Below are 121896 nucleotides of genomic sequence, written 5' to 3'. Positions count from 1 at the left end.
AGGTTGTCTGGGTTCTAGATTTCTTAAGAAACTGGGGTTTTTTAGGTCTCCATAATCTCTGTTGAGGATTTGATAGTTGCTGCAACGAGGCAGTCAGGAAGATTTGTATGATAATGTCTCCTAAACAGCACAGCTGATGAAATGTGCTGCTGCAATACTGAATTGTGGTGTGAGCAATACAGCTTTTATTCATTTTTTTACCTCTTGTTTTCATTGGTATAATGCACTGTGGAATCTGATGTGAAACTTGGGAGCATACCAGAAAAGGATAACTAGCTGCGGAAGGAATAAATACAGTCAGATACATGAAACTCTCCTGAGGGACAGAAAAGAAGCAGATGCATTCCGATGAATTAGTGAAAATCAGGCTTTTTAAATTTCCCAGCCAGTGCTGGTGGCTGTAGCTGAGCCCTTCAGGCTCTGCTGGCTGCGAACAATGGAGATGCAGATCTTTTTTTTTTTTTTGCTTCCTTTTTCCCCCTTTCTAAAAAAATCTTAAACATAAGATGTTTGGCACTTGCAATAATCATGGCCCCTCCTACTGTGCCAGTTGAAACCACTCCCTACATAACCAAAACATATCACTCCCCATGATTCTGAAGGTATTTCACATTTTAATACAAGCTTTTGTGCACTGAACCACATTTCTTACAGACAGTACATTTGAAAAAAATTTTTTAGGAGACAAATGAGAATGACTCAAACAGCACCTCATTTTCAGAGCTCAGAAGCACTGTAAAATTGAGCTTGAAGCACTAACCTGCTTTAATTTAAAATACTGGAATATATAATCTAGTAATTGTTTTAGTGTTGATTTCTGTTTTCCAGTTCAGAATCCAATAGATACAGCATTTAAATTGCTGCTAAAAGTATTTCAGATTATATATTTATGAATGTAAAGCTTATTAATGTAGAATCATATCAGAGTTCAGATCTGATCTTTGGGTAGCTTGTTGTACTGTTGAGTAAATTTTAGCACAGGACTCATTGTACTTAAATGTGTTCAGGTTCTGTATTTTTTATTTCAACTGTGCCTTCTGTCATGGCTTGGATGACTTACATTTCCCACTGGTTTGATGAAGATGATTGGTATGAAGGACAACAACGAGTAAGAATTGTTTAAATTAATATTTTCTCTATTAATTCCTTTATATTTTTCTTCTTTAAGCTGCTGTTTATTATATTATTAGTACCAAAAGAAATATTCCCATAGTGGTACTAAGAAGGGATTTTTAGTAGTTTTAATGAGGTCTTGAATCATAGATAAGCACATGTAAAATGAGTTTTTTTCAAAATTAATGTTGCTAGCTAGATAAAAGATATTGGAAGTTTGATGGCCACCTACTTGCATTTTTTAGGTTGCATAATTTAATGAGTGGTAATTCTTTAATATGTAATGAGATAGAAATCAAACATTTAATTTTATTGCATTAGGAGGAATTAATATACTGTGCATGGAGAAAACTAAAATAATTATAAGCAGTAATTGAGTAAAACAAAAATATTTGGGAGATATTAAATTCACCTAGGGTCATTTCCAAGTTGTACCTTGGATATCTGTATATTTTTATTAATGTTTTTCTGAGGAGGAGGAGTCGTTACTATAGCAACATTTGCAGCATATCCTGGATTTTTTTTAACGTTTATTAACTGCATGCCTTGGGCAAGCTTGATCTACTGCTGCTTTCATAGATTTATGGTGGGAAGTGAATATAAGTCACATTTCTTTAACTGTATCAAGCTCCTTCATGTAACCATATATTTCTGTAATTTCTATTTCTCGTTTTGATAGTATATTCTCAGCTAATGAGTCAGAATGCAGGAGATGCTACTGAAACATAAGGGCCAGCAGCTGCTTTAATTGTATTGTTGTGTATTACTTGGTAATGCCAGTTATATCCTCATAAGTATTAAAAACTAGCAGTTTTTAATACTTTTCCACTGTTCTCATTTTACATGTCACTCATGAATGTTTCAGATGTGGAGTTATCTTTTAATAGCTGCTCATCAGGGATTCAGGTGTGAGATGTGTCAAGAGGTAACTTTATCTGAAATCAGAAGTGTCTTGGCAATTTGCCAGCACAAAAGCAATCTTCTGGTGATTGTGGTATCTCTGGGTTGGAAGATGAGAACAAAATTCTTACGGAGGCCCTTAGATGCTTTATACTGAGATCAGACATGGTTGTGTGTATTTCTTTGTATTACATACAGTATCTGAAAACTAGATTTCTGGTACCATATGACTAACCAATATTCTATAGGTGATGGTTTTGTTACCGCTGCTAGATATGATGTCTTGGGTATGTAGTTCAACATTGCTGGTGATGTATTGTTAGAAATACCAGCATTTCTCCATGCTGTATTTCAAACTCTGGTGTTGCTCTTTGGATTATCTTGTTAAAGTTGCACAATAAAGGATATTCTAGTTAAACTGTACAAGTAGTGTAGTCAAGACAGTCAAAAACATTCCTTTGTAAGACTTAGCCAAGTTATCATTTTTTAATGTTAAATTTTTGTAAAATACAGTCTCAGGCTGTGACTTCAAATTTTTTTCCAAACCTCAGCAAGAGGTCCACAACTTCTTCCCTTGTGAAGCCAGAGATACTGTGGTTAAATCAATTCTAGTAGTAATTTGGCTCTGAGTTTATTGTGGAGGTTTAAAATGGTTGTGAACACTAGTAGAACGCTTGTTTGTTTAAAATGATCTTTTAAATAATAGTGTTCTTTTACTAGTCAGCATCTGGATAACTGCATGCACTCATTTTGAATACTTGCTAGGTTATCGTAAGTTAGGAAATGTCATCTGCAAATGCTGGTTGCAGAAGTCTAGCCAAGGCTTCTAGTGTTTTTGAAGAATCTTGCTGAAATTCAAAGCCTTGTCTAAGGCACTCTCTTCTTGCCTCTGGTTAATCTTCTGATTTTCCAGGAGCCACAGATGGTCTGTATGCCATGAATGGTATACAAAAATAGAAAAAACTTTTCTAATTTTCGCTGAGAAGCATACGAACTCTCTGTCTATACTGCTCAGTGATAAACTAGCAACCAACCTGACACTTTAACAAGCAGTAGACTACCTAGGTTAAATTCTGCTGGGAAGCATGAACGGCTTAACTTTTGTTTAGAGCATTACATGCATAAACCTACATAGTTATTCTGCATTATTCTACATTGTGACTGTCATGATTAATATAGTCAGTCTTTGCTCATCTTTTGCCCAGAAGCAATTGCTTGCAGTAGTGTGTACAGTCTCAGTAAAACTATTTAGAGACCTACATTACTAACTGCAGTTTGATTGTCCACATCAAGAACTGAAAATTCTTTAGCATTTTGTGGTATTCCACACAAAGTAGGAAGAATTTTTGTTTAAAGGGAGTAGCTCAACTGATATTGAGATATCTGGTTCTTAAGAAATTATAACTGAAATATGACACTGCCATCTATTTCTTTGTTTCTAACCTTTTTTCCTTATGGATCTATTAAAATCCATGACAGCTGATCTTTGACAATATACATATTGTCGAAGTTTTCATAGTGTAAGTTTTCTTCTCATTTTCTGATGTGCTTACTCTTACTTTTGAGATTCCCCAGATTCATAAAGTAATAGATATAAATACATCTAAATGGAACAGATAGATAGCATAGAATAGAATTTAGAAAATGTACTAACTTAAATGCTCCTTCCAGAAACATTAAAGTTTTTGGAAATTTCATTGCTCTGTTTAGTCTTAGTAAATTTAATTTGTCTATTGGCTTTTAAGCTGCAGATATATGAGAATATTTCCAATTGTCCTTTATTTCATGGGTCTGGACATAATAATCAGAATTTAATTTCTTAACATGGCTATAATGTGCTTGGTGTTTTCCAGCCTCACTGAAAGAAGGCTAGTACTAATTATGCTTATGTTCTTACATGAGACTCGGTGAGGCAGGCACAGTCAGGAAGAAGTTGGTTTCCGCTGTGTCTTGCAGACAAGCAGAGGTTTCTTGGTAGGTTTGAAGACCTTCATGTTTCTAACAAGATAAATTCGTTGTCCATTATCTGGTGCTTCAAACTGGTCCCATTGGATAGGGTAATGAATTTGAAACTCTGTGGTTCACAGGTCACGTTTTCATCTCCAATGGATTTTCCCACAAAGATGGGTAAATATACCCAATGTCTTTAAGGAGACATCACTTTTATATCACTAAAGAAGATCTTTAATTATTACATTATCATTGACATATTGACAAAAATACTGGTACCTGGGGACAATAGTCTGGATGATATGTAACGGTTTTGTATGTCAAACATACAGGAGTGACAGCAAGCTTTCCACATAAAACATACAAACTTAGTTGGAAGATACTGACAATAGAATGAACAGAAGCAGAGGACACTAACACTTTACTACATATAGCTGTTCAGAAACTGGGGGTTTGTATACACAGAAGCATATTGATTAACATAAGGCTACTGTATATTCACTTTTCTGTGCATGTCATATTGCATATGTACTCATTTGGACAGGTCGTACACCATATGGACCACAATCGCTAACAATATAAGCATATGTTATTGGTTGTGCTTGATGGTTATAAATTTATTAATACTTATAACGTGCAAGCACACCTCTTGATAATTAAAGGGTGCTAAGTGATAGATTTAAAGAGCTATTATTATTCTGTAAATATCGTAGTACAATTGGGAAATACAAGCAAGGAAATACACAGAGTAGCTGAAGCAGAGAAAAAGGAGTTAGGTTAAAATTAAAATGGTGCCTGTTAAAGAGCTGCAGTTGCCAGGCTACTGATACTGCCGTTTTGTGTGTGTGGTGCCACACAATGCTCAGTCTTTTCTCCTGCATCCTTTAGTAACTGCATTATTCTGTGAACATCAAGGTTTTAGTTCCTTCATCTGTCAAGTAAAGTGATTTCATTCTACAACCAGAGCAAGATCTTGCATTTTTGGGAGCAGCAAGGTATTGGAATGAACATGGAAATTCTTAAGTGGTTTACAAAAAATGATACCTATGCTAAGGTAGGGATTATTAGGCATTTATTTTTAAGCCATTGATATATAGCCATGTCTATGTATCTAGTCCATTCAGTTGTTATTTTTTAATAATATTAACTCTATGATATACAAAATTTCAGTTTAATGGTTTTTTTCTATATTTAGCAACAAGGAAGGACTTAGAATGTTGCTGCTCATGCCAATTGAAAAGAACGGTTTTTGTTGTCCTCCCTCTTCCCTTTATCTCCTTGGAAACTGTGGGCATCCTTTGATAGCCTTCCCAGTGTGGTATATATTTTTTACATGCACGGTTTTTTTCAGTGTATACTTGAAAGTCCAATATAATCACTTATACATCCCTTATTTTGAAATAAAATGCTTTTTTAACAAAGTATGAAAAATCTCCATTGTATAAAAATGCAACGTGTGAAATCATACATATATATATTTATTCAGTTGTACTGCATTTCTAGTTTTCTGCCATTTTTCTCAGGCTGTTCTGATGAATACTGCTTTCTCCCTTGTACTGTAAGTATGTTCAACAGAAATCTATAATGTCTGAAAAGATCTACAGGAAACTCCTTTAATGCATGATACTTAGAAGAAAATAACAGTCAGTATGCCACACAATTGTAATTTCTTCTTTTAGATACTATTGTACTGAATTTCAAAGCAAATGCTTCTTCTTAATTGCAATATTTTTTGTAAACCAGTATATAACTCATTACAAGGAGCAGAAAATATTAACAAGTTTAAAACAGCAAAAATTAGTAAATAAAGTGCAAAGTCTTTAACACAACTCAGAATATTTTACATATGTAATTTTTTTTACGCATACTTAAATAGGAAAAATCTATGTGAAGAATCAAAGCTTAATAATGCTTCTTAAGCATGAATTATTAACTCAGTGAAATAATGATATATCACAAAGCAGCATTTTTCATCTAAATGTTGATCTTATTTAGGAGACATTTTCATTTGAATATCAGACTTTGAGAAAAATAGTGCATTATCAAAAAAATGATTGTTTTAAGTTAAACTTGTGAATGAGGCTTCTATTGGTGAATTTCTTCAAAAAACATGTTAAAGTTACCTTTTTTCTTTAATGTAAATGTAGAACAAAGAGAAGACAAATGCGTTCTTCTGTTTCAAATACAGTACTTAATATGACATATCCCGTAATGCTTACAGACATACATTTAGAACTAGGCTGAAATAATGTTATAGCCATTTGATGACAATGATTTTTGGTCATGATTAATCTAGCCTGAATTCTAATCGGTGACGTATGCATTTGGAAACCATTAAAATACCCTAAACTAAGCAAGTGTCCTGATGACATGAAAAAAATACGTAAAAGCCTCTTCATTGTTAATCAGCTGCATGGAAAACATGGAAATAGTAGCGCTAGTAGTGGAACTATCTCCAAACCCAAAGTGCTAGTCTGTTTTGTGTGATCATGGTAACTGCAAAACCAGTGTAAAGGACCTTTTTCTTTTTGTTCTGGGTTTCAGCACGTGGGCTTGGAATACTCCTTATTCTCAGCCACTTAGAATAGTATTTTCCTATAGACTAGATTTCATGTAGTCAGGAATAACTTCTTTCATATCAAGGCAAAAAGGAAGATCTACTGAATATATTAACAGGAATTTTTTTTATACAGATTGCTGCAGAATCCTACAAGGCAAATCTGTTTTTACTCTGAAAGAAACATTTGTGGAATTCTGTTTTAGCATCTGTAAGAGATCTTAACTTTACAATCAATTTTACCTGTAATCAAACCACAAATTAAACATGATTTAAGATAATATTTTCTTACAGATTAAACTTCATCAAATCAGGAACCTCTTAGCTCCCGTGTGAGAAGGTAAAAAAAGAGGATCTGTACAAAATGACACAAATCTCTTATTACTATGAAATAAATATTTGTGCACTCTTAGTGTCTAAAGAGATGTTAACTTTTAATCAATCTTACGTGTGGTAAACCTACAGACTAAACCTATGATAATCCACTATCGTACATCTAATTCTCTTCTACTTCACCATGGCTTTTTTAATGTTCCTTATCTGTTTGCTGACACACCTAGTGTTTTAACCATCATTTTCCCTTGAATCAAGAGCAGAAACCAAGAGTTCTGGTTCCACTTATTATTCTGCATTTTAGTAAATTGTTATGTAATCAACTGGGTGACTTTAACAAAAACTTTTTCTGAAATTAATGGTGCCAGTTATTTTTTCATTGTGACTGGAAAAAGTCTGTGTTGCAGTTCTGAATGCCCCAAATCCAAATATTTCTGAATATATGTGATTGATACTTTAATTGCATAGAAGGAACCTCTGGAATTTGTAATTTTACTAAACAGTAAAAGAACACTACGTGGCAAAATCAGAAATTTGGAGTCTATTTTTTGTCACTTTGTGGTGATGATGGTTCTTTAAATAATAAGATAAATTTCTTTCTGTGGGACTCGTCATTTATAACATGAGATGGATTGCAAATGAACTGCAAGGTGATGCAACTTACAGAACTGTTCTCTCTAGAATCTAATTTATTTGCTGCAGAAGTCAGAAGGATTAATATTGTTGGTGGAGACAGAAAGGAAGTCTAATATTCAAAGCACTAGTCTGCAGCAGAGCTGTATCTTGTAACTTGTTTTTCTGTATATTTCTGTTCTGTTGTTGTACAGTCTCCTTTACCAAAATTTTCAGAGGTTAAACGTGTGTTTCATTTTCTTTAGGCATTTAGAACTCAGTCAGAACCTTTAACCACTATAACTACAGTCAGTGATATCTTTGAGATGATTAGTCCCACATATTCAATCTGATCCTGATCTTCTGCTAAAGAAGCACCCAAAATAAGTCTCTCAATTTATTTTTTTTCTTTCATACTTTCCAAAGTGAGAGAGACTTATAATCTCAAGGAGGTTGCTTCTTAGATTCATTACTATTTATCTGCCAAGTAGATAAGAAAAATGCAAGATAAAATTGATCACTCTACTTCATTTTCATCCCTTGTTTCTATGCATTAAAATGAAATTTTGTTAATATTTATATAATAAGCTTTTTGTCAATATTGACCAATAGGTTCCCTTGGGTACTATAGGTCACTATTACTATACCTGTACAAAGTTTTTTCTATATGTACCTTAATACTAATGTCATTCAGAAAAATATTTCCCCCTCCATACAGTCGATATCAAGTAGGTGAAGAGTGATCTGCAGACAGCATCTCTCTCCTAAAGCTGTTACACAGCAATGCATTGCATAACCAACTCTTGCAGTTAATCAACAGTTGCTCCCTCAAAATACTTGATTGTGTTTGAAGTCTCCTTTTTTCTTTTTGATTGCCTTTCCTTTGTGGGGCTTGAAAATGTACCTAACGCTTGGTAAATTGAACATAACTCTCCTTGTCTTTAAAGATTATAGTGTCAGCTCTTTGACCTAAAGATCCCATCCTTCATACTCCATGTAATGTTTTTCCACATAATGTCCCTCAGTCCATTAATCTATCCACAGTATAAACATGTCCTTAAGTGTGACATTCTATAATATAGTTGGAGGAGTAAATTTTTATGTCTGGACCTTACCTTACCCCATGCTGAAGCACTCAGTGGTATGGTGAAACTCAGTAGAATTGTCCTTCAGCAATCAGCACAAGAAGATTTTTTGCTGCAGGAGCTCTCACTGACGCAAGTAGAATTGTTTTCCCATATTAGGATCCTGCTGCTAGCCCAGCTGAAATCATATGTACGAAGAGGTTTCAGCTATGGGTTATCTAAATATCCTGTGTATGGGTAGTACTTTCAGTCATGCTCACAGAGCCTTGTTTGGATTGATTTAACTTCTATGCAGAAGTGGTGGATCCTTTTTATAGCTATTTGGATCTTGTTCTGCCGTTTGGATCAGCACACTGTTGCAGGCTGTGATCCACCTAGTCATCCTTGTCAACCTAGTTGCAGTTGTTTGGCCTCTGGAGCCTTCTATAGTGGTGGTAAAGCCACAATTATTTTTGCAGGTTGATGGGGCAGGCATTGCATCAATTGACAGTTGGCTTGAACCTGGGATGTTTGTATCACATGAAGACTGGTTTCTAAGTGAATTCAGAGATTCTGTAAAAACTGACGGCCTTCTGTACTTGTCTGCTGTAAATAAATGCAATAAGGCTCATTTTGAATGTTTTCTTAAAACAGTTGAGGTTGGAAGGGACCTCTGGGGGTCATCTTGTACCACCCACCCAGGAGTTAAGTTTTAACAATACCTTTGCAAATGTGTGCATTCTTGGTTGTAGTAGAGTATGTAAATGGATCATAGAAAAATGGCCAGGCTTATGCGCTCTAAGTAACATTTTGACGTTATTGTGAATCACATGTGGGCTAGGTGGATAATTGGTCTGGCCTAGCAAAGCATTTCTTGTGTTTTTATGCTGAAGTCAGTTGTTGCCTCATTCTGAGCAGAGCTGGTAGTTTGAGACTTGTTTTGGACAGTGAAAGCATAGTTTGCTATACAGTAATACAGTAATGTTACACTAAGCTTTGCTTTTTACTTTCCACAGTTTACTTCAACTTTTTTATTAAACAGTAATTATTAAGAAAACTTAGAAACCTTCTCCAAAAAGGATGATGATCATAAGTAATGCATAGTTGTTCTATGCAAGTGGTTTGAAGACCTTTTCAGACACATTGCTTAACTTACTTAAAGAAAAAAATATTAGCATGTGGTTTATTTTGTCTAGCTATCTTTGGGGGGGGGAGGAAGGGAAGAAGAGAGCAGAGAGGGCATTACACTGTAATATAGAAAGTGTTGAACCAGACTGCAGAAGAAAATGGAGGTGATGAAGAACAGCTTTAGCTAGTACAAATCAAGAACTATTCAAGTTTTCATGTGCTGTCCCCCCCCTTTTTTTCTCCCAAATGGATTCCTGTGAATGGTGTTAAAATCCCTTTCTTGTGTAGCACTGAAGCCTCTGAACATCTGCTTGGCTTCATTTTGGATACATTCATTTGTACCTCATAAACACAAAATGTTGCTGTTAAAACATAAAGGCTAGCTATATTTTTAAGGTACATATGTATGCGTTATTTATGGGAACAAAAATGTATTATTCTGTTCTTTAACATTCTGTGGTCTTGTAGTCTAATGAATTTCTGTTTTAAAGGCAAAAATGTCACAGGTTAAACAAGTGGGACTTTTAGCTGCTGGATGTCAGCCATGGAACAAGGATGTATGTGCTGCTAGTGGGGACAGATTTGCCTACTGTGCTACCCTTGCTATTTATATTTATCAGGTAAGATTATTTTTATTTAACAGACTAGTTACATTTTTACATTGTTGTCTATCTCACTTTGAACCCTTCCAATAAATGTTTCTACAATGCTTTTGGAAGTATGATTGCTGCTGAGAAGATGTCTATGTAAAGCTCAAGATACCCCTTCCAAATTATTTTTTCTCCTTGTTACAGCTAGTGCAAAAGATTGATGTAAACTTTATATTTGAAGTTGTATGTGTCAAGAATTAGTCTTAAAAGACAGGCTTTCAATCCAGCAAACACTTGAGAAGAATGAAGTGCAGTGATAGAAGAGCGGGTTCCGAGAGAGAAATGAAGCAATTCCACGGTTTCATTTGAAGCTGTACTGTAAAAGTAGTCTTTTGAAGTAGTTTCATCTACTGTGCAAAGTTGTGGATTCAGTGGCCCACCTTTCTTTGATTTGGAACAAGTTATTACTTTCTTCATTTCTGAACTGCTCAGCACCGTGGTCTTCTGAAGTTTGCAGTTACTGTACATCAATACTTAGCAAAAAAAATAGAAATGCTGTGACGTGGAATTTTCAGACTGAGAAATATGTCAGGAAATAAAGGATGCGCTTATTTTAACTTCATGAGTTACACCGCTAGTAGGATTAAAATAAACAAAATTTACTGTGTCAGGTTTGGGCATTTGATTGAAATTTTTTTTATTATTTTAATTGTACTAAGTGATTGAAGAAATGAGAAGGACTTCAAACTCATTTTGATATTCTATCCTGTTTAACCCCTTGCAGATTACTAAATGATTGTTACCATACCTATAAATAAACCATTTTAGGATTGTGTTTGAGTGCAATTATTAATGGAATATAATAGTTTATAAGTGACAAGAGGATAGACTATGGTAATACTGGTTGGGCTAATTGAATATTTGACAACTTTTCTGTCCAAGTCAAATGTATGAGAATTTAATTTATTGAGATGTCAGGTACTCACAATTGTTAAATCCACTGTAAATTCATCTGTAAGTCTAATACTGTTATATGAACTATTCTCCAACAGTTCTTAAAGTGAGTTTATGAAATATGTATTTCTAAAATGAATTTTACTTTTTGTTTAGCTGGATCACCGATACAATGAATTCAAGCTCCGGGCAATTATGTCTGAGCATAAGAAGACAATCACAGCCATATCTTGGTGTCCCCACAATCCTGACGTGTTTGCAAGTGCCAGTGCAGATAGTTTAGTGATTATTTGGAATGTGACTGAACAGAAAGTTGTGGCCAAGCTGGACAATACAAAAGGTATTTCAGACATGGAGATCTATTTGATCCATACAGCTTTTTCATCCACAGGTATCAGAAATACTTGATATAGAGTAAGCTCTAAGCAGTTGGTAGGCCAGAGGTTTAACAATTGCATAACACAATATTTTTGTCAGATTTGTTGCGGTTCATTTTAGAAAATAATGATAGTGTGTTTGAGTAAATTGCTCTGAACCATCTAGTAATTGGCAAAGAAAGAGGTTGTTCCTTTTTCTAAAGTACTTGACCAATTCAAGAATTTACTTGGCCATTGATTTCTTGTTAAGCAGGAATAAAAAACCCATTTTTTTCCATCACTGTATAAAAAGATAAATAATTAAGTTTTAAACCTTGTGTGTTTTCATGATAACTTTACGGAAGTGAAAGCAAATAAATTGTAGCCTTCAACAGATTCAAGTATAAGTTATCAGTGAATTTGAAAAACAGGTTTTGTTTAAATACCCTAATGCTTGTTTACCTGCATCTTCTCTCAGGACTTGAAACTGCTGATTTGGAGATTGTAATACAAGTCTAGGGCGTTAAAAGTCTATGGCTGTCACCTTTCCCTGCCCAGTTCTGATTCATTCCCTTCAGTCAAAACCAGTACCTGTATTTCTGTTCTTACAGTCAATCTCTATCAGGTGTACTTGACTCCTACATTTGCATTCTTGGAAAATAGGTGCAATTCAAGAACAGTCAGTATCTCAGGATCTTCTAAGACATTTCAGGACCCCCTACTGTGTTCTTTCCAGAGCACTTAGGATACTTCTGAAAATGTTGTACATCTTGCATATCCTGCAAAAGGAATAAGTAGGAAAAAAAACCACACTGATTTGATCTATTCTAAAGAATATTGTATCAGTTTATGCATTAATATAAAAACTGATACTTATTTTTCAATACATTGCATGTTTAAAAAACTACTTCAGCCAATGACTATGTGTGAAAGAAGTGTTGTTATTATTTTAAACTTTTTAAAAGCTAATTTACTTTTAGGATAATATGTTTAAACCTCCTATTAATGCTGCTTTGACTCTCTTTGGCACTGCCATATTAAAGTGTCTAAATACAAACAGTTTTGAATTTTCAGCTTGAGGAGTTTGCCTTACTGTCATTTATTCCTTCAGGCACACATTATTAAGTTACGAGGATAATGGGGGTTGGAGACGTTAAGGTCAAAATCCTTAAACTGGAATGCCTACAGTTAGGTGTTAGGCAACTGAATTAAAACTGTCATATATCCAGAAGGAAACTATCAAGAGTTCCCCTTGATTACAGAGTTAGCTTTTCAATTTTGTCACAAGTATCTGCCTCTGTTATATTTATCTCTAAATTAAATTTCATTGTGTTTTGCAAAAACAGACATTTTAAAGTTTTCAATATTTTACCAGCTTAGTAGCAAATAGCTTACAATAAAACATAATGGTGAATGGAATTGTGAATGAACGAAAGTATTGTTTACAGGATCAGGCTTATCCTCTTTCATATGTGTGATTGTCTTTGGCACTAATGAAGTATAGGTATCATAAAACACAGCCCATCAAAGTAGTATTAGAATAATTTGGGAAATAATTCTACTTCCTACCTATGGATATGCGTAGTTTACTTTTACACCATAAGATGTTCACACAGTTGTCTAAATTTCAGTCTAATCATTTTTATGTAGAATAATTATTTCTACAGCTTTTCAAGACAATTGCTGATACTGGGTCAAGCAGTAATACACTGAATTTCATATCCTGGTTCTTATAAGGTTTACCTGTATGTTTCAGGAATTCCTGCGTCACTTAGCTGGTGCTGGAATGCAGGTGATGCAGTTGCATTTGTGTCCCACAGAGGTCCGTTGTACATTTGGACTATCTCAGGACCTGACAGCGGGGTAACTGTACATAGAGAAGCACATAGTTTCTTGTCAGATATCAGTCTGTTTAGATGGCATCCAAAGAAAAAAGGAAAAGTAGTATTTGGACATACTGATGGAAGCCTATCTATTTTTCAGCCAGGTAAAAACTGATATGGTAAAATATTTATTTTTATATATTTGTATCTCTTGTCTCTGTATATGCATGTAATTCTGCACTTTTTTAATTTAGGTTTTATAATGTATGTACATGTATAAAACTTGTTCTTAGTTCATAGTATTTCTACTCCTTCCATATCACAAAAATATGTTTTGTTAGGTAAAGAGTGCAGAGCATTTTCTTTGTATCTTCTCCCTTTTGTGACGAAGATAACACTGCAATTTTCAACAAGTACAAGAAACTGTTTTTTTAGGGAATGATAACGGCCATGATCTTCTACTGAACTATATTTCCCAGCAAGTTTGTTGTTCTGAATGGGCTAACTTGAATCTTTTGCTTAGTCTTCTTACTTTGCTTGCATTTGTTCTAGAGTCTTCTGCTTCATATTCTAGAGTCCTTTGCACTTTTGTAGGTAGAATCTCATGTCACTCTTCATATTATCTTTCTGATGTTATTCCTGATGCTTCCAAAGAGACAACGGCACCTTTGCAGTTGCCTTATATACAAACATAAATGAAATGGAGAAATCAATTTATGCTGTTAATTGTTGTGCAGTCTAAAATTATTTCCTGCATTTCTGGTAATTGATTTATAAAGTTACCCTAGGTATAATCTGCATTAATAGCATTTTCCCTAGAAAATCATAATGAGAGTTATTTTAATGTTCCAAATGTTCCCCAGTGAACAAAAAATTTTCAGCATTTTTTTTTTTTTAGTATGTATCGGAATAGGCTTTGTTCTACATCAATCATTAAGGAATATAGGTAGGTCTTGGCATTTATCATAATATGACAAATTAATTGTATTCTTCATTATCAAAATTGAAAATTAGATTAAAAACTGAATAATGGAAGATGTCAATTCCTTATTTCTAGAAAAGGGGTACAAAATTAATTTGTTTTTTTAATACAAGATCACAACTTCAAAAATACAGATCTATGGTGTTAATTATTCATTTGGACTGTACAGTATCTTATAAAACTAAGAGCCAGCTCTCCGTAAAAACAAAAAGTGGGAAATAAACATGAGGTTAAAAACTGTGGTTCTCGATAATGTGGATCATCAAGTGAAATATGTCTTCTGTTTATGCAGGTGTCAAATTAGATATTTAATGGCCTATTCTGGCTTCAAAAATCTATGAACGCTTCATAATTGCACACGTAGTTTTGAGGAAGAAAAAATCTAAAGGCAATTGTTCATAAACACTTTTTTGACTGCTACAATTTTTTTTTTTATAGTTCATACTGCTTTTATTTTGCTTGTATTTGCTGTGCTATGCAGATTTACTTATACTGAAATGACTTGTATTTTAGGCTCTGCTACAGGCCTTTACTCATGGAAATTGTTAGGACAATGTATATGATTTAACATACTTTAGTATAAAATTATGTTAATAAATCTGACAGCTGTTTCTATTTTCTGCTGTATTAAGAAGAAAGTCGGATTTGATGGAGCCAGAACTACTTTAAGTCAAATGTTGCAAAGCCAACTTCATTAATTTCACTGGTACACACAGTAGAGCAGGGTACTAAAAATTTCAAGGAGATAAAAATGATGTTTGCAAACCTTGTAACTATTGAAAGGATATACTTGATTTCATTTTGAAATAATCTGTTTTCTTGTGCACTTAAAGGTTCTAAAAATCAGAAACATGTCTTAAGACCAGAGTCTCTTGAAGGAACAGATGAAGAGGATCCAGTTACAGCGCTGGAGTGGGACCCTTTGTCAACTGACTACCTTCTTGTTGCTAATTTACATAATGGTATTCGACTAGTTGATTCTGAATCTCTGTCCTGTATCACAACTTTTAATTTTCCCAGTGCAGCAGCATCTGTTCAGTGTTTAGCCTGGGTTTCTAGTGCACCTGGAATGTTTATAACTGGAGGTAAGCCTTTTATTTCCTGATTTATACAAAAGTAATAAATATGGGACTGAGTCTTCAAAACTGATACTTCAAGTTTGATCTTTCTGTTTCTTAACATTTCTACAAATGAAAGCGTACATGCATTGTACAAAAAAACCCCATAAAACTGTAGAAAAGAACAGAAACTGCACTGAACAGTTATTACTTATTTTGTATTTGTTGGGTACATAAACAAGTGACTATTTTTTTTTTTTTATACTAAATAATATTTTCCTCATGCACACTTTAGCAACAAATATGAGAGTTACTTTAGGAATAGGAATAAAAATGCGTTGTACTAGTGGATGTCACTTCTTGATCCCCTGCTTTTCTTTCTCTATTTTTAGAAGGATTTAAAAAAAAAAAAAAAAATCTGTTTCCTGCCTCTTTTCTACACCATAGCCTTTACTGCTCAGGTTGAACTAATGAATAAGGAAAGTGAGACTGTGAGAATATTTTATAATGAGAGGGGTTCCACAGAGTTTATCTACTGAAGTTTAAATAACTAATGTTAATAATTATTGTTGTTAATAGTGATATTACCATGGAGATGACAGTGCCTGCTTATAAAATTCTTCTTAGGTTTCTAAGTTTAATGCGTTGTATTTTTGCTTAAATCAGTCCTTAAACCGCATACCTCTGTGTACAGTAAAAAGAGGATAATATATAAAAAAAATAAATGTTTTTGTATGGTTTTTTTTTGAACCTCAGATTCTCAGGTTGGTGTGTTACGTATTTGGAATGTTTCACGTACAACACCTATAGATAACTTTAAATTGAAGAAAACTGGTTTCCATGGTTTGCATGTGCTAAGTTCTCCTCCAAAGAAAAAGTGTAAGTGTAATTTTGATTGTTATTCATTGCAATGGCTGCAAGTTAAGAAAATCTTATTTGTGAATCTTGTAATATCCGAGTCGATCTCTGTAAGCTTGTGTCAGTTCTGTAGTTCTTAATTAAACAAAGTACTCTCTGGTGCCAGTGGACTAGACAAATGTGTAAAGGATCAAGCACTTTATAAGGTCCTGCTTTAGTAGGACAGGCTTCATACAGGAATTCTCCATTTCTTTTGTTTTTAATCTCATTGGAATACAAAGCATTTCACTCTTTATAATAAATGAAAAATAAAAAATAATGTTATCTGTTTATATCTTTTGCTTTATTTTGTTAAGCATGTTCATCACAGTATCCTACTAAAAATCACCATACATCCTCAACAAGTGAGGCTGTTCCTCCTCCAACTTTAACCCAAAACCAAGCATTTTCTCTTCCACCTGGTCACGCTGTCTGTTGCTTCATGGATGGTGGAGTGGGGCTTTACGACATGGGAGCCAAAAAGTGGGATTTCCTTAGAGATTTGGTACGTTTCATCTCTGTCTTTGGAATGAGAGTTTATTGGGCTTATACACTTTCTTCTAACAGCAAAAAATGGAGAATGAAGTCTTCGCAGCACTGTAAAACAGTTTCTGTCATTAAAAAGAGTCTAAATTTCTAGGAAACAAAATGACAGTTCTGAAGTCAAAAGTAATTCTTTATTGCAAAAGACTGAATCCTGTTGGAAGTATTCTAGCAGTTTGTTTTCATCCAGAAATAAAGATCGAAGGGCTTGGATTTTTTTTTTTTTTAACTGAAATTTTAATTTGATGGCCTTCTCAGAAATATTATCTGGAGGGTTTTCTATAATCCAGAATAAAAGTTCTAGTCAAAATAGAGAGAAAAATATATGCAACTCAGATGGTAAGGTCACTCAGTTTAAAATGACAAGGACAGAATTATTAAATCTTCTTTGAAGCAGAAATTCAAAACTGGGTTTATCACATATTAGGTGAGCTGCCTCTTCGCTGGGCTTTTGGTTATTCTTGAGGATTTTTCTGTTTTCCTCTTTCCCTGTTCCCTTTTCATTGGAGGAACTTGAATAATTTTCAACTGTACTCCCATATGTGTTTGAATAGAGGCTGCTGGTTGGTGTTCTTTTTCCATTTTTGATGGTTTTGGTCCTGTAAAGCAACTGAGGCTTAAAAAAATTCTTACATATTATCTGTTTCTCATGTATGTGTCAAGTTAAATTCTGCAAGCGCGTGTCTTCGCAAACAAGCAATTGACATGTGAAATTTCTAATGGATTGAAGTCTAAACTGCAATAGAGCACAGACTGTATTTAGAAACATAGAAAACTCAATGGAATACTAGAAAACTTGTAGAACATGATCAACATGCAAAGCTTTATTTTTTCAGTCAGATACTTTTTACCTAAAGGGCAAAATTATTTCTGTTTTTAAAAAATTATTTTTTCTTGGTTGTTTTTTAGCTTAATTTTTTAAAATTCTGTTTTTTAGCAACTCAGTTCCAACAGAAAATGCTAACAAGTCCCTGGCATTGCATCACTCTTGTTCCAGGGCAGAATTTTTCTGCCTTTAATAATGATCTGTGAAAGGGAGGAGGAGTGTTACAGTCCAACCTATTATATGCCTTTTAATTTTGACTGATGAGCCATAACACACAGGGTTTTTGGAACTCATAATTGACCTGACAGGTTATAATACAGTGTATTTTAGAGTTTTATCTAGAGTTGGACTTCTGAAAAAAATCAAGTGTAATAAAAATGGATTAAATATTTGTTTCATTTAAGGGACATGTTGAGACCATCTTTGATTGCAAATTCAAACCTGATAACCCTGATCTTCTTGCTACAGCTTCATTTGATGGCACAATAAAAGTTTGGGACATAAATACTTTAACAGCGGTTTACACATCTCCTGGTAATGAGGGGGTTATTTATTCCCTTTCTTGGGCTCCAGGTAAGAATATTTTGCTTTAGGTCTAAATGTTCTTTGAATTAGCATTGACTAGCAGAATTTGTGTTATAAAAGTATTACTTTTAGACAGAAGGGTATCTTATAAGGTTTAAACATAACTGAACTATTATCTGTGAAACCTGTAGAATTCAATGCTTCAGACCTTGTTGAGGCTTACCCTTATGAGGAATGATCTCAGTATTTCATACTGAGTCAGAATGGAGGGAGGAAAATCTCCAGAACCTTTCTAGCATTACATTATGTAGATGATGAAAAGGCTTTCTTTGCATGGGAAGCAGCTAATAAAGGAATTCAGATTCTATTTTGTGCTGAAAAAGTGGAACATTTGTGTCTAGTTTTTTCTCTTCCTTCTTTGTGTAGGATTCTAATCACTGACGAGCTCTGCTTTTACTTTATTAGAATAGGGAGTACCTTTTCTGCAAAGGATCTACTTTTTCTTTGAGAAGTCACTGAAGTCAGTGGGAAATTTTCTTCTTAAAACTGTTCTGCAACCCACTTAGGTGAACCTGGGAGTAATTTTCTGATAGTTACTAATGTCGATAGTTGCTGATAGGTAGGCTTTCTTGTTGTGTTTTAGTTCTTTGGACAGCAGATGCATCTTTTAAAAAGTCGAAATAATTCAGCTCACTGCATTTCTCTCCTATGCTTTTAAACTCTAAGCTGACAGGAAAAAAATATTGTGATAGGAAGTTTAATGTAGTCTGCATATGTGAAATGAATTTGCACTTTTTTCGTTTCAGAGTGTCTCTTGCACCTTGTTCCTCTTCACAAATAACCTGTCTTGCTATATGGAAATTATGGCAATATGAAATATGGTGTTTTCTTTTGTGTTATTTTGTTTTGAAATTTAAATTCAGTTTATAGTAGCATCTCACATTGAAAGAATAGTTTGTTCACTGAGAGGGTGCTTTTCAAGTCTTGTATTCTGATTTAAAAAAAAAAAAAAGTAAATTTAAGCTAATTGGAAGCATAAGCTTCAACTTCAGTTCCTTACCATCCTGTCCAAAAGTTCCTGTCCATCCCAGACAGAACTTTTCCTGCTTCTTTCACATCCCTTACTCCTAGAGAGTTCCTCTCCGCCTCGTACTTTATTCCTAATATATAATCCAACACATGCCACCATTTGTATTTGGTCTCAAAAGACCTTTGAACGTAGTGGTATAAAATAACAGTCAAAACTTTTATATAAATGTGCCATATAGCTGTTTAGGAAAAGTATAGCTATATTGGGATAGAGGGTCACTGTGGTGAGGAGACCTTGGTGGCTTTTGGATTAGGCCTGAATTCAGTTTTCAGGTTCTCACTATGGAGTCATATATTCAGATTTTCTACGCCGTAGAGTGTGGTTACGGATTCAGGTACATTCTTGATGGGCTTACGTACTGCAGTGGTGCAAGATTAAGAAAACAAAGTACTGTCATATGTTCTGTCGCATTCTTCCTGATTTGTCTTAGTATGTAGGGAACTTCAAAAGAAAATGCTCTAGTTGCTACAACTTTAAGCTTGAAACATTGAGATTGTATCTCTCTTTCAGTTTGAGTCATATGCATCATGGACGTTATTTTCTTGTCACCTTAACTGCAAGACTTTCAGCAGGCATTGAGAATACTTTTTACAACAATACAACTTTTATTTTGCCCTTTCCTCAAAATAGGAATGTAGAAAAGCAGGTCAGGCTTTTATTGAAATTGATATTTGTGACTTAGTGTCAAATGCTGGCCTTAAACTATGCAAAACTCTTGTTTGCATGCCATTGATGTCTTCCATTTATGTTACATTTCTTGAATTAAAGTAGAAACACATTAGTCAAACAATATTGTGATCTTATATTTATTGTGAGATCTTACAAGTATCTTTCTCTAAAGGAGATCTGAACTGCATAGCAGGTGCAACATCCAGAAATGGTGGCTTCATCTGGGATGTCCTAAAAGGCAAAATGATAACCAGATTCAGTGAGGTAAGATGAGATTACTTCTTTTTTTGTCTATATGAAATGTAAGTTAGTCGTTCCCTCTAGTGTCAATAAATAAAGATGGGTCAAAGTTCATATGTTTTCAAAAGGTGCTATGATATAAAAATCTATAGAATGAATTATGTGGGTGCCATTTTATCTCTGAGGCAGAAGTATTTTTACTTCCTCAGACTGGGTTTGTGACATGAGAATGATGAAGTACCAGATGGTCTCCATTGTCTTAAAATCGGTCCTGTAGTGATACACAGCAAAAACATAGCTGAGTCTTTCTTAAACACATAAATGTGTATGGACATATAGACTTTAAACTGGGTATCAAAATGTAAAATGATGTTCTGTATTTTCAAACATAAGGCCCAGAAAAAAATTTCAGTCCCTGAAGTCTAGACCAATAAAGCTCTATTTTGCAGCACACTAAACAGTATGCCTTACTTAGAAGCTTGCCTTGTATTACCCGAAATCTATGCAGGCATTTGCAAGTCCTGAAACAGTAGCATAATTGTTATTGGCAGAAGGAGCTATTTAATACTATGCTGTAGTATTCTATACTATTTTGTGTATTCTTAGTATATAGCTGTAATCTTTGGATTATACAGACATAATTAACTGTGGCATCTGCATCAGAGGACAAAGGATGCTCTTTAAGAAGACAGAGATGGGGGCAGGGGCGGGCAAAAAACAAATATACATACATACATACATTCAGGAGTTACTGAGTTCTAACACTCAGAAGATTTGCACTTGTGCTACTAAACGTCTTTCCTCAAACACTCATCCTGATACACATCCCACTTAAGTTTTCACATACCACAATTATTCATGCCCACTAACTTCATTATTCCAACAAGAGGCTAACCTTTATTCAAGCTTCGGGTTTATATAGTTATGGGTTGCTCATTCTTCAACTTGACCTAGTTTTTTCTCTTGGATCCTGGAGAGTATGGCAGTTCTACTGTCTCTCTCCTCAGTCCCAATTTTTTGGACTTGGATTCTCAAATATCCCATCTATATTGGGGACTCATTATAATGTGTTTTTTTACAGTATACTTTAGTGGGAGAAAAGGGCTGAAGCCCATAGGAGAATAAATTAAAAAAGATGAGTCAATAGATGAGAGAAAAAGGGGTGAATTATTTCTTATTGATAGGTATTTTGCATTTTTTGAAGCATGGAAAGAATGGAATCTTCTGCATTGCCTGGAGTCATAAAGATTCCAAAAGAATAGCAACCTGCAGCGGTGATGGATTTTGGTGAGTGTTACTGGAAGAAAAAAAAAAATTGCTAAATGCACTTATCAAGTCAGTAAACTTTGACAGTACTATCAGTGATTAAATTTAAAACTTTTCTTACTGGATGAAACTTGGATTATATTAATCTCCTGTACTTGTTAGGACATATTTTTCATGGTTTTAAGAGAAAAAAAATAAAGGAAATGTTTGCAAAAGGAATAGTGTCTAAGACACTCTGATAGTGAAACTGAATATTGATTTTTATTTAGCCAAGAATGTTCTTCTAGGTGTCTTGTCTGTAGATATGAAGGACACTTTTCAAAAGCTATCCCACTTTACTTGTCTTCATTTTTTGAATTTTTTTTTTTACGTTTGTTATTTCAAGGACTAGGAATCATTATTTTAGAACAAAGTAATTGCAATTGTACTATTACAGGAGTATCATAGCTTATTTGTAAAAACTTGCAAATGCCCCTTGAGAACAATTTTGCATGTATGGTGTTTCATTTTTAAATCCTTGTTCATTCTTTTCCTTTGCTACCCATGTTATTTCAGCTCAAACATAACGGGCATGAATTTTAGAAAAAAATCAACTTTTTTTTCTTTTTTTTTTCTTTTTTTTTTTTTAATCCCTAAAGATCTATTTGTACCATAAAGCCATAGCTACAACTTAGATTTTTGGGCTATGCGGATCCTTTCAGGGAGGGAGGTACCACAGTGGACATCTTTACAGCCCCTCTGAAGGAACACAGAATCTGAAGTCCAATTAAATGTTTTGTTTGGAAATATATAGTTAGCCTTGTAGTTGAGGGCCTGTACAAATAAAGATTTCTCATGTTCTTTCTGTATACTTTTTTTGATGTCTGGCTTATTTGCACAAAATCAAACTTGACTTTTGGATAGCCTACTCAGAATGCTTTTTTCCTCATAATATTACATTGTAATTGGTTTCAGTATTATTCGAACCATTGATGGCAAGGTTCTTCACAAGTACAAACATCCAGCTGCAGTGTTTGGCTGTGATTGGAGTCAAAACAACAAGTAAGTAAAAATTAACCCAAAGAATTGATAATATTTACTATTTAAATTGATTACCAATGAAGTAACACAAAGTTATTTAGAATGTGATATTTACTGTGATGTTAGAGCACTGAAATTGTTTCTGTTCCACTGTAGGATATGTCTGTAGCAGCTCTGTATTCCCAGTAGTGGATTTCATTGCCCAGCATGAACTTACTTAACTTTCAAAAGAGGATCTTTTCATATTGATGAGAGAAAAAAAATAATTCTCTGGCTGAATAAAAAAGGAGAAAAAAAAAAAGCAGACAATCAATACCAGGAAAGAGGGGTTTAGATTGGCTTCCTTTCAGTGACTGCTAAGCTGAAGATATAGTAGGCAACTAAATACACTGTGATATATGTTAATTTTGCAGATAATTCCGAATAACAACATGAGAACTTTTTGTCAAAAAAAAATTATACAGTAATTCAATCTATTAATAGTTGTGTGTTGGGTGCTTGGTCAGACTGTAGTGCAAATACTATTCCCTATTGCAACTAATGGATCTGTATCAGGTTTTTTTCTGAATTAGTATATTTAATTGGATTATCAATAATTACATCATAAAGAGACAAAGGAAAAGCAAAAATATGCTATTTTTTGAAGTAAATTGCAAAATACACATCATACTTATTTTTAAACTAAAAAAACATAAGTACTTTTGATTATCCCTGTGACCAAGGATTTTACTATTTTTATTTTGCAGAGATATGATAGCTACTGGATGTGAGGATAAAAATGTTCGTGTTTACTACTTGGCAACCAGCTCTGATCAGCCACTGAAAGTTTTTACAGGGCATACTGCAAAGGTGTTTCATGTACGGTGGTCTCCTCTGAGAGAAGGAATCCTCTGCAGTGGCTCTGATGATGGGTGTGTATTTCTGAACTATTAGAAAACTTAAAACCTCAAGCAGGACTATTAGAGAAACTTAAGATCTTTAGTTGTGCTGATGCTGGCATCTTCAAAAACTCTGTGAAGAATATAATCTAAATCTCTGCCTTGTTCAGATTCAGGCTGTAGCTTAGCTGTTAGCTTAATATAGTATTTGGGCAGCAGGATCATTATCTAAAATTGTCACAACTGCTGTAGCAATGCAACTTTCCAAATGCTTTCCCAAGCGTAGAGTCAGTGACTGGTACCTGTTACTCCCAGGAATGATACAAGGAGGATACCACATGGTTACATTATGTCTAAAGATATGGATGCAAGACCTGCTCTTATTTGTTGTCTTTCAAAAGTATAATTAAGTGGAATCTGTGGAGATTTTTAATGAGTGCTAGGTACTTCTGTTTTGTTGGTTTTGATGACATTTTTTGAGGGAGAGCACAACCTCCTGGTAAGCAGGAGGAAGGATTTTTCTATGATTGTAAGCTACTTCCCTGTAGAGCATACAAAACCTTTTTGTAAAGGATCACAAGTTTGGAGTATTGGTTTCTACTGCTTTCCCCAACATCATTCATTAGGTGTCTATGCTTGCAGCAAATTCATGAAAGAAACCAACTTGACAACAAACTTTTTACGTGTAAATCCTCTCTATTTCACTTGAGCAAGAAGCAGTGAATCCAAAATTCTGTCATAGTGTCGTCATGAGATATTCTGATTTTATTACCAATCATGGCTATGTAATAAGACTTGATTACAGAGGGATTTCCAGAGTACAGTCACGCTTTCACTTTGAGGGAAGGGGATCGTTGAATAACTTAGTCCCAGGTAACACAGACAGTAAGCAGTCTTTTGAGTTTATTGTACTTGGTAACACTCCTGTTCATAGTCAAACTCAGAACTATTTCAGATGACCTGTTTAGCACTTATACAGTACATAGGAACAGTATGCAAGGGTCACATATGAGTACATATTGCTGTAGGACAATATATATGTAAATATATAAAATGGCCTTCTAACTTGTGGATTCTACTTTGTGACTTGAGGTCCATCAAATGGCCCCTTTGCAGCGCTGGAGAAACTGTAATAGGTGGCTTTGCTGCCATGAGTGAGCTTTGGTAACATATTTGATAATGTAAAAAAATTTAGCCAGAATTACAATGATCTTTTCAAGAAACTGAACTTTTAACTTCCTAGTTCTGTAGTCTGCTCAATGAGCTGTACCTAGCGATAGCAGCTAGTGAAAATAAAAGGAAATGTTAGAAACTTACTTGGTTGAAAGGGAAGAAAAAAATAGTAAGAAAGCTGGTACGAATTCTTCCTCGTTACTTGTGTAATTGTGGTGGGAGTTTCACAATTTAAGATAGTGTGGTGTCCACTTCTGCCATGTGACAAATGCCATGTTCAAAGGAGAAAGAGAATAGAATAGAATATTTCAGTTGGAAGGGACCTACAACGATCATCTAGTTCAACTGCCTGACCACTTGAGGGCTGACCAAAACTTAAACCATGTTGTTAAGGGCGTTGTCCAAATGCCTCTTAAACACTGACAGGCTTGGGGCACCGACCACCTCTCTAGGAAGCCTGTTCCAGTGTTTGACCACCTTCTCTGTAACTAAATGCTTCCTAATGTCCAGTCTAAACCTCCCCTGGTGCAGCTTTGAACCATTCCCACGCATCCTATCACTGGATACCAGGGAGAAGAGATCAGCACCTCCCTCTCCACTTCTCCTCCTCAGGAGGCTGTAGAGAGCAATGAGGTTGCCCCTCGGTCTCCCTTTCTCCAAACTAGACAAGCCCAAAGTCCTCAGCCACTCCTCATAGGACATGCCCTCCAGCCCTTTCACCAGCTCTGTTGCCCTCCTCTGGATGCATGCAAGGACCTTCACATCCTTCTTGAATTGTGGGGCCCAGAACTGCACACAGGACTACAGGTGAGGCCGCACCAATGCTGAATACAGCGGGATAATCACCTCTTTTGACTGCCTGGTTATACTGTGTTTGATGCACCCCAGGATGCGGTTTGCCCTCTTGGCTGCCAGGGCACACTGCTGACTCATACTGAGCCTGCTGTCGACCAGCACCCCCAGATCCCTTGCTGCAGGGCTGCTCTCCAGCCACTCCTCTCCCAAATTACACTTGTGCCGGCATTACTCTGTCCCAGGTGTAGAATCTGGCGTTTGAACTTGTTAAATTTCATGCTATTAATCATTGCCCAATGCTCAAATGCACCTCCCAGTTTGGTATTATCAGCAAACTTGCTAATGGTGCATTCAACTCCTGCATCCAGATCATTGATAAATATATTGAACAGAACTGGCCCTAGAATTGAACCCTGAGGAACACTGCTGGTGACCAGTCAGCAGCCACATGTAGCCCCATTCACTAGAACCCTTTGAGCACTGCTGTTCAGCCAGTTCTTCATCCAGCGCACCGTGAACCTGCTCATCCCACCATTGGAGAACTTATCCAGAAGGATGCTGTGAGGGACAGTATCAAAAGCCTTACTAAAATCCAGAAAAACTACATCCACCGCCTTCCCTTCATCTACTAGGCGGGTGACCTTATCATAGAATATCAAATCAGTTAAACAGGACTTTCCCTTTGTGAACCCATGCTGACTATGCCTGTGCCTGGTGATTGCATTATTCTTTAAATGCCTTTCAATAGTACCCAGTATGATCTTCCTAATTTTTCCAGGAACTGAGGTTAGACTAACAGATCTGTAGTTTCCTGGGTCTGTTAGAGGGCTGTTAAAGCCATAGGAAAGACAGATCTTACAGTTTTGCTTTAGTTTTGTATCTTTTTTTTTTTCCCCTTGAGAGTCCTAACAGACAAATCTATTACACATGCAGGCATATGAGCAAACTTCTTTTCTCTCACTGATATGTAAGATAATGGTGCATGTGAGATTTTGAAAGACTATGCAGTGGATGGAATAGTTTCTTACTCTGGTGAACTGTCTTTTGTGTATTTTGTACCCCATCCTAAACATGAAGGGCATTGGCGCCAACCTCTCCTATTACAACTTCTATAAACATATTGCAAATAAATATTCTGATGAATTTGAAGCTTAGAATATTGCTGAAGTAGAGAGATAATCATATTTCAGTAGGTGATTTGATGGACATAGGCCTTTTTTATCCTGTTTCAGTACTGTTCGAATATGGGATTATACACAGGATGCCTGTATAAATGTTCTTAGTGGACATACAGCTCCAGTACGGGGACTGATGTGGAATCCTGAAATTCCTTACCTTCTAATATCCGGTAGTTGGGACTATACAATTCGAGTCTGGGACACAAGAGATGGAACATGTTTGGACACAGTTTATGATCATGGTGCAGATGTATATGGTAATATTTTTAAATTTTGTTCTATTTTTGTATTGAAATGCATTTTAAAATATTTTAAAATTTATAAAATAATTTAATCAAGCTGGTTATTAGAGAAACTTAATTATTTGACCACATTTTTAAATGCCCTCTCTGCTAGGATTAACATGTCATCCTAGTCGTCCGTTTACTATGGCATCTTGCTCTCGTGACTCCACTGTGAGACTCTGGTCATTGACACCTCTTATAAACCCTCTACAAATAAATATCTTAGCAGATAGATGTTGGGATGAGATTATTGGTAATACAGGTAAGTAAGCCATCGTTTTAATTTTCTGTATGTTACTATACTTTTTTTTCTTTTTTCTTAGTTTTTTTTAATTTTCATGTATAAATCTGTGTGTGTGTTAGATCGTGCTGTGGAATCTGGTGCTCCTCCTTTGCTCTGTGGTAAAGTTTCCAGGGATATTAAACAAGAAGTGGAAAAATTGACAGGAAATCCTCGAGGAAACAAGCTAAGGTGGTTTTCAGAATGTTTTTCAGTAAGTATTCTGCAAACTTAATGATGTTGTCAGTGTGCATGACTTTCTTCTCTGAAGTCAATCTCCAAAACTGAAATTTTTTTCTTTACTACCATTTTTTTTTTCTCTCTTTCTTAATGGGAGCTCAGAAAATATGCAGAAATCAATTCTGTCTCTTAACAGTTCTGCATGTAAAAATGTCCATGACTGAATTGTTTGTCAGTTGTGAATACCAATTTTTCACAGAGTGAAATAGGTGGGATAATTTAATTTTCCATAGGAAAGGTTTGATTTGACAAGAATTTTCTATTGAAGAAAATGAAAAGATGTATTTTATCAAACTACATTGGAGTTTTTAATTTTAATCCATCAAAGGTACACCCTCATTACACATAAAGTTTGAACTGCCCAAGCGTCTGTGCCAAAACTGCTGTATTACCTTCTAGGAGCTGTAGATCTGGATGACCCATGCCCCAGAATCCATCTATTGCCTTTGCTCCATTGCACAGTATTATTTCCTATAAATCACTGCAGCCTTTCTGTGCAATTGAGTTAAAAATATAAACTACTGGGTCCCTGTGAGTGCTTACCTGCATAGGAGCTGAACTTGAGGTAGAACAAGGGCAAAAATCACCTGGAACTATACAGCTTGTGTCAAGTACTGTTGTAATTTAAGTCAATACACTGATCTACAATGACCTAGTTCATCAAAAATACTTGTTTTGATTTCTAGCTAAATTGAAGTGTATGATTTAGAAACGCTGAAACAATCTTCCTCAATTACAAATCTTGAAATTTCCTGTTTTATTAAAAATATATTTTTATGGAAATCCTTGTTTTACAGAAGTTATAAATTTTGATGTCCCATGTTGATTTGAGAGTAAAACTGTTATAAGAATATTAGAATTTTCCAAGAACAAAAACTTTTTTTGATCAGCTCTGTTCAGTGCTTTTTGAATCCAGAAAATAAAGTTTTGTGCTTAAACTATGGGGAGTCAAGTAAGAGCTTTAAGGGACTGAAAAAAGAGGGAATAGTCTTTCCCCCCGCCCCCAGTAGGATCTTCTGCTTTTTACTAGCTCAGAAATAATTGGACTTCTAAACTTGTAATCCTGTTATTCTTAGAAAAGCTCCTTCAGGTCAAAGGTTTAATGAATTTTTTTTTTAAGCTTTTAATTACTCACTCTGTTCTAGACCTCATTCAATGTTAAACCATTGTCCTAGTTCTACAGAAGGGTTGATTCAAATGTTAGACCAATAAAAATGCTTTAAATTTATTAAAAAAAAAAAATTACCTTGATGGTCTGCAAGATTTTGTGCATATACTGTTACATCATATGTGTCTATTTTAAGATTTAATTTAAACCAGATTGTGGCAGTCAAGCCTTGAAGTTGTTTTTTACCTGGCCCATGCCTTTGCTTTACAGAAAATGGTAAACAAGTACTGGGGCAGCTCCTGCATCCCAGCAGCTGATTGTTGTTTTATGCCAGCAGTAGCCACCAGATAGCTTATATCCCTTTGGGAGCAAAAGGGAAAGCTCTAATGGCGAGCCCTCAACAGTGTCCACACATAACCAAATACTTAGGTCCATGGATCTTGCTCTATCTTCACGGCCTTCAAGAAGACTGAAGGAGTTGTATCTTGAACTAATTCATGTCTTCATAGTAAAGCTAATATTGAAATGGTCTGAAATTGTATTTCTTGGAATTGACAATTGTTTTCCAATGTCTTTATCAGTTCAACTTTCTCTCGTGAACATTACTGTAATACAACTGTTTTCTTCCCTAACAATTTTAGCCTCCAGGAGGCAGCAAAAATTTATGGGATTTGGTTGCTGTAATAAAAGGACAGGATGACAGTTTGCTTCCACAAAACTACTGCAAAGGAATTATGCATATGAAACATCTCATTAGATTTAGAATGGTAAGTGAAGCATAAATGGTATGTGAAAATGGTTGTTAATCCATATAGTATTTCACTCTTTAAAAATAACATTTAATGCTTTACAAAAGGGTCACAATTTATTTCATGTCCAAAGGTATTTGTGCAATATCAGTTCTCTGTGCAATACTAGTCTGTTAGAACAATAGCATCTAGCTAAGTCTGCGTGACTTCATGCGTACTCAGTGTTAAAATGCTAGGTTACAGTTATTAACTAGAAAAGCAGTTTTCAAGTCATGAAGAGAAATTGCAAAGCAAGCATCACAACAGCTTGAGCTGTGAAGCAAGTTTGTCTTCCCTATTATACATACTGTGCTTTTATATTCAGTAAAGTCAAATTATTTGGTTGTATAAACATGAAGTTTGTAGTTATGTTCAGATGCAGGGACAGGAGAATTCATGTCTGAAAATGGAGGAGAGTCAGCAGGCATATGCTCTGTAGCTGTCTGGAAGATGGAGTGGAAAAACAAGAACCTGTCATTAATACAGATATGCAGCTGAAGAGTGACTCAGACGTGAATGTGAAATTCAAGTACTAGGCCATAAATTTATTAGTAGCTGCATATATGAATATGCAACCAGACATACAGTTTGTGCAGAATATGGGGGTACGTGGTTCTGTTCAGGGACTTCCTAGGGATACTAAAGAATCCCATACTCTAAGGAATGGGTTGGAAATAGAGGAAAGATTGGTATGGATTGGGAAATGCATAACTCCCCACTTGCCACCCCCAGGGCTAAATACCTGCCAGGTATCACCTGTTGTTTGCTGTTGCAGGCTGTCTGTTTTGCAAAATCACGGACTTTTAAAGAGTGTCCTACATACCTTATGACTCTTAAGTGATGGAATTTTTTTGTTGGTGATGTTAACTGTAATAATAGCAGCTGCTCTGCTAATACTATGAAGCTGTGGGGGTATGTGTCCAAAAACCAGTTTTCTCAGCCAGTTAGCCTGAGAAGACGACATTAAGTCTTGACTCGTGCAGTGTAAGCAGTCTGTTTATCCCTGCAACACGATTTCATGCATTTATAACTCGGGTAACCTCGAGTAACTACAGTAATTGCTGATAATTCTGTGGATCAGGATTAAGTGTTCACATTAATTAAAAGCTTTTTGTCCCCTTTTTGCTGACTCAGAATCTTGCTTGAGAGCTTTAAGAGAAAGTAGGGGTAGGGTGATGCTGGCTGCTTGTGTATGGCTGCTAAAACCATTTTTTCCTTAGGAAACTGGATAATGGCATTGCAGCACCTAGACATTTCAGGATGAAGTAGGGACCTAGAGCAAGTGTGGTTTTTCTGTTTCTAGCAAACAGAGAGGATACTTGGGAGACTTCAGCATTAAAATGATAAAAAAAGGTAGAGGTGCCCTGTAAAAAAGTAACATTGTTTTAAAAAAACCAGATCGTTTGCCTTTCTCAGCAACTGCCATTGGTCTACGTTGCAGTTTACTTTGGTGAAGAATGTTCAAAATTCGTTCTCCATCCTCCATATATGCTATTGTAAAGCCATGAATAGTGAAACGTAATCTCATGTGCATTGATGATAGTTAAACTGAGAATTCTTGAAATGTGAAGCTCCTTTTGCCCCCCTTTTTTTTTTTTGATGTGATCCTGTTGCAGCTTGTTTCTCAAACTTTGCCAGATGGAGAAATTTAGTCTTATCTCTTCAACTAATATAAAAATTGCAGTGGTTGGAAATATAAATCATTTATTGGTCATAAGGTTAATGAGGTATGACAGGACAGATCAGGACACAGGTTGAGCCTACTGTCTTCTTTCTTTATGTGGACATCATTATAATGGTAATAAGTACAACTTCCAGCTCTGTATGGTTTATGTTCACAATTTTTTTTTTTTAAATTTCAAAAATATCAAGATTTTTATGATGGACATCTAGGTGAATTACTATTACCTATGAGAAAATGGTTGAGAATTAAAAAATATATATAAAAGAGATTAAAGGAAGAAAATCGAGGAAAGTGTATGTGTGCAACAAAACACTAACACAGTTACTTTAACAATATAAATAGTTCACTGTAATCTCATTGTAAGCTCTTCTAATTAGTTCATTGTAATCTCTTCCAATTAGCCTTTTCTCAAAATGATTTTTTTCTTAAATGATAGCCTTTATATTCCATTGTAATGTTTCACACTAGTTCATTAAGAAAACTTGTTTTCATCACAGAAAACTGTACTCTTTTTTTTTTAATTTTAGCTTTTTTTTTTTTCCCCCCTCCTCAGTCCAAGGCACAAGAACTGACAACAGTAAAAATGTCCAAGTTTGGAGGTGGTATTGGTGCACCAAGCAAAGAGGAGAGGCTTAAAGAAGCTGCAGAAATACATTTAAGATTGGGACAAATTCAGCGATATTGTGAACTAATGGTAGAACTTGGAGAGGTAAAATATCAGAACATTATTGAAGAACAATAAAATATGAAGGTTTCTGAAAACTAGCTACCCTAGCAAAGATGGGGTAGCAACAAAATGGGTCACAAGTGCAGAAAAGAGTAATCTTGCTCCAATTATTTTTAACATATGCAGTCTAATGCATAGCTCACTCATTATTTAACCTTTTGACAAATTTATTTTTAATGGACGAAACACGAAACTACTTAAAAATACAGCTGTTTCTCAAAATAAAATGATCAGGTTAAACGTATTGCTGCTTTCTTCTAGTGGGACAAAGCGCTCTCAGTTGCACCTGGTGTATCGATGAAATATTGGAGGAAGTTAATGCAAAGGTAAGGTAGTAAAAATATGATGCTGCATTGTAGCTTCTGTCTATGAAAGGACACAGACAAGTAGGAAGGATGGGTACTAATATCAATTGTACTTGGCTTTTGTTACAGCATTCTAGTGATGTTACTTTTTGTTCAGTAAACTTTGGGATGGAACTGCGGAGGATTTCAACAATGATTTTGTGTACAGGAATCAAGTTAAAGGGTTGAGCATAAATTGCAACTTTAACTCTTTAGTGCAGTATCCACAGTTTACGAGTCTTCTGAGGTCTGGAAAGGCAGATGGGTTTCAGTGAACTTTATACGGCTTCAGCTAACACCTATACCATAGAGATAAGTTTAGTGATCAATTATATATGTAGGTCTTTCTTGTTTATTTATTCATTTGTTTAATTAGGAGAGCTGATCAGTTAATTCAGGAAGAAAATGATGATGTCATCCCATACTGTATAGCTATCGGAGATGTGAAGAAACTAGTCTCTTTCTTTACTTCAAGAGGCCAGCTTAAAGAGGCTCTTCTTGTTGCACAGGTATTATTACGTATAACAGTGTGGGAGATGTATTTAGCTATTCGATTCCAGCTCTGAAGATGCCAAGCATATTTAAAATGCTAGCTCTGTTCACTTTTGCAAAATGGCTAAATAATGATACCCTACTCTTTACTTTCGTATTGTATTGACCAGTTTTTATGCAGAAATCATAAAAAGGTATTTCATGGTTACAGATTTTAAGCCTGATTCTTCTAAATTGCAATCAAATGCCCATAATGAAAACTGAGGTATTTGTTTTTGGTTGAAGTAGAAAATTAACCTGATATTTCAGCAGTCAGTATTGCCCTTAACATCAAAGACATGTAGGATTTCTCTTGCATTTCTACTGAGGTCTTGGTTATACTACTTCCTATAGAATCTTTGGGTGAAACTGCTCAGTTGCAGTAGTAATCAATATAGGAAATCAAACTTTCAAATTAATGCAAAAAACAGTACAAGAGATTACCAAAAGTATGTATGTCCCTTCTCCTTCCTAATGTAAACACAAGTTAAAGGACACACAAAACATGCGAGACTGATACTTTGTTTCACTCTTTCTCACCATTCCTTTATTCTTTTTGAGTAATTTCTGCATACTTAATATATTTTGTTAAATAACCTGTCAAGATTTGTCCCTGGTACCTTCTCTTATGCCTACCTGTCCTTGAACATTCAGTTGCCTCAGAGATAAGAACTTGAATAATGCACATGAATTTGTGCTTTAGAAATTGTCTGTCTGTATGTTGTTGTTCTTCCAACAGTAGCTGAATAGTGCACAGAATGTAACTTTGAGGTATGCTTAAATTTAACAAGTTATAATGTTTGAACCTTAAAGCTTTAGAAAGATCTTCATTTTTCTTGTAAGAGAGACATTGCAGGGGTTGCTTTTATTACAATTCATAGAACTGTCTATGTCTCAAAGGTTTAATCAGATAATATTAAGCAATAAAATACCAGGACTTACTTTCCCTTTTAACTGAGCCCCGAATTTTAATGTTGTTATCCCAGCTACACCTTAAAGCACATGAAAGAATTTCCTTTTAACCCACACTGATCTCTTCTCATTTAATGTTAGAAATAATTTATTGCCAGACACGAAAAAGGTTCAGCTTATGCCACTATATAAACTTTCCCAGACTTGCTGGTATACCTACTGAGAAGTATCTATGGAGTTCATCCTTTACTCACAGCCACTTGCTCCTTGGGGTGTAAAAATCAAGGTTGTAGCCCTCGCTGTCCATTTTAAGCATATTCAAATGCTGGAAAAATCCTGTACAGATGCATAGGAAGGAAGAGGTCTCTTGCGTCTATAGAATTTCTTGTATGGCTGGATAAAACTAGGCTAAGATTTAGCTATGAATAAGTTCATTGGTTTAAACATTTCCTTTGTTATAACTGGGCTTTAGAAGGATTTTTATAGGTCTTAGATTTTTTTGTTGTTGTTGAAAAATCACATTTCATATTCAGTTTGGTGCATTAATTAATCCATTTTTTTGTTAACTTCTAGACAGCTTGTGAGGGAAATATACAGATGTCACCACTCTCCACAACAAGTGGATCTTCAAATTCTGGTGGAAACAATACAGATGATTATAACGAGTAAGTTGTTCTATTTTATATCTAAAGCCTCATTTTAGTGCAGAATGTAAAGTCATGAAGGGAGATAAACCTTTAGTGGTTTAATTTGGCATCAGCAATGTAGAATTTGACAACAAAATATTACATCTTCTAGTACTGAGTTGATAGAGTTACTAACTGATGCTACACTGAATAATTCCCCTGTTGTGCCTCCTTCTGGCACCAAATGGATTTTTCATATGTATTATAATTATAAATATCCTTTTCATTTGCTTGATATTTAAGGTGCATTTCTATGCACTTAAATATGTTTAAATATGTAGCATGTGAACTTAGAACTTTTGGTAAGTGGAATAAGATTTAGCATTAACAAGTATCTATCAGATCCTATGTTTTATGCATCCTCTCCTCCTGAAGCTTCGCTGTTTATCATCAGTGAAGTTTTTGAAAATGTACACTAATGGCCATATTTTCATTGTATGTGCCCATAAAAGAAACCATGCATCTCTCCTTGTTTAGAACAGTGCTCAAAAACCTAAATTACATTATCAAGTTATGTGTGTAGTAACAAAAGCAGCTTGGAGGCTGTGTAGTTACTTCATTTACATGTGCAATTTTTGAGCAATTAAAGACATATTTATGCAGAGTTCACAGGTAAAGAATCAATATCCAAATATTTGATTTTTCTTCTGTCAATGTGAAGAGACATTTCCATACTGATGCAGATTTTGGGAAACTGACCCACCTGAATATGCACCAACATAAGTGGTGGATGAAGCTCAAACTGATTGCATTTTGAAAGCTAGTGGTGTCATTATCTGTAAGTCAAATATAGAAATTTTAGGGTACAGAAGCAAATGTGGTGACTTGTACATAAATTAAGAGCCAAAGAACTCCAAACTTTAAGTGACCTTGCAGAATTCATGTTTTGTTCTTGCAGGCTTCTGCACAAGGTCAGTAAAGAACTGGCAGAATGGTATTTCCAGGATGGCCATGCGGTGCTTGCAGCATGTTGCCATCTGGCTGTTGAAAATATAGAGGTAATTTTTTTTTTCCTCTTTAACTATGGAAGGGCCAACATTGACTTCCTTTTTACATCTCCACATGTTAACTGTTCTTTAAAATGTATGTACCACATTCTAAAATGTGTTATACTTGGTATTTGCTTTGTATGTATTTATATAGAGAGTTTGATCCTTACAGTATTAAAGTTAGTAGCAAAACTCCCCTGATGCTATTAAATTCAAGATTTCTCTCATGCACAGAAAGTAGTATGTTATTATTTAATTGTATTTTCATATATAAAGTATCTTGTTATATTAGAAAATATAAGGTACCTAAGTACCTCACATATATACATATACACATAAGTATTACTGTTTACTGTTTATGGTGACTCAAAAGACCTATTCAGAACTGGAACTTCATTGTGCCTCAAAAGATGCAATCTCTGCCTTGAAGAATTTCCAGTCTAAATGACGAACAGGAAAAACCCCTACCCCTCAGTACAAAAATAGGTCTGACATGTAGGAAACATTTTATTAGATTTTTCATTTTGTTTATAGTTTTACAAATTGTTTCTTTTCCTCATTCTCTCTGGATTTTGTTGTTGCTGACTCAACATGTTCTTCCTCCTCTATCCCCCCAAATGAGTAAAATTCCATCTTAATGAGCTGTTCAGAGAGAAAGCAATAGTCAGTTAATGCTTGTATTTCAAAATAAACATATTTCAAGTTGTTGTGTAGTCTCTTACTGCTTAATATTCTGCTATGCCTATCAGCAACTCCAGTTGCCCAGAGAGGGTGAGAACAGGAGAGTCTTTCCTGGTCTGGTGTGTTTGGGGTTTTTTTTTTTTTTGGTTGGTTGGTTGGTTTTTTTGAGTCTTCTTTCATCAAAACAGAGAGGAAATATGTACTCTGAAAGCTAGTGTCCTTACTTAAGACTAGAAGGAACCGTTATCATGCTTTTTAGGTTTGATATTTATGTAAGCTCTTTGGTTGAATAAAGGAAGATTCTGCTAATGGAAATCTATTTGGTTATTTAAAAACTGATTAACATGTGGTGCACAATTATTTACTTATTCAAGAGACCCAAATTATATATGAAGTTGCTTTAATTAATGCATATTTTGTCATTCTGTAAAAAGCAGTCTCATAAATGAATGTCATATGCTCAACATGGTGAATCCTCAAAAATGCTTGTGTCCCTTAATGATATAATTTTTTCATTGAGCAAGCTTGCGATGGCAAACCTGATTCGTGGAAATGAACTGGAGTTGGCAATCAGTGTGGGTACTGTCTTAGGAGAAAGTGCAGCACAAGCAACACATTATGCCCTAGAATTACTAGCAAGAAAATGTATGACAGTAACAACATGGTAAGAATTTCTTAATCCAAAGAAGATTCCCCCCCCCTCCCCCTGCCCTCTCCTGACAAAACAATAAAGATGTTTCATTCTGAAACTTTTATAGACACCAAACCACCATGGGTAGGTAGAATAAGAATCGCTATGTTAGACCTTTGAAGTACAGGGCATGCAAATGTTCTGCTTTAATCTCAACATACATTATGTATGCATTGTAAATGAGAGAAGAGTCATTGTCAAACAAAGTATGAAACCCACTGAAAAAAACCCTAGGTACTTGGGCAATAGGTAGCATAGTAAGACCTAGTCTATACTGAGTAAAAATGACTGCTTCAGACAAAGTAAGGCTAGAATTGAATTATAAAGTCAAAAGGAACAGAAGCTTAAGTAGGATCTGTGAAGTGATTTTTAAGTACTTGCTTGAAAAATATAAACACTTAAGAGGCTGAGGAATTATTGTATCTTGGTATTGGGAATACAAAACAGCTGACAGATATAAGGGTGGAACAGGATTGCTATTTAATTCTGCAGGAATAAGTCATTTCTCTGTTGCATATAGGGGAAACTATCTGCTAAATTTTCTTTTCCTCCTTGTAGTGGTTTTACTTTGAAGGATACAGTTTTGGTCTGGTTTTTGTCTACCAATGAAAAGCAGAAAATCTTCCTAAGGTGTATTTGGCAGCTGTACAGGTGTTTCAGAATCAACATTTCATAGAAAACGTGTGCTTAAACACATATTGCAATTAAGCATCAGTTTTTCTGCTACAGTTGGTATTTGCTTAAGTATCTAGAGATGGCCTGAGAGAAACATAGTGGAACTCCTCTCTACAGAGCATTTAGCCTGCCTTAGACAATGAAGCATTGTAGAAAAAGATAAAATAAGAAATGGATGACTTGCTGCTTTGGTTTTGCAATGATTTAGCATGTCTGCATTGCACCAGTTCTAACAGGGTTGTTTTGGCAACTCCATCTGCAGCTTTTTAAGTCTCCTAAGCTCCTTCTCTGATCTCCCTGCCTTCATTGTGGAGAGTGGTTTTTATGTAGCCTCTGATAGGAAGCACTGGACATGGATTTAAGAAAAACTGTATATTTTTTCCAGTTCCATAACAAAAGCTTGTTCTGATCTCAGTGCTGTAACAAGTACTTATAATAGTATGGCACTTACGTGTATGTACATAAAACTTCTGCAAACTTATGGCATGTGTACACTGAAGTCTGCATGGGTATATGTGATACAATTTTAAATTGGTGTACTGCATATTGCCCAAGTATACATCTGGATTTGTCAGTGGGTTTCATATGCTGTGCTGAACACCTACTACAGCTACACCCTGCAATCCTGGATTCTGATTTGCAGCCATTACAGCGTATTTCTCTATTCTGTAGGAAAAGATCAAAGATTCCTGAATCTCTTCATATTTTGTAATAAAGAGATACTGGCACAGCATAATACCACTTAGGCCACTGCATCTATGAGATCATGTATGGGGAAGCTGGAGTTCAAGGGCCTCTGATATTTGAAGGGCTCCCTTTTTGTTTTTACTGGTTGTTATGCTTAGGGATATCCATCAGTTGGAAACATTTCATTGTAGAGACATACTTAACTGTAGACAAGGAATACCAAAAGGACTTTGGGTTAATAATGAAATCAGTTATTGGTGGAATGTTTTTTGGGTTTTCGTTGTTTGGTGTTTTGGTTTTTGGGGTTTTTTTTTTGTTTTGGTTTGGTTTGGTTTTTTAAGGAGTGCTCTAAAATATAAAATCAAAACTAAAAAGTCAAAACTAAACATTCATGCCCTTCCCCATCTTTCCAAATCTACAGCCTTGGGAAAATGTGTGAGTGTTTAAGAACACCATTTTCATTTTATTTGTGTTTAGCACCTAAACTGCTGTTAAAAGCAACCTTCTGCTTCTCAGCCTAGTGGTATTTTACTTGAGATACTGAATTCTGCATATGAGACTCAGCCACCTGATTTTGTTCTTTATACTGACGGTGTTTTCAGTTTGATTCTTAAAAAACATTCCAGGTAACGCAATTTGTAGGCTTCTTTGATATGAGGCCTTCTTTGGATTTTTTTAATATAAACATTTGATTTCAGTTTTTTGGCTGAGCAATTTCTAATCAGTTAAAAAAAAAAGTTTAAATTGCCTATGAAGATGAGTACATGTGAGTAACTGATCTTGAAAATAGTTGAACAACTTGTGAAATATCCTATATTCTGAAAGAGCTTTTCTGTAACTTGGAAAAGTGGCTATTGCATGGTAATAGTATAACAGATTTTCCAAAGACCTTTTGGCATTAGCTTCTTTAGGTTGTCAAAAGGCATTGGAAAGCTATTTTTTTTGTTGTTAAAGTCTGTTAACCTGACCCTTAGATTTGCTGTTGTAGTTTAATTATTTTCTATTAGAATTTTCCTCTGTAAATTAAGAATACAAAACAGTTTTGTTCATTACTGTTTCAATGTCTTCCTTTTAGCTTTCCATCACTTGGATACAGGTATTTTGCTTGTTTATAGAAAGAGAGATTTGAAAAGCATGTGAATTTACTAATGCTAAAAATAAGCTTAAACTAAGTGTTCTAATTTTTTAATTGTGATCAATACTTGAAAGTGGGATAGAAAGCAGTTGCAAATATTGGACAGTAGCTTACTCGAATATTTTTACGCCAAGGACCACATTCTACCAAGTTCCCCTGGATTTTCAGGAGTTTTTGCCTTACACAGGGGCAAGTCAGTCTTGTGGGTCACAGGAGAAATGATGTCTGCATGAACAGAAGAGTCACAGAACAACCAGAATAATCAGTTATTAAAAGCTTAATAGAATAACTGTTCCAAAATAATTTCTTAATATTTACATGTGTTCCCTCCAGCTGCTTGTTGTGTTAAGGAGGGGGTAACAAATGGTAAAAAGTTAGGAATATTTGAGAAATGGCAGTTTGCTGAAACACAGTTTTCCTTTCAGAAGGATGAAAATAGGTATCACATTCTTTTCTTGTATAATCTCTCTTTTGTAATGTCACGGAAGCACTAGCCATTCTGGATGACTGAGATGCTTTATGCTGATGTCATGGAGCTCTAGAAGCCTGGAAGTTTGAGGATGGTTTCATGACACAGAGCCACATTAACATCTTTCCTTCTTTCAAATTGGATAGGTCCTACTCTCCCTTCCCATCCCTGCTCTCATATTCTTCCATCTCACTTTGAGGTGGTTCTGATGCTTTAGGATTGCACAGCTGTTTAATTCAACCAACTAAAGCAACAGAAAATTAACACATGACTTCCCAAAAAAGATGAATAGATTAAGCCTTATTTATTGCACCAAAATAGTCTTAGAGACTGAGGTTGCTTCTGTTCTTCTCTGGAAATAGTATTTTTTTCAGTAAACTCTTCTTTATAAAAGGAATGTAAAAGAGAAAACAGAGTTTCCTCCAATTACAAACCATCAAGAGTAACTACATGTCATCTTTTGTTTGTGCAGGGATTTAGCAGCTGATCTTCTTATGATGATTCCTGATAATAAACTGCAGTTAGTAAAACTATGTGCTTTTTATCCTGGATGCATAGCAGAAATAAATGACCTGCATGAAAAGGTACAATGAAAAAGAATTTACCTGAATGCTGACAAGAGGTTATGTATTGATTTGTTTACTAATTTCAGCAAATTTAAGGCCAAATAAATCCTTAGGATGAATTTGTCATTAACAGTCTTATATGTTACATATCCTTTTTTGCTCTTTTAGTCTTCATTGACTTTATTTTCAGTATTGCACAAGAAGAACTTTAGTTCTTTAATTCTACTCTGAGTGTAGTCTTTCCAGGACACGGGTTACTTCCTGAAGTAGCTTATGATCTTCAGAATTACCTGTCAGTACGATTTATAACCTCCTCATCACTGAAGTGCAGCCTAATCATGTCTTGGCAGATCAGCTTTCTGTACTATCCTGAATTGTTTTACATCTTATGTCTGTAATCTCCTTAAATCCCCCCCTTTCCTCTTCAGCAGCAGAAGGGTCTGCTCCGCTAACTCCCTTAAGGTTCAACTCAGGCTGCACATCTATTAAGCAGTAGTAAAAAGTTCACAAAAACATTAGCAGTGGAAACTGATACTGCTTAAATTAAAGTTACAGAACTTTCTCCTCCTGTGTTGTTCTCTGGTCTAGATGGCTTTCTTAATGTGCATTATATGCAGGTATATCCTTCAAACAATGACTCTTCTTTCAGAGAGAGTTTGATCTTACTGTTATGCGCAAAATTCAGTATTTCTCTGCATCTTAGAGAATTGTTTGAATGTTATAATAATTCTTTGGCAAAATCTTTGTTTTCCAGTGTAATCTTCCTGATGTAGAAGAATGTATGCAGTTGGCAGAGACAATTCAGGCAGATGGGGATATATTTGAAACTATAAAGTACTATCTGTTAAGCACAGAACCTGAAAAGGCTCTCCCTATTGGCATTCAGTATGTGAAAGGTAGGTACTTGGATGAAGAAACCTTTTAAAGCGTAAGTCATTTGTATAGCTTGCCTCTTGAGATATTTTTGTTTCTATTTTTCAACAGAACAACTTTGTGGCTCCGATTGGACTTTAGATTCAGTCTGTCCGTATCTTGATCTTCTAAGTTACATACGCACTGAACGATTAGTGTTGCATAAATGTAGTGAGTGAGTATATTTTCCTTACTTATAAAAGTGGAATTTTCATTAAAGGAAACTTTTGGAATTAAAAAAATATAGGTGCACACTGTTAGTATCCTTTTTGTTTACCAGAAGAGCGGTACAAAAAAATTTCAGCACGCAGGCTAGTTCCCAATCTGGAGAATAGAATGTGGAATTTTCCTAAATTTTCAAGGTTTAGCAATAAGAAAAAAGATCTTTTACTGCTTCTTTCTCTATGGGGCATTTACAATGGGTGAATCAATGTTGGTCTTATTTGAAGAATCTCACTTTGATCAGCTCTGGTTTCAGTTTCCCAAAGAAAAAGAGCAGTGGTACCACACATAATATGGGTTTTTATGTCAAAGTGCGAAAGAAATTTGAGCTGTCACTCTCAGAATTAGCTCTAAAATAGTTGGATAGCTGTGGTTCACCTTTATGACAGATGGTTGAAGCCAGGCCTGGGTGCCTGCTCAGGTGTACATGTGAAGAACTAAAAGGAGCAAAAAGCTTAACTCTTATCTGTGGCCTGTGGGGAAACTTGGCGAAACTGAAGCCCACGCTAATATGTGGGGCAATTTTATTTACATTTAGAGTTTTATCACATTAGAAGATCTGAGTGACATTGGTTTTGTAACTTTACATGATTGTGCTTAATAACTATGTGTTGTACATGCTATTTAAAATTTAATAATTGAGATCAATATAAAGCAAAGTCTGTTGTAACAATTACATCACACAGAAAGTAAGCATAATCAGCAAACATATATTCTCCACAGAAGATGGATGGATAAATTGTTTTAAAATTATAATTTGAATATTAGTTTGTTTAATGTTTTTGCAAATGCTTGTTATTGTTCATGATTAATACTTGTCCATTTATAGATTTCGGAATGAGTTGCTGATTTTGTGTGGTTACATTGGGGCTTTACTTGCTATCAGAAGACAATACAATAGCATTGTACCTGCACTTTATGAGTATACAAGGTAATATTATGTTTTCAGTAACACTGAGAAATCTCAGTCCCTATTATGATGTATGCCATACATTGTCCCCACTTCCCCCTTCCCCCCCCCCCCCCCAAAAAAAAAAGAAAAAAAATCTGAGTTCCCAGTTCTGTTATAAAATTGTAAGGGTATACCCATGCCTGCATATAGAACCTTCATTACGTTATGCATTATACACGTAGAAGTTTCTGAGGTAATGCAACAAGTTGTGAATCCAGGATTTCAGTCAAACTCTTAGTTCTGCAAGAAAAACAATTTTTAGAAGTAGATGAGTATTCAGCATTACCTCTGTGCATGATTATATGTTGACAGTAACAGTTCTAGTTTTGTATCTATGTGTAGACCATTTGCCAAGACTTGCTCAGTAGCAACAAGGACAAGCTTTGAATTTAGAGTTCATGACTGGGCACTAGCTTGATTCCCACCAAGAAACCTGGCTTAACCTTCTGTTACTCAGTGAGCTAATATTCCCAGGCATTAATACACTTGACCTGGCCCACTTGATCTGACCTGGCCTGGTCCTGCCCACTTGGCACAGCTCAACCCCAACCAATCACCTGACTTGACCTGACCTGACTAGGCCCACCTGACTAGACTTGACTTGAACCAGCTCAGCCTGACCCAATTGACTTGACTTGACCTCACCCACTTCACATGCCCCAACTTGGCCCACTTGATGTGACTGGACATGTCTTGACTTTACCCGACACACTTGACTTGACCAGATTTGGCTTGGCCCAACCCACTTGACCCTACTCAACCTGACCCACTTGATTTCAGTTGGTACACTTGACTTGGCCTGACCCCACTTGTCCCGCTTGGACTTGAACCAACCAACTTGGACTTGAAAGGAGAAAGATTAAGATCAATAATCTTTATCTTACCTGGTAAATAAAATAGGCTTACATACAATACTTTAGTATTCCTTCCTCAGAGTATAACCATGATTGTTTAGTCTTCCTGTCTGGTTTGGTAACGATACTACTACCCAGCTGACTAACTTGCATTTCTCCCTCACAATTTGGGACTGTCAGATCCTTTTGGTTTTGTCACCTGACTTGCTGGGTAGCAAGGCCAGCTCCAAGATGTCATTGATTTCATAGTGCAAGCTGTGTTGGCATTGTTCTAGCTGTTACTGCTCCACTAGCTGCTCTAACTGACCACTGTAGCTTTGCTAACAATTTCAGCTCATTTATCTGTTCATCAAGAATAAGTGTTGCATATATGTTGTCCAGTCCTTTCACACCTGACTAGAATTGTGAGCTTTCCTACACCTTCTGATACTTTATCAGAATTGCCTACCCAGGATAATTAAACAACATAAATCTAACATGTCTGAGAACTGTGTGTTTGCCCCTTTTCTTCGACTCCTCTCCATCAGATGTCTCGACAGCACTCCTTTCCTCTTAGCCATCCTCATCTCGGAAACTTGGTGAGAGGATAGGGAAAAGGGAAAAGGACTGTTTGTTTGTTTTTCTTTTTTGAGCCACCAGACTTGTGTATGGAAAACAACAAGATGAAATATAAGCTTTTACAGAAGGGCTATTCTGATATGGAATTTAATAGACTTTGAGACTCAGTTTGTGATACTTTGGCTGTCAAGCTTTAAGTTTTCCTGGGATTTAAAGAACCACAGAACAATACTGGTCTAATTTTTTTTCTCAGCTTGCCCAATATTTCAGGATTCATAGATTTTTAGATTCCAGCTCATCTTAAACTGGACACTTACATGCTTAAGCTGGACATTTTTAAGGCATCCCAACACAAATGGAAGTTTGCTGAACTAGGTCAAGTAATAACTGTCCCTTGCATTATATTTTGATAAATAAAAAATGCGTCCACTGCAAGGGTTTTGAAACTTTTCCGGAAGTAATCAGGTGAAACAAGGCTGTCCCAGAGCATGGATTGAACCATGTTACTCTAACTGTATTTTTATCATATCTACTATATATAGGCAAAATGGGTCCTTAATTTTAGTAAAGTTGTCATTATTAAGAAATAAGAATGCATATAGCCTTAAAATGTAGAATGGCCTGAAAGAAAAAAAAAATAGAGCTGATTAAAGACAAGCTTAAATAAGGGGGTGTAAATAGGGATAATGAAAATCAAACTTAAATGAAAAGGTATACTTTTATATCTAGTAATTTAATATTTCTAAGCTTTAATATAGTGATTATTGTGAAGGATCAGTTTGTTTCCATAAAGTTATTTCCATATCCAATAAAAAATAGTTTTATATTACTACTGTCTATCTTGCTTTTCTTTTCAGAAAATATTCATTGCTAGAATTAATTTGGACTTTAATTACTTTCATTCCTTTTCAGTCAACTTTTAAAAAGACGGGAAGTATCTGTACCTTTGAAAATTGAACAGCTTTCTGAGGAGCTAGATGCATGGAGAGCTTGTACTCAATTAAACAAGTAGGTGGAAAAACATAAAATTACCATGAATGAGACTGTTAGTATTTAACTGTTTAGTTGTAAATACAGTATTTATTTCCTTTGTAAAATCTGAATATGAATGTAAAAAATGAGTACTTTGTAGCTCTTAATTTCTAACACAAATTAAGACGTATAGTTGAAAAACAAGTGTCTTTGGTCATAGGCCTAGCGATGAATTGCCGTGCACCCCGCCATCTGAAGCACAGAGAATGGTGTATTCAATACTCGTTTCACGAATACAAGAGGAGCCTCTGAAAGGAATGGTTGGGCCAGACTATGTCACTGGATCAAATCTCCCTAGTCATTCAGATGTTCACATCTCCTGTTTGACAGGGCTAAGGATACAGGTACGGTTTCAGAGAGCTGAGGTGTTCTTTCTCAGTGACAGCATTGACTAGTTGTGAGGTTGCCATAAATCTAAGGTCCCTCCCATCATTTGGGAGGAAAAATGTTTTCCCTGTTGTCACAGTAGCAGAAGTTAAAGAGGACAAGTGCTGACATCTGCTATATAAGAAAGGCTATATAAAGAAGAATTGTCCAATCAAATAATTGCCCAGTTTCCCAATCCAAAACTTTTTAATTTCCATGGGAAAGACAGATTTCCTTTGCCAAATGTTCTGCCTAAAGTGCATGTAACTTACTGCCTACTACCTCACCACGGCTTGAATAAAAACCAGGAAATTATTTATCTTCAACCACATATTAACATTATTCTGCTGTTAGTATTTATCATTATGGAAATGCATACTATAAAACTTGTAATTCATGATTAATTAAAGCCAGATATTAGAAGACTAAATATTCAAATATATTTATTCATCAATCACATAGAGCTTTATGATCAAAACATACTAGTCCTTATAACACCTCTTTGGTATATGTTGTTATTTCCATAAAGGGAAAATTGACAGAGCCTGAAAATGCTACTCTCAGGCTCCTGTCTCCAGACAGTGCCTCAGTGTGAATTTACTCTCTTCTGTGAGGCTGAGTCTGTTCCCTCTGTTCAGTGCAAGATGCCAGCCCAAAGAGTAACAGGGTTGTTCAGGGATTAAGAGGGATAGTTTTGTGTCAGAAATTGGAGATTGCAAAATGCTAGCAGGATTTTTGAGGTAAACAAAATTCACAACTGCACACCATCAAGTCTAAAAAAACTTGCTGCCAACACATTAGACCAGTGGTCTCTGGCTATGGCTATACTGTCAACATTTGCTAACAGCCACGTGAAGCTGCCATTGTTATAATCCATTCAACAAGAATAGCAAATATGGTGTCACCAGCTTGTCATCTACAATATCCTTATTTCTGGATTAGCGAACATTAGGAGTCATTGCTTTAGGCATGCAGATCAGCTCACAAATCACTTAGTTAATGCTGAGGTATAGAAGCCTAACTGCGTGGGTTTACAAGTTTTAAGTAGCAAGTTTGGAGAGCATAACTCTTTAAGAGGCACTTAAACTGAATTGCAGCTTTGAGACCGTATTTTGTCAAATGAAGAAATTAGCAAATAGCTCTTCTTGCATCAGATAAATTAGTATTTTGTCCTTTTCATAGTGAACATTTCAAATTATTCTGAAGACTGCATGTAGACTCCATGTTTTCAAACAATTCATGGAGGCATTATATTGTTTTTTTTGTAGATGGGGAAACACACAGATCAGCACAGATAATGACAGACACAATGAAATATGTACAGTATTCTGAAGGAAAAAACTTGTTATCTCAGTTTCTAATTCAGGCTAAATTTAACTCTGGAATAATTGACAAACATATATAAAATACCACAATTATTAAAAATCAAACTAAAAATTCAAGGATTATGAAATGTTGGGTCTCCAGATTTTGGAACATAACAAGTTCACTCAATTTATAATGTGTAACTATTAACAAAGCTTTAAGTTGGTGGGGTACAATTTTGCACAAACGTAGATGATGCTTGTAAACCAGGTTTTCACGTTCTTAGATAAAACAAAACGTGCTTGCTATTGTGGTAGCCTTTACACAATACGTGTGTACTTTCTTTTTCTTTTCTTTCCCTCCCCAAACATTTTTGCTGTATAGGGTCCAGTGTTCTTCCTTGAAGATGGAAAATCTGCTGTTTCACTGAATGATGCTTTGATGTGGGCCAAAGTGAATCCTTTTTCACCACTAGGAACAGGAATACGACTTAACCCATTTTGATGAGGTGTTTTCCTCTGTACTTTGTAGTGCTTAAAATACCACTCTGGGCGTTAATACTGATTTAACCTTGATTGTCAAAGGACAGAGAGATGGCAGTAGACTCCTCCTGAAGGGCAATTACTTGGACTTTGAAAATTTCTGTACAGATGTTTGTTGATAATCCAAAGAAAAAGTTATTTGAGAATCCAAAGAAAAAAAAAAAGTCCTAACTTCATAGACAGCCATGTCTTTTTTTAAAATAAGAATAGTGTTGTCAGAGAATACAGACATATTTCAGTCAACTTTGTGTAAACAGATGCCTTGTAAAGGAAGTAAGCAACTATCTGCACATTATCAAAATATTGATAACAAACTGTGAAATCCATAAACACACTTTCAAATACATAATAATAGAATGACTTTATTGATAGCCACTGCAACCTATTTTTAGAATGACTGGAATCCTGCTGCTGTTTCACACATTGTGTCCCCCTTTTTAATTTTAACTAATTTTTACACACCGGATTCTATAGCAAAAGTAAAATTTAAAAAGTGCTGAGATGATTTTTTTTTTTTATCCATTAGTTATTGTGCTTTAATAGCAGTACAAAGATGTTTACTAATGTTTTGTTTAGATAGGTTTGAATATCTAGATTATAAAATTCTATTTTCTAATAAGTTCATCTTTAGCAACTGTCCCCCTTATACTTTCACTGGAAGCTAAAATGTATTTATAAAACTCTTTTTTTTTTTTTTTTTTTTTAAACAAAGGATTTATAAGGAATAAACAGTAAATGTATTGAAATTATTTAAATATTATGTACATTTAAAATGCTTGTTTTCTTTTTACATTTTGTATTAGTTATAAATATACATATAGTATGACAGACCAGAAGTAAATACTTGTGCATATATTTTTATTTACTAAAGCTGTGCTCAAATGGAAAGAAAAGTATGGCAATAGAATACTAAGAATATTTAAATTTTAAAGCTGTGTATAGTATGGAATTTAATAATAAGGCAAATCTTATTCTTATTAGTAATTATTCTTATTAATAATTCTTATAATCAGAATTACTTGCCTGTAGAAAAGATGCCTTGGTTATAATATTCTTTATTAGCTTAATTGATGGCACACAAGCAGAAATCTACTTTATCTGTTGTTACATTTTTTGCTGCTGCTTTAAAATAAATTTTAAAATCCTGATAGTTACATAAAATGTAAAGAAGTTGCAATTAAAAATTGGCAGAACTATTTCTAGAGAAACTGTTGTAAAACTGGAAATAACACAAGGTCTCTTTTAGCAGATCCTATCGAACAAAATCCTCAATATATAGGTAAGCAATGCCCTTATTTAACTAGAAATAACAATGCCACCATGCTGGAAAGGTGGGATGGAGATTACAAGTAAAAAATTCCTGTCTTTTTTTGTTGGTTTTTTCCCCCCCCCTCTTTAAAAAGTTAAAATTTCATTCTGTCAATGTTCTAGGATATTATTACAGGATTTCTGGTGTAAGAATATATTGGGGGGGGGGGAAGCTTAGCTGCTTTGTAACCTATACAAAAACATTTTTGTAAATACTTGGATGCTGGAAGAGAATGTTTTACTTTTTGCAGGTATTGTTTGGAAAATGTTTTCCTTTGTTTAACCCTGTGGAGCTTGGGGAATGAGAGTGGGATTTCAGAAATAAAAATTCATAGTTTTTGAAAGAATTTTCCAGCAGTCAGTATCTGATGTGTTGCTTCTGTCAAATGAAAGACTAGCTATCTTTTAGCACATAAATTGTACAACCTTGTATGCAAAAGTTGTTAATAGAGTTGGAGAGCAAAGGTAAGAACTGAACATGCAGCCCTGTGACTGATGATTGGGATCTGAAGGATTGACTCAACTGCCACTCTACTATATTTAAAATCTTTTGCTATGTCCTAAGGATTTTTACTGATATTTCACAGTTTAAGTATCTTACAATATGTAGTATAACTGCATCAATTTGTTGCATGTAAATTGTGCCTTAACGTGGAATCTTAGACAAATCTACTCCCTCTTTAAATTAGAGAGTCAGGGTTGAAAAGTCTTTGATTGCTGAAATACAAAAATTAAGTCAAAGGGTGCTTTTTATATCGGGAATCCATCAGGTAACAGTCATTGTGAATAAAATGAGGTTGCATTTTCTTTAAGGTGGTTGTACCCCATGTGGTGAGTGAGGGGAACATGCAGAAAAGGTTGTAATTCTGTCTGCTGCTACAACTGTGGTTGCAACTGTCAAACTATAGATTCATCATTTTCAAAAACAATTTCAGATTGTTTGCTAATGTGTGACTTCATTGTCTGGCACAGCTAGTCAAATACAGATACTTCCCCTTAATATTAAAGAAGCCTTTGTCTTCAAACGATTGTTTGACTCTTCTGTAAAAGTCATATTTCTATTTGAATGAAGAAATTTATCAAGCTATACAGCTAGTGCTTTCCAATTGCTATTAAATCTCAGTTAAGTTTAACATCACTTTATCCCTACAAAATCAAATTTATTGTTCTATTGAAAGAATCTGACCCACATTACTGACATGTTTATAAGCTTCACAGACTGCAGTCACATGTGAGACTTTCCTAGGTAGCTTCCAAAACAATACCAAAAAATCTGTCATGCTATAAACTCTTCCCACTGCAAACACTGCCTTTAAAGTGAGATATGACACTTTAAATCCATGTTGTTGAATTTTTTCATTGGGGAAAATCATTTAAATCCAGAATTACAATTTAAGATGACACTAATGCAAGAAACTCCCTTCATTCTTTACACAGAAAATTAACTAAACTACTGAGTCTAGATACCTTTTTCAGAATAGGCATTAGGTTTTTTTAAAACTTGAAGCTTACACATTTATGTAGGAAGTAAATGAAATCCAGGATCGCCTTTCCTCTAGATAAAAATTACTAAAAACATGGGGCAGGGAACAGATTTAGAAAAGCAGTTGTGAAGACCAGTATGTGTTTGCACAGTAGGTCAAGATATGAAGACATGAAGTACACTTTCAGATTTAGTGAATATTTCACATGCAACAATTTTACCTTGTGGCTTCTAATGTTGCATCAGTAACATCTGTGTTAGAAAAATTCACTGATAAAATAGTAAACCAGCTCTAAGAAGAAATGAAGCTGAAAAGGAAGCAAGGCAATGTTATAAAAACAAGTAAATTGCAGTATTGCAGAAATTAAGAGATAATAACAACAGTTGTATTTTAGAATATGATGATTTCAAAGAGGTTTTCAATTTATTTGCTTAAAAGAGAATTGTTCCCTAACAGACAGTAAACTTAAATTTCTTTTTGTTGATTATGCAGTAATCAGAATGGGGTTTGTGTTTCAAAGTTCCACTCTCTGGGTAATCCTTTCAGTGGTCTCCTGGGAGGTACCAAGCATCCATTGTAACAGGATCTGTCAGCTTGTTTCACCTGGTTTTCTTTAAAATGAACACCTGTTTTGTCTCTTGTTTCTGAGGAATCTAGATGCATGGGGTGGGGGGGGTAGGGGGGAATTGGAAAACTATGTTAAAAGAAACAGTGGCTTTGAAGATTCAGAGTATCAAAACTCCATAATTTAAAAGTGACAATGTGGGTTTCATCACCTTTTAGTTTAAATTTAGTGTACAATTTTGTAGTTAAACAGTGAAAGGCGGCCTCATCTTTCCTTATGAAAGCAGCATTTTAGCCCTATATATACATAAAGCCAAAGCAGTACCATCTTTGGAGGGTATGATTATTTGAACCAAGGTAGACTATTGTTGGTAGGAAAAGGGAATAATATACACAAAGAACCTGAAAATCGATCTGACTGATCAGTTCGGGACTGTTGCTACCAGCGTCCAAACCAGCCGAACACGATGGGATCTATGTGGGGAGGGCTATCGTATGGTTCAGCAGCACGCGCACGAACAGGACTCTGACTTGCTACAGAGCTGACTGTGCGTGTCCCACTTTTCCTGCAGCGTATCCTACAGTTCCCTACACAGTCAAGGTGTCTGTCAGTGCTGTGGGAATTACTGCTTCAGTAAGGACTGGAGCACCTGCCCGATCACATACTCATCAACAAAGTGAAGATCTCCATTATATAATTGGAGGGAGGAAAACTGATTTCAGTATGGTGAAAGTATCCAGAATAAATCAAAGCTCTGAGGAAGGTAATAGAAGCACTTTTGAATACTAGAATAGTTCCTACAGCTGCCATGCCAGGGAAAAGCTCAAAGCAATTTTATGTTAAAAATAAAAAAATACTGGCAACCCCCTCCAAACTTCCTATTTTCTAAGAAATTGTATCTGTTAGCTTGGCCTGTGGCACAGAAGAAACTTACACGGGAATGTTAGGTTCCATGTTGGTGCCAGCATTTTGAGGAGGACACTGAGAACTCATGGCAGTGCAGAAAAGGGCTCCAAAATGAAACAAACCAGAGAACTCAGTCTCATTTGGGAAGCATCATTGACATGGCCGTGATGTCTTTTAATTGAGACAGAGCATCTTCCAAAAAAAAGACACGCTTTAGTTAACACACTGGTTAGGAAGTTGAATGTAAGAAAATTCAAGTGAAATGCAGTGGCCTGCAAGACCGAGGAGGTCAGACTAGACAGGCTAATGATCTCTAGACCTCATAATATCTGAACTGGTTGCAGTAAGACCGATACGTGTACCAACATTTGCAAGACTGGATTGATACAGGAGTATTATTTTTTTTAAAAGGTCATATAGTTTGTCTTACAGAAGAGAAGAGTAATAACATGAAAATGAACAGAATTATAAACTCCAACTGATTGATTTAAAAATATCCTTTTACTCTTGAAGACCATGTGATAATATCGCTGACCCAATTCCTAACACTCATTATCCACATAAATTAACCTAATTAGCAGAAGAAGGAAATAATTAGCTATTGCATTATCACTTCACCTGCTCTTAAGGCTGAACAAAGCCAGTCCTCTCAGCCGCTCCTTGTACGTCAGCCCACTAACCACCTTGGTGGCCCTTCCTGGACTCGCTCCAGTATTTTGATGTATGTTTTGTTACCGGGTGGTCCAACACTGACTGCAGTACTCCAGGTGCAGTCTCACAAGTGCCATAAAGAGGATCAGAATCACTTCCAAAAGTGTGTTCTTCGAAGGACACTGTTCAACTTGTTCTCCATCGGGAAACCCTATGTCCTTTTCTGCAAAGGTCCTTTCTAACCAACTGGCCACAGCCTGTAGCAGTGCCTGGGTTACTCCATCACCAGTGGTGGACTTTCTGTCTTTGCTGAGTGTCATGTCTTGTCAGCCTGTTTCTCCAGCCTTTTGAAGTCCCTCTGAACCTGGTGGGACCTCCAGCATGTCAGTCACTCCCCTATTTGCCACATGTGTCCTCCATCCCATTGTCCCAGGTCATGAATAAGACATTAAGCAATACTGGCCCAAGAAGTGATCCCTAAGGGAGATCACTTGTAACCGGCCATCAGCTGGACGTCATCTACAACCTTTTGATCAGCCCTTTGAATATGACAGTCCAGCCAATTTTCCATCCACCTCATCAACCACTTACTTTTACCCACTCTATGTCTCGGTAATTGGACTACAAGGACACTATACAACATCCACTGCTATCCCCTGGAACCCAGAGCCATTTATTTCTTCAAAGAATATCAGTGACAAGTTACAGTATTTCTACTATAGGTCTCATGATTTGGCCAAGAAGAGCTAAGGAACTCAGCAGCTTCTTTCAGTAATAAGGAGTAGCAGGGGGGAGTATTTATCAATAACAAACATGTTAATGGGGGAAGCGCTATTTATTAAATTTAAATTTTACTCCAGTAGCATAACACTGATACACTACCCGAGGAATGTTGAATGTAGCCACACAGCAGTCATCAAACACTGGGAAAATTCAGAAGACTGTATGCATGACCCAATTCATGTTATCACCCGTACGATTCTAATGGTACTCCCCAACTATGTTTAGGCAAGCAAGACAAAGGCAACCGCAGGAGGCCTGCTGCTGGCTGCCCTCAGTTGGCATTCTGACACTGAGCGCTGTAGCGGTGGCAAAATATGACTGTCCCAAGCTCTGGCCCTGCTCTTCTGCTTTTTAAGAAAATAAAAACCAACAACAAAAACACTCATGTGGATCCTCTTCCCTCTCTTGCATTCTCATTCTCATGTGCATACTAACGATGGCATTAACCTTCTGTCTATTATGTTAATACTGGGCTCCATCATTATTTCTGTTAGCCTGATGTTACTCTTGATTGATAGCCTCTGAAGCTGTTGATCTGGCGACCAGGGGTAACTGTGCCTGGTAATAGTAGTCAGTAAAATCAACCTCCCTGTTTTGAAGCTAATTCTGAAGAAAAAAAAAAGTGTTCAGGAGTTGATTACTTTTTTAAAAAATCACTTAATATTAGTTATTTAGTTTTTACAGTTCTATAACATATAATTACTTTCATTTTGAAAAGAGGGAAACCAATATACAATCATCTTAAATAGCTTGACCAAAGCTATTTGGTCAAGCTGAAGGGAATCAAGCAACAGTCGATATTCAGGCCTGTGAGCTCAATCAGCTAGGTTAAAGCTTCTCAAACTCTTCTTCCAGAGTCAAATTTGACTTTAAAACACATTTTTCATTTATGACTGTGCTATTTCTTGCCAAATCAGGATAAGATATGAAAGATATCCAGCAATATGTCAGTGCTAGTGATGAACAGCGACGAAACCGCCTGTAGGCATCACCAACTCACCCTCCGTTAGTTAACGTCGCGTAGATGTCCGGCACCAGAGCTTCTGCTGCTCCTGGCTTACGGTGAATTGTTCCCTCTATCAGCTCCTGGGCGAGGTTCAGCTTCTGTTTCGCAAAAAACTTTATGCAACAGGAAACAAAGTTTCGGGCATGAGGAGGTGTGAAGGTGCCTGTATGGTTCTGTTACCCAAACTGAGATTTCTTGTTGCCCCAAAAACCCCTTTCATTCACCCGGAGAGGCTTTCAGTACTAAGACCTAATTTGTACGAACGCAAAAATAAGCCACATATTGCCGAAAGCAACTGCTTAGCCTGGGTGTTCACGTTTTATACATCTCATTCTCGTGGACTGGGAACTCCAAATGACACAATTTAGGTCGGCACCCTCCCCCCGCACACACCCCCCCCCTCTGCCCCAACGGCCGCCCTAACGGTCGGTCCGCGCGCAGCCCCGCCACCGCCGCGGGGCCCTCAGCAGCCGCAGCCGGGACCAGCTGCCGAGCTGGGCGGGCAGCGAGCTCCCCTTCCCGCAGGCGCGGCTCTGGCGGTCCGCCGGCTTCTAGCGCGGCGGGATCTCCGCCACCAGGTACCCGGGGGAGAAGTCCCTGCCGAGACAGCACAAGGGGGCGCCGGCACCGGCTCCCGCTCCCCGGCCCGGCGCGGCGCACCTGCGGTAGCGCCTGGGGCAGCGGGAGAGGTCGAGGCCCCGCAGGCAGCGGAGCACGGTGCGGGGCAGCCCCGGCTGCGGGGAAGCCATGGCGGCGCAGAGCCACGCTCGCCGCCGAGAACCCCTCGCCGCCTCCCGGCAACGGCCGTAGCGAGGCAGCGGGCGGCGCGGGCGGGGCTGGCGATGGCTCGGCTCCGCTCCGCCCCGCCTTCGGGCCGGCAGGGCGGGCAGGGCCGCGGGCGGTGCCGGGCGCTGCCGGAGCCGCTGCCGAGCGGCCCCTCGGGGCGGGCGGGCGGGAGCAGCCCCGCGGGCCGGGCGCCCCTGCCGGCGGGCAGCTGCGGGGGGGCAGCCCCGGCGGTAAACGCACGGGATACCTTGTTTTCCGTATGTTTTCTGAGACCGCCAGTGCGGTATCGTTTGTGTGGCTCTTGAGTGCTTCTTCAGCAAGCCTGCAGGATTTCACGGTTGGATTTCTTTGCAGAATTGAGATATTACACTACTTTTTTTTCCTGAAAATCTCTTATGATACTTTTTTGCTGGTATAATAATTCATATAATAAGAGATACTTCAGCCAGTAAAGAAGGCTCCTTCTAAACTTGGGTGAGCTGTAGCAGTCTTTAACAGTGCTCTGACATGGTTCAATGTTTCAGATCCTGGTTCCTAATATTTTAATACATTACTTAACATTTATTTCATACTAAGAATTCAACCCATCGGAGCCCCATTGCAATGGGGCCCCCACATAATGGGAACAGTAACAAGCCTGTTTCCTTTCATTTTTGGCTAAACAAGGGATCATTTTTTGGAAAGAATTTTACCAAACACTAATGTCAGGTATTTCATTACTATGTATTTTTGGTATGTGGCATTAGCGTCGTCTGATCTGCCGGAGACCTGTTCCAGTACATAGTCCTGCCAGGGCAACAACATCCATTCCCTATTTTGTTTGTTCCCGTTACATAGTAACAGAAGTGCACCCATCCAACTCGGCTCATCTTGCCAAAGTGACTCTATTTTCATATTATTATCTGGTAGCAAAAGATTAAAGATTATGTTGAGAACTGCATAGTGCCTGAGATTGAAGTCATACTATTACTGTAAGCTAGTTCTGGATTACTCTTCTGGCTAGTCTACCATTCTATAGAATTAAAGAGAAAGGAGTACCGAATACCGAGATTTTACAAAACTCTCAAGATGGTCTTGTTTGCTCTTTGGAAGCCAGCAAGGATCAGTGGGAGTGGTGGGAACAGACAAATGCCACGAGAGCATGAACACACCTGTTCGCGATGCGATGGCTTGGACACTCATGTGACTGTCAGCAAAACTTCTAACATCAGCTAGTTTTGTTTCGAACAGGTGTTTTGCAGAATAGCCATGCTTGCTGAAAACTAATCTTACTGTATAGAACATGAGAGAGCTTGTTTTTATGACACTTCTGAGTCAAACTTGAAAAGCGCTGTGCGCACCTGAAGGTGAGGGTCTGAATGATCTCATTCTGCATAGAGAAGTTCAACAGTGCCATGGTTGTCTTGGCACTTCCTTGTTTCTTGAAGTAATACACAGTAATGGTATCGTACCTAAAAACACAAATTACTAGTTTCTAGATGAAAACCAAAACCACTCAACTTGCTCCATTAGAGAGTATGTACATTAGGGACTCCTAAGCAGTTCCTCTTATTTGCATCTGACTTCCCTTTACAGGGACTCCAGAAGAGGCCCTCACTAGAGTTTTTGCAGGGATCAGAAGCAAATTAAGATTACTGCTAACAAGGGCAAGTGTCAGAGAGCTGCATTTTTATTAGGATATAATTTAGCAACTGATTAAGCATTCTTCTTTGTGAAAACTTCCTCTATAGTTAGTTCCTCACTTTGCATCTTTCCAGTAGGAACATAAATACTGAAAGGAGTCACTGAAAAGGAAGGGAAGAGGGTGAATCACCAAGGGCAAGTGGTAAATTTTCAGGTGTCTCATGCTTTGGTTTGCAGGAATTGAGTATCAGTCACTGAGGAAGTAACCTGTTCTCAAAGGAAGACCAAAGGAAAAGACTGAGAGGAGCAGCGCTGTATTTTGCTGAAGTAGTCAGATCACCTTTTTTGACATGACTGGCAATCGTCACCATGCAAGGGCATGAGCGAGGCAGAAATCCTTTGGGTTTTCTAATGTTTCTTGGGGGTGTCAGCATTCCTTCTCTGGCTAGAGAGTTGAACAGTAAGATTTCAACCTGATCACAGAAATGCCTGCTAGAGCATTCTGGGATTCTTCACCATGATTTTTGGAGCTGGGTAATTGTTTATAAACTAGACAGCAAGAGAAATCATGTCCTTTTCAGAGTGATACCTGTCCTGATACAGGGAACTGATGTATTTCTGGAGCCTTGCATGCACCTCCTGAACTTGAGGTTGAAGATCCACATCTCCACGATATGCCTTCAGAAACCTCACAGATACCATACAATAATATATGCCTTTCTCTGAGGCAAATAATTATTTAATATGCCGATGAGTTGTGATACAGCCTTGTTATGAAAAGATAAGGAAAGAACCCAGATAATTCTGTTTTACAAGAGGAGATCGAAAGTATCTCAGCATTAAGGCTTTTGAGGAATATTCCTCTGGAATTTTTAAAGTTACTAATTGTACTAATAAACAGAGAATCTATAAACTGTGCATGGCTGAAAAACTTGTGATTATGTTCACAGCAGCATAATTCCAATTCACAGCACAGGCAGTGAGGAAGAATAAAGGAAGTTTCTCACTGTTATTAATGAATTGTCTATATAAAGAAAAAGAAGAAAAAATTGACATCTATTTGTTTTATTTTTATCACTGTATATAGTGCACCTATCACCAAGTATTTTTAGGTACACAAGCAATAGAAATTTAAAAACACATAAAATAATGACTCCAAGTGGACAAACTTAAGAAATAATAATGAAGAAACTCTTTGTGGTTCAGGTGTGTCAAACAGATTTTAAAAGTATAAACACAATTAAAATTAACAGCACTAAAGCTATTTAGTAAGTGTTAAGCTAAAGCTACACAATCATTTCCCAGAGTATCAGCACACTTATTCAATTCAGCCTTATTAGCACCTTGGTACCAGTTGCTGAATGGCTCCCAATTATTATTACATACCAACACCAGGTGTCAAAGATATATATTTTTTTTAAGTAATATGCAAAAGGCTTTTTTTCCGCCCAGCAGTTCTTTAGATAAAACGTACAATAAACAGAAAAAAGAAAAAGTACTTGTTATTCAAGATTCTAAAGGTTAATGACTATGTTATCTATACTGTAAGAAATTCTTCAGTATTGTTGGCAACTGGAGTTGTGGGACAAGATGCAGTCTAGCTCTTCCTATGTAATTTCGGATACGTAGTCGGCAGAGCTGACAAAGAGAAGATGGTGTGGCTGCAAACAAAAAAGAAAGGAGTTTAATTATACAACTATAAAAGCCAGTACTTTGTTTCGCAACAGTCTTACACAATAACGGGATTTCTAAAAAAAAAGTGTTCATATTTTGCAAATTTGTGCTTTTCCTTCCTTCCTTTTCCTTCATTGCCTTTTTGCCCTCAAAGATAAAGACTGGGGCTGCTGAAACCTTATTAATAATCAGGGAAATACTCAAAAAAGCAAGGTCAGGTCAGCAAATAATTTGTGTTTCTAAATTAAAAACCAGCTCCCAGAAAATATCTGATGTCAACAACTTTAAAAACTGCAGTATTTTTATTTTTTTTATTCGTAGAACAGGTGAAATACATGCCACGGCACTACAAGCTGCACTACCAATGCATCACTGCAACAAGAATAAGCAGGCAAAATACCCCGAGATCCTGGACCATGTTTAGTGGTCTCACTAGCTCATGATAACGTCTTTGTCCCTCTGTGCCCCCCCACTCCCTCAAAATGAACACATTGCTGTGTTTGTCTGGGCAATAAAACCATACGCGTTTCATGCCAATTCATTTTTTTTGACATCTTTGCTGTGGCTTTTAAAAATCCTACTAGCCTTGGTAATTTTGTGATAACCAACTGTTTTTAGAGGGTTTTTTTTTTAACAGCATTCAGACTACAGAGATTTTTTCTGGAGGAAAACATTAATCAATGCTACTTGTCAGTTCACCTCTAAAGAGGTGCCCACGGTTACTGCAATAGTTTCTCTGCTTATTTCCCACCTTTGTCTTGTGGCTTATTCTTATGCTGTACATAGGTCAGTCTGAACAAATCCAGTTCCCTTTGGGATTTTCTCTCTCCCTCTAAGGCAACAGACCTTTAAGAGTTTTAAGGGACTCTAAGTGTTGACTCCTGTTCCTCAGGTACTTACAATTCAGTAAAGAAAATTTAGAAAATGAAACTTACTATACTTTTTGCCTACAATCAAAATAAAGTGCTTTATATGCACTTAAAAATATATTTTTAAAAATATTGGGACAGCTGGCCAAAAATAGATGTATTTTTAATCTGAAATTGAAATATTCTGGTTTTTTTAACAAGGTCTGTAACAGCCAATAAAAATGCAGCTTTCATGTCTAATTGTGTAAGCACCCGATAAACATAAGATGATACCTTTTCAGCTTGTATAAATTCTGACGCTGCTTGGTCAACAGGCTCTGGCCTGAGACTAAATATTACTGGGTATTTTTATAGTTAGAAAGAAATTTACCTGAATGTTAATATATTCATTTCATAAAGCACAATGTTAGCTTCTAAACATGGGTTGTTTGGCCTGTTGGTTGTTTTTTTTTGGGGGGGGGGGGGCGGGGGGCGGTGGTTGGGCTTTTTTTAAGAATACAAGTTATAGTTGCAAAAACATACATGTAAAACTTACCTTCATGGAGGAGCAGCAGTCTCTCCACTAAACTGCTTGGAGCAGCTAAATCAACAGGCCTCTCAAAATCTGTATTTTTGGCATTTATGTCTGCCCCAAATTCAAGGAGTAGGTTTACAATCTCTGTGCTAGAATGCTGGGCAGCAGCATGGAGTGGTGTTTCCAAATGCTTTCCTTTCTGCACATTGGCACCTGGTCGGTAGATGCACATAAAGAGACGTAAGAAGAGATTAATTAAAATTGTCATTCAGTAAAGATGATGTTACAAAATAAACAAAAAAACCCCCACTGTCCTAGAACGCCACAGTGAATTTAGCCACTTTATTAATTTTATTGCATAGCACTATAGCTAATCATATCAGTGGGGTTTTTTTTAACCCATACACTTATCCTAGGTTTTATTACCTAAGCACAGCTAGATTTTAAAGGAAAAAACTTTATAAAAAGAAGGAAAAGAAAAAACAAATTAGGTCATGTGAGCATCAGTGTTGCCCTAATTATAAAAAAGTACATTTTGTACATGTTTAAGAAAATTTGCACTACATAAAAATACATTTTCCTTATTTAAGTCTTTAAAAAGAATCACTAAACTGAAGTTTAGTATTTATATTTTTATAAGTACACCAACTCAAGAAGGAATCTATCTTGGATGCTTTATAGTTTTTCGTGTGTTGAAGCTGGCAAAGGGCTTGAAATAGATTCCCATCCCATCCAATCTTTATCAAGGATTTTTCTATAAAGGACTTAATTTTAATTAAGGAGGGGTACACAGTCAAGAAAGCTAATAGGGAAAAAAAACCCAAACCACTTATTCTCCCAATCCACAGAATTCTAATTATTACACTTTTGTATTAATAAGGAATTGCTAATTTATTTTAAATTAAAATGGACCAAATTAATTTGAAATAATGCATTCATATTCAAGAAAAAATTATCCATACAAGTGTTAAACAAAACTAGCTAGTATGGAAGAATTTCCCTTATAGGCAAGCTGTTAGTCCCCCTAAAACTGGGTTTGCCCCAACAGTTTTCTAGACTATTCTAGCAGAAGAAAAACCCAGACTTCTTAAGAGAGCTTTAGTGATTTTGTGAGACAAAAATTGGCTTCTGTACCAACTTTTCGCCCCGAATCAACAATTTTTGCCTTTTTAATTCCCCTTTGAGTAAAGTAATTTAATAATATCACAGGCCTAGCAATTAGATTTGAAGTCTGAATAACTCACTGTTCTCAGTATAAACAATTTGAGATTACTTCCATGGTATCACTCTCTTGCCTATTTCATTGTCTGTTTGCTTTTCAACTTCTTATACATGCTCATAAATTGATAAAATATGAAAAAATTCAGATTGACATAAGTAGTTACTTATATTCTCAATTTACATACCCTTTTCTACTTCAGGGCACCAATGAATGTAGAATATGCCCTTCTGTAACTGTTTGTAATGTATGCTAGTATTTGAATCCCAAAATATGCTAATTATACTTCTGCGGTTCTTAAACATAAAAATCATGACATAGGATAGTTAATCATACAAGGAGACTGACTTAATGAGAAGCAATTTAACTGCTTGCTTAAGTTCTAAATAACCAGCAATTAACTAGAAAAACAATTCCGATGCAATGATGGCAAGTCTGTAATTATTCATATATACATTTTCAGTCATTGTGCTGCAGGACACAAAAGCCCTGTATGTCATTACCTGAAACACAGTAAATGATCCTTTAGCTATGCCGATTGTGTCCCTGGACTTGTGCTGAAACAGAGTGAGCCTCCAACATCTCTTTCCCGTTGATTAAATAAATAATGCAAAATTTAGGATCAAATGCCTTTTACCTTACCTCTTCTCTCTGCAACTCAGCCTCTATGCCTTGTAAAAAGATCAATCAGAACATGCTGAAGAATGAGAAAGGGTGGGACTACGTTGCTAAAAAAGTTCTGTTGAAAGCTCAATGATCACTACATAAAATTCCTTTCTCAAAGTTGATTTTTTGTGTTTGTTTTTCTTACAGAAAATGGACATCTACAAAGCTGTAGTAGGTGCTAAAAATTTTGAACTTCCATTTTATTGGTCTTGCTTCCTTTTTCCCCTCATATGCTTGCTATGCCACAAAAAAATGAAAGACATAGTAAGTTATTATAAGAAAACAAGCATCACAGAATAAACTTAGATGTAGAGCCCTGCAAGCAAGGGTTCTAGTTTCATTGATTGAGCACAGGTCACTTCAAGGGTGAGTACAGTATGCTTATTTTACAAACTAGTAATATTTTTATTTAAATCATGACGTACCTGCATAAAGAAGCTTTCGAATACAATGGATCTGCTGTGAAACACATGCTACATACAGAGGTGTTCCTAAATGAGGAAGATCTTGGTCAACATCTATACCCCAGGATATCAGTACCTCCAGACATTCACTGTGACCTGTCAGTACAAAGCATGACAGAGTTTGCTGGACTTCAGTAAGCTGTCTCATAGACAAAACCAGACATGTTTCTTAACACTATTATTGAGATATTCGTCAACTGCTCCATGTTTGTTCAGCAGGTAATTTCTTACCTCTGCTTGCTGCTTCATGAGTTGGTGACGGAAGACAGGACTCCCACTGAGCTTTGGCACCATACTCTAACAGGAGCTCAGCACATGCTGCACTGCCTCTCGAACATGCATTAAATAAAGGTGTCACTCCATCAATTGTTGTAGCGTTTACCTAGAATATATAAAATCTATTTAAGAACAGAATTGAAAGAAGGGTAAATTTTTAAACAGGATGTAGTTAGAAATTGCATTAAAATACCAAAAAAATTACTGGTTAGAGTAACGTAGCTTAACTGATCAGTCCCTGTGCTACTGTCTTCCTCTCACCACACCCCTCAGTTGAAGTTATTTACTATTATTCTTGTTAAACTATGTTGAATAGACCAAAATACACCTGGAATACTACAGAGCACACATTAACATCTGGGCAGTAAGTAATTTGCAAAAGTCATTCAACTTAGCTTGTGTCGTTGATACAGATAATCTACACTTTGTGTAGTAATGGGATAATGGAAACCTTTTCTCCACAGCTCTGTCAAGAATGCAAACTCCGTATTAAATGTGAGAATTATTTGCCATTTTCTTCTGTGGTTTTAATCTCCAGGTTGGAGTGATATTTCACAGGATGGAGACAAAGCTAATAGTACAGGCTCACTGTTTTAATACCAACCTCGCCACCTCACTGGTTAACTGAATATTCCCAGTGTTAGAGAATGAGGAGAGAAACTAGGCAAATTTGTGAGGGCTAATGATACTAGAGGAAGGAGCACAGGTATTAGGAGAGGGCTCCTTCCAGGACTCTGGCCTGTCCTCTTCCATGCACCCCCCAAACCCACCAAAACAATTAAAAGTACTAAAAAAATTCAGATAGGAAAATTAAATTTGTTCTTATAGTTTTGTCTATAGTATCTATAGTTTTCTATCTTTAGAATCCTTGTGCTAGCTGAAGTGGAGAGGAATTGTTTTTGGAAACATCTATGTATTTTTTTCTTTTTCTGTAATAACATAGACATACTCTACATGGTTCTCAAAACTGAATTGTAAGGACAATAAATATTTCCATCACAAAGATCAGAGACGTGGGAAACTACGCATTTGAACTCTGATGTCAGCAGAGATTGTAGTGACAGTGGTCTGTAAAGTCCCATTTGTGTTTTGGGATAACAGATAGCCTGTGTCAGGAGTACATAAAAAAGCCAGTGCTTTTTTGTACTCAGACCAAAGAATCCTAAGAGCACACAGGTGCAGTGTGACAAAAGACATTCTGGAGACTAAAAGAACAGTCACCCGCAAGCCGCTCAAAGCAAGAGGAAACCAGTAAAGGAGAGGGACACATTCCATATTTTAGAAGAGAAATAATGTAACGAAATTCAGAGAAGAAATAAGGCTGGTGACATACTGCTAGCAGATTCTCTCCAACTCAGTACTTTGTCTCAGTGTCTGCTCATCACTTTCCTGTGCTAGCTTTCAGATGGCAGCTTATTGTAATTAAATGAGATCAACACAATCAATAGGGTGAGTAGAGAGAAATACCAATTAAAAAAAATAAAAATCAAGGAATATATCCTTCTCAGTTAAACCAAGGTTAGCATTGGACTTCATATACAAAAAAAAAAAAACCCTTACATTTGCTCCTGCTTCAAGAAGGATTCTTGCACATCCTACATGATCTCCCAGGCAGGCTTCATGAAGTGGAGTTACTTGGTCAATTGTTAGTGTGTCTACATTGTACCCCTAAACAAGACATGAATGACATATAAATATCATACAAAAGCTGTTAAGAGTCGTTTCCTCGCACTACTGTTCAAATGAATATTTACAATACTCTAAATAGGCTTAAAACTCTACTTGCAATAAATCAATCTTCAGTGAGCATAAAAGAATTTTTCATCAATCAATGTATATAACAGAATAAAAGTTGTCAGCTCTTCTTTTTTTAAAATCAGAAATAGGAATAGGATATGGAGGATTTAAAGAAGATGGAAACAGACTGTTGAGATGCACAGTGATAGGACAAAAGGCAACAGACACAAGTTGGAACATGGTGAATTCCAATTAGTTATATGCAAAAAATTTCACTGTGGGGACAGTGAAACCCTGGAACAGGAGTCCAGAGAGGCTGGTGCATCTCCACTCTTGGTGATCTTTAAAACTCAACAAGGCCCGGAGTCTAAACTGTCCTGTGATTCTATGATTCTCTGACTTAAGGTCTGAAATATCTAAAGCCATGAATCTAAAGCAAGAAAAACACTTCTTGGATTGATAAAATCATCAAGCCCTTGAAATTTTCTGCAGTAGAAGTTGTTTGATTGTTAAGAACTAATAATTGCATCTATTGGCTTTCATCAAATGTATTCTATAGTATAATTCTTCAGTATTGTAGTAGCTAATATGACAATACTGCAATATTAAAACCTAGCGGTTTACAGTCTCTTCCTTTGCTATTAACAAAATATATTTTTTTAAAATCACAACTATGCAAAAACCAGAATCTTTCAGTGATTCTTCCTCTCAACAAGTATCTTCCTGCCTAGCTCTATTTACCCGAGGGCTTAAAGCAGTGGAACTACATTAACTTATACCATGCAAGAGGGGAAGACTGATACACATTTAGATACAGCTTTGGTAAAAACTTTTTTTTGGGGGGGGGGGGGGGGGGGAAGTTTCAAAACATACAGAGGAAATATTTTAAATATTATATCTTACCAGATAAAAAAATTCCTAAATGTGTATTGCTCTGAAAAATTCAAGTGAAAAAAGCAAAGCAAAGCATACTATATCTGCATTAATAATCTATGCTGAGAAATTAAGTAACATTAAAAATGAAAGCAATTTTAAGAACACAGCCTTCACCTGTGACAATAAAGTCTTTAGAGAAAGAAGACGTCCTTGACTGGCTGCCTCATGCAGAGGTGAGCGATCTGCCCAAGAACCTATATAATAACAACATTTATTGAGTAAACCATATGAATTAGAAGGATTTTGGAATGCACAGAGCAAGGCAGAAAATATAATGCACAGAATGAAGTCAACTGTCCTATGAAATTAATTTTTCCTCTTTAGAGACTGTATTTCAAATGATTAGTTTCTAGACAATGAAAACTGCTCTATTATTAACTGTAAACATCTCTAATAAATGATGATGTGGTACAGAGAACAAAATATTGATATATTGATTTCAGTAATCTGATTTAATAAATTCATCAATTACTATATTTCCCACTTCTATTTTTGCATGTTCATTTTTTTTAAAAAATAACTTATTTTTGCAGCTGGCATATAGAAATTTATAGACTTCAACAAATGGATATTTGAACTTAAACCAGACATAAACCTGCCTGAAAAAGTCTTGAAAAAGCTGATGTATATGAAAATCAATATGGAAATCCTTATGTATGATGAGATTAATCTGCAGCTACTACACAAGTGAAAGGAGAGAAATACAGTGAGAATCACACTAAAAAAATGGCTAATAGAAATACAATACTAAGTCTAAGTTCTCATTCTAATAGGCTATTAGAGCTAAAAATAGTTAGATATGCTTAATGTAAAGGTTTGGCATTTATTTTCATTTGTCTATCACCCCCAAAAAAGAAAGGGGGAAAAAACAAAGACACCCAACAACAACCCCACCTTCACACACACCCCCCCCCTTAACTCTCAGCCCACATCCCAGAGTCATCCTGTGGCTCCTGATGAAGAACCAGCTCTTTCCTCTAGAAGACTGGCCACTGACAGGCCCTTCTAGCCAGACAGGGTTGCAGGCATAGCTGATACCAATTTATTGTATGAATTTTGCAAATCAAATTTTGAGAGACTGTGCAAGGAAGAACCATCTTCAAAATATATTATGAATTACCAATATTTATTTCTGTAAGAAGAAAATCACTGGAACTGTAAGATGCTAATACAATCACCCATGTGAGTTACATCAAGCCCCCCAAAACCCCTGAAGAAACGTAGAGAGAATTAGCTAAGTATGATGACTTGGTAACAACGGCAGATGAATCTCCAATGCGTAAACGTGTTTGACTTTGTCCCTTGCAATGGACTAGGACTGCCTGAAAAGCCAGTTACTGCATTTTAGTGACAAGGCAATGAATTTTAAATGAGAAGGCTATTGCTCAATCACTGGCAATCATCAGTCTAAGCTCTAAGGTAACTACTCACTAGAAATAGACCCTGTTTCTGTTTCCTATTGGACCCCTTCTGTCCACCAGCCTGTTTCAGAAAGTACGCTTTTGGTTACAATAAACGACCCCCTCAAATCACATGAAGAGTAACTGAAAAGATTGAGACTGCTCAACCTGAAAAGAAATCAGGGCATAGTGAAAAACATATGAAACAGTGCACAACATGGAAATTGAGACAAAACCTCCATTTTCCTAGAGGTGTTAATGAATGAAACTAAAACTTACTCAGGTGTAAAACTGTATCTTCTCACAGAACAAATAACTACACTGTGGAACTCAGCACTACTGGATGCTATTGAGATCAAAAACTTAGCAAACCAAAAGCACAGCTGAGTATTTAAATTATCATAAGACTATATAAAGCCAATCACAGAAGTTAAAAAATATAGGAAATTAAGGCTTTGTAAATCTGATCTTAAAAATGTTTGGAGATTTCTATTATGTCAGAGTATCCAGTATCTGTGAAGCTCCTTGTACTCTTTCATCTGTAGGCGCAGATGGACTATAGGTAAGATGCAGCTTCCAGTACTCTTTCAGAATTATTTGCACTAAGCTCTGATCATCTGTGTGTGCACGTGTATGTACATGCACACACATCGTTCCCTATACTTTTTACTTTAGGATTATTAAATGTAATATTTTGCAATTCTTATTGCTAGTCAGAATAACAGCTAAAAAAACCAATACACAAAGTGATTGGGATTTGAAGAGGTATTATACTACAAAAACTGAGCTCAGAAATCTTAAAGTGACCTCATTTTGACAAAACATCAGTATTTACTCTGTCATCCCAATAAGCTCAGATATATTTATCCTATTGTAGGTTGGATGCGTGCAATCACTGAGAATTTTGACCAATGTTTTCCTTCTTCTGTAGCAGTATCTGAACCAGCACTCGAGTTGTTCTAGTTCAAATGAATTAGATCCATTAAGTTCTCCTGCTGGCAGCTGGAAAGAATGCCTCAAAAACATTTAAAAGCTGTATTTAGAGGCTGCTTTTGAAATTTTGTCCCCCTGTCTCTACAGATGAGAACTTCCCTCTCTTGACAGTTTCTCCTAATCCTACATTAACAGGAAAAAAAAAAAAGACACTTAACTATTATATAGAAAAACACCTAATAAAATTGTAAGTGTCATGAAGTTTTTATGCCCTTTAAATACACTCACACTTTAGACATTTCTGTAGCTGTGTATAACTCTAAACAGAACAAAGATGCAGGTAGGATCTGAAAGCAACATTTTTTCTACCTTTCTTTCCTTCACCTCCTTCCCTCTTGGATTGCTCAGAAGAATGTCTGTTAATGTCATTACTCCAGTGACATTTGAGAATCAAATGATGCCAGATCCCATTGTGAGCTCTGTTTTGCACCTAGACACACCTTACATCCCTAACTTCATGTAGAGACATCCAGCAGCTAGCTGTTTCTGCTAAATCCATTAAATACAAAATGCTTGTATCATCTCTACTAGAAATAAAATCTATAAGCAAAATGCTGCAGAAATATTTTGTGCAAACCAAGTTTGGAAAAAAACTTTCACATTCCAACTGATTTATCAGTAAACATAGTAATTAATCATTAAATACCACAGGGACAAGAATATGTTCAAAATAAATATGTATCATAAATAAACATCAAAGGTGTCTTAAAATAAATTATTTGTCTAGATTGCTGCCTTCTGCTAATCTACAAACTTGCTATGTCTCTCACTTAGAAAGCATTAACAAGAATATAAACAAGGACATTTTGTCATTCATTGTTGTCTGTAACAGCAGTATTAGCAAACATAGTCTATTCCAAAACTGTTAATGCATTAATTCCCTACTGATGTCGTCTCTGACAGATGCTGAATACAAAGTATCTCTAACTATATTTAGAAGCCACATTAGTTCCAAGTTCTCTGGTGTATAGTTTACCAGGAAGGGTAGCCTACATTGCTTTGTAAACACTAACAAGAAAGAATAAACATATTCACTGTATTAACAGGCAAAGTTAAAAAAAAAATTTACAAAGTATCATACAATACCTAAATCTCCATCTCCCCATGGGACTTCCAGCCAATTGCAATTATAAATCCTACTCATTTCTTTCAATCTGGAAAATAAAAATTAAAAAAAAAAAAAAAAAAAAAATCTGTTCCTGCTAGTTGAGCCTGTTCTTAATACACTCCAGCTATGTTTGGAAGGAGATCAGCAGCTCACTGTAACATGAACTTTCACCCTGTAAACACAGCTTTGAAGATATGAGCATATACAGGTTGCCAGTTTCTTTTCTTATGCTAAAGGACTGTGGCCGTCTTCGTTCATTTTTTCACATTTCTTTTTTTAACATAACAACTTTTCAAAGTGCCAGTATCTGTGCATTTGCCTTCCAAGACAGATCAACTGGAATTTCAACACACGAGAAACTCACAGTGAAATCAAGAGAACCTTGAGCTGAGTAAGAACTGCAGGACAAACTCCTCCTTTTTTAACCTCATGCAATGAGACACATAGTTTTATATCCTCAAAAATCAGTATTAGTACATAGATTTGTAAGGGAAGCACTGCCAAATGTTCATATGTTATTTTACTACTTACTCATCATATACTTAGAACAGAAATAAGCAAAGATATGTTCTGAATATGTTTCAAATGCTATTTGATCCATACGCTGAACTGTACTTTTCTTTTAGCAGTTTGCAATTGCCTCAATTATCTTCTAAACAATTCTTTAGTTGTTAAATTGGGGTTTTGATAACTATTCTCAGCAGTGAAAATCCCCCCAAATGGGGATTTGCAATTCTGACTTTGACCCATTTCTAAGTCATTAATGTTATTTTCTTCACGTTTTCCTACAGACTTCACTCCTTTACATCTACCTGCAATTACCTGTAAGTCATTCCTGCAGTTATGATCATAGTAGTAAAATACTAAGTAAAAATATTTTCGTAAAAGTCATTAGCTCCAGTCATCCCATCCTTTTGTTTTTATTTCTAAAAATTTGTGTAGTCTGTAAAAAAAACCCAAAACCAAAACCAAAAAAACCCACAGTATAAAAGATATGTTAAAAAGTTGGAGTTTCAAAACAAGGAGAACTGGAAATGAGTGGAAGTCTTCTCACTGACTTCACTGGGAGAAGATTTATGCCAGGGATCAGCACTTTAGAAAAATACTGCTCTAAGGATAAATAGATGGTGTCCCAGTCCTCGGAAGAAGAAGTATCATCAGAGAAGAACTGAAAATAGAAGCCTGCCACAGTTCATTATTGGGAGATGAGAATCACAAACTATTTGGAAAGTGTTGTAGCCAATATTTATTTCTGCAAAACTAACAAATGCCATGTATTAAGCTCATCACTGTTACCATTTATTCCTCAAGATGTATTTTGAGTGTTTCAGTTTGTGGCAACTGAAGCAACAGACAGGATCAATAACTATAACAGAAAAACTCTGTAACATTATAGTCCCACGATCAATGGACTCACTTCACTCCAGTTGTCAAAACTGTCTGATATTTTGTATGTGTAATTAAGTTCTAACAGATTTTTACTGTGGCACTATAAAATTACCCATTTGCCTAAAGCCCTTGCAGGATAAAGAAGTGTGTCAACTACTTAATTGATATTTTATGTTAAAAACTATTGAAAAGAATCTTAAGTCAAGGATTTAAAAGTTAAGAAATGCATCTGTGGTGCTTAACTACTATGATTAGATATGACCAGCAAAACAGAAACCACTTCTTTTTAACAAATGAAATTCCAACAATCAACACCGAAGAACTCCAAAAGAATCAGAATTTAGGCTAGAGATGATTAAAATATGTCTGAGAGAGAATATGTAGTTCAAGTGGCATTTAAATATTTCAATATTTCAAATAATCTTTGTTTTCATTTGACCAAAAATTATATAACAATATATAAATAGATACACATAAATATATAAACATATGCACAAAAAAAAAGAAACTTATATTGGTTCGAACCAATATTCTTTCCAGTGTTTATCATCATGTAGACTTTCAAAATTTGGGGATTTCATTCCAAATGTAAATGCCAACGATTTCCTACTCTTGAAAACCATACAAAACAAATTTATTTTCCCACACAGTCACATTACACGACCACACATTAGTTTTGCCATTCGTGTTGTATTCAATGAATGAGTTAGCATTCAAATTATTTTGTATCTCCATATCTAGTAGGATCTCTTGCTCTTTAAGACATGCTATCCAAACTATAAACTGACTATAACATTAATTTTTTATTGCCTTTTTCATGGTATTCTCCCAATAACAAAAGAATACTTCAAAACCCTTGCTGAATCTATCTTCATAACATCATCCATTCATACTATTTTATAACTAAGGAACCAAAAGACAGAGAGTTTTAATGCTTAAATAGTAAAACCAATCTAATAGCTTATTTTTTCCAGAGTACTTAAGCATTAGAGTGTACACTGAAAGCATAGTTTAATTATGATTATGAGAGCTTTGAGCTTCTGAAATTTCAGCCTTAGATAATAATAACCATGATCAGTCAAGAAACTTTTAGGTTAGATGATTGGTCTTAAAACACACAGGTGCCACAGCAAAGACAAGAATAGAATTTGCTTTTAGGGACATTGAGACATTAACCCTTTTTTCCTACCACCACTACATGCCCTTTAACCTTTGCAACATACAGGAAAATATAGGGCATATTTTTTCTCATTTTTTCATATTTTTAACAATTCCTAAATTTTGAGTGCTTTGGTATTGCAATTTAACATACTTTTCACACAGAAACAGGAGCCATTAAGCTGTATTAAAAATCCTAAAAAATCACAACAGCAATATCCAAACACAGCTCGCTTGGTTCCCAACAGAAGCAACATTATGCTACGTGAAGGCAATGGTAATGACGATGGCAGCGGCAGCAGCAGTTGTTGCTGCTGGCTCTGTGCCGGGCCTTGCACACACAGGAAGAAGTGTGTCAGGCCCCTTCTCCCATCACATGAAAGCACAGCAACAACTCCCCTGTCCGTTGCTCATGCAGTTTGTTTTTTCCATCTTCTGGAAGGATCAACAACTGGCTGGATATTTTTCTAGCTGAAAGTAGCTTGTAAACTCCGTGTGCCATAGCTACAGCATCAAGGTATAAAATCACATCAACCTCTAAATTCAGTAATCTGTTAGACCCACATCAGATTTGATTTGAGTACGTGTAGCAGCTGGTAGTACTCTTAGGCTGTTGTTATTTCCTTGGACAAGTCACTAAAACAAAGTAACGTTTTTTCAGCAGCCTTCCCAACTAAAGGTGACAGAAAAGGCATACGGACATTCTGAGCTGAGTTCAGACTCTGAAGGACTTCTGCCTGGCATAATTTTGCTCCTCAAATGCAGTCCCAGCCTTAATCCACACTGCAAGCAATTTTCCCCAAGCTGTGCTCAGAATTCTCAGTATTTTTCCAGCCTACCAGAGTGTGAATACAGCACATGGCCTAATCCCTAGCCTTAAAAGCAGTACCCAGCTGGGCAGCAAAGCTGGGCCTAGTGTGCTGATCTTTGCGACATCCAGGAGATTTTGGTAAAATAACCTGGTTGTGGACCCTCAAGCCAGCAGGCTGAAGACCTTTTCCTAGCCTGACTCTACCCTTTTGCCCTTCTACCAAATCTTATCATGACATATTCCACCCCCTGCATCACTTTTAGTCCATTTTCCAATCTGCATATTTAATTACATACTGCATTGCAGTATTATATATTATATATAATTTATATAATTATATATAATATATATTATTATATATTATACTGCATTGCAGTATGACTTTCTCTTCCTTTGCTCTGCAAGGGTGCCTGAAGAACAAAGTCAGGTTTGGATACTTCCATGGATGGGAATAGAGAGGGAAGAAAAGAGCCTCCTTCAGATTTGATATTAGATATACCTGTTATTCAAGTCAACTGCAACAACCAGAAGCCTCAACTGCAACAGAAATCTCTCAGTACTTCAAGATGTCCACCAATAAACATATATGCCCACTTTGGCAATAACAAAGAGGCTATAAGTAGCTGGACCATGTTAAAATGGATTCTTCAGAAAATTTTACTTTCCATATTTTACTGTGATTTTGAAAATGTCAAAACTTGACTAACTGTGACTATTTCTTTATAAAAATGGCAAAATAGCCTAACGCTGAGCCATATTAAGGAGTAGCTAGTACTAACATTGATAAACTTTTGTAAAATTTCTTTTCAGTCTGAAGGAGAATATCCTAGTTTTTTGGGAACTACTGACCTAACTAGCTGAAATGTTCATAAATAAAAGTTACTATAGATCAGGAAATCTTAGCCCAAACAGTGAACAATATGAGGGTAAAAGATACACTGCATATTAAACTGATAAATATAACCTTACAGTACCATCGCATTCAAACAGTTACTTAGGAAGCTATGGTAACTGTTGCCTAAATTCTTGAATATTGCTTAATTCTAAAACTGGCAGTACTGGAAATTAGCAAAGGTATTTTAAGAATAACTGTGTTTCCTATAACATATAGCTACATTTGACATGGTAAATTCATAATTATTTTTATGCATAATATATCAAATCTCTCTTTCCTGTCTCCTCCTTTCTTTGACTATTTTAGCATCTCCAGTTTTTAATCTGATATCATATTATCATGAATTTCAAGTTTGATTTCCTTATTTTCTTTTCTGTTTCACTCTGAGCCTTATGATATGGTCAATATTAATTGGAATTATGATCACTCTTTTTAAAAATTCCTATTAGACTCTCACAATTACTCAAAGCCCCCTTTTACACACTTGTATTATGAAAAAATTAGGACAATATGGCACAGACAATAGTAGTCCTAAACACTTCTTTTGTAATAGAGTTTGTTCCTCATTGCTGAAAACGTCAGTGTCCAGCAACTTAAATACCTCCTAAGCACTCCTCTATGCAAACCCTTACAATTATATCTTTGTCTTTAGTATCTTAGTACAGGACAATAATTCTGTCACCTGTAGTTCCTCCATTGCCTCCTATTTCAGCTACCTATGAACTTCTCTTTACATATAAAGTTATATGTAAAGTTTACTCCTCCCCCTCCTTTCATTCCCCAGTCCCCTGTTGTAAACAATTAGCCTTCAGTATCCAGTTACCTTGTGACAGGACAGCAAAAGTCAGGGTAAGTCAAGCCTTAAACACGTGCATAAAACAAATACGGCAGATAAACAAGAAAAGGTATTTTAGATCAGCTGATAAGAGTGCAGAAAGAACAAAAATAGCTTCAACACCCTTGTGTTAACCCATGCAAGACAACAAAGTGCCACTAACATAAGCATGCATTTATATTACAGCTAGGAAAAAAAAAAAAAACAAAAACCAAAAAACAGTTTAGAGCTAGAACATCATAAATTGGGTCAGCTTAGCATATTTCAGTACACCGTTTCTGAAATGGCTGCTATACTAACCTTGGCTGGTCAGAATACCCCAGCTAGCTTTGCGTTTCGCAGGACACTCCCCTATACTTTCTAGGCGTCTTTTGGGGAGATTCTGGCTCCTCTGAACAGCAGTGTTTGTTGTCATTATTTGTTTCTCGAGGAAAGCCTGTCTGTCATTGGTGCAGGTACTCTGGTCTGACGAACATCCACAAACGGATTTCTACCACCTTTTTTCCTCCTTTCGCTTTTTCACAAAGAATCTTGCTGTACTTACTGTAGAATGGCTACAACACTGAAATCCATTCAGTAACATTTACTAGCTTGGACTAGTGAGTACATAGTGGGGGAAGGGAAGGACTGCTCTAGCATTTTCTATTTTTAAAACAGAGAAAGAATCAGCTTAGCTACAGCATGAGTCTTAACTATTTACATGATTTAAATGGAAAGAAGGTGTTAATTTTTTAATCATTTAACCAAAAAAGAAATAGATTCTTAAAGCATAAGTATTCAATGCTTTGTTGCCTGAATAACAAGCAACCTAAAACAGAAAAATTAAAACTGTTTTATCAGAATGGCAATTCTTTTAGTAATAGAAACAATTATTATTACTGCATCAGGCTTTACTCATATGTAACTTGCAGTTAAGAAATTTTGGAATTCAGAAGAATCCATGAAAGTATAAAGCACTTCTGGTTTTTTGTGGTTTGTTTTTTTGTTTGTTTGGGGTTTGTTTTGGTTTTTTGTTTTTTTTTTTTTTCAATAGGGGACAAGGTATCCTACAGATGTCAACTAGAAACTACATCCTGAATAACTAAAAATATGGTTTGACTACCAATTAAAAAAAAAAAAGATTTCACTGGTTATTTTGAAAGTCTGATCCCATTATGAAAGTAAGGCTGTAGTCTTGTCAGAAGAAGCACAAGTCAATATTTTTTTAAAATAACAACAAAAACAAGGGCAACCAACTACTAGTAGAATTTTTTTGTTTGTTACTATGTATCACGCTGATACTATACAACAGAAATCTGCAGGGAGAAGTAATCCATGATAAAATTCCAGCATGGATAAAGAAGACAGTGATTAGTCCGTACTAATAACATGTTAAGATGCCGCCTTTACCTCCCCACTACTTCCTTCTAGTATTTCCTCACTATCCTCTTCTACTGATAGAAAAATCAGCCATTTGTAAACTTTTTAAAAGGAAATTAACACTACTGGCTTTCATTAATACTACTCCTTTCAGGTACCTGACAAAAATTAATCCCTAAGATGTTGAAATAATACACAAGTATTTAATGAAATTTTCTATATGCCTCTTGTTTTTCTTTAAGAGAAAATCAGAGACAAGATTATGGTTAGGTAGGGTAAGGGGAAGAAGAAGGAGCAGCTGCAAATTTCACCTTGAAATTACAGCACATGAGAACTGCCCTACTGGAATGGCACTACATTCTTTACAGAACAGAAGCAGGTGGGCTACTGCTATTCTTGCAAGAGAGAAAAAACTGCACTCTCCCAGACGTTATGCTGCTTTCAGAAAGTTGTTTTCCTCAGGTTTTATCTAGCTCAACAAACCAGAATATCTCACAGACTGAAATAAACAGTTCTACACATCCAGCAATCAGACTCTGCAAGTAAGTCTTGAACAGAGCTTTTGCAAAAGGGCTCATTATAAAAGGGCACACTATAAATATATCACTTTACTTGTTAAATTGTAGTGTTTTCTTCAAGTTAATAAATACCGGAAGGTGAATTAACAGGAAAGCTTACTAAGGATGTGTATATATGTGTCTGTGTCAGGATGATGTCAGCACTGTTCTCCAGGTGAGAAATAACCAATGACAATTTCTATACTTGCCATGGCTCTGAGGCTTATCTCAGTTTTACACTTCCTTTCCATTTGGAATGGAATCCCAGGACTTTCAGGAGAAGGTGGTGAGGACCAGGATCAAGCAAAGCATCTGGCACTGCAGGGCATGGATTGACAGTGGGCTGGGAAGACAAGACCTACATGTTTTTGTGGGAGTTTTGTGGGTGAGGTTGTCAGCTGAGAATGAAGCTGGGTCCTTCTAGAGGAGTGGTACAAACCTGGAAGTAGTTCATACAGCTTGCTTTCCACAGATATCCCAGCCCCTGTTCTCTCTTACTAGTCTCAGAGGTGTGACTTGCAGGAATAAGGACAGCTGCCATGGCTTCAAAGAGAAAGACGCCCAGAGGAGTCAGCAGCACCTACTCACTCTCGTCCAGAGAGCTGCATAGGAGGCAATGAGCTACCAATGGAGTTAAGACTACCCCCAAAATCTGCCACCTTCAAGGCAAGGGTACTAGGAAAAGTATCACTATTCCATAGACACTTGCCCCTCATTAATTTACTTTGAATACTTTGGAGGACATCAGAATGCAATGTATAAAAATATGCACTATCTTTTTTCATGCTTTAAAGAAGGCAAAGCTTATCTCATTCAGGACTCTAGAAGCAACTTTTCACTAAATTCTGCTAGGCACAACCATTCATCCTCTGGGCAAAAGCCATTAAAAAGTCCTATTAAAACAGTACATAAATAAAAGTTAAAAAAAAAAAGTGAATGCTAGACCAACATCAGAAATCAACTGGAAATGTATTAAAGATATACTTGAGATGTTGATATAAAGAGAGGATGAACACACAGTTAAAACTGTGGACTAAGACTGAAGAACTCGCTATTTCACTTCCACCTCTGACATGGAATTGCTATGTGATCTTCCTCAAGTCAGCCATCCATGCACTAGGTTAACATTAGCTACAAAATAAAAATCAGTATCTCTCGACTTCATCAGGTAATAAAACTATTAATATTTGAAACTACTTAGGCTTGGTACTCAGATTCTGTTCTTCAGATTTTTCTCTATAGAAGACATTCAAACGCTTCCAAAATCCGCCAGAAAACCTATAACAGAAATCTAAGTACATATGCAAGTATGTAGAAAATACAGTAGGGCATTACTTTCCCTGCCTTGGCACACAAGCAATTAGGGACAGAATTTAGATTATAGTTACTCATGGAAGCAATGCAGCTACCTGCAAAAAAGCAGCCAGAGGAAGGGGCAGACACTACAGTTGGAGAGTAAGGAAACTGAAGGATTTTACTCATGAGTTTGGAATTCTGACTTAATTTAGCAGACAAGCTGTAAATAAACCACTATGTTGCATTTCACTAATGATTAGTTCTATTCAACTTCTATAACCCAGGGGAAGAACTGTTAAAGGAAACTTTCAAGTGATTTTCTTCACAATCTTTTTTATCCAGATTTTTATAAAAAGAAATGTCAGTACAGTTTCAGTATTTCTATGTCAGCAAATAGCTGTGAGTTTACAGGGGCAGCAGTTCTTAACAGGTGGGAATGAAAATGGAAAGAAACTTTTGTTCCTCCCTTTCAATGGGGAACTCATTCTATTTTGAAGACTGTTCTTAAGGCAATAAAATGCAATTGTGATAACACACACAAAAATGTGTTAATAAAAACGACGACAACCCCACCACCACCACCTTTCAACACATGATGCAGCCTGATGCAATACAGTCCAAACTCCAATAACAACAATTTATCTTAGGAAAAATTGGACAAAATTGCACTATTTTCAGATGTCACAGAGCAGCATTTTGTGTGCAATTCTCCTCAAGCTAGCCAACTCATGAGCCACCTCACTTCCCAAACTGTTCTATACTTTCAGATTCACTCTACTTTTATGACCAGGATTATTATGGGGTCACAGTGACTGCATGGAACCTGCCACACTAAATTCTGGAACAGGACTAGAAACTGCCTCTTCCTGTTGATGTGATCCACAGACTACAACCACAAAGCTGAAATGAAAAATAGGCTCCCTGGACCTCAGTGCCAGTACTCCAAGAGTTGCCTGTCATTTGACATTGCCAGAAATGAACCAGCAGAGATCTTGAACATTCCTCCCTGTAGAAGCCAAGACGAAGGAAGTTTTAGAAATAATTACAGAAACGTGGTTACCAACAAAAACATAGTATCCTAAAAGGCCACAGTGGCCACTGTTACATCCTGCAGTGCGGGCTCAACACCAAAGAACTTAAAGGCACCATAAAAGTACAGTCATAAAGCTCTAACAGCAGGACAGGGAAAGGACTGGAACAACTTTTTTTTTTTAAACAGATTCTTGCATCAAGCCATACTTCATGGCCAATACAATGATAAGTCATTAGCAGTCGACCAGAAGTTTAGGCATTACCCAGGTGTCACCAACCAGTCCTCTGTCCTCCACATCTTGACAAATGCCAGCAGATATGCAGATAATACTTAAACGGTCACTAGTTATTTGAGCATAAAATGACATTTCTCTACGCCACTATAAGCACTAAAAGAGCCTATTACACGCTCCTGCTCTTTATACAGTATCATCACTGTCTCTTAGCTGGAAATCCAAATTATTATTAAGGTAGCAACAGCATGGATGGCTAGTAATTTTCCTACCTCTTCCCCTGAGATTTTTACAGTTGTTAGGCTGTGTATCCTTGGATGCTGGAAATCAGAATGGAAGGTTGAGAAAAGATTTAAAATTCTGGTATGATAAAGGCTCTATCTCGGCTCCCACAGAAGTCAAATACAGAACAATGACACATTTACTACATTTCTTGGCTTGTGGATTTGCAATATGTACCCACCAGACCTCTTCACGCAGACAGGCAGTGGTAACACAGAATATTTCCTAATATGTGGGCTAAAGTAAAACAACTCACAGCAGTTATGCTGATGAATCTAGCCAAATCAGTTACCAAGCAGGCCTGGGCTTCAGATATTGACACAGAAAGACACAAGGCATGAGACCAGTAGTCGGCGTGGGAGTGGTATAGAGCACCACAGAGTGAATCTTCAGCCAATTACCGTGAGAGAACAGCCATAAAAAGAGAGATCATATCTATTGCCAGAAAGACTCTAGACATAGCAGACAGTAACATCCACTAGTGCAACAGATGCAGCATGCCATAATGGATTTATGACCAACCACCCAGCATTGCTGCAATCATGAATAGAGCTCAGTACTTCGGCACGTAATGCATTCCCCCAAAGCCATCATCATCTAACCCTGGCAGAAGTTCACTCGCTGCTTGCCTGCATTGCAAATATTTGAGAACATCCCCTACAAGAGAGGAGTGTGAATAGCAGAACCCTGGCCATAACAAGTCTATGGCTGAGGGAAGGAACATCACCTTCAGGGAGCTATGCTATTTTGGTCTTCCCCTGTTGCCTTACGCCCCACCGCTGCAAAAAAGACCAGTGCAGATGGTATGTTTGAGCTTGCCCCAAGCCAGTACTGGATTTTCCTAACGGCTTTTCTTTAACAGTTGTCTTTAAGGCCTTGCAGGCAGATTGCTCCAGGATTATCTTTCAGTCTTATTGCTATGCACCTTTAAAAACTCAGGTTTTAAGCTACATCAGAGTTCATAATGTTTCATTTTGTACTTGTTCAAAAGCTTATTATTCACTTCATCCACAAAAACAAAGAAATCAATTGATGAAGGGGATTTCCATGTGAGTTAACTTAAGAGTGTGCACATCAAGCACGCCAATAGGACCTAGGCTGGTGACAAGTTAAGGTCCATCTTCAGAAAAGACACATTTCAAGGAGGCACACATAAACGATACTGACCATAAAATACAGCCTGTGGCAATGCTATTCTCAAGGAGGTCCTGACATACAAATACAGATAGGCGTAAAAAAAACCCACAAAGGAAACCACAAGATAGGATCTCTCAGTTCCTTTCAGGGAAGCAAGCATACAAACAGGATCCAGCAGATATAAACACTAGAAGCTTCTGTAGCCTCAGAGATTTTCTTTAACGTGAGGCAAGAGTCAGTGCTTGCCAACAGATGTGCTTGATTTTTGTTGCTGCAAATAGGCCAGGGCTCTGGCCACGCCAGTCTCGTTGCATCATATAACTCTCACCAAAATCCCTTTAAGGTAGATTATGTTCTTCAGAGGAGAATGGTTCTGGTATCTTGCTGATATGTGGTGCCATTTGCTTCATTCTAAGCAAGTGTCTTCTTGAGATTTATTTTGAAGTATGACTCTTCTTTGGCAGTTATTTGTCATACTAGGCAAAGTTATTTAGCATATAAGAGACGGTGATGAGCTCCATCAAAAACCTCCCTTCTGAACTTTCAAAAAAGAACATTCACACTATCTTAAGCATTTTTACATCATTAGCTTACACGCTGCATATGAAAAACAAATGCTAAATGTGGTGTGTTACACCAAGTGGTATGGTGAATAGGTATGCCATACAATATTCCTGTCATTACTAAATGAATCTCTATTGTATCCAGGAAGCTAACAGAGGTCTTATATGGCTTTTATTAATAGAACTGTGATCTCTGTGGAATGCAAGTTGAGAAAATGCCTCGTGCCTATCTTCCCTACCTAACAACTGTTGCTGAGTGACATTATCAATTGCAACTTGTTAGAATAAAATAATAGGAAAACTTTGCTCTAATCATGCACTACAGTTCAAAATGCAATCAAGCTTTCCAAACAGCGGATCTCTAACAGTGAAACACAGCATTATTTGCTATTTATGAGTTGTATTTAATGGACTGGTTTCTTGGGTCCACCCAAGCAGTGCTCAGTGTACAAGAAAAAGAAGGAAACAGAAGGCTTCATGCTATTTACAAGTCTCATAATCCTGAAACGAGATGGGGACTCCAGTCTTGAACTACCACAATCCCATGGATGGCTTAATTTAGGGTAACTACGAATAACTAGTGTACTGAGCATTCCTACCATGCCTGGCCAAGGCAGATACAGCAAAGACAGGTAGCTTAGAACTTGCTATGTTCATTCAAGAGTAGACTTTTTTTTTTTTAAACTTAGAAGAAATCAGGGCATATTCACCTCTCAGTTCTGGAAAAACAGTATAATGTATTTTGAGAAGCTATACTCAAATACTACAAATACAAATCCTGCTTTCAAATAACTTTCAACTATTACTTTAAAATAGTACAGTTATGCATAAAGTGATATTCTATGAAAATTTTTGCAAAGACAGTTGACATAATTAAAACATAGGATCTTAAAGAAAAAGCATTTTATGTTGTCAGAACTACTTAGCTTGTGCATCAGACCCCATGTATCTGTATAAGTACATGACTATTTGTTTGTCATTTATGCTATATTAACTACTGCAAAATGATTCTTTCATAAGAAAGTTCCTCTATATCACCTTCTGCTTGCAGCTAAAAGCATTTTGACAGTTACTGAGTATCAGGTTTAATTTTGATAAAACAGACTCTTCTTGCCTTATAAAAAAGTTTATGAATGGGAACTATACCTCCTTCTATAAAGTTATCTGTACTATCAAAGTATGGACTCTTCCATACAAACCAAACTGTTACCAGTATTTGTCAGTAGAGTTTATATCTTACAAACCCAAAACACCTGACAAGGTATTAACTCTTAAGATTTGATACACACCTACACTTTGAAATCACTTCATACCACAGAGGGCTACTACCTCATCCTAAAGCAACCGAACTATAAAACTCAGCTGAAGCTCCAACTCAGCGCTTGTGTATACAGAGCACTTTCATAATACGACCAGCTAGTTGGTATAGTAGGAAGAGCCTAAAGGTTGCTTTTGATCCTTGGGTTTGTATTGAGCAACAGCTGTATAAAAGGCTGAGATATTAACTCTTCACATGTCTGGAAATACGGCAAGAGAAGACATCTTACTGTGCAGATCACTGTCACTGCAGATAGCCTGCTAAGGAGCTAATTATACCCAAAGTTAATTCGCAAGTAAGTTCATTTTTGTAGGTCAGTTTGTAGGGCACAGAATTTTAAAATGGAATAAACATATACATGCTATGACTTTTTCCGTAAAGAAAGAAATTAATAAAATATTGACTTTTGCAAATTTTCTAGCATAATGAAAAAATACATGTTCACTTCAACACAATAGAAAAAGAAAAGCTAGGCACCATAACCTATTTACAACACAGCTACAGTCCCTGATTGCAAAGCACTTAGCTCTAACAACTAATCAGTCCCTTTCAATTCAATGGGGCAAGTATGTGTATGTGAGTAAGTGCTTACAAAATTAGTGCCAAAGTTAAAAATAATCCAGTAAATGGGACCTTCCTAATAGAATGGATCCCTTTTTCATTTAATTCTTTTATGGCAGTAATACCACCAACTTCACTGAAAAAAGAATTCAATTCTGATAGTTTATTAAGACATGGGGTTTTAATTCACTTGAAACGAATGTAAAAAACTGCAGAGTTCTGTCCTGCATTTGGTGCTATTCAGTTTTTTAATACTGTGGATGACAGAATATTGTATTTATTTTTTTTAAAATCAGTAGATGACACTAAACTGCAGGTGCTGCAACTGCTCAGAGGGAAACAATTCAAAACAGACTTGAGTAAAATGGAGAAATTGTCTGATATCAAAAGCATGAAGTTAGCTGAAGGCCAGTACAAAGTATTATACTTGGAGAGGAAAAAGCAAATGCATACTGCAGTGACTCTGTTTTAACATGGGGTTTGTAGGCTACAGACTGTATCCTTAATACTTTACTGTTGGGGGAGGGGGGGAAGGCAAAAAAAAAAGCATCATTGCAGAAGGTATTACACAGGGTATCATATATATGGCACATGACATAACTGTTCCACTTTTATACAACTAATAGTTCCACTGGTTGCACTAATAAAGTCTCAGCTGGAGCACTCTGTTTAACACGGGGAATTAGACATCAGTAAAGATGTCTATGAACTGTATATGAATTGGCACAAGCGCAAAGGAGAGCAACTACAGTAATTCCAGGTCTAGAAAACAAGACTTAGGAGGACAGACGAAATTAAATCCTTTTTTCTTTATTCTAGAAAAGACAAAAACAGTAGAGGTAGGAAGATGCATGATAATAGCCTTTAAATTGATTACTTTTCATATATGGAGAGAAACCGATAAATACCTTAATCATATTTTATGTATTTAGTTTGCAGAAATAAAGATTTAGGTAGGTCTTGCAGGGAGTGGGAAGCATTCTAGTGATGAGAACAGTAAAAACTGTAATTGTCTGCATAAGGACGCTGCAGAAACCACTATTAATAAGCATTTTAAAAACAAGTTAGCCAGACATTTGCCAGACAACCCATGTATATTGATCCTAGAGCGTCCAAATTACTTCTGAAGGTGCCTTTCAGCCGTACACAAGAAAAGTTTTACTCAGACTTCACCTCCATAAAAAAATTAATGTGACATAATTAGTAGAGCTTTTATATGCACTTTTCTGGTCTTAGCTGACACTGAACACTGATCTAGTTCTTATATTTCAATGCCACATACACAGTATAACAATTTCTAATTAATTATTGGGACGCTATTCCTATCCAGCTGTTCACATACATACGAGATCCAAAGGATAGATTTAACACAGTAGATTGGTGACCATCCAAACTGGAGAGAAAATATTCCTGAAATACTAAGGAACAAAATATGACCTGTTTCACTACTAATATGTAGCAACAAGACCACAGTACGCAGATGACACAGGTAAAGCTGTCTCCTTGTATTCAACAAAGAACAAGCCACAACACAAAGGAAGTCAGCCATGAAATGTGTGATCCCTGGGCCCCAAATCCCGTACTGACCTGTATACCTTCAGTTTGTTAAAAGGAGTTCCACCCAGTACTACTGCTCAGTACCTAAAATGCCTCAATTATACAGACTTTGTAAAAGAAAGGCTTATTTTAACTCAAGAGCTCAATTCAGTAAATATGAAATAATGCCTGTGCCTAGTAGCACATTATTTCCAAAGGCTCTTTTCTTCTTCAAAATTATAGCACTCTATCCTAGCCAAGCCACTATAATAGCAAAAAGTAATGTTGTACTATTACAAGCAAACTGAAAATACCAGCACTAACAGAATTTTAAGAGTACATAATCAGGTTAAAACTAGAAAATGAAAACTAACATTTCCTCTAATTTGAATTACTTCTTGAAATGCTATAAACTTCAATTAGACAATGATAGGCTAGTTTTCTGGTTTGGGTTTTTTTTTCTGCTGAGGCTTCTCTGTTGCTTAAGAAAAAACACAGAACAGGATCACTAATTAGGAGGATACTCAGTATTTAATTTTATCATTTAATGTTTCAAGCTGTAGCTTCAAATTACTTACTGTACATCTTCTGGATACTACTTTGAACAGGATATTATGTTATATGGTATTGTGCAAACTCTGCTGAGGTATCTCTGTACTGTATTTCACAAACATAAACAAACCAAATCCCACAACATGGTGTGAGCTGAGACAGTAACATGCCCCCTTCCACAAACAGAACAAAGGTATAGAAAAGATGAAATAAAATAGTAATTTTTGAGGAGCCTTATTTGCATCCCAAAAAGCAAGGATTGGTCCTGTTAATCATGACAACTGGCTGAATTTGCAGATTATGTAACATTAGCTGAACACGTGCTTAGGACTGTTACAAATCCAGACTCAAACACTGCAAGTTGGGCAGTGAAAAATTAAGACACACTGGTGTCGAGTTATAAAAAGTACAGTTTAAGCACAAAATAGTTGCATTAACTATTTTCTTTTAATAAACCAAGCAGAAAACCAGAAACTCTACCATATGTTTGAGCCTTTAAATCAATATAAACCTCTACTATCTGAGCAAAAAAGTAACCTGCAAGAGTGATAGATTTTCATCTTCTGCATGGGACAGCTACTAGAATGCTGAATATACATTTATTTAGATATAATAGTTCAGACAATTGACGAATGACCAAACTAAAGTCTCCTGGATTCAGCAACAGGTAACATTGTAGAGACTACTTTACTTTCCAACCTGATGCATGTTATTCTTTTCCCTCTAGTTTTTCCCTAGTCTTTTTCCCTCCTTACTCAGATTCTGTGTCAGTCTTTCCAGAATGAGCCGCCTTAGAGCTAGCCAGCAGTTTCTGACAAAAAATTCTTGATTTCAAGTGAGGACTACCACATTCTCTGCAAGTATTTCTGCCAGTGGAATAGACAGTCAGTCCTTCTCATCCTACTGTAGTGAATACATACATACATACACATACCTCCATACACCCCACCCCATACTTATATATCTGTACATATAGTCACACACAAACACACATGTGTAGTAGTTCAAACGATGTCATTAACATACTCAGATGTAAAAACCCTGGGTTTCAGAACTTTCTCTCTATATTGTGCAGAGAACACATGATATAAATCCACCTCAAGTAAATCTTCTGCAAAGCAAGCTAATTCCTGCTTTAGGATGTAAGCCTCTCTTTCTGGTTTGCTAATTTAAACACATATACACAAAACGTCTAGCTTCTGTCCCAACATTGAAGACTGAAAAGATCTTTAGGTTTGAAACCATTTCTGGCTCGTTTCTACAGTTTCTCCCTTTGCATTTAACTCGGGTTATTTCTTCTCATTCATGGTACCTAGGGATGAGTGGTGAAGGCAATAAGACACGAGACAAGTCTCCCTGTTCCACCACTAACTCAAACTTGATGTCATTCCAGAATATGAGGAACAACAATAAAGACAAGTGAGGCAGCAGGCATCCCAAGCTGAGCAAAAACATGGCTCAGTCATGCACTAGGATACCACAACTGAGAAGAGAGAGTTTTCTGCATTCTGTGACCCAGAAAAATAATTGAATGAAAATGGTAGTGGCTCACCACAGATGAGCTTGGGGGAACAGTAGCGCCCAGCTCTGCCAAAGTTCTGCTTGGGCAAAAATAAAAAGGAATTTTCACAAGAGCTTTCAACCCAGTAAAATTTGATGGGTTTCCACACAGATGCCCAAAAGCTCACCCTGACAAACAGTAAGTAAGCTTCCTGATACGTGCCAAGACACTAACTTATTCAAAGTGCAGAAGGACTGTACCTTCTCAAATAAATTATTATAAGAAAATTTTAACTTAATCAAGAAATAATTCTCAGAAATACCGGACTAGTTTCACTAAAGTGTTGCAAAATAATCACATGCCAAGTGTGGAAAATTTCAACCACACATGGGTAAGCTGGGGAACCTCAGAAGCAATTGGGAAAATAGTCTTAGATTGGGAAGTATTCGGCAATCTTAAATACAGTCATCTTAAGTATAGGCCTCTCTCCTAACAGAACACTGGCTGTGATACTTCAGTTTTATTCTGAACTTAATATTAACCTAAAAAAAAAAAAAAAAGCAGCTTAAATAATCTAACAACACTCCTCCAGATAATTTTTGTTAAAAAAACACAGCAAGAACTACAGAAAAAAAAACTACTCACACATATCATTTGACAAACTGAATATAAATGAGGCTAGCGGATAAGTAATTACCCGGGAAAAAACCCAGTAACAACAAAAACCCCGAACAGTAGTGGTAAGATATTAAGTACAAATATACCTTGTCCTTGAGGAACTCCGTAAAATTCAGCAGCTATCCTTGCTGCTTCCTTACGGTTTCCTTTCACAATGTAGAAATGACTAAGTATAGCGAGGCTGATCTTCACAAAAAGTTTAAAACAAAAAAGTGAAAGTATAGTAAAGTAGACATTGGATAGCTGCTGGGCAAAAGGGCGACTTTCTTCTATGACAGTCATTGCTGCAGCAAAATCTCTCTCAGTGTTTGGGTAGGGCTCTCAAATGTGTTGATAAGATCATATGGCTTCAGCCAGGCACTCTTGGGAACAACTGGTCCTGAGGAAAGAAAATATCAGCTGGTCATGATGCTTGCTGCTCAAAATATGACGATTATTTATACTGTACATAGTATTGAGTTCACTACCGCTCCTGCTAGCCTGGTGATATTCAAGTGGGATGGAATATAACAGACACAGGTTCCAAGACCCTGGATTGTAATTGTTCCACTTAAAAGGTCTGTTTCATTCCAAATTCTGCATTTCTAATTCATTTATTTACCCTATTAATACATGTTTAAAAATACACTGTCAAAAGTATTATTATTAAGAACTACAATTTCAGATACTAAACTAGGTAACTCAGGTAATCAGTTTTTGCTAAAATAAGTTCTCCTGCTTCTTAAGTACAATTACTCTTTTGTGCTACTTCATTTTATGTTAGACTAATATTTTTTTCTTACAAAACTAGAACCACATCAGTAAATACTTGAAATACACATTAATAAAGAAACAGAGATTTAATATATACCGGCTTTGACAGTCTCTTATTATTTTGTTCAGGCTGAATGAAAATATCTAGTATACATGGCTTATAGCATTATACAAAAAACAGTATTCAGAGCAGATTATAAGAACCAAACTCCTAGATATTTTTATAAATAAAATCTTGGCGCATCTAAAATTAAATTAATTAAAATGTAATTAAAATTAAATAAATGCAATGGTAAATATAAAACATGGAAAATTTCTAATGCTTATGATACACATTTCATTGTGCTGCATCGTATTATTTTAAACCTATGACAGGCTTTATTTCTTGGCCAGTTTTAGAGAGGGGAATCTAAATTCCTCAGATTTTTTAAGAATGAATTTGCTTATATACCGTAAAGTTATTACTCACAGTCATCAGCAGTTACGCACAAGTTGTTCCATTAGTGTGAGTAATTGCTGAGTAAATAATGGTGTCACAACATGATACAAACTGAGCAGCTACAGGACAGAACTAGATTCCTAAGTAAGCTATAACCCTAAAATAAAGAATCATGGCAGCATAGGAAAGGGTCTTGTTCTAAACTTTTATATTTCCTTTTAAATAAAAGAAATAGCGTCTTGAATTGTAGTTTGAAGTACTCTACCCATAGTAATCTTAAACTGAAACACTCTTTCTATTCTACCCTGGATTCTCTTGTTTGGTGGTCAGAAAAAAACCATTTTAGAATGTTGGCAACTGTCCATCAGGAACAGAGGGTATGATCCAAATGTCACTGCATCCACAGATACCCCTGACTTCAATGAACAGCATAGCAGACATTAAGGATATGATACAAAATCATGTTTCTGAAAGGAGAGTGGCAAAATAAAGAACCTCTTATCATCTGGCTCCAGGAGTAATTTATTAGACTAAGAAACTATAATGTTTTCTGGAAACTACATTCAAATAAACCTATATAAATGAAGAAAAGACAATGATAAAAGGAAATGTGCTTGGAAATAAATATCAAGATTTTTAACAGACAGGAACTGAATTGTACTTATCTTGAGAGAAACAGACATTCAGTCTTTTTCTTTGAAAAAAATTTAATCCACATAGAAGTCAAAACAGTAACTAGAAAAGGCAATTAAAAGGCAGTTTACACTGTAAACTATCTTAGTCTGTGAAAAAATATATGCATTTTCTCCTAAATTTCATTTATAGACATTTTCTCATCCAGCCAGAATAGGAACTGCTCGCCTCATACCATAGTTAGAAGCAGGAGTGAGTACTTAAAATGCCAGATGAAAATCCCTTTTATATTTGGCACATTGTTATCTGACACTGAATTGAGGTGTCATGTTTTCCATAAGGATAAATAGGCATTATGTTCTGAGCCACCACTGCCAATTTCCGTTTCAATCATTAACAGAAATTATATTTTCCTTAGTAACACATCCAGTGTTGGAATTTCTTACTTCTTCTGTATTTCTACTAGTAGTATTAAGCTTAACTCAATCAGTCCACAGAATTCCCCAGCCATCTTAAGTACCTGTTTTGCAAATTTACCACGCAGAATAAGGAAGAATCATAATTATCTTGTGGAAAACCCTTTTCTTCTTTATAGTATTTTACCTGACCCCTTTTTTCCCTGAATCCACATTATGTCATCTAGTAAATGTGCCTTCTCATCTGGACTTCTCCCATGTTTTGTTAATTAACAAAATAGTCTTTCTTTGTAGAGGCAAAAATCCAAATAGCAATTACTATAACAGCTGGAGTTAACAGCAGTACTCAGAGTTAATCTTCCCCTTACAATACTGTTTCTTGCTTCTTATAAGTGCAGTAGATAAATTACTGAAAATAAATTTCTTAGTTGTTAGGTTGTCTTCTTCAGGTTGAATTTTTCTGTAAAGGGTCAACAAAAATAACAAAAACCTTCTCAAAAATAAGGCTGTGGATGCATGTAACATTTTATAAGTGACCTTTCAAAAATCCTCATTGATCTATAAAACTTCTGCTTTTAGAAACAACGTGAAAATTGAGTAGGAGGATTATTCCTGTATCAAAGCTCGTCTTCTGTCCTCTCAAAAATTTCCCTCCTCAGCTATAATCTACATAAAAATGAAAGAAATCAAGAGTTTTGAGAATTTCAGTTCACACACGCTCATAAGAAGCTGGCAAAATTACTCTCCTAATAATATTTCTTCTTTTTTAAAGCTCTATAACTCATATGTGCCAGCTTAACTGGAAACTCTCCCAACTGCACAGAACAACCAAGTTTATCTTAATCCAAGGCTACTAAAGCTCTGCAGAAATTGCCATTACAGCTTGTTGGCAAACCCATGCTACCAGGCACCCAGTCGTGAAAACTGCTCAGACGGTAACGCTCACACGGCATTTTGGAAGAATCAACAATGTGAATACTGAGCGTTGAACACAAAATAGCTGAGAGCAAGCCCATGCAGACTGGGAGAACCAGGAACAGAAAGCTACAGATGTTGTAACGGAAATCAGAAAGTAGAAGCATAAGTAAATAAATAAAGGATCTGACAGTCAATGTGATGCCATGAAAGACTGTAAAAAATAATACAATACTGAAACTAATTAGGTATCTAATAATTCTTCTTTTAGTACAAAATTTGGATAACAAACCTAAATAAAATGAAATATTGAATGTTCATTCGCTTAATGGCTACAAAAGGGATAGCATGTAAAATTTTTCTAACATTTAAGGTTTTATCATAGCACACAGGAAAATGGCACCAAGCTACACTGCAGATAAACAATATTAGGATTTTTGTTTTGTTTTAAAAACATAGTAATACTGTGACAGGCAAGGATCCCCCTAGCTTGACATACTAGCATATTCCCAGCAAATAAAACAAGAACAATGTAATCATTTCTCTGGTATGCTTTCCCCATTTCTGGCAATTAACTATTTTAATTTTAAAACCATTTAAAAAACATCAAATGCTGGAATTTATGGTCTTCAATTCCCTTTTAATGTAGCTTGGTCCGTTAGCATTTCTAAAGAACATAACCAGTATATTCAAGATAGCAATATTGCCATTTATAATGACTATAAAAGTGGTTAATTTCAAACTCCAGTGCTCAGACTAAGTAGCCTACCCTTTAATGCCTTACTGTGTAGTGCCCAAGTGCAGAAACAAAGCATTCAGCAGTGGCACCTGTTTATGCTAATTCAAACTGATGGTGAAATCTACTGCAATTTACCCACAACCTAAGTGAGTAACTTTTAGAAAAAAGTATGCTCTATCTTCTATGATTAATTACATAACCACATTAATAAACTCTTTATTTTATTCTGGCAATTTTTCCCCAACGCTTTAGAAGACTGGTGTGCTTAATTTTCAGTAAGGCAAGACACACAAGACAAATAACACAACTGATAGAATATTTAGTCTTTAAAGGCATTTTTTAATATCAAAGACTTTAAAACCCTTAGAAATACAATTTCTTTATAGCATATACTGTGTCTTTAGTTCTGGAAAATATACTTACTTCTAATTAAATCTTTTAAAGTAATATATTTAGATTAGATTAATATAGGCTATAGAAGAGTAATTATACACACGGCATAAATTCTGTTACAGTTAGTCTTAATAGTTTTCTTCAGTATTTTGGAGATGCATCTAAACGTCTGAAAGTGAGAATGTTTTTTTAAAGACGAGATATGCAACACAGTATAACGAATTATTTGTATGACACTTCACCTGCATGTCTTTCTCCACATATAAGAGATGTGGCTAAAAATACACAAGAAGTTAAGACAGTCATCCTGGTTTTGAAACTTCTGGCTAATAACAAATGTAACAGAAGATAATTTAATGAAATAGGATGCCAGGCAGAGGAACGGGAACTCTTAGGTGCTTTGAAGAATACATTATTTTACACATTATAGACAACCCACCAGGAGAAACTTCTAAAACAATGACCTCGAAACAGAAAGAGTTTTAAATAAAATCAGTAAGAAGCTACTAGTTCTAGTATCAAGTTTCTGATGTAAGTATACAATGCTTGATGAAGGACTCAAAAATGCTGAGAAGCCTGAGCTACTAAAAAGGCAATGTCTAATTCAGCATGAAAAATGACCTGCTTAGTGACCTGCTGACTTGTATTTTAATAGGTGTATGGGATGCTAGTCCTCAATACTTAAAATTTTATCTGACTCATCTGAAGTTATTGAATGTAGTTTATGTCATTTCCTCCTTGATGTACGTTAAGCAATTTTTTCTATTATTTCCTATTCAAAGTATTTGAACTGAATAAACCTAGACAGAGAGCAACTATTTTAAAACACATTTGCTCATATATGTTGTTATGCAAAATATTGCCTTAAGTTAACATTGAAGGTAAGACAAAAAGACAGACACACCATAAAACAAAATTCAAAAAATATTAAACGTTCTTTTCAATAATACCCTTCATAAGTTAAGGATATTATGCATCTATGCTTAGGCATAGAAAAACAAACAAATCGTATTTATCTGATAGCTACACGAAATTCAGAAATTGGAGTGACTGGAAGACATCAAACAGCTGCTGAGTCCTTTTCCAAACAGGAACTCAAGCCCATTAGCACAACCCAGACACTACTCTTTCTTTGTAAAATATGAAGAGAAGCGGCAGCCAAAGTACAGACTTTGTGCTACTGTTTTGGAGGAATGAAAAGAAGAAAAGTGAGAGAACACAAACTTTGGTCCAGAAAAGACCAAGCTCGGTTCAGACCTGAACTGCTTTTGCAACCCTGTTGCTATCCTTAAAAATTGTACGGACTTACCCGACCACATGACAAAGCCATATTCTCAGCACAAAAACTTCAGAGTTGTGTTGCCAATTGAAGCAAACACAACACTGTAAAACAAACAAATGAAAGGCCTACATCTCCTTTTTACAGCTTTTCTTCCTGAAGAAAATTAATGCCATGTCTATCCAGAATCTACACAAACAATGCAGAGTGAAGTTATAACTTATATCTGAAGTCATGTTTCATTCAGATTTCTGCAGTTCTCATAATTCATGCTAGTCTCCTCATCACCCAACTAAAGACCTTAACCAAAAGTCTCTTTCAAAATGCAATGCAATGACATCTTAAATGTCGTAACAGGGAAAATCAGAGTAAGTGTTGTAAAACATGTCACCCTCCTCCTCTTAGTAGTCATGCTCTGACTTTTGACATTCATTCTACCGAACAGCTATGTATTTAGACACCATTCCTTTTCTCTCATAAGACTACGAAACACACCAGTTCATTTAAAAAGCTTTAACGCACAAAAATTTATCTTATACAAGTTTTGTTACATATATAGTTTCTCTATGTATTTTGGTGTAGCACATTATTTCCGTCAGTTCTCAAACTGCTCCAGAAAGTCCAAATTCATGCCTTTGGGTGGATACGATAGTACTTTTTTTTTTCCCCTGCACTGTATTAAAATCAGTGCTCTGATACAGTTTAGGTTCTATACAAATCAAGTTCTTCTGGTACATGGATGAGGCAACCTTTCATTTGTAACATCATGGAAAGTTTGCTTATTCAACCGCTAACTTTTGCTGAATTTAAACTGGTTTTATTCAGGTGTTTTGTCTTTCCTGTCTGTTGAAAATACTACTCCTATCTTAGAAAATAGTTCTAACATACAGACTTGCATATCTGGATTTCCAGAGAACGAAATTACTGGTCAAGGATTTAAATATCAATCAGTATCTCTAGACATAACAGACATTCTCTATATCGCATGTATTTTAAAACAAAAAAAGTAACTCAGATATTTAAGCAATTATGAAATTCCAGTTTTCTAACTTTCTCAGTTCTTTGAAAGAATACACAGAAATTTTAAAGCTGTATCACTTTGTTATACAACCACTGGATAGCTGCTTCTCACAATGGTGATAGATTCCACTCCAACTACAAATCTAATATCAAACAATCCCTGTGATCAGCAACATTATCACAGGAGCATGCTTGATCTGCTTAACCAGTCCATCTAATCACTGACAGTAAAGTTCTATACAGAAGGGAAGCAGGTATAACCGACCTGCTTACAAGTAAATTCAATCTGAGTTCTGCTAAGAAACCTAGTAAGTTTGTGCTACAGTATTTGTTGCAGTCCTCTTTGGATAACTACCACAACCCAATTATTACGCGTATTACAGAAGAAGATTCCAAAATAAGTCATGTGTGTGCTTGGAGACATTACTAAAACCAGAAACGTGTCAGACAGCAGGCACACACAGCCTGCTGACAGACAAACTCTAGCAAATCTTACCCCCCAGGAGTTTAAAAAGTTACCACCTCCAGCTGCCCATTCCATTCCTCAGCTAAAGGTTCCTGCCCCTCTTTCTCCCTTCCTGGAAATCAACAGGAAGGAATGTATATTGGTATTCAGCCACTTCAGTTCAAAATCTGGCAATTTAAACTGTTGATGAGTTTAAACTAACCTGCTGGACTTTACACTGAAAAAAAAACCACTCACACACCCTACCACCCATTCTGCTACAGAGATAGTAACCTCTTGTTAAAAAGTAGTAGCAAATTATGAGGGGAGAGTAATGTCAAAATGCACATACAAGCTGCCTCTTAATAAGGATATTTAGCTGTAATTTTTGATGGCTCAATGTACTGATGTGCCTCTATCAGTAAAACATTGAAGAGTCTCCTCATTTTGCATCTCTTTCCCTTTGTATAGTTCCTTTCTTGGGTCCAAACAAATGTTTTCATCACCAACCACAAGCCTATAGAACTTCACAGATTCCTTCTGCAGCAACTAACTCACCCTCTTCCTTAAGTATGTGGTACTACAGCTACTATGCTTTTGATATTTGAACTAGCTTGACAGAACTAACTTTGCTATTTCTCATTTCTCTGGTAGGCAGTGCAACCACCCTATTAATCTAAATTCATGTAACTAACTAAATCTGTAACATTCAAATACCAGAAGAGCCACGATGTGCAGATTTGGTTTTCATCACATATACAGTTAGTACATGAGAAATGAACTTGACAGAAATTTTCTGTTTCAACTGACAGTTTTCAAAAGACCAGATTTGCACCTGTAACTAATACCTCTCTGCCACTTTGAAACCTAGACAGACCTCTTCAGCTGTTTGAATTAATACTACGTGAACTTATGAAACGATTTTGGATCCATAGTAATTTTTTATTTATTTATGTGTAAGACCTTTACATCATGTCATCAAGACGAGACAATTGTGAACTATTCTAAAGAGAAAAGTTTGCTCGAAACATTATCTCTGAGTTGTGAATGTTTTCTGTCACCAATTTGAATTCCTTTCAAAATTGTTAATTTTATTCTACATTATAGTCTTTTAATTTTTCTTTAATCATTTAACTGATTTTTTTTTCTTCATTACAAACTGTTTCTAAAAACAGAGAAATCATCTGTTTCCTTTAACTTTATACCCCCTTTCCTCAAACTTTTGCCAGGTTTTCTTCTAGACTAAGTAAAAGTGGTTTCATTTGTCTCCTTTCTGTGTAAAATATATTTTGGTGCCTATGAATGGTATTAATAAAAGGAAATTACAAAGTCAATTTCATGACTTGGTAGGGATGAGAGTTAAAAGATTATTCTGCAAGCATATGTCACTATACGCTGACTCCCATGGCTAGTGTTCATATCAGAAAGGTTTTTTCCATCCACTAAAATTGGTATCAGTTAAGTGATATCATCATGACAGAGCTAGCAAAACATTCTTTTCCTCAAGCTGAGGCATGACAGTCTCTGCTTGGTGATTTTACAAGAGACATAAAAATACTCTGTGATGAAGAACTTGTAACTGACTTACGGAATGAGGTAAAACCAGAGTGAGGTGGATCAGTAGCACACAGGCTTCTTGCCACAGAATGCAAAGCACAATGAAGTGTGAAAGCTGCAGCTGAATCAGTGATGTATGAGAACTTTAACTAACGTGGCTTTGTATGCCATGGAATGGGCAATAGCAAATCTGCCAGGAGCCAAAAAATGAACTGTGTTGGGCTCCAAAACATAGAGTTGGTTTTAGAGCCAAGAATAGTTGGTTCCATCTCCAACGCAGCATTCTTATGCCACTTAATGAGGCAGTGTTATAAAATATCAAGTTCTTTCTGAAATCAGAAATTTAAAATTCCCTGAGATTTTCTTGCTGGAGGACCTGCAATAAGAATGCCGAAGCAAGTGAAAATTACTGTTTGCTTATCTTCTTATTCTCCATACTTTGTAGATCCAAAGCAAAAAAATGGAGGTGAGAAGTTTAGAAACAAAACCCCTTCAACGCAGTCCAGAAAGACTACTTCTCTCTGCCACAGCCTTTCCAGACCAGTTGTAAAAATGGCCCACCAAAAAGAAGTGTTAACCAAAAGGGGGCTGTTGCAATAGAGACAAAATTTCCCGTCTTCATCTGCATACCCAGAGCTGCCTAAGACGCTGTGTGTTGCTACTGTCTCTTAAAGAGTTAACATTTCAATAATTAATAAAAGAAAATGCAATAAAGGATTTAGACATTTATGGTAAAATTTAGGAAGTATGTACATGGCCCTAGACCAAAAAAAGTTACCTATACAGTCCTCATCTAACTAGCTAGATGCCAAAGATGCCATAGGCACCTAAACTTTCACCTGTAAAATTAGTTAGAAACTTAAACCCCAAGAAGGCTGAAGGTGCTACCACCTGGGCTGAAGTTAACACCTCCCCTTCACCTGGAATTCACGAACCATACACCCCAAACTGTCAGCTCCCTCGAAGTTCCTATCTATGTGTACCACCTTAGAACCAATCTGACTTCAGCGGAAAAACAAAGAACTCATAGCAATCTCTGTTGATGGTCAATGTCAACACTTGCCATTTTGTTTATAGATGATTAAAGGAATCACTCACTAACTCGAACATCAGAGTAGAAACATAACCAAAGAAAGCAAGCTACTCTCAGAAGACTACTCTAATCATCAGCTGCTGACTGGTACCAATCCTGTTGAAGTGCCGACACTATAAAAAAAGAACACGATTAATAGATCAAAGAGTGCATAAGAACACAATTCCAAAGTCGGATAATTCCAGGGAAGGACAGGAAAAGAAGGGAGAATTCTACGTTTCAGACCTGCTCCCAGTTCCATCTCTGCATTTTGTTCAATTAGCTTGTAATGAAAAATTATGAAATTTCTTCAAGTAAGAACCAGCCTGAGTGCTGCCATGCTGGTCTGGGCCTGAGTACACTGCTCAGGCATACTGAATACCTTACACCACTGCATCTTGGAAATGGTCTCCCAAACATTTCTGCCTCCCCAAGATTCCATAAATTTGTTTTCATAATTATAGTATTTGATCCATTCAGACTAACACAACTTATTTAGCTGACAGTGACTTCTGACATTAATATTATGCCACTATTCTTTACAAAAAGAACAGATTTTATATTTTTCACAGAACAATTTGGAACTTACCAGCAAAGAGCTATTGTGAATAATCCTCTTCCCTTCTTCCTTCACAACTGCCTTGTTTCAGAATTTTTCTCCTCTTTTGATTTTGCAAGATTTCAGTCATTAAAAAGCTACAGAAGGTTTCTTAGTTCTGAGACAGTAACAGATCAGTCCTTGAATAAACTACACCATCTGTCTTCCCCTGCATACTGTGCTTCTAAGTGACATTTATTTAACGGTTCTACCAAAATAAATCCAAAACTACATGAGCAACAGCCATATTTATTCATTGTCTTAAAAACATGTTAACATGAATTTGGCTAAACTTTTTGATTTTGGTCTTCTTCAGGTACTTGACTGCTGCTTTGGAAATTTCACTACTTTACTCCTGTAAGTTCTGCCTTAGTTACTTAAGTTTTCCCCAACAGTAGAGTTGTTTAATAGCTAATGAAAAACTCTAAATAGCAACTATAAGAACTAAAAGCAAGAGCAAAGGCAATTAAGCCATTTGTTTGTAGATACAAGAAAAGACTAGCGTTCACATTTGGAACTAGCTTTTTGATTATAGCAGAGATTTCACAACTTCTGAAATGTTCAGGTTCCTCAGTCTACAGTAAAAGCTTCCTTGTTGCTTCTAAGTCTTCAAATACTTTGGTGAAAAGTACCCACTTTTCCGTAACAGTTATCCAAGGTTTCAGTAACACTACATTCCAGACCATAAATCAAAAACCTTTACCTCACAACAATTAATGTTTTGAATAGCAAATAAAAACATAAAATAAAAACAAGCCAACAAAAACCTTTACACAAGAAACTCTGTGTTTCTGGAACTCTTCTGGAATATCAGGAAGATCGAGAATTACCAAATGCAAACCGGCAAAGAGTTTATCATCAGAACATTGCTAAAGCGCCTATCCACTTTGGGCCTGCGACTGATTTCATTATGGCAAATGCACAGACACACAGAAACCAACAGCATATTGGAAAAGAGGTTCCCAACTGCAAGGAATGTCCCCATAGGTACCTTCACATCCTACATTTAATAATAGTGCTAAACAGAGATGTGCTACAGATACTCAAGCAGGGTGGAAACGATCTTTTTCCTCTTCCATTCCCCACGTTTGTCTGCAAAGATTTTTCTTCCCTGAATCACAGACCTGACTCTCAGTTACAGGGGAGGAAAAGAAACAGCACGATCATTACCGAACATATGTATTTCAGAAAGGCCCGAGAGTACACACCTTCTTCTCCCTATCCCTTCAGTCACCATGAGGCCTTCCACCTTTTTAGACCCCTGTATCTGAGCTCCTGTTCCTACTCCCGCTATTTACAGCATTGGAATCTTAGGGCTGGGAAGAGCAATTTAAATATAAGTGAACCACTGCTGACACCTGTTGTCCGCCCCGAGAAATCGGTGTTAATCAGGCCTGGTGTACTTAATATAGTGAAACATGGAAAAAAAAAAAACATTGTACAGGCTCTCTCTCCCCCCAGTTCTCAGACTCATAATGTTGCAGGTCCAGGGAGCAGGAATGGGTGCCAAGTAGGCGCCTAGAAACCACCTCACTACATAAGCTAAGCTTTGCTAGCACCAATTTGAAGTGAAATTTCAACCAGCTCGGAGGAGTAAGGTGAAAGACTGCCTCATCCTGCAAACGGTGTGGGATCACTGAGCCATCTGGTAAAGAAAAAGGATTCCAATGACATGCCCAGCTACTAAATAACACTTCTAGACAAGATGATTTACATACTGAGTATGTATGTAACAAAGTGGAAATGAATAGGAACACCCTATAGGAAACAAGGTAGTGAATGGCAAGGCACAATACCAGTGAAAGCAAGATACAGACATCAAGTGAAAAAAAAAGCCTGCACCTCAAATGTTATTTACATTTTATTACATAAATGCAAAAACCCAACAGAGCTACAAATACCAACTTCCCTCTAAAAACGAATGCCTTAGAAACATAGCAGGTGGCAAACAATTACTTCACAATAAATGCTCCAACACGTAACAACCCATTTTTTCCCCGAAGTTATGAAGAAACTAGGACAAGAATATATACTGCTGGCATTAATGGTGAGAGTACCAAGCAGGGACTCCGAGCAGCCCTCCATCAGGGGCCGCTCCCAGGGGACACAGACGTGCCTCCACCACGCGCTGCTCTGAGGGGCCACGGCTGTGAGCGAGCACCGGGGACCTTCCCACAGCCACGCGGGAGGCAGGCAGGCCGTGGCGCCTGCTCACAAAACGAAAATAAGCCACCCACAGCTAAACACGGCACAACCAAGTGGGCACGTCTTATCTTCAGGTGTTCTTTTCTTCTATAAACCAGACCGACGCAGAAACACCGTACAGGCCCTTTTACGGAAAGTCAGTCACCTTTGATACGCGGCAGCCAAAGGGCACAGCGCATTTCTTTCTCCAAACTCCCAAGTTTGAGAGGTGCCCGAGAGGGTGCGGGTCTCAAAAGCAAAACCAACGGCTAGCCAGTAGGAGCAGACACGGGGGGCGGCAGAGGAACCGCCGGGAATCAGGTGGGCTGCGAGCTACGGGGCCCACCGCCACCCCGCCGCCCGAGGCGGCCCCTCAGCGCAGCCCAACGGCTGACGGTGGCTGGCCAGCGGCGGAACGGACGGTGAACCGCCCCCGCCGCGGGCGCAGGCGCGGTGCGGGAGGCGCGTGCCCCCGCCCCTGCTGGGCGGGCTCTTCGGCGAGGCCACGCCCCTCCCCGCCGGCCGCGCGCGCGCGCCGCTTCCTCCGCGGCCCCAACGTAAAGCGCCGCCGCCCGCTTCCTGCCGCGTCCCAGCGCTGCCGGAGGCGCCCCCCCACCTCCGAGCAGCGGCTAGAGCCTGGGAGCCTGCGCGGCGCGGCGGCCGGGCCGAGCGGGGAGATGAACACGGTGCTGTCCCGGGCCAACTCGCTCTTCGCCTTCTCTTTGAGCGTGATGGCGGCGCTCACCTTCGGCTGCTTCATCACCACCGCCTTCAAGGAGCGCAGCGTGCCCGTCAGCATCGCCGTCTCCCGGGTCACGCTGTGAGTGCGGGCGGGAGAGGGAAGGGAGTGGCGGAGGAGGGCCGGGCCGAGCCGGGCGGCGGCTGCCCGCTGGGGAGGGGGAAGGTTTGTCGGGGAGCTGCGGCTCTTCCCCGGCTGCCCGCCGAGGAGCGGCTGCCGGGCGAGTAACGGCCGGGGCGCGCGAGGGGACGTCAGCGCCCGGCTGCGGGACGGCGCAGACGCAAGCGGAGGCCCGCCGCCGCCGGAGCTCCTCGCTGCTGCCGTTCCGGCGGCCGCATCGGCGGGGGCCGCGGAGGTCTCCGCTTCCTGCCCGCTCCCTCGCTCCCCTCTGGGCCAATGAGGGAGCCCCACGACGGTGCTCCGCCGCCTCACGCCCAGCCGGGCGGGAGCTGGGGCGGCGCCGCCGCCGCCCGCGTTGGGCGTTTCGCGGGTGGTCGGCGCGTTAAACTACTGAGCTGCTGAAGGTGCCGGTGAGGGCCGTTGCGTTGAGGCGTGTGTGCTTGCTTGCAGACACCGGTCGCGTCCTCTGTAAGGGGGCGGTGACTTACAGGGGAGTCGAGCGAACTGCTTTTGACAGTTTTGAGGGTGCAAGGACCTAAATGAGCATACGGTTTATCTCCTTAGCACCTTTTTTTTTTTTCATTAGTAATTCCCTTATATTTTTCCACTGGTAACATGTTTTTCTTTTTGCAAGCTTTGTGACACTAAACTGACTGGGATGGCTTATCTTCCTGTGAAATGCACCGGGTGTAGAATATGTAATACCACATCAAAAGCATGTTGCCCACATGACACAATATGTCGATGCAAACCTCTGTTAGGGGAACCTTTTTTACAATTTTTTTTTTTTTTGAAACGGAAACTGTCACAGGAAACTTCCATCAAGTTAAGTGTGTATGATATGGAGGGCTGTAGTTTCACGAGCAGTTGAGCAGCTACTACTGCCACCAAGAAGTGGAGGTCTTTGCTGCTGCTTCTAGCCACATGGTCCTTTACCAGAGCTGTACAGGTGAATGGGGCTCACAGGATACTGAGCTGTTTTAACGCAACTAATGAGTTTGTTTAGTTTGGTTTGGCCAAAGTAGTGAGCTGAAGCAGCTCATGGAGCTTTGGACCACCCCAAGGTACGTGGCAGGAGTGGATGGCTAGCAGCAGGGTTTGAAAGGGAGGCGAATGCAAATAAAGAGTGGGAACTGCCATTGCCTTTTGGATTGGTTTAATATCTCAGGAAAATAAACCCCATATTTATGCTAGACTGAGGATTGCAAACAGCTTAAAACCAGCGTAAAAGCACATTTTTGAGTGTTCCAGTGAACTTGACATATATGAGGTAGCATACTAATGCCTAATTTGGATGAAATTTATAGTGCAGTGCCAGTCCCTTCTGTGATACACAGATCTGGTATTAATGAGAGGCATTATACCTTAGTTGCTTTTCTTGAACTTCTGAGAAGTTCTGCACACCCCAGGCTTAAGGCCCGTTACTGCACCAGATTGACAGTGATTCTGAAATGAAGTCAAGTGCTTGATAAGGGTTACTGCTTAAAAAGATTTTGCTTTTTGCAAAAGGATGGAAATTCATAGCAAGGCTTAAAATGGGAAGCTTTGGTGGTGTTTTTCTTAACTACTGCCTCCATAAGTGTTTTTTCTGCTGGTAAACTTTTTTTTCTTTGAGATTACTAAGCTTAGTTTTAATGAAATGATATTTTAATGGACTAATTTTCAAACTGGAATAAATAACTAAGAAGTTCATAATTCATACAGTTATCATAATAATATCAGCATAGCTGATTACCAGCCTGCTTATGGTATTCCTCTTTGTAGAGGGTAAGTTTGGTAAATTGATAAGCTTTGTGAATACGTATGAAAATATCTGCTGTGTCTGTTATTTTCTAGTTTCTTTTTCTAATGTGGTTTAGTGTGGCAATGTCAGATCTTCCTCCAAATGTGGACTTGTAATAAAGTCTTCCAAAACGATATGATTTTCCATAATGTAGAAGAAAATAAGCATTTTCTTTATACTGCTACTTAAATATATTCCAGTGAGAAATCTTGTAAGTTGTGTGAACTACAAACCTAAACTCTGTTTTATCAGAATGGTTGGAGTGTCTTGTATGAGACTGAGCACTAGAGGCTTTTTTTTATGGAAAGTTGAGAAATAATATTGAAAATGGTTGCCAGCAGACAGGTATGCTGCCGGTGTTCCAATCAGCTTTATATATTTGAGGATAGCTAACACATAATTTGCTAAAATGAAATGTAGCGCAGTTTAGGTATGGATAGATACAGATTTTTATTAACAGGAAAAAGTCTATAGGCTATTTGTATAACGTAGACTACTGTGGTGACAAGGACTGTCGTTCAAAACTGGGGCTTCATAATTTCTGGAAGGCAGGTTTTGTTTTGTAATGCTGATTTATATTTTAGCCAAAAGTATTTAAAAGAAAGTACAGAAAATGGATGAGGGAAATCTGTAATAAGAATAATAATTTATGTAACACATGAAAGAGAAATAATGAGAAAGGATAATCTTGTGTTTTGTTTTGTCTTAGAAAAAATGTAGAAGATTTCACTGGACCTAGAGAAAGAAGTGATCTGGGATTCGTCACATTTGACATTACTGCAGATATCCTTAATGGAAAAAAGGGTTTGCGAACGTTTTGAAATAAGAACATCTTGACATCTATTTTTGTTACCTTATAATCTTCAGATATTCAGGACTTGAGGAAAACTAGCAATTTGTCTTAAAATATAAATTTAAGCAGTGAAAAGTAGTATTTTACATAGCTAGGGAGGTAAGATAGAACTTGGAATAGCTGTTCTGTCTCTAGTAGATGATAACAGGGCAAGTTGTTGTCTCTTTTTTTTAATGCCTGTTTTTAAAATCAGGCTCTATAGTGAAGTGCACTGTATCTAATAATGGGAAGTGCAGTTTAATATCTGGACAGTATTACTGTGATGTTTGTATTGGTGGTTTGAGGTGTGAATTAATTGTAGGGTTTATATAACATACTATTTTGACTGTCATACTGAATCTAGAAACTCCGATGTACCTTTCAAACTCATTTTGTTGTGAGGCTTTCAAAGTTCTGGCCACATAATAGTTGCATACAAGTACCTGTCTTCCTTTAAAAATAAAAAGACATTGTAATCCTTTACTTGCTTAGATGTTAAACTGTCAAATCTTTAACACTGAATAGTATGAAATTCATTGGGAAGCACATGAGGTACTGCAAAACTACTTTTTGGCCTCTTTCTCATTGCTGTTACGTTTTTGCAATGTTTCTTTTGTATTTCTCTGCTTCCCTGTTAGTCTGTTTTTTATTGCGGAAAGAGGGTTGTGCGTGGGTGTTTTTGTTTGGTTTTGTTTTGGCTAGGGTTTTTTGACAGTAGGAGGGAATCATTCTTAGGATTTAGGGTCTTGACATTAAAAAAATTCTGTGTTTTTCTGCAGATGTCAGTACCAAATATGAGGCGGCATGCTTTACCTCAGGTGATTACACTAAGCCTTGCTTTGCAGCTGGGCTGAGATTCCTCGGATTTTTCCCTGTCTGCTGTGTTTTGTCACTGTGTTAGGCAAGGCATTGATTACCTCTGTGTTTCTGTTTCCCTGTTTTGGAGAATGCTACATTGTGTAAGCAAACCAAACAAAATACAAATCTTGAATGCATGTGAACACTGAATAAACAGGTTAATCAGATTTGTGCCGGTGTGTGTTGCACAGGAATAAGAAGGATTTTTTTTTATCAGCTGGAAGCAGAGGAGGTGAACTCCTAAGTCCGAGTTTTACCTCTGAAATGCTTATACATATTAAAACAGAGACTAAAATTCTAAAGTAGATTAATTGAATTGTGTGCAGTGTATATAGGGGGAGGCAGACCCAGGCAGGACAGGACCTCTAAAAGAAATGTTCCTATACAAGCATTAGTCTGCAGTATGTGGACATAAAGATTGCATTGTTTCATGACTTTTAATAGTAACAGTAGTTTTAAAAATTTTTTTTTATAAGAACTCTGACTTAATCTTTCATGCCTGGCATAAATAAACCTTGCAGTGTGTAGAGTTGTAAAATACAACTTTCTGGTAGGTGTTTTTGGAGAAAATTTGCAAAGAGATACTGGTACATGGGCTCTCTTAACTAATGGAAACAAGTTGTTAGTCCTAGGAAGAATTAAATAAAATGACAGAAAAAGAAACTAGGGAAAGGAAAGGGGCGGAGACAGTTTTCACAAACTCTTTTTAGCTTACTTAATTCGTGGCTAACTTTAGCAAGTGTTAAGAAATCCTACAAAGGAGATCTTCAGAATCTTTGTTGTTTTGAGTTAGCTGGAGCTATTTTACTTGAACATTTTTTTGTCATCTATTCTTGCAGCAACAGCAGTTAACTATTTAATTCCTTTCTTACTTGCCTTGTGAATTAGCGGTTTAAAAACATGATTCAGTCTTGGGATGAGTGGAACAAGATAGAACAGATTTTTTAGGCTGGTTGGGGAATCTGTTTAATTTATTCTTTGAGATAGTGGCAAATAGAATAAAAAAGAGGACTGGGAAATAAAAGGTTACAGCTAATCTTTATTGTCAGTTGAAAGATCTTTTTCCTTAGCAGTCACACACAGTGCATTTTACTGCTAAATAAACAGACAAGTATTTAGAATATCAGCTTTATTATACTGACAGTCTCAAATGGCAGTCATCAGTTCTTTACTGTTGATCAAAAATCTGAGCAGAGTGTTGTTCCAGTCTAATAAGCTGACTTTCTTTGTAGCAAGTAGGTAATTAAATTTGCCAATTCCTGGTGTCCCTTCCAATATGAAGTACTTCCCATCTACTGACTTCTCTAATGTGGGTATTACAGGCTCTTTGAACTCTCTACACTCTGTCAATTTTGTATTTATATATTGTTTAATGCTATTGTATCTCAATCCACAATTGGATACCAGGGTTCTTTGATAGTATAAGTAATCGCTTTGAAGATATTTACTGAAGAATTCTGTCTTGCCTTTTATGTTTAATGTTTTATAATAGATTGTCTAGCAGTGGATTATGGTTACTAGCTTGCAGTGTCGAATATAGAACCCTTAAATCATTGGAGGAAATAGCCGTTAGATTTCATAAATAGTTAAAAAAACCAAACCAAAAACCTGTTGCTTTAATATGATTAAAATATATGTTAGAACTCCTGGAAGTGCTTTGATTTATAAATAAGATGAGGTATGTTGAAAGGTAAGAACTCACTGTAATTATCATAGTCTATTTAGATCTAGTACAAGGTTATGTAAGTACAATATGGTATTTTTCTTAACTCGCATACATCTGCAGAGTATATTTGACTGGAATGTTAAACAATTGTTTCTATATTTGTCTGCAGAATATTCAACGAAAAACAATGTAAGTATCAAAAAGAAAGTTGAAGCAATTACTCATTTTGTACTGCAGCTATTTTTAACATTCTGAAGCTCTGCTGGGAATAGTTAAGGCACCAGCATTTCCTACTAGCTTGGACTGGTTTTACTGGCCTTCATGCTTGTTATTTTCTTGACAGTTTAACTGCAGGGTGGGAAGTTCACCCTCATGAAACCTAACTTGATAAACTCCCAGCAGAGTGGGAGAAAAGTTTTAAGTGAACAACAAGGCATGTATTATAGTGGACTGTAAATGAGGTTTTTTTCACTTATTTGCTCTGTTCGTTTTACTTTTCCCTAACTTTCTGCAGTTGACTGCTGTTAGAAACAAGATATAGTGGCCTTTGGTCTGGCCAGGTGTGGTGGGTCTTTTGTTCATAGATCACAGAAGTGTTTGCCCATACCAGTTAGTGTAGCCCCATAATACATTTACGTTATCATGTCATACTTCTTAAAATAATTGGCCTTGCTACATCCTTTAAATTGGTTGCTGCTGATATTTCAGTTTGGATAGCTGAAGGCTTTTTTCACTGATCTGATAGGAGCTGTGTGGAGCAGCCTATGGAAATAATTTATTTTAATGAAACACCATGCTGCCGTGGTACCACTGAATTCTAGTTTAAGCTACTGTGGTCAGACTGCAAGGATATAGTGAAGGCTTGGGGTTTTTTCTTGACTTGCTACACAAAACTATCTCCCTACCTCTCCTTTTTTTTTTTTTTAGTATCTTAGTTATTTTATACATGTTGGTGGATATTGTGTTTGTACTAAAATAGTTTTTAGGGTTCTTTGTTAGAGTCTGGGACTTCATTGTCTTGTTTCGTCTTTTAGATTTTTTTCCCACATAAATCACTAGTTCTCACAAATGTTGAGAAATATTTTTCTAAATCATTCTATAAGGTACTAAACTAGACTGTTTAGCACCTAACTACTTAAAAGAACAGTATAAAGTTTCAAATATTTAAGAATTTGGGATCTGTCTTTTGAATTGTTCATACAATTCTTGGGATTACACTTGCAATTCAAGTAGAGACTTTTTCCATTAAAGTTGGAAAAATGTTGAATACCTAGACAGTGTCATGATAGCTCAATTTAAGTCCTTTATTTGAAACGAAGTCTAAATACTGCTTTAAAAGTGACTTACCTTTGCAATTCAAAAGGAAAACCCATCATACTTTGTAAGTCTTGGAAAGTTTATGACTCTTTAAAATGGCTTTCTTGTCTTCTGTTGAGCTGTTCTTTGTTTCCATTTATTCCATGCCACACTTCAGTGTGTAGTAGTATGAGTTTCCCTCCCTGTAAAGCATTATGTTGTTAAATTACTTATGGATTGCAAGCATGTAATTCAGGGTTTTTAGATGAATAATGCTATGAAATTCCAGTGACTGAATATGATCTTGTGAGGTACCTTGCTGACTTAATTACAATTGTATTTTTAGGCTCTAAACCAGGTGGTCCTTTGGGACAAGATCATGTTGAGAGGAGATAACCCAAGGCTGTCCTTAAAAGACATGAAGTCAAAGTACTTTTTCTTTGATGATGGAAATGGTCTCAAGTAAGTAAATCCTTTTTTTTTTTTTTTTAATTATTCATGGTGTCTTGATTTTCTTGCATACTTTGCATTTTATATGTGTTTTTATTGCTGTGGTAAGGTACCTATATTCTGTCTGATATTCTGTCAGTCTATTGCATCTTTGTAGTTTGATTGTTAGAAGATGACCTTGGGATACAAGATATCCTGTTTCTTCTGTAGACTAGAAGATGCACTGTTAATATGAGCAATAGGCTTCTGGGTTTCTGCTTCCAATGTTCTTGTCTGTGTAGAATTGGTTCTGTGATGCACTCAACTCCAAAGGAATTACGTAACAGTAAAAAAAAAAAAAGTTTTATCTGGAAAATTGGTCATACATCATGAAGGAACTACATAAAATTAAAAAGCCCATTGTTTCTGGATCAGGAAAACAATTTGTATCCTAATTTATTTGCTATTAGTAATTATTAAGTTGGTTAACTTGAGTATTTGTGCTGATAGTCTTTGTTGCTTTTGCAGGGGAAACAGGAACGTCACTTTGACTCTCTCCTGGAATGTTGTACCAAATGCTGGCATTCTACCTCTTGTAACAGGATCAGGACATGTGTCTGTACCTTTCCCAGATACTTACGAAACAACAAAAAGTTATTAAATTATACTGAATCCTAAGCAAGATATTTTTATACTTGTATATTGTGAATAAATTTTATTGAGGTTTCTTTTCACATCCCATGCAACTCTTCAGTGAAAGGTACTTAATTTCCTCAGGTCTAACAGCATAGGAAAAGGAAATGAAAGTTCAGGGGTTTTTTTAAATAAAACATTGAAGCTGAAACTTAAGGGAAAGGTAAATTGCAGAGTAATGGTTTGGGGGGGAAAACTGAGGAATTTTTTTTTTTTTTTTCTCCTGGCCATCTGGGTATAGATCTCCTTTTCTTTTAAATAAACATTTTTAAACCAGAAGATAGTCTTACTGTGGTTTTTTTGAGGTACTGTGATAATTTTTTAATCTGTGTAGAACTCAAATACACCTTCTGGAGTCAGTTTCTATGAGTGCCTGAAGGAAATGGCTATTCTGTTTTACAGCATTTTGCTAAATGCATGCTTAACGTGTTACTGTAAGGTAAGCTTAGTCCTTTCTAGGACTGCCAACAGCTACTTTGAAAACAGATAGTTTGTTATCTGTCAGTCAGCCTGTAGATCTTGTTTTGAGTGCCATTGATGTAGCCCACATGCAATTCTGTATTATAAAACACTTTAATAACTGCTTATAATGCAGGTAACTGGAAGAATAAAAAGAAATCTTTTCAGTGTATTAAGTGTAAGTCAGTAAGAAAAGTAAAAGCTTTAGGTAAAGAAAGACTGTCTACAAAGCAACCACTTGATTTTTATTGGGGTCTGCTCAGCAGGAAGAATGAACACACTTGTTCCAGAGGGGACTGGGACAACTGATATTAGAGTGGCCCTTCCATAGCAAGGAATGGGACAGATGTTCCCCAAAACAGTCTAGGAAAACATTTAAGAAATAGAGGATTTCCCATGGGAACATAGAGAAATTTAGACAGAGTTACCAGCTTGAATATGGATATGAGTCTACCTGCAAGTCTTCCTGATTTGCATCAACCAGGAAAGGTAGCAGGCACCTCTGCTGAAGAAGTGGCCTCTCTGCGGCTGCACGTCCTGCTCTTTGTGACCTCCTTCACCCAGCTACAGCCGCATATGCTTGCCATAGTTGGGAGGACAGAAAGAAGAAACAGGGTATGAGGATTGCCTCCTGGTGGTAATGATGGATTATACTTGATCAACTGGTGTTTCTCGCTCATCATGTATCCAGAAGGAGGAGCAGTTGCCACTATCACCTTCCTGACATAGTTCTTAATGTACACGTATATATTTAAACAAAGTATGGTAGAAGTTAATTTATTGCCAGATGTCGAATGTTCTGAATGTGCTGGGGACTTTCAAAAAGAGCAGACATAGTCCAAAATTAAAACTGAGGTTTTTTAATACTGCAAATCAGAAAAAATACGGGGAAAAAAGGTGAGAGCTGCAGTGTGACAAACCTTTCAAAAGAAGAGCTACACAAGATTGGAGCAGAGTCTTCCCCTTCGTTGCAAGTTCACCTAAGAGCTGATGGATTTTCAGGAAGCCAACTTGCTTTTAAAAAGGGATCTTTAGTATTTATGAATTATTCCTAAGTGACTATTTAGTACATTCTCCATGTTGGTGTATCAAGCAAAGAGGTGTTGAAAAAATTTCTAAAAAGTGCTTTGTCTTTTTACAAACAATTTTAAGTGTGAAAACTAAAAAATTATTTTCACAGGAATATTTTAGGACCATTTTTCATTTGTATCCAGCATATTTACATGAATTTCAGTTCTCTGAACTTGTGCTGTTTTCCACAGATTAGCATAATCAGCACACTGAAATAGATCCCATTTTTTCTGTGCTTTGATATCAAATGTATATATTGCTCTAAAAACTTAACTGTTATAAGAGAACTTAATACTGTTACACAGAAGGAGAACAAAAATTATTTTTTTAGAGATAATTGGGCAAAGTTGTGGAGTTGTTTTGTTAATTGTCAAGTAAGCGGTTGGTTTATTCATAAATTACATTCCTGAAATGTTTACTGAAACTTATTTCTTGTGGCTTGGCATTCAACCACTTCCCTGTATTCCTTTGGCAGTACTCTTCCAATGAATATAAAGGCTGTCTGTGAAAAAGATGCTTTAACTGCAAAGACAAGGATCCGCTGTCAAAAAACATCAGAGATAAATCTACCTTCTTTCCTCCAAAATGGTATTTTCCTTCCAGCAGATAGCAGCAGAATTTTAAGACACTAAAATTGTAGCTTGAAACATGATGCTCGAAGCTTTTCTAGCCTTTCCGAGTGAAGAGAAATTACAATGTTTGAGGTAAGCCCTTTAGAGGGGCAAAGAAGAAACCATCACTGAATTTATGTTCAAGTTCTTAGAGAGAAGAACTTGGCGTTATCCTGAGGGAAAGGCCAGCATAGATGAGCACGTAAATGATACTGTAATAGCTTGCTCTCCGTTTCTCAGCCACTGAGCAGGACAGGATGTTCTCTGTTCTCTTCTTGGTTCAGGGAACAAGAAGGCAAATTCCTCCGCTGGTCTCTTAAAGCCTTTCAAAAAGTAAAGTGACTACTGCATTTTGTTGTGACAATTCTCAAACCATTTATAAAAAGAATGCTCTTTTATAGAAACAAATGACATTTACTTCCTCTTGTCTCTTCTGATACATCTTATAAAAAGAAGTACTAGTATTGCTGGCAGCTGATTGTTCTCTTAGATGTGTTACTAACTAACTAATGCTGTTTTATGTAGTGATGTGTACAAAAGATGTATTTCCTAGCAACTGATTTACTTAATGGGAAAAGGCTTGAAACCCTTTTGTAGGAAATTTGAACTGAAAACACTTCTGATGCATTTCAGATAGCAATTTATTGAGGTTCTGGAGACAGGAGTTCTTGTCTAAGGACTGAAAAATGCAAACTCTTCGAGTGGCCTGGGTTTCCATTTACTGTTGAGAGCACACAGCATGACACAGAAAGCCCTATGCAGGAAAGGAAAATAACTTTTTAAAATCTATATTTAAAGCCTTGCTCCCCTGTGCATGCAGTCGTATTTATGGATTGGCATTATAGATATTGAAAATAGACATTAAGAAAATAAATTACTTCTAACTATTGGTTGTTCATTCTTTTAGTAAGTTTCTTCTCAACAATGAAAGTAAAGCTAGCTATTATATTGCTTAACAGCCAGATTCAAGTAGAGTTCCTGCATTATTTTTGGATTACAAATGTTGAAATGTTATGCTTCTGAAAATTATTTCAAGAGAGGTTTTGCAGGAACAGTTCTGTAAAATGAAAGCTATTTAGATTGAAAATTCAGGTATTAGAGGAGCAATCTTACTCCAAAATTGTGTCAGAAAATACATAGAAAATAACTATTTGTAAGTCTTTGGTATTTAAGGAATGTTCTTCTGGTTTATTTGGCTTCTTTATTTTGGAAGACAATTGAGATTTTCTCCATTAAAAACAGTTTAAAACTGTTTTTAAAACATTTAAAACTGTTCGTGCAAACAGAACATGCAAATGGGCATATACTTTTTAGCATGAAGAGTGCCATTGTAAGCACACATGTAAATGCTCATATTACTGTAGTCACATCAGGCATATTTTTATTAAGCAAAAAAAATCCAAAACTTAGCTTGAACAAGCCAAACTACTGCTGGATCTTTTTCTGGCACCCTCCACCACTTCCCTGGCACCATTTTTGTGAATCCACTTTCTTGAAGAGATGAGGCACAGGTAAAGTAGGCATTCCATTGTTAAAGTTTCTTTTTCCCTTAATATGTCACAGTAATAATTCCTTTTGTGCAAGTTATTATTTAGTTTATCCACTAAATAATTATCCTTAATTAGTAATTCTTATTTGCTTTTATTTTACATAGAAAGATGGTCAGAATTTTCTCTCTTTCTCTTTTCTGTTTACTCCAAACTCCAACAGAGTCGCATTTATGATTTCTTTTTCCAAATATTAATGGTCTAATAATGAAATTCTGTATCCTCTATGCATAAGCTATTGCGAAAACAAAACAAACAAAAAACCACCCTCTGAATCAATATAGTTACATTATCCAGACTTACAAGCTATTGATTCAAAATAAAAGTAATGGAGCCAAATATAAGGTGAAGAGAATATTTCAAAACTCAGATATGGTCAAAAGGGGGTGTCTGACCTCCTGACCCCTTTCCCTCGCCCAGCTCAGTGCTAATGAAGCACACCAGTCACCTGTAACTATCCTCGGCTTTCCAGCTGTATCCCCTTGTGCTCATTAGCAGTGCTCCAGGCCATAAATCCTGAAGAAGTAGCTAGCACTCCTTTAAAATCATAAAACTGGCAGAAATGGATTAGAGAGAATACACATATTGCCAGCGCTAGAGGACTGTGACAGCGAGCAAGCTTTTTTGTAATTTGAAGACATATTTATAGTATACCTGTAACTTTGTTAACAGCAATTGTCATGTATTTTGCAGTTGTAATCCAATGACTTCCAAGTGCTTTACAAGAAAAATCTGCGTTTATTTCCAGAAAGAGGCTGGCATTCTTAAGCCATACTGGAAGCGCTTTTGCAAGCGACTGTCTCAAAAATATCATCTGGCGGTAGCTAGACTTGCCTGGGACGGTGTGTGACCAACCTGCTGCGGGCTTCTGGCACCTGCCTGCCCAGGTGGTTGGCAGGCAAAAGGGGTAATTGGGGACTCCTAATTGGGGACTGCCTTTGCAGACCCAGGCTTTGGACTTCACATGTGGGGTTTTCCTTCTGTGGTGCAACAGGGACAACAGGTACAGTGCTATTAATTCAGTCTGCCTCCTTGCTCAGTGTTTCTTCTTGCTTTATCGTTTTGGTTTGGTTTTTTTTTTTTCCTCAAGCGACTGTTATGGTCCTGGGTGCTTTTGCTGAGGTGAATGAGTTGGATTTGGTACGTAGGAGAGGTTTCAGAATGTGGTGATAGGAGCTATTACGAGAAAAAGAAGAGGTTTGGATGTGGCTATGGAAGATCAGTTTGGAAATGAGTGTTTGGTTTAAGTGTAAAAAATATTTGCCTTTAAGAATGACTTGTATTAGATGTAGTTACGAGTGGCTGACAAGGCAGGCAGACAAAAGAGCTCTTTTTTGTGTAAGGTAGTAATTAAAGATTAAGATAAAACTAATTTAACTGTGATTGAGAAGTAACAGCGATGAGATTGTCTGTGGCTGCTTAAGTCTTTTTTTTTTTCCTATTCTACTTTTATTTCTAAAAGGTAATTTTCTTCCTGTTTTATTTCTTCCTCTCTCTCCCAATTCTGCAATAAGGAGAGGGTCAGAGTTTCTTTTTCTTTCCTGCCCTTCCAGCCCCCATCTCTCATTAAATACTACTTGTTCATTTATTTTTGCTTTAGAAATCAGCATAGTAAGAAAAACAGAGGGACACTGGCACCTGCAATCTAGTTGCCTATGTGGCAACAGCCAACACTAGCATTCTTCTTTTTAAGGATTGTGGTTTTTTACAAATGTTAAGATTAAAAAGTGATTGGTACAATTTCAAGCTGTAATAAAATTATTTTAAATTACATACATCATTTCACAAGCTCTGATCCACTTCCACACGAGCAATGAACTTTGCCTCATTGTCACCTCTCTGTATTGCCAAGTCTCACTCCTAAATGGAGTATCTTATTAGGACTCACGTTTTCAAAGGCATTTATGAGCGAAATGGCTTTGAAGAATTAGTCAAAGGAGCATCCCTAGAAACAGTGAAGATTGTATCAAGATATCTTGATTGAAATAAGGTGTTTGATGCTGCCTTCTGTGTTGTTAATGAGCTATGGGGAAAAGATCCATAAAGGGGAAAATACTTGAAGATAGGTGTAAAACTATTTGGAAGATTATACAGTTAGTAGCTGTAAGTTTTTCAGTATCAGACTGGAAGACTGTGTTGGGCTTCGTGTTTTAGAGGTGCGTTGTTTTGGGTTTTTTTTCTTTCTTTTACTTTTTCCTGGCTTTCCTGCTATTCGCTACTCTCATTAATAGCATGGATGATAGAATAGCAAGTATACTTAATGAAATTTAGAGATTATGCTCAGCGTAGAAAGTTGTAATTGGAGATTCAAGCAAAAGTAGTCAGTAAATCATATTAAATTCTCCCTATGTATCTAGCTCTAGAAAAGCCAGAGCTGGGGTACTCTGTGTTTTTTGACAGTGGAGGCTGTACATTCACTCCACATCTTGAAATGCAGAATAGGAAATCAGTGGGTTTTTTACAAAATATGGCTTATAAGAGTGTGTATTTAAGAGTACGTGAGTTCTAGGTCTTGAAATGCATATTACTTTACTGTACCTGGGAAGAAAAATAATGTTACATCTGCTGGGGGTGGGAGTAGAATCTGTTTTCATAAAGTATTTGTGTTTGAACATTTAGTCTGAATCTTCCCCCTCATCCATCAAGAAGAACTTTCTAAGATTAGCACAGATTTTCTAGGAAGATACGGAACTTTTGCTGGAAATAACAGTTTATGCCAATGTCTGTCTGGGATGATTTATATCTGATAGATCTTACCACTAGGAAAGATGATGGTGTAGATCGGGTTGGCCCATTAGAGAGAGTATCCAAGTTTTGTATTTCTCTCGTGGGTTTTGATGAAGACAACATTCCCTACCTGTGTTGCACTGCGTAAGCTGTTGATGTGGTCATCAGTGGCCCCTCTCTACCCTGGGATGGGGAGCCACAATGGGAGGTGGGTTGAAGCAGTGTCCTCCTCATATGATGATGGGGCAGCAGCTAGGTTATGCACCTACGGGCTGAGGTGGGAAAGATTTTGTGGTTGCAGGCTGGCATTTATGCAATCGTATTAATGTAAGTGAAACTATCGCAGCTGACCTGAGTGTATGAGTTGATCCACTAAGTGGTAAATTCATGTTCCAGATAACTCTGTTTCAAAAGTTAAAATTACAAGCCATAACAAAGGGTGAGAGAGCAGTTCCCAAAACTGAAGTTAATTTTGCAAGAAAGTGAAGTGTCTCTCTTATAAGCTTGGTTGGAAAGTCTAAAAGCAGAAGTCTGTGCTGCTTCAAGAATGTGCTGCCACTTAGTTTTGAAATTCAAAATAACATCTTTGACCCAGATATAGGAGATAAGTTTGTGGGTTTTAATGTTTTTTTGCTTCTCAACAAGCTGGTTTTTAATGCACTTCCTTGCTATATAAACAAACAACCTTATCTTTTTTTCTGCTTAAAAAAGCATAACAAATAAGTAGAAACACTGGCAAAGCAACTCCCTACCACGCTATTCCAGAATAATGTTAACCTATACTATGTCTGAAATCTCTAAGGTAAAAGGGTTTGCAGATTTAATGTTTTTCATTTTCTTAAAATGGGTGGGATTTCTCCTTGCAAATATTTAAATCTTCCGAAAGGATATTGATATAAAAGTTAATGAAACTTTTTGTGACATAAGAGCGTAGGGGTGTTGTCTTTGGCTTGGTAAATAGTCAGCACTATTATTTTCCCCTGTCCCCCATTTTTATAGGTTATTGATCAGAAATTTGAAAAGCAGCTGCTCACTTCCTGAAAATGGACAGTAGGCCACTCCTCAAAGGCAGATAATTCCATGTAGGAACCCATCAATATTCATCAAAGTCAGTGGGTGTCTTCAGATAAGGTATGTCTGGTTTTTTTCCTGGATACTTGGCATAATAATAATGTCATGAGTTCATTAGTCATGTGTTGTTTTTTTTTTTTTTTTTTAATGCTCTCCCTATCCCATCAGGAGAAGGAATTGTTCAAGTACTATAAAATTTCTGATTTTTTCATATTAAAGAAAACAAATAATGTGGAACTTCCATTTGTATTTTCCATAACAAACTGTTATCCTTTCAGGGAGACCCAATAACTATGTATGGTATATATGTGTACCTGTACTTCAGTGTAATCCTTCAAGAACTGGTCAATACTAGGGAATTTTAGCAATTTGTTTTCAGTGCGGCTTATATGTCTGGGGAACCAGTGTCAAACGCTGAGACTTGTCTGTCCAATTCTACTGAGTGCAACACCAATTTAATACTTTTGCTCCTGAGGAGCTGTAGGAGGTGTAAATGAGTTGTTTTCCTGGAGCCAACAAGTAAAGTTTTTTGCTGGCTCTGATCTTAAATTCTCTTTTTCTCTCTCTTTTGTTTGTTTGTTTTGGTTGTCTTCCTTCTGTCAAAGAGAATTGCAGATAGTTTGCATTCAAAAAACTGATACGCATTTATCACTAAATTCAAGGTAACTCTTTTATGCTCTCTTTTTGGCAGTATTATAGCAAACTATAGCTTTTACGTTGCACACCACCAGAACTGCACGTTATGATATAAGGATTCACCAGATGTTCTACCAGATTTTAGTTCTATTTTATTCTTTTTGGTGGTACAGAGGAAAAATGAGAAAATAAAAATGGATGGAGGCAATAGCTTTTACTTTTTTTTTCTCTCCATTTCATTGGGTTTGTGGTGATGTTCTACAGGGCAAGAGAAAATTTTGTCAAATTTTATTTTTGTTTGGAATGAAGAATCCGTTTCTGTGGCTGAAGGAGTTTCTGCTATTTGATATCCATATAATCTTTCAGTAAAGGTCAGTTGTTAACTTTTGAAGTTTTGAGGGTTTTTTTTCCCCTCTAAACTTCATCAAACAGAGCATTTTATTTGCTACCTCCATATTAGAGAATTCGTAAAATGTTTTACAATTTCCCGTTTTCCTGTGTATATTCTTTCTCTCTCTCCTATTTTCTGGTTGTGATCCAGCAGGATTATTTTCATTCTGATATGCTGACCCCTTCATGCACAAAATTAGTTTCTGAATTATGTTTTACCAAGACATCGTGTTACACAGTTGTTTCATAAAATCACGGGTGCTTAGATATTGTAAAACTGAGTCCTACTTATTTATACTGATAAGTCCCCAAATTTTTGAAAAAGAACTGTGCAACTCATGAAAGGGTAAAAAACTGAAAGCCTTCAGTTTATCAATTTTGGGGAGTCCCCTTTTGCTGCTTTTTCTAGTGCAATATCCTTTATTTTCTCCCATGTCTTTGCTGGCTCCTAAGAAGTCTTCTTAAAGAAAGATGTGTTTTGTAGCCTTTGTCACAGATGGGACTTTTGTAAGTCAGTATTTTAATGGGCATTCCTGCAGTCCTGTTGTTTCAGTTGGCAATTGTATTTTTTGGTAGCATGACTGAAATATTACAGAATAGTGTAGAAATAGCTTTCTAAAAATGTTCAGTCTAAACAAAAGGGAATGTGAAGTACAATTGCACTCAAATTGCTTCTGCTAATTTAGTAAAAATAATGTGCACAAAAATCATGTTGTGGAAAAACTGTTTTTCTGAGGACTGGATTTGATCAATCCTGCAGGAAAATTTTGTAGGAAATTCTAAGACACGCATTATCTTGCATCTAACAAGTAAAAGCAATATTGATGCAGTTCGGTTTTGAAACCTTATTACATCATGATTGTAATAATTTAAATATTTTTATTTGAATAATTTATATATTCTAAAGCATCTTCCTTAGTCTAAAAACTAAACTAAAGACAGTTTGATTCAACAATATATAGTTTGTATAACTACCAGCAGATGTCAGCCATTCACTTTACAAAACAACTGAGCTTGAAAAGTGTCCATTTTCACAGTAGTATATAAGAAGCTTTGATTTTAGATTTAGGTATATAATGCTATTGTGCAGCTTGTTACCCATTAGACTTGCGAGAGTTTAATTCAATGAATGACTTTTCAGGGTGTTTTGTGTTAAACAGTGGTGGGCTCAATCTTAATGTGACATCTTTTTGAATATTTGACATATTTATGAATGCCATATATAATATGGTAAAAAATGAGTCAAAATGATGTACATGTGTACATAAGTGACATCCTTGCATTTGTCTTCCCTAGACACTAAATGTTTGGTGACATTTAAGATAGTACTGTTTAGTTTATCCCTGGGATTTGACCAGTCATCTGTTGCAAATGAAAGAATCCTTACAGTTAAAGTCCACGATGGAGTCAGGACCCTGGGATAGTATTCTTGGCTCCTCTACAGATCCTTCATGGACCAAAGAAGAAGTTGCAGATGACAAAACTATGGTACAGAGTTTTAAAATATATAGGAGCAATGGTTGGTTGTCTAACAAGCACTTCGAAACCTAGTTCACTGCAAATATAAGTTAAGTTTTTCAACTTTGAATTGTATGGGTGGGGGTTGCTGTAGAGAACGACAAGACTGGGCAACATCATCTTCTTTCTGATGCTCTGCTGTTGTTGTGAATATATTTAAGGCAATGTTCAGTGCATTTATTAACTGCCTGTTAAATGTTTCCTGTAGGAAACAAAATAAAAATATTTTTCCTAAATATTTGGGCAGTGGAGCACAATAGCTGTCCTTTGAAGTGGAGTGGTATTTCTATACAGATAACCGCATTGACCCCGTTCTTTAAGGTAAACGTCTGTGTTCTGAGCATCTAAGTAGGAACAGCTGCTTCCCAAGGAGACAAGATACAAGTCAGTTGCTAGTGCTGCAGAAACATGAGTCTCAAAGCAGGCTTGGTTAAAAACAACAGAATGGATTGAGTATGAAATGAGAACTGCTGCCTTGGCAGTTCCCACTGTATTAGAAACAAACCACTATTTTTATCCTCTCCCTACCCAACTTTAGCCACTACAAATAAAAGGACCAAAATAACTGGCATAAGAAAATATTGTATTCTGTTTATATGTGAAAGAAAGAGGGAGGACTACATCTGTTGGGCTTTTTTGTACCTGTTCCAGAATGTTGTGGGTCTTTCCCTCATGTGCAAGCGCCAGGAAAGTCTTTTTGAGAAAGACTGGATCTGCTATAAATAGGGATCAATAGTGTTCATAAACCACTTTGAAAGTGCCACATGTTGCAAGTGCCCAGATAAGATATGACAGAGGATGACTTTGTGTAAAGGTAACAGACTTGGAAGAAAATCTCACACACTTCCTCCACCTCTTACACCCTGGCTCAAGAGCTGATGCCTCTGTAGCACCAAGTAAGTGGTGGGGGAGTAAAGAGCTTCCTGATAAAACACAGTTTTTCTCTGAATGAATGAAGTATAACTACTCCTTTAGTCATGCGCAGAGAATCAATTAGTATCTGCTTAACACTGCACTTAGCAGTTTGTGGTGCTCAGTATTACTTTCTTGCAAGGCTAGCATGGTTAGGTTTCCATTTCTTCCATTTGGACCTCATTCATTCATCTCTGAACTGCAAGAAGTTCAACCAAATGGTCACCTTCAGTGGCTGGGTCTGAAGTCTAAAAACAACTCAGACAGGGCATCCCACCCTGCCAGCACGTGCACAAAATAACTTCTGGCAAGTAGCGGTATTCCAAAGATTGCTTGGAATAAATAATACATTAAGAGACAGGTAATGGTAACCCTGTCAACCAATTAATTTGTGTAAACTATGACAGGCTCTTTGAAAATGTCCTCTATTTGTGGGACTATTAGCTATAAACCTGTCATGAGAGTGGCCAGAGGCAGTGCAATGAAATCTCCCCAGGGCTGGGAGGGCTGGAGTGCACACCACAGGGCTTGTAAAGCTGAAGGGAGGGAGCACGCCAGGGTTACTCACAGGTTGGGGTTTGACTATGACTCCCTAGAGCTTTTATTGCTTTAGCAAGACAGTGCTGGAGCAGCTTCTGCTGCTCAGTTCTGTTGCAGGGGATTTGCAGTGTCTCAGTGAGGCGAGCCTATGGCACTGTGGCTCACCTGACCTGCTGGGACTAACTTCTGCCCAAAAGAAGGCTGTCACCCAGCAGTGCGTGTACATTGCTGATATTCAGCACAAGCCCGTTCATTTTTGGCTTAAGTCTGGCTTTTCCACTTAGGCTCTCGGGTATTATATTTATAGTTTTGAAAGTACCTGGTATTGATTAAAGTGATAGCACGCAATACATGCATCAGGAGAAGGTTCAATTTTAAATGTAAAACAAATAAAAATGCATATGACTGTTCAGACCACTAACAGCAAGGTCTGCAACCATGCAAATAGTCCTGTGTGATCTCTTTCCGAAGGAGAAAATACTAACTTCCACTTTCTACTGATATAAACGTCTTTTTCATTAGCAATATTAAAAGGTACCAACCAGACTTCTGAAGAGCTAATCATGGAAATGCAAACACACAGCGAAAAACATTCTAAGATCAATCAAATAATGAAATTTCCTTTCTTAGTAAACTACATTAATGGTTCAAATAATCTTTTATTAACACTAATACACTGAGCTAGATTTCATTCGAAAAAAAGTGATTGAGAATAGTTTATCAGCAGAAAAGACCCTTGCAGTATGTCACTAGATGGCAATGTTACATATAGCACCGGGGGCTTTTAGCTTAACTATACAAACAAGATTTTAACATCGAGAGAAAGCAGCTTTTTGAGACAGTTTTCATGGATAAAAGCGCAGCAAACAAGAAGAGAGATAATCTTGTTGCAAGACTGTTCCCTAAAACCCATGTATTTTTAATCGTGAAAGGAGCGAAGTGTTAGCAATGTTTGTGATCAGTTGTGTTTGAGGACCATCAGTAGTTAAATAGAAATTGCACTAGCTATCTATCTAGTCAGAGTTTGTGTCATAGTGCTCCTTCATGAAAGGACAACTTGAAAGATCTTGGCATTTGCTGTCCTTCTTGGTAGCTGAGTAACACTGTGTCTAGGCCGCAACCTGTTAAAGCTTACACGTTTAGTAAAACTAGACCATTCCCCTTATTTTCATGGGTTTTTTTCCTGTTTGTTTTGTGGGGTTTTGTTTGTTTTTTAACCTCCAGACCCAATATTAAGAGGGACCCAGTAACTGGGGTAACTTGCTCCAGTAAAACAGCACTTGACAGAGCCCGATGTGACAGTACTGCACTCGTGTCATGCTCAGAAATTCCGCTGGTATCGAAGGGAGTTCCACAGGCATAACGCACAAAGGGCCCTCAACACAAAGATTGCATGCAATGAATTATAGAGGGGAAACTAAGCTTTTCAGTCTCCTTTGCTTATCCCAGTGTGCCTGGCTATTGCACAACAGATGGGGTCGAGTGACCTCTCAGTGTACGTACAGACTAGTGCCCATTAATCTTAAAGGGAGGTAAGATTTCGTGGTATGTAAGGATGCTTTTTTTCCCCTTGTGCTGAAATACAGAGATGCTATGGGGAAATGAAGCCTTGATGATGCATTGACTTTACACAAATGGCATATTATTTTAAGAATAAAATCATATTCCCTTTCCTTTCTACTGTAATGGATCATAAAACAATGTTGCACAAGATGGGTGCATTTTATTTGCTGTTAAGAAGTCACATGGCTGCAAAGTTTAAGTAAGTTTGTATTAAACAAGGAAAAAAATTTCTTAATTCCTACCTACAATCCTAAAAGTTAGCAACTAGAATTAAACGTCAACTTTTTGTTGACAGGGCATTTGAAAATCTATCACAATAGTTTTCTCAGTCTTTCTTACCAATGGATATGTTTCCATTACTGTTGTTCATTCATGAGAACAGGGGAAGTGATGCAGGATGAGCTGGTGAGAAAATTTAAAGGAAACAATAGTAATGACTCAACTGAAGTCTGTGCTTTAGAAATTCCCACCTTTCAAAGAAGGTCTGCTAAAGAAAACTCAAAGTAATGTTCTAGCCAAATCAAAATTATATAGAATAAATACTATGGCATGCAAAGTATTCTTTTCGGAGAGACAACCCAATCTGCTTGTACTTTTGTTTTGAACTTTTTTTGGATTAATGGCATACTAAAAATTGCTTGCCCAAACCATTGTCTTCAGAGACTGCCCTTTCTTTGAAGACTTACAGGAGTTGAATTCTGCAAAGAGCTAACTGCTTTCTCTGGTGTTAAGTTTCTCCACTCTTTGGAGCTGTCTTTTAAAGTACTTAGCAGAATATGTTTAATACTTCAAAGGCTTAGGTCTTTAAAATGTTAAATTCAGTATAACAATATTGTGAAAACTAACACTAAAACAGGAACACAGTGAGCAAAAGAAGAATATGCATTGTAATGAGATAAGCCACAGACTGTGATGGATTTTTAGATTTTAATTTTTATGCACTTTACACATTTGTGATAAGGGAGTGATGTTTTCAAACACAACTCCCTCTTCCCTCCAAGTTCTTCTGTAAATGTCTTTTTCCTAGCTAGCGTATACAGCCCCACTGGAGTTTCCCAAATGCTCCTCTTTGTGACTACGCTTGGGATCAAACTAAGTCACATACCTGATTTTACTACATGAGAAACATGCTCCTATGAATAGTGGTTCTTCTGTGTTGGAAAATGGAACAGAATTGTATCTTGAGGAAATTGAGTTCAGTGTAGTAAGATTTTTATCTGCTGCTGGTATGTGTCTCTGCATACAGCTTCTGTTACATGACTGCTCAGAAGACTTATTTTCTCATGAATGCTGGTAGCTGTCATGTTAAAGCAGTCTTGTTTATCTGGGAGTTGAAGTTAAAATTACATAAGTTGTATTTTTAGTGGTGATTTGATGTGTATATAGCACTAAGAACACTAATAGGCTAAAGTTGTCTGTTAATCCACTAAACAGAAAACATACTGTGTCATATACAGTCATTTTCATGTTAATTTATCAGTGCTCCTTAACTATGTCTGGCAAACTCTTTAAACTGTCATCTGGAAGAGTTGCTCCTAAATGTGTATGTGTTCTGACTTTTTATTTTTATAGTAGAAAACATACTAAGCCTTTTTTTTTTTTTTTTTTAAAATGGGTATATTAACGTTACCAAATTACCAGATATTTCAGTGGTTGTCTACTGAAAATCTTTTCAAGATCTTGGAATATGTTACAGAGTGAGCAATTTAATAAAAATACAACCTCAAACCATGCACAGATGTAGTGAAATATGAAAGGCAATGTATGCAAATTCACAGAGCAATATTGCCTAAATATATAGACATACCATGATATTTACTAGGTATGCAGTGGATCACTAAAATGAGATAATGTTTGAGAGAGAGGCTATATGGTTGACTTCTGTGAACATTTCATTTCTGCGTATCAGTATGCTTTTGGGTTTTTTTTAGCTTTTGCTTTAATCATTCTGATATGTCTGTTTCTTTACAATTTCTTTGCCCTGCCCCCGACAGCTATTACTATATACCAAGCTCTCTGATCAAACACCTAAACTCAATTCAGTGGACTAGTGCAATTTTGCAAAGGTGGTACAACAACCCCCAAAGAGGGACATCACTGTCTTCCTATCTTGCCTTGGTATGCCTATGGACCACATCTGGATTCTTGGAAATTTTGTCTATTGCAGAACCAAGTTTATTTAAATAAATAAATAAATAAATAATTTCAAAGCTTCATTGCTTTGAACTGTCAGTTCAGTCTTAAAAAACTTGTTTTGTATAAATGAACTGTATACAGACTTTCAAATGGATACCTATAAATGGATTGAGGTGCTATGTCATTCTTAAATTCCTAAACAATTTTCTAGTAGAGAAATGAAGTAGCAAACACAAAACACTTCTCGGAAAGATGCCAATTTTAAGGAAATCTTTTGGAAAGTAAAAGTCTTAAAATGCATCTACTATAAAACAATTCAAATTCTAATGCTTTAAAACATTACATTATTGAATATAGAAATTATACTTTCCTGCTTTTATATGTTACGAGTTTTCATTTCAAATTTTCATTACAAGAGAGGCATGGAATGTAGAAGGAGAGGATGACTGTCATTT

The 121896-nt window shown here is 36.7% G+C and overlaps 3 protein-coding genes across 9 annotated transcripts; 2 read left to right on the top strand and 1 right to left on the bottom strand.

Moving 5' to 3' along the window:
• Window positions 1-1027: 1027 nt before the first annotated feature.
• WDR17 (WD repeat domain 17) lies at window positions 1028-47403 on the top strand. 5 transcript variants are annotated; one of them, XM_050895707.1, is made up of 30 exons: window positions 1028-1108; window positions 10149-10277; window positions 11358-11541; window positions 13314-13544; window positions 15196-15447; window positions 16177-16299; window positions 16635-16822; window positions 18091-18259; window positions 20143-20234; window positions 21415-21497; window positions 22431-22517; window positions 23243-23407; window positions 26575-26777; window positions 26917-27066; window positions 27168-27298; window positions 29074-29199; window positions 31458-31613; window positions 31893-31957; window positions 32352-32484; window positions 33992-34083; window positions 35003-35102; window positions 36299-36438; window positions 38903-38923; window positions 39904-40015; window positions 40752-40893; window positions 40982-41084; window positions 41961-42062; window positions 44408-44503; window positions 44688-44871; window positions 46583-47403. In XM_050895707.1, the coding sequence occupies exons 1-30, from the start codon at window positions 1043-1045 to the stop codon at window positions 46700-46702; spliced, it is 3945 nt and encodes a 1314-aa protein (XP_050751664.1). In that variant the 5' UTR covers window positions 1028-1042; the 3' UTR covers window positions 46703-47403. The 5 variants fall into 5 exon arrangements, with proteins under 5 accessions (XP_050751664.1, XP_050751665.1, XP_050751668.1 ...); XM_050895708.1 differs by having other exon boundaries at window positions 1043-1108; window positions 39883-40015; XM_050895711.1 differs by lacking the exons at window positions 1028-1108; window positions 23243-23407 and having other exon boundaries at window positions 10155-10277.
• Window positions 47404-56901: 9498 nt separating this feature from the next.
• Window positions 56902-98186, bottom strand: ASB5 (ankyrin repeat and SOCS box containing 5). Of its 3 annotated transcripts, none has more exons than XM_050895572.1 (8): window positions 98011-98186; window positions 85488-85780; window positions 64322-64401; window positions 63095-63202; window positions 61490-61640; window positions 61220-61354; window positions 58931-59122; window positions 56902-57513 (listed from the first exon to the last, which is right to left on the bottom strand). In XM_050895572.1, exons 2-8 carry the CDS (start codon window positions 85681-85683, stop codon window positions 57386-57388), a joined length of 990 nt encoding a protein of 329 aa, XP_050751529.1. In that variant the 5' UTR covers window positions 85684-85780; window positions 98011-98186; the 3' UTR covers window positions 56902-57385. The 3 variants fall into 3 exon arrangements, with proteins under 3 accessions (XP_050751529.1, XP_050751531.1, XP_050751532.1); XM_050895574.1 differs by lacking the exon at window positions 98011-98186 and adding an exon at window positions 95652-95697; XM_050895575.1 differs by lacking the exons at window positions 85488-85780; window positions 98011-98186 and adding an exon at window positions 67687-67744.
• A 265-nt stretch (window positions 98187-98451) lies between these two features.
• Window positions 98452-106539, top strand: SPCS3 (signal peptidase complex subunit 3). The gene is made up of 5 exons (XM_050895940.1): window positions 98452-98664; window positions 101196-101269; window positions 103955-104031; window positions 105485-105600; window positions 106096-106539. Exons 1-5 carry the CDS (start codon window positions 98522-98524, stop codon window positions 106226-106228), a joined length of 543 nt encoding a protein of 180 aa, XP_050751897.1. The 5' UTR covers window positions 98452-98521; the 3' UTR covers window positions 106229-106539.
• The last annotated feature ends 15357 nt before the right edge of the window (window positions 106540-121896 follow it).

The sequence above is a fragment of the Gymnogyps californianus genome, chromosome 4 (genome assembly GCF_018139145.2).
Source record: "Gymnogyps californianus isolate 813 chromosome 4, ASM1813914v2, whole genome shotgun sequence".
Taxonomy (NCBI): domain Eukaryota; kingdom Metazoa; phylum Chordata; class Aves; order Accipitriformes; family Cathartidae; genus Gymnogyps; species Gymnogyps californianus.
The sequence above is the reverse complement of the archived record's forward strand: the minus strand, read 5'-3'. Positions and strand labels throughout refer to the sequence as shown.

Excerpts from the sequence above, each read along its gene's own strand:
- SPCS3 (XM_050895940.1), top strand. The coding sequence starts at position 98,522 with ATGAACACGGTGCTGTCCCGGGCCAACTCGCTCTTCGCCTTCTCTTTG. Across the intron at positions 101,270-103,954 it reads CACATTTGACATTACTGCAG|ATCTGCAGAGTATATTTGAC; the intron begins ATATCCTTAATG and ends TAACTCGCATAC. Across the intron at positions 104,032-105,484 it reads AATATTCAACGAAAAACAAT|GCTCTAAACCAGGTGGTCCT; the intron begins GTAAGTATCAAA and ends TTGTATTTTTAG.
- WDR17 (XM_050895708.1), top strand. The coding sequence starts at position 1,043 with ATGGCTTGGATGACTTACATTTCCCACTGGTTTGATGAAGATGATTGG. Across the intron at positions 26,778-26,916 it reads TCATGGTGCAGATGTATATG|GATTAACATGTCATCCTAGT; the intron begins GTAATATTTTTA and ends CCTCTCTGCTAG. Across the intron at positions 32,485-33,991 it reads AGGCTCTTCTTGTTGCACAG|ACAGCTTGTGAGGGAAATAT; the intron begins GTATTATTACGT and ends GTTAACTTCTAG.
- ASB5 (XM_050895572.1), bottom strand. The coding sequence starts at position 85,683 with ATGACTGTCATAGAAGAAAGTCGCCCTTTTGCCCAGCAGCTATCCAAT. Across the intron at positions 64,402-85,487 it reads CGGAGTTCCTCAAGGACAAG|GTTCTTGGGCAGATCGCTCA; the intron begins GTATATTTGTAC and ends GTTATTATATAG. Across the intron at positions 57,514-58,930 it reads ACTGCTGCTCCTCCATGAAG|CCACACCATCTTCTCTTTGT; the intron begins GTAAGTTTTACA and ends TTTTGTTTGCAG.